Raw genomic sequence first — 123,426 nt, forward strand, 5'->3', positions numbered from 1 at the left:
ATAGGACGTCCCTATTTTCACGGGAGAAACGTTGGAGGGGATGGAATAGAACATCCCTCTATTCATGGGAGAAACGGAGGGGATGGAATAGGACGCCCCTATTTTCACGGGAGAAACGTCAGAGGGGATGGAATAGGGCGTCCCAATTTTCATCGGAGAAGTGTTGGAGGGTATGAGACAGCCAGGATCTGTTTCGTGTCCATCTGCGCGTGAAAGCAGAGCGGCTTGTTCCTGGCCCCGGCCGATCCCTTGTTCCACGGGCATCTCACGTGAAGGCAGAGCTCCCCATCAAACTGCCATCAACGGGCCATTATCAGATGCACTTTGATTCTGAGTCCAGAGTTAAGCTTGCGAGGAAAGTAGATTTCTCCTCTCTCACGCACATGCATACAGAAATCAGGAAGGACAGACCTGCCTCGCCGAACAGCACATATCGAAGCGACGGGATGGAGCCGTTCTCCTGCCTGCCTCTGCTCCTGGGGCTTTTCTTCATCCCCTGCGCCCACGGCCAAGGTAGGAGTGTGCCATGGGCTCCCTGGGAAGGAATTTGGTTCGGATGCAGGTGGCGGAACTTGTTCAGAACCTTGCCAAATCCCCCAAAGACTCAGGGCAGATCTGCACCTCCTAATTCGCAGAGGCAGCGTGGTATAGTGGTTAGATCATTGGGCTCCCTGGGTGTGACTGTGCAGGCCAGTCGCATGGTTGTCGGGAGGATGAAATAAGAGTGGGTATATAGGCAGCTCCTCCAGTAGTAGAGGCTTGGGGTGTTGGGGGCGGGCGGGTGTCAGGGTGAAGGCCTTCTCTGTGGTGGCCCCTAAGCCGTAGAACTCCCTGCGCACAGAGGGGCATCAGGCACCTTCATTTTACGGCTTCTGGCGAATGTTGGAGGTGCCATATGAACCGACCCGGACCCTGAGATCACCTTCTGAGGCCCTCCTTCGTGTGCCTCCTCCTCGAGAGGTCCGGAGGGTGGCAACATGAGAACAGGACCTTCTCTGCAGTGGCTCCCCGTAGAGTGCTCTCCCCTGGGAAGTTTTCCTTCGTTATACACCTTTAGGCACCAGGCAAAAGCATTCCTTTTTAACCAGGCCTTTGGTTGATCCGATGGACACCCTGTGGCCTTTTAAAAAGTGTTTTTGGGGTGTGTGTCGGGGGGGGGGCTATTGGCTTGTTGTTTTTGTTTTTATTAGGTATTTTGTGGTTTTATATCTTGATTTTTGATTCTGTGAACTGCCCTGAGACACACACACACTCGGGTATAGGGCAGTTTGTAAATTCAATAAATAATAATAACCAGTCCTTTTTTTCCAAAAAAATAAATAAATGTTTAGCGGTACTCTCATTTTGACTCGAGAAAATCACCATTTCATAGTTCAGGTCGGGGGAAATAAATACAGTAAATGGGCAAAAGTACAAAGATTCACATAATGTTTAGGGGTATGCGTGCCCCTGCCTACCCCCAGGGGGGAAAAGCACCAATAATTATAAAAATGAGAATGAGAATAATAAGAATAAGAATGGACCCTGGCATATGACACTTGAGGTGTAAATAGATAGGACCCGCCTTATTTTTGGACTCATCTTTGAAACAGACCAGTAGCAACGGCCATAGTTTTTTCGCTTGACCCCAAAGGACCTAACCTTCATCTGTTTAGGCGCTGTGACAGGCACCACAAACGGTTCGAGTGCCCTGCAGCCCTGGCTGGTGGGCCTTGCCGCTGTCCTTGGCTTCCTTGGTGTGATATTCGTGGCCACCCTCATCAATCGCTTCTTCTTCTCCAAGACAAAGTAGGTCTCTCTCGCTTTTTGAAAGCTTCCTTCTTTAACCGCAAGATGTTTTTGTCTCCCCCGAGCCACAACTTCTCCTTCTCCTTCTTCTTCTCCTTCTTCTTCTTCTTCCTCTTCCTCTTCCTCTTTTCTCCTCCTCCTCCTCTTCCTTCTCCTCCTCCTCCTCCTCTTCCTTCTCCTTCTCCTCCTCCTCTGCCTCCTCTTCCTTCTCCTCCTCCTCTTCCTCCTCCTCCTCCTCTTCCTCCTCCTCCTCCTCCTCTTCCTCCTTCTTCTTCTTCTTCTTCTTCTTCTTCTTCTTCTTCTTCTTCTTCTTCTTCTTCTTCTTCTTCTCTCCTTCTCCTCCTCCTCCTCCTCCTCTTCTTCTTCTTCTTCTTCTTCTTCTCCTTCTCCTTCTCCTTCTCCTTCTCCTTCTCCTTCTCCTTCTCTCCTCCTCCTCCTCCTCCTCCTCCTCCTCCTCCTCTTCCTCCTCCTCCTCCTCTTCCTTCTCCTCCTCCTCTTCCTTCTCCTCCTCCTCCTCCTCTTCCTCCTCCTCCTCCTCGCTCCTCCTCCTCCTTCTCTTTCTTCTTCTTCTTCCTCTTCTTCTTCTTCTTCTTCTTCTTCTTCTTCTTCTTCTTCTTCTTCTTCTTCTTCTTCTTCTTCTTCTTCTTCTTCTTCTTCTTCTTCTTCCCCTCGTAGCCGAGTAAATTGTCTTCCATAAACACAGTTTTAACTGAGTCCAGAAGTGACTGTGGAGGCCAATTCTGGATCCACACGTCCTTCCACAGTGGGGACATAGGTTTCCGGGCGGAAGTTGATCCCGGTGAGGGTTTGTCAAGCATGCCTTCCTCTTAACACCTTTCTCCCTTCCGTCCTGAGTTCGAGTGTCTTCAAAGCCCATAACACTTTTGGGAAAGGCTGTTCACTTCAAAGCCCATAACACTTTTGGGAAAGGCAGGCCAGTGTTTCCCAGTTGTCGGTGTTTATACTTCATTTTTTAAGGTTTGCCTTGAGAGAGTCTTTGAACCTCTTTTGTTGACCACCAGCATTACGCTTTCCATTTTTAAGTTTGGAATATAGCAGTTGCTTTGGAAGACGATCATCAGGCATCTGCACAACATGACCAGTCCAACAAAGTTGATGTTGACGAATCAATCGCTTCAACACACAAGTGGCGGCTGCACAATTTCGCCCGGAGGTCTCGCGAGGGTGTTGAGGACATAGCAGGATCCCTGCTGGATCAGGCCAATGGCCCGTCAAGTCTGGGTGGTGGTTAGAATCGCAGAATTGTAGAATTGGAATGGTACCCCCAAAAGCCATCTAGTCCAACCCCCTCTGCTCTCCTTTCTCCATTGACGACCTTGCTCTCTTTGCAGGGATAGCGAAGAGAAGATGATAGGCACCGAACTTCGGTAAATATTATGGCTTTTGTGATGGTGTGCGTTTGTGTGTGTCTCTGTGTGCCTATTTCATTCCGTTTTGATTCTTTTGGCCGCAGATGCGATGGGCGTTCTGATTTGCCTGGCACAGCAATTTTCTGATCTTCTGGTGCTAGTTCGTTTCTTTAAAACAAAAAACCACTTTTGTTTTTTAAAGCATTCTTCTTCTTCTTCTTTGGCGATCACTCATAGCCAAGTAAGATTGTCTTCCATAAACATTTAAAGCATTAAAACAGCAAAATCATAGATTCTAAAAAAAATAGGGTACAATAAAGAAAGGCGTTTTTGCTATTTATACCTCGTCCATCTGACTCGGTTTCCCCAGCACTCTGGGAGGCTTCCAACATATATAAACGCAGTGCTTTTTTCTTTTAAAAAAATGTTTAGGGGTACTCTGATTTTGACTCAATAAAATCGCCATTTTATAGTTCAAATTGGGAAAAATAAATACAGTAAATGAACAAAAGTACAAAGATTCAGAAAATGTTTAGGGGTATGTGTACCACTGCGTACCCCCAGAAAAAAAGCACTGTATAAAAGCATAATGAAACATTAAACATTTAAAAAACTTCCCTATACAGGGATGCCTTCTTAAAGTTGTATACAGTAGTTGGTCGGGGGTTGCATAACTCCATCCCTTGCCGAATGAACTTAGAAGAAATCAGGAGCCCTCATAAAGTACTCTGGCTCTTTCCTTTATTAATTAATTAATTAATTAATTAATTGTACCCTGCCCATCTGGCCAGGCCTTTGCAGCCACTCTTGGCAGCTCCCAACAGAATATTAAAAACACGACAAAACATCAAACGTCAAAAGCTTCCCTAAACAGGGCTCCCTTCAGATGCCTTCTAAAAGTTAGATAGTTGTTTATTTCCTTGACATCTGATGGGAGGACGTTCCACAGGGCGGGCGCCACCACCGAGAAGGCCCTCTGCCTGGTTCCCTGGAACCTCACTTCTTGCAGTAAGGGGACCGCCAGAAGGCCCTTGGGAGATGGACCCAGGTGTCCGGGCTGGACGATGGGGGGTGGAGACGCTCCTTCAGGTCTATTGGCCCCTCTGGGAACAGGATGTCGACTTGAGTGTACATACTCAGGGCCTGACCCGGCAAGGCTCGTCTCATGCTTCCCTCTCCTTCCAGCCCAGGCAACGTTTACGACAACATCGCCATGGATCCCGAAGAGGGGAGCTCCCACGGAAAGGAGCCAGATAGCGACAAGGTGACCAACATGTAAGGTCCGGCTTGTGGGGGGCGAAGGACCAGGAAGCTCAGCCGGGTGCCGATGTGACTGGCCGCATGGAGCCGATTCCCCCCGTTTGACCCAGCTCCGACAACCTCTCCGAGTCTTGACCACCTCTGCCTCTAGGGATAAGGAGATTTCAGTTCAGTTCCAGCCTCAACTAGAACCAGGGCCTTTTCAACACTGGCCCCGACCTGGTGGAACTCTCTGTCTCATGAAACCAGGGCCCTGCGGGACCCGATTTCGTTCCGCAGGGCCTGTAAGACAGAGTTGTTCCGCCTGACCTTTGGCCTGGACCCAACTTGATCCCCTCCCCCACTTTCCCATTTCCTTTCCGTACGAGGCCACATTTTAATTTTAATGTTGTATTTAATCTTGTTTTTAAGTTCTATCTTAATCAATTATTTTATATCTGGTGTTAGCCGCAATGAGCCCAGTTTTGGCTGGGGAGGGCGGGGTATAAATAAAAATTATTATTATTATTATTATTATTATTATTATTATTATTATTATTATTATTCCCCCCCAAATGCAGCTACAACATGATTATATGGACGTGATTATATCCAAGATTGTGCCAAGGGCCTGTTCCAGCGAGGGGGGGGGGGTTGGGTCCCAAGGAGATACTCTTCCCAGCAGGCATTTAATATATAGGTGTGAAAGCGCTGGCAATACCTGCAGCAGCCAAGAGGGTGTGGAAGGAAGCGGAAACTGCTGGGATGAGTGTTGATTCGAACGCAGAGCAGCCCTTTGAAATAACTCCCAAGGAATGTTTTTTTTTTTTAAAAAAAAATTGGTTTAAGAAGGCAGATAGCTTTTGCCAAGTGGAGCAATCTCAGTGTGTGGGTGCCGTGGGGTGAATATAGGATACAATTTCCCGTCTTAAAACTGGGCTGAATCGGAAGGAAGCCAGCATCTTAAGATATATGGTCAGCTGTCTCCAGCAACCTGCTTCAGAAGCTGGTGTCCTAAAAACAAACACAAAGGGTCCCCTGTGTCTCCCTCCTGTCTGAAGCCTCTTTAGAGTTGCCCGAGCTTTGATAAATGGGCAGGATTTGATGGGGGGGGGGGGCTTTGTCCTTGAATGCTTTGATGCAAGTGGTGTGGGAGTGAGAGAGGCAGATCAGGAACCACACACTGAATCAGCATGGAAGTGTCCCAGTTTTGGAACAGCAGCTTCATAGAATCATAGAATTGAAGAGTTCGAAGGGACCCCCAGGACTCATCTAGTCCAACCCCCCGCATCTGAGACAGATGGCCATCCAACCTCTGCTTAAAAACCTCCATTGAAAAAGTTTCTTACTGCCCGGAAGTTTTTCCTGTTTAGTCAGAATCTCCTTTCTTGTCACTTGAAGCCACGGGTTCGAGTCCTGACCCTCCGGAGCAGAAGAAAACAAGCTGGAACGTGTCCAGAACAGGGCAACCAAAATGGTCAAAGGCTTGGAAACAATGTCTTATGAGGAATGGCTTAGGGAGCTGGGTATGTTTAGCCTGGAGAAGAGAAGGTTAAGGGGTGATATGATAGCCATGTTCAAATACAGTATATAAAAGGATGTCATATAGAGGAGGGAGAGAGGTTGTTTTCTGCTGCTCCAGAGAAGCAGACACGGAGCAATGGATTCAAACTACTGTACAAGAAAGAAACTTCCACCTAAACATTAAGAAGAACTTCCTGACAGTAAGAGCTGTTCAACAGTGGAATTTGCTGCCAAGAAGTGTGGTGGAGTCTCCTTCTTTGGAGGTCTTTAAGCGGTGGCTTGACAGCCATATGTCAAGAATGCTTTGATGGTGTTTCCTGCTTGGCAGGGGGATGGACTGGATGGCCCTAGTGGTCTCTTCCTATTCTATGATTCTAAGCTTGTTCCATCTTCCATGGGACGGCCCTTGAGATCTTGGAAGACGGCTCTCCTATCTTCTCCCAGTCTCCTCTTTAAAAGACTAAACCTCCCCAGCTCCTTCAACCGTCCCTCATCAGGCTTGGTTTCCAGACCCTTGATCATCTTGGTTGCCATAATCTGCACACCTTCCAGCTTGTCAACATCCTTCTTAAATTGTGGCGCCCAGAATTGGACACAGAACATCAGGTGTCCACAGCTAAAACACACACACACACACACACAAAACTCCAATACAGTACAGTGGTACCTCGGTTTATGAACACAATTGGTTCCAGAAGTCTGTTCATAAACTGAAGCGTTCATAAACTGAAGCGAACTTTCCCATTGAAAGTAATGGAAAGTGGATTAATCTGTTCCAGACGGTCCACGGGGTACTTAAACTGAAGCGTTCATAAACTGAAGCGAACTTTCCCATTGAAAGTAATGGAAAGTGGATTAATCCGTTCCAGATGGGTCCGTGGAGTACTTAAACTGAAGCGTTCATAAACTGAAGCATGGGTGTAATTGGTTCCGGAAGTCTGTTCATAAACTGAAGCGTTCATAAACTGAAGCGAACTTTCCCATTGAAAGTAATGGAAAGTGGATTAATCTGTTCCAGACGGTCCACGGGGTACTTAAACTGAAGCGTTCATAAACTGAAGCGAACTTTCCCATTGAAAGTAATGGAAAGTGGATTAATCCGTTCCAGATGGGTCTGTGGAGTACTTAAACTGAAGCGTTCATAAACTGAAGCATGGGTGTAATTGGTTCCGGAAGTCTGTTCATAAACTGAAGCGTTCATAAACTGAAGCGAACTTTCCCATTGAAAGTAATGGAAAATGAATTAATCCGTTCCAGATGGGTCCGCGGTGTTCATAAACCGAAAATTCATAAACCGAGGTGTTCATAAACCGAGGTTCCACTGTACTCATTGAAAGCACCTGAATAGTTTCCCCCTTCACAAAGCTACTAATTTGCAGCTCCCTTAACAAATTTCAGTTCCCAGGGTTCTCTGGGGGAAATCGTGCACTTCAAAGGTGTGTTCAAGACCAGGACAAGGCTTCCCGAACTTTGGTCTCCGGTTGTTTTTGGACTACAACTCCCATCATCCTTAGCTAGCAAGACCAGGGGTTAGGAAGGATGGGACTTGTAGTCCCCCCCCCTCCAAAAAAAAACCCAACTCGCTGGAGACCCACGTTTGGGAAACCCTGCTTTGGAATGCAGAGCGTGGGCCAGACCCCTCGAAATTACAAGGGCATGCGTTCCAATGGGTCTACTCTGAAGTAGGATTCCGCTGAAGCCGAGCGAGCGGGGCCGGTGCCTGGTGACACAAGCGCCAGGAATCTGCCACCGTGGCCGTTTCGCTTCTCCTAACGCTAATAGGAAGCAACATCTGCCGGGTCGGCAACGGGGCGGGGAGTGTGGCGCTCGGCTCCTCCTGCACTCGGGCGGGTTTTCCTCCGCCCCCGGAGCCTGCCCATTGGCTCCCGCGGCGGCTTGGCCTCGGATCCGCGATGGAGGAGGAGAAGGAGGCGCGGAGATCTGCGCGCCGTGGTGGTGCCAGCCCGCTTGGGGGCGCCGCGGAACCGGCCACCTGGACGCGCCTCCGACGCGCACGGGGGGTTTCCCGGAGCCCATAAAAGCCGGTCGGAGGACGCATGGCTGGACAGAGCCTCCTGCCCGTCCCTGCTCTCCTCTTCCCCCGCTGGGCTCTGGCCGGGCCCGCCCTGGACGCTCGCCTGCTCGGAAGCTGATGCGCCCTGCCCGTGCGCTTTTACGCGCGGCTGGTGCGCCATGGGAGACTCCCAGCGGCCGCCGCCGGAGCCCTTGTCCGCGCGCTCCCGGCTCAGCTACTCGGTGGGCCATTTCCTCAACGACCTGTGCGCCTCGATGTGGTTCACCTACCTGCTGGTTTACTTCCACTCCATCCTGGGCTATAGCACCAGCCACGCGGGGGCGCTCTTGCTGGTGGGGCAGGTGGCCGACGGCATCTGCACGCCGCTGGTGGGCTACGAGGCGGATCAGGACGGCGGCTGCGGGCGCTACGGGAGGAGGAAGTCGTGGCACTTGGCCGGTGAGCTTGCCGCGGCGCGGGAATGGTGGAGGGGGGTGGGAAGAGAGATGGGGGGGGGGGTGTTTTTGCAGGAAGAGCTGTGGCGTTGCATATGCCAGACCTATCTAGGAAAAGAGAGAGAGAGGCCCAGGCTGGGCAGAACCGGCCTTGCCTGGGGCTTACCAGGTCCAGGTCCTCCTCTCCCCCAGTATCCTGCTTCTTCTGACAGAGGACAGCTGAGCAGACCTCTTCCCAGCAATTGATTATTTTATTTTATATTCCACATGCGAGTTGGTTACACTGAAACCTCTCAAAGCTACTTAACAACACTGGCATTAAAAAACACACACACACAATTGCCCTTTTATAATGTGTTGGGGGGGGCTATTGGGTTGTTGTTTTTATTTTTATTATTATAATAATATAATAATAATTTATTATTTATACCCCGCCCATCTGGCTGGGTTCCCCCAGCCACTCTGGCCGGCTTACAATAGAAAAATGAAATAAAACAATTAAACATTAAAAGCCTCCCTAAACAGGGCTGCCTTCAGATGTCTTCTAAAAATCTGGTAGCTGTTTTTCTCTTTGACATCTGATGGGAGGGCGTTCCACAGGGCGGGTGCCACTACCGAGAAGGCCCTCTGCCTGGTTCCCTGCAACTTGGCTTCTCGCAATGAGGGAACCGTCAGAAGGCCCTCGGTACTGGACCTCAGTATTAGGTATTTTGTGGTTTTATATCTTGATTTTAGTCTGCGAATTGCCCTCGGAACCCCAGGTATTGGGCGGTATATAAATTCAATAAATAAAAATAAAAATTTTATTGTTTATTTTACTCACAAATTCCTACGAAGCAACTTGTGACAACATCACAGTGTGATAAAGCACACAGGGCCGGCTCTAGGGGTAGTCTGGGTGGCGCGGGGCGCCAGGGCGCCGGAGCCGTGCGGAAACCGCACTGCGCCTGCCCACCAGCCGTGGCAAGAAACGGAGCAGGGCAGGGGCGCCGGAGCGATCTCCGCACCACGGTGCCAGGGCGCCCGACGTGCTTGAGACGGCCCTGAAAGAACATATTTAAAAATCCAATGCGGATTGGCAGTCTTAACCATTTTCAACCCAATACACATAGTGTCTAGGATAAGGGTTTATAAATAAATAAATAAATTAATTAATTAAAAATCCTCCTTTTAAAAGGCTTTTAGCTCCCTTCATGTGATACACTGTCCCTGGACATGGAGGGTTGATTTTAGAGTATCTTGCTAAATAGCCACTAAGTGCATCTGTGGTTTCCAAAAGAGTCTTATGAGGTCAGGTCAGAAAGGTCATCGAGTTCAGCAGTCCGTTTTCCACTCATGCTTCTTTGATACTTGCAAGGAGGGCTTGAGGGATACAGCTGTGTTGGCTGGGCCATCTGTTGCCCAGTGGTAGACTGCCAGGGACGGTGGAGGTTTTATCTCTCGCAGGTGGAGCCAACGGCAAGAAGGTGTCCTTGGAGTTGAGAGTCCAGCAGCCACTGTTGCCCCCATTCCCTACCGTGTTCCCTCCCAAGAGTGGGGAATGCCACTTCTGGAATCAGGGATGGGGGAACCCTGTGGTCATCCATACAACCCCCATTCTCTTCACATTAAACATGAAAGCCTACATAGCTCAGTTGGTTAGAGCACGCCAAGGTCGCAGGTTCGATCCCCGTACGGGACTGCTGCATATTCCTGCATTTTGGGGGGGTTGTGGTAGATGACCCTTGAGTCCCTTCCAACTCTACAATTCTGTGAATCTATGCGTGTGTGAATTGATGCTTTTGAATTATGGTGCTGGAGGAGTCTCTTGAGAGTCCCATGGACTGCAAGAAGATCAAACCTCTCCATTCTGAAGGAAATCAGCCCTGGGTGCTCACTGGAAGGACAGATCCTGAAGCTGAGGCTCCAAGACTTGGGCCACCTCATGAGGAGAGAAGACTCCCTGGAAAAGACCCTGATGTTGGGAAAGATTGAGGGTACAAGGAGAAGGGGACGACAGAGGACGAGATGGTTGGACAGTGTTCTCGAAGCTACAAACATGAGTTTGACCAAACTGCGGGAGGCAGTGGAAGACAGGAGTGCCTGGCGTGCTCTGCTCCATGGGGTCACCAAGAGTCGGACACAACTAATTGACTAAACAACAACAACAATGTGTGTGGGGGGGGACTATGATCAGTTAACTGCAATACGTGGTTCCGAGTTCCGTAAACTCTTGTGTCTGAGAGAGGGCCGGGGGGAACTTCTAGGCTATTCATAACTTTTATAAAACCTCTCTTGTCTCTTTTCCCTCCTAAACCTGGACTTCCCCCTTCTTTCAGCTGTCCCTTGTACGGAGGCTAACCCACTTCCCAGACTCTTTATTACATCATCTCGTTCAGAGGTTGATACCTTGGCCCAAATCTTTCGCATTGATCGAGATCTCATCCCTTTGCACCTTCGGGAAGAACCGGGCACCTCACACGTAACGATCCCCTCTTACCGTATCATAGAATCATCATGTTGGAAGGGGACACCCCCTCCCCCAGGGCTCATCTAGTCCAACCCCCTTGCAACGCAGGAATCTCAGCTAAAGCATCCATGACAGACAGCCATCCAATCTGCTTAAAAGTCTCCGAGGAAGAGGGTCCACCACCTCCCAAGGAGGGAGATCGTTCCGCTGTCAAGCAGCTCTTACTGTCACAAAGCTTTTTCCGCACGTTTAGTTGGGATCTCCTTTCTCGTCACCGGAAGCCGCGGGTTCGAGTCCTACCCTCTGGAACAGAAGAAAACAAGCTGGCTCCATCTTCCACATGGCAGCCCTTGAGATATTAGAAGATGGCTCTCATCTCAGTCTCCTCTTTTCCAGGCTAAACATCCCCAGCTCCTTCAACCGTTCCTCATCAGGCTCAGTTTCCAGACCCTTGAACTTCTCAGTTGCCCCCCTCGGCTTACAGGGCTACCACTAGGCCCTGTGCTACCTGTACAACCTTCCTTGGGTGATTTTACCTGTCTGGAATCTGTCTTAGCACTGGGATTAATGTGTGTGTTTGCATGGCTTGAACACAGCCATTTCTCACATTTGCCTCTGCTTACCATTGGCGCGGTGGCGCTGTGGGTTAAACCACAGAGCCTAGTGCTTGCCGATCAGAAGGTCGGCGGTTCGAATCCCCGTGACAGGGTGAGCTCCCGTTGCTCGGTCCCTGCTCCTGCCCACCTAGCAGTTCGAAAGCACCTCAAAGTGCAAGTAAATAAATAGGTACCACTCTGGCGGGAAGGTAAACGGCGTTTCCATGTGCTGCTCTGGTTTGCCAGAAGCGGCTTTGTCATGCTGGCCACATGACCTGGAAGCTATACGCCGGCTCCCTCGGCCAATAATGCGAGATGAGCGCGCAACCCCAGAGTCGGTCACGACTGGACCTAATGGTCAGGGGTCCCTTTACCTTTTACCATTGTCATGTGGCCCATGGAAGATTGCTCGCTAAGCAATGCGGCCCCCGGAAGTTTTCTCCCGCCCCTGGTTTAAGTGTGTTTTCTTAATCCGGGCTCGTGGTCTGTCTGCTGACCCAACATGGGCGTAGGCAGGGGGGGCAGGAGGGGGCAATTGCCCCCCCTAGAAGCAAATGGCTAAGGGGCGCAGCGTGGCAGCCCCAGGCTCCCGCTCCCGGCGCGAAGCTCCAGAGGCGCGCGGGGAGCGTAAGCGGAGGAGCGCTAAGCAGGAGTGGGGAGCTTCGCACCGGGAGCGGGAGCCTGGGGCTGCCTCCTTGGAAGACCGGGGAGGCACAGGCAACATAGCCCCCCCCACATCCCCACTGTGGCCCCTCCCCTCCCACCCCTTGCCGCCGCCCCTAATTTTTATCCTGGGTACGCTCCTGTGACCCAATGAGGCAAACCATAGATGTGTTAGAATCATAGAATCATAGAATCATAGAGTTGGAAGAGACCACAAGGGCCATCCAGTCCAACCCCCTGCCAAGCAGGAAACACCATCAAAGCATTCCTGACAGATGGCTGTCAAGCCTCTGCTTAAAGACCTCCAAAGAAGGAGACTCCACCACACTCCTTGGCAGCAAATTCCACTGCCGAACAGCTCTTACTGTCAGGAAGTTCTTCCTAATGTTTAGGTGGAATTTTCTTTCTTGTAGTTTGAATCCGTTGCTCCGTGTCCGCTTCTCTGGAGCAGCAGAAAACAACCTTTCTCCCTCCTCTATATGACATCCTTTTATATATTTGAACATGGTTATCATATCACCCCTTAACCTTCTCTTCTCCAGGCTAAACATACCCAGCTCCCTAAGCCGTTCCTCATAAGGCATCGTTTCCAGGCCTTTGACCATTTTGGTTGCCCTCTTCTGGACACGTTCCAGCTTATCAGTATCCTTCTTGAACTGTGGTGCCCAGAACTGGACACAGTACTCCAGGTGAGGTCTGACCAGAGCAGAATACAGTGGTACTATTACTTCCCTTGATCTAGATGCTATACTCCTATTGATGCAGCCCAGAATTGCATTGGCTTTTTTAGCTGCTGCATCACACTGCTGACTCATGTCAAGTTTGTGGTCTACCAAGACTCCTAGATCCTTTTCACATGTACTGCTCTCAAGCCAGGTGTCTCCCATCCTGTATTTGTGCCTTTCATTTTTTTTGCCCAAGTGTAGTACTTTACATTTCTCCTTGTTAAAATTCATCTTGTTTGCTTTGGCCCAGTTGTCTAATCTGTTAAGGTCATTCTGAAGTGTGATCCTGTCCTCTGGGGTGTTAGCCACCCCTCCCAATTTGGTGTCATCTGCAAACTTGCTCAGGATGCCCTCAAGCCCATCATCCAAGTCATTGATAAAGATGTTGAACAAGACTGGGCCCAAGACAGAACCCTGTGGCACCCCACTAGTCACTACTCTCCAGGATGAGGAGGAGCCATTGATGAGCACCCTTTGGGTTCGGTCAGTAAGCCAGTTACAAATCCACTGAATGGTAGCATTGTCTAGCCCGCATTTTACCAGCTTCTTTACAAGAATATCATGGGGCACCTTGTCAAAGGCCTTGCTGAAATCAAGATAGGCTACATCCACAGCGTTCCCTTCATCTACCATGTTGTTGTTTATTTTTTTAAAAAATTATTCATTTTCACTTTTAACAATTATCATCGCACATAAATCATAATCATTTTACAAATAGGATTCTCAGAATCCCAGAACTTCCCCCCTCCATGGTTTCGCTAGATATTCTTTTCAAACTGCACCGTATCCTATTCCTCCATATCTTCTTAAAACTCAATTCTTAACCATGTAATCATAATTAGGAAATCAATAAGCAAGATAGCAGAAAATAAACTAATTCACTATCTCCTTTAATCCAGGACATGGGGAGTCCCATTTTTGAAATTATTTTAATTTGGGATATATAATTGGTAATATTGTATAAGATTTGATATTATTTGTTAATAATTGGAAGATTTTTGTTGGAAAATGAATAGAAATTATTTCTTTAAAAAAACACAACTCAATTCTTAACCATAGTTCTCGCTTCATTGCAAGTGTTCTTTTTTAAAAACCCTGCCGATGTTTTTAATTGTTTACAGTGTTCTTTCAAGTAACTTACAAAATGTCCCCATCCTTTATTAGATTTAGTGTCCTCTTGATTTCTGATTTTCTCGGTCTTATTCGCCATTTCGGCATAGTCTTATTGTCTTCATCAGCCGTTCTTCTTTCGTAGGTAGTTTTTCTTCCTTCCATCTTTGGGCAAACCATAGGTCAGACATGTTCAACTGGTTGACTGCGATCGGCAAGTAGATCGCCGGGGTGCTCCAGGTCTATCCCGTCTTGAAAAGAAGTGATCGATCGCCTGTGTGTTCCGGATTGATCGCCCCGCCCCCGGCGCTGTGTCCGATCGCTGCCACCACCGCGAAAGCTAGTCTTAACCACGGTTTTATGCAACCCCCCCCAAGAAGCTCAACAAGTGTTGTCAGTTCCCCCTAAAAAAAGATCAACTTTCCTTGCCATAAAAAGTACAAAAGCTCTGTTCTCACCCCACTCCACCCCCGCCACCGCAAAAAAGCTCAACAGCTATGATCAGGCCCCCCCACCCAAAGCTAAACAACCCTGGACTCTCCCCACCTAAAAAAAAAAAGCTCCACATGCTGGGAGTAGGTCGCATTCTTTAGAGCAGCCGTGTCCAAAGTCCGCTTTGGGGCCCCAATCCGGCCCGCCAGTCGATTTAATCCGGCCCCTGTGGCCGTCTGTCTCCTGGGGTAAAATTCTTCAAAAAAAGCTCAACCACTTTAAATCCTAAATAAAGCTCAACAACTTTGGTCAGCCCTCGCGCATGTTCACTTCATCAAAATCGAATCCGGCCCTCTGGAGAGTTGGACCTGCCTGCCATAGGTTATCAGCAGGAGAGGCCCTTGTCTGCGATCTCGTCGGCCGGATCTCTGCTTTTTTACGCTGAGCCTTGGGTTTAGTTTAAGCATTAAATGTGCTGACTTCGTATGTTCCCAGCTGGAAGGGCGTCATTCCTGTTTATCCCCCCCCTGGTTCTGATTCTCTGACTTCCTCCGTTTCCACTTGTGCTGAACTTTTAGGAAAACCTGGCCGGTGGGGTCATAAATTGCACTTCAGGGCTTTTGTGTGTGTGTGTGTGTGTGTTTGTTGGGACGCCTTGTTCCCTGTTCCGGTAGAGGCAAGGAGCACTGCATGGCTTATCGCCGCTGCTTCCATTTGCGATGAGTCAGGGCATTCTGAGAACTGACGACAAAAGATTGCTCACCCCTGATCATGTTCTGACGGGAGGAAGATCTGCTTCCCTCTCTCCTAATGCTAGAACCCGTGGGCATAAAAATCACTGAATTGGAACAGCAGGATCATAGAATCATAGAATCGTAGAGTTGGAAGAGACCACAAGGGCCATCCAGTCCAACCCCCTGCCAAGCAGGAAACACCATCAAAGCATTCCGGACATATGCCTGTCAAGCCTCTGCTTAAAGACCTCCAAAGAAGGAAACTCCACCACACTCCTTGGTAGCAAATTCCACTGCCAAACAGCTCTTACTGTCAGGAAGTTCTTCCTAATGTTTAGGTGGAATCTTCTTTCTTGAAGTTTGAATCCATTGCTCCGTGTCCGCTTCTCTGGAGCAGCAGAAAACAATCTTTCTCCCTCCTCTACAATAGAATTGTAGAGTTCGAAGGGACCCCCCCAGGACTCATCTAGTCCAGCCCTCTGCAATGCAGGAATCTCAGCTAAAACATCCATGACAGATGGCCATCCTCTGTCCACCTCGCAGGGTGTTTGGGGCCATTTGGTTTATCACCCTGGTCATATCTGCTTTAACGCTTGTTCGTTTGTACGCACGACTTCTCTCCAGACAATACCCCTTTGTCACTGTTAATTGCATGGTGTGCTGTTTTCAAAGTGAATCGCTTGGCTTTGGGTTGACTCCTGCGTTCGTTCTGCCCTGAGTAGACCCACCAAAATGAACGACCGCAACTCGCTGATTTTCATAGCGCAGATGCGAGACTTGATATGGCCTTCTGCGAAGGTTGTGCACCCTGAACACAACCTCGCACTTCCATGCCATCAGCAGCTGCCCCGGTTCCTAATCGCCTGGACAGACTCACCCAAGGCAAAGGCGCATTTCTCCCCTCCGAAAAGCACCTGTCCCTTCTCCGTGAATTCTGTCTATTCCTATTTCAAAGCCATCTTGGTTGGTGCCCAGCAGTGGCTCCTGTGGGAGTGAGTTCCACAGTCGAATTAAGACTTTCTTTTGTCAAGCCGCTCTGGGAATTGCAGATCCGCAAGAGGAACTGCAGTGCCTCAAGAACTCTCTTCTCCCTTTAGAAAGTACAGTTCCCAGGATTCTTGGTTTGGGGGGGGGGCATTCCGGTTTAAAGTGGTATGATACTGCTCTAAATGCATAATCTCAGTGTATAGTCTCAGTGTAATGATAGTACAGTGGTACCTCGGTTTATGAACACAATTGGTTCTGGAAATCTGTTCATAAACTGAAGCGTTCATAAACTGAAGCGAACTTTCCCATTGAAAGTAATGGAAAGTGGATTCATCCGTTCCAGATGGGTCCGCGGAGTACTCAACCTGAAGCGTACTTAACCCGAAGCATGGGTGTAATTGGTTCCGGAAGTCTGATCAAAAACTGAAGCGTTCATAAACTGAAGCGAACTTTCCCATTGAAAGTAATGGAAAGTGAATTAATCCGTTCCAGATGGGTCCGCGGCGTTCGTAAACCGAAAATTCATAAACCGAGGTTCCACTGTATACAGTTGTACCTTGGGTTCTCAAAATGCCTTGGTACTCGAACAATATGGAACCCAAACGCTGCAAACCCGGAAGTAAGTGCTCCGGTTTGCGAACATTTTTCAGAAGCCGAACGTGCTCTGATTTGAATTTTACCTTTCCCTTTTGCGTGCCACACTTCTGTTTTGAGCGTTACGCTGAGGTCTGTCTGTTTTTGCTATTCATTTTGTGTTTTTGTTTTCACAGCTCTCTTTTGTTTTGGTTTTGTGACTGTGGAACCCAGTTCAGCTACTGATGGATTGATTGTGTGACTGCAGCACACTGTTTATTGCTTTCATTTTATGGATCAATGGTCTTGTTAGTAAAATTCATGTTAAAAGGGGTTGTTTTCAAAAGTCTGGAACGGATTAATCCGTTTTGCATGACTTTCTATGGGAAAGAAGCGTGCCTTGGTTTTGGAACGCTTTGGTTTTGGAATGGAATTTCCGGAACGGAATAAGTTTGAGAACCAAGGTACCGCTGTATGAGAAAAAGGCTGCTTTTTTAATCTTGGAGGATTGGATCCGGCCCAGTCACTTTCTAAATCCAGCCCACGGACGGTCCAGGAATCAGCATGTTTTTACATGAGTAGAATGTGTCCTTTTATTTAAAATGCATCTCTGGGTTATTTGTGGGGCATAGGAATTCATTCCCCCCCCTTCAAAATATAGTCCGGCCCACCACATGGTCTGACCGGCCCCCTGCTGAAAAAGTTTGCTGACCCCCTGGCATAAATAATATACACCACAGAGCCCAGGGCTTGCCGATCAGAAGGTCGGCAGTTCGAATCCCCATGAACTCCCGATGCTCGGTCCCTGCTCCTGCCCACCCAGTAGTTCGAAAGCACGTCAAAGTGCAAGTAGATAAATAGGTACCTTTCCGGCAGGAAGGTAACGGCATTTCCGTGTGCTGCTCTGGTTCGCCAGAAGCGGCTTTGTCATGCTGGCCACATGACCCAGAAACTGTATGCCGGCTCCCTCGGCCAATAATGCGAGATGAGCGCCGCAAACCCAGAGTCGGTCAGGACTGGGCCTAATGGTCAGGGGTCCGTTTACCATTTTTACCCCTGACCATTAGGTCCAGTCGCAAACAAGTCTGGGGTTGCAGCGCTCATCTCGCTTTACTGGCCAAGTTTGCGAACGTTTTTTGGAAGCCGAATGTCCAGCCAATCGGAAGCAGCCAATCGGAAGCTGGACCTTGGTTTTCGAACGGTTCCAGGAGCTGAACAGACTCCCGGAATGGATTAAGTTTGAGATCCAAAGTACCACTGTATTTGGAGATAAACTGCCTTTGCCAAGGGAGGCTCCGCTGAGCTGCAACTTAGTATTTTAAAAAAAGAGTGCTTTCAAACTGCTAGGTTGGCAGGAGCTGGGACCGTCATGGGGATTCGAACCGCCAACCTTCTGATGAGCAAGCCCTAGGCTCAGTGGTTTAACCCACAGCACCACCCGCGTCCCTAGGCTATAGGTATTGTACCAAGTTCAATTTTTACAGCAAAAGCCAGCAATACAGAATATAATAATACCAAACGAAAGAAAATCAGCAATGACATCACCAGAAATAGAACAATTACACAAAAGGAATTTGCAATGTGTCATTCAATAGAAGGGATTTACGTTTCTTAATAGCTAAAGTGCAGAATTTGGCCACGTCATATGAAACCAAAGGTATTGTACCACTATTATATTTTTTGTAAATAACTCCTATACGTATTCCATTTTTGAAAGGGGTTCTTTGGTGGCTGGCTGTGACTTTCAGCTTCCCCGGCCCCCACCTCCCCGCAACCTCGGCAACTGAGATTGGAATTGGGTTGGTATTTAGGTGGTCGGCTGATGGCGAAAGCTGTGGCCAAAGTCCCATCTCCTCCAGGCGATGGGTCCAGCTGGTCAAAAGTCATGCCTCTGTTCACATGACCACAAAAAAAGTGAGTCTGTAGGGCGGACTCTAGATTGGATATCTCCCCTTCCTATTCGAGGGAGTGGGGTAGCTCAGTCAAGGCTCTTAATCTCAGGTGTAATCTCTGGCAAGTTAAGGTTGCTGTTGTTTAGTCGTTTAGTCATGTCCGACTCTTCATGACCCCATGCCAGGCACTCCTGTCTTGCACTGCCTCCCACAGTTTGGTCAACTCATGTTCGTAGCTTCGAGAACACTGTCCAACCATTTTGTCCTCTGTCGTCCCCTTCTCCTAGTGCCCTCCATCTTTCCCAACATCAGGGTCTTTTCCAGGGAGTCTTCTCTTCTCATGAGGTGGCCAAAAGTCTTGGAGCCTCAGCTTCAGGATCTGTCCTTCCAGTGAGCACTCAGGGCTGGTTTCCTTCAGAATGGAGCGGTTTGATCTTCTTGCAGTCCATGGGACTCTCAAGAGTCTCCTCCAGCACCATAATATATAAGGCTAGAGATCCTTATATTTTACTGAAGAGTAGACCCCTTTGAAATGAACAGACGCAAGGAACCTGTGCCCTTTCATTTCACCAGGTCTGCGCTAGCCTTGGGTAGATTTGCGTTCATACAGAAACACCCCAACCTCCGTAAGAGTATGAGGTTTTACCCAGTGTTCACCCTACTCAGAGTAAACCCATTGAAACAGATGGCCGCGACTGACTTGGGTCCATTGTTGCCAGTTAATTGGCTGTTTGGGACCATGAGGACTAGGAACTTAGTTTAACTTAGGGAAAGGACCCTAGAGAGCAGACCCACTGAAATTAACGAACATCGGATCTGCACCCTAAAGTTAACTGCTTTGTGCAGACTGCCGTCCTGGGCAGCTTGAATTTTACAGTTTTTTGTTTTAATTTATGGCAGTGAAAAACCCAGGAAAAAATAAATATCCTGTAGCAGAACAGTTTGCAGAGACACACAAACCTTGGAGGGGGGAGTGTTAGCTCTTGATAACGCCGTGTGTGCAAGGGGCAGATAACTCAGGGAAACTTTTTTTTCTCTTTTAAAAAGAGGAATTGGAAAGTGCAGATGCTGTACGCCTCAAACATCTGACTTTACTTAGTCACTCTGAGAAGTTCCCTTTTCTCACGAAACCGCCCAAGAGGGCAGCATTGGCCATGAGGACTGGATACTTCCTGGTTTTGTTGCTCCCAAATCACGGGAGGCTTAATCATCAAAAAGCAAACAGATCTGTTGTCGGTGGCTGCTTCCAATTTTTCTGGTCTAAAGTGAATCTAGGGGCAGCTCTAGCTTGGAACAGAGGGTCTTGTGACTGGAGTGGGGGCAGAGACTTCTAAGGCTTTAGATAAGCAATGATCTCATAAAGCAGATGAGATATTTTTCTTCTTCAGAAAGGTGAACTTTACCCAGGATTGGGCATGTTGCGGAATGAGGGCACACGACCGAGCCACAAGCAATCGGCAAAGCGTTTTTGAATCCCCTGGGAGATGTGTGTGTGCATGTGTCTGGATTTTAGCTTCATTTTGTGATGACATCTGTAGAAAGGAAGAAAAGCAGAAATGCATTTCATAGAATCCTAGAGTTGGAAGAGACCACAAGGGCCATCCAGTCCAACCCCCTGCCAAGCAGGAAACACCATCAAAGCATTCCTGACATATGCCTGTCAAGCCTCTGCTTAAAGACCTCCAAAGAAGGAGACTCCACCACACTCCTTGGCAGCAAATTCCACTGCCGAACAGCTCTTACTGTCAGGAAGTTCTTCCTAACGTTGAGGTGGAATCTTCTTTCTTGTAGCTTGAATCCATTGCTCCGTGTCCACTTCTCTGGAGCAGCAGAAAACAACCTTTCACCCTCCTCTATATGACATCCTTTATATATTTGAACATGGCTATCATATCACCCCTTAACCTTCTCTTCTCCAGGCTAAACATACCCATATTTCAAATTTACTACCTGCCCATAGCAGCTATTATAATACATACATACATACATACATACATACATACATACATACATACATACATACATACATACAGTGGTCCCTTGGTTCTCAAACGCCTTGGTACTCAAACAACTTGGAACCCAAACACTGCAAACCCGGAAGTAAGTGTTCCAGTTTGCGAACCTTTTTTTGGAAGCCGAACGTGCTCCGTTTTGAGTGTTACGCTTCCGTTTTGAGTGTCACGCTGAGGTCTGTCTGTTTTGGCTATTTATTTTGCGTTTTTGTGGCTCTTTTTCGTTTTGTTTTTGTGACTGTGTGGAACCCAGTTCAGCTACTGACGGACTGGTTGTGTGACTGCAGTACATTGTTAGCTGCTTTCATTTTATGGATCCATGGTCTTGTTAGTAAAATTCGTGTTAAACTGCTGTTTTAGGGGTTGTTTCTAAAAGTCTGGAACGGATTGATCCATTTTGCATTACTTTCTATGGGAAAGCGTGCCTTGGTTTTGGAACGCTTTGGTTTTGGAACGGACTTCCGGAACAGAATGGGCATGATGACATTAGTGGTCAAAATCAGCCGGGAGACAGGCGCATTTTATTTTGGATCGCCGGAAGCGACTATGGAGAATGTCTGCGGCGCCAAGCATTTAGCTGTGGAGTCAAACGTGGCATGTAGCTTAAGCAAATAATAATAATAATAATAATAATAATAATAATAATAATAATAATAGGAAGACCGTCCAGTCTGAAGCCGCTGAGCTGGGTTTCAAGAACAGATTTCTTGTAGGAAGGAACAGCTGCAAGGTTTGATATCATCAGCTGGGACTGGGAGTTTGTTTCAGCTGCGGGAAGCCATTGTTCCCCTTTATAGTTGCTTTGCCAAATTGCCTTCTCGGATCAGAGCCTTTCAAATCAGCAGCTGGCACCAAGGAAACAAAACAGGAAACACATGTTGTTTTATATGTCCCCCAGAGGTTTTATCTGTTATATTTGCATTCTACCTTTCCTCCAAGGATCGGAAAGTGCCCTGATGATCTGCGGATGAAGGGCAGAATGCCCATTTTAAACAACAACATGTTAATTCTCCTCTCCCCCATTTAAATCCTCACAACAACCCTGTGAGGTAGGTTTGGCTGAGAGTGCAGAGAGATAGCTGGTTGGCTCGTTGGACTGGGGTGCCCTGTCAGTCATAGAGGTTCAGCCCAGTTGGTGTTCGATGCCCATGAAACGTTGCTTAAGCTAGCCTGCTAGCCTGCTCCCTAAAATATCCCTGGTTTGCTCCTTTCTATATAGAGGGTGCCTACATTCTGCATGGACTGGTTGCAGGGCAACATGGGCAAATGGCTTGAGATACCTATGAGGTCCATCAATGACCATATAGCATAGGTTCAAAACAAAAACAGTGAGAATTTGTTGTTGACAAAGGACAGCTGGACATATGAAGGGCCCCATTACCTTTAGGAGCTGAGGGCCTCGTCAAAGCTAAATCTGGCCCTGGGTACCTCGCTGAGCAGTCCATAAGTGCTTCTTAAATAAACAGAGAGCATCTTTGCCGAGCCTGCTCCCAGTGTGTCCCTTTTAAAATGCCCCTTCCTTCTCTCTCTTTATTTCCTTCTGCTGCAGGTACCATCTGCGTCCTCCTCTCCTTCCCCTTCATTTTCAACCCTTGCCTGGGCTGCTCGGAGAACACCCCCCAGTTTGCAGCCCTCATCTATTTCATCCCCTTCATCGTCATCTTCCAGTTCGGCTGGGCCGCCACCCAGATCTCCCACCTCTCTCTCATCCCGGAGCTGGTGGACAGCGACCACGAGAAGGTGGAGCTCACAGCCTTCAGGTGAGGCTTGACGCTCAGCCAAAGTCCGCGGAGGACGTGTTTTTGCTAACTCCATCTTTGAACCGCGCGGTTCCTGACCGCATGCTCCCTTTGGCTTTTACAGGTATGCCTTCACCGTCATGGCCAACATCACCGTTTACGCAGCGGCCTGGCTGCTCCTTCATTTCCAGGTGGGCCACCGCGGGCAGCCAGAACAGAGCCACCACCTCGGCCGCCACGACATCCCCGTCTTTCGGGTGAGTGCAGGGAGGAAGCGGAACTGTGTCTCCATTCTACCAGGCTCCTTAATTGCTTCTGGGCCTCTGATGATGATGATGATGATAATGATAAATACCCCACCCATCTGGCTGGGTTTCCCCAGCCACACTGGGCGGCTCCCAACAGAATATTAAAAGCACAATAAAACATAGAAACATAAAAAAAACTTTCCTAAACAGGGCTGCCTTCAGATGTCTTCTAAAAGTCAGAGAGTTGTTTATCTCCTTGACATCTGATGGGAGGTCATTCCACAGGGCGAGCGCCACCACCGAGAAGGCCCTCTGTCTGGTTCCCTGTAACCTCGCTTCTCGCAGGGAGGGAACCCCCAAAAGGCCCTCAGGAGATGGACCCCGGTGTCGGAGGTGGAGATTCTCCTTCAGGTCTATTGGGCCGTTTAGGGCTTTCAATGTCAGCACCAACACTTTGAATTGTGCTCGGAAACATCCTGGGAGCCAATGTAGGTCGTTCAGGACCAGTGTTACATGGTCTCGGCGGCCGCTCCCAGTCCCCAGTCTAGCTGCCGCATTCTGGATTAGTTGCAGTTTCCGGGTCACCTTCAAAGGGAGCCCCACATTGACCGCATTGCAGTAGTCCAAGCAGGAGATAACTAGAGCATGCACCACTCTGGCCAGACAGTCTGCAGGCAGGGCCGTCCCTAGGCCCGGGCTGGGTGGCGCAAGGCGTCAGGGCGCCTGGCTATCAGGGGCGCCGAACGCTGGTGTCTGCCTCCATGCGCCTCTGCTGTTGAGCGGCTTCAGGCCACTCTCCAGAGGCGCGTGGGGAACACTGGCCTGGGGCCGCCTGAACAGCTGAGAAGTGCGGCACGGGGGCCCAAGCTCGCGCTCCCCACGCGCCTCCAGAGCTTCATGTGGGGAGCGGGAGCCTGGGGCCACCTCCTCCGCGCCTCTCAGTTTTTGAGCAGCTTCAGGCCACTCTCCGGAGGCGCACAGGGAGCGCGAGCCTGGGGCTGCCTCCTCCGCGCCTCTCAGCTCCCCGCATGCCCCTCCTGCCTGCCTCACTCACGGTGGGCGCCGGAGGGATCTTGGCACCAGGGCGCCAGATATGGTTAAGACGGCCCTGTCTGCAGGCAGGGAGGGTCTCATCCTGCGTACCAGATGGAGCTGATAAACAGCTGCCCTGGACACAGAATTGACCTGCGCCTCCATGGACAGCTGTGAGTCCAAAATGACTCCCAGGCTGCGCACCTGGTCCTTCAGGGGCACAGTGACCCCGTTCAGGACCAGGGAGTCATCCACACCTGCCCGCCCCCTTTCTCCCCAAAACAGTACTCCTGTCTTGTCAGGATTCAACCTCAATCTGTTGGCCGCCATCCATCCTCCAACCGCCTCCAGGCACTGACACAGGACATTCACTGCCTTCACTGGCTCTGATTTGAAAGAGAGGTAGAGCTGGGATCCCTGCGACTCCCTGCTGCAGGATACAGCTCAGTTGACGGGAGAGAAAGAGCCGGTGACGGGAGTCTCTTGTGGCAAAGAAAGATGGGCCCTCCTTCCCTCTTTAGAGGCAGTTGCATCCCCAACGGCAGATAGGTGAAATAGTAAGTCAAAGCCTTTCTCTTCCCCCTTCCCAAATTCAGAACCTGTCTCTGATCGTGGTGGGTGTTGGCGCCATCACTTCGCTTCTCTTCCATCTCGGCACCAAAGAGAAGGGCGCCCGGCTTGCCAGGTTGCCGGATCCTGAGGAACGGACCCCCCTGTTGCCTCCGGACCGAAAAAGCCCCGCTCGGCCCCTCCTCCTCTGGAAACACTGGCTTTTGGAGCCTGCTTTCTACCAGGTGAGTTCAAGGGGAGGGGAGCAAGGAGGTGGTCTCTATTGCCCTAGCCGCAAGGGATTGAGGGAGCCTAGCCCCAAATCCTGATTCCGCAACTTCATTATCCCAGTGTAGGGTATCTGGTTTGGGGGGGGGGGGAGAGCTGCAGGAGGAGAAACTTCATTTACCCCTAATATTTAAAGCCGTATGGGAAACGCAATGTGGGAAGCCTGGGTATTTAATATCCCTTTTTAAAATGATGCTCTTATGAAACTGCAGGTTGTTGCCAATGTTCTTATCTGTTTACAATTTGTCTGTAAATATTCAATAAACCATTTCCCTTCTTTTATGAAAAGTTTATCTTGATTTCTTATTTTTCCGGTAAGTTTTGCGCATTTCTGCATATTCCATAAGTTTTTGTATCTGTTCTTCCTTTGCTGGGACTTCTGCTTCTTTCCATTTGGGGGCGAGTAACATTTTTGAATAAGTTTCTGTATGGTTTGGGCCATTCTGTCCCTATAATTCCCAAAAGAAAAGCTTCTGGGTTTGTTTGTTTTTAACAAATGTTATTTTAAACATCCTTTTCAGTTCATTCTATATCATTTCTCAGTAAGCTTTAACCTTACTAGAGTGGTACCTTGGTTCTCAAACGCCTTGGTACTCAAACAACTTGGAATCCAAACACTGCAAACCTGGAAGTAAGTGCTCCGGTTTGCGAACACTCCGTTTTGAGTGTTATGCTTCCGATTTGAGTGCCACGCTTCTGTTTTCAGTGTGATACTTTTTCGTGTATAAGACTAGGGTTTTTTTTACTTTAAAATTATGGGGGAAACTGTGGGTCGTCTTCTACATGGGTCAATCTCCCCCCTATTTTCTTAAATTGGAGTTCCTAAAGGTGAAACTTGGAAAATTAGTGGGAGGGCGTTCCACAGGGCGGGTGCCACCACCGAGAAGGCCCTCTGCCTGGGTCCCTATATTATTTGACTTCCCTCTATCTCTTGGCGGTTTCCAAATTTCTTTTACATTCAACTTATCTGTATTCCATAATTGAAAAACAACATTCCCTTATATCTGTGAAGTTAGTCTAGGGCACAGCAAAGTTGTTGGAACCATATTTAATTAGATAGTTATTAAAGCAGTCCCATTCTTTTTTTAACCTTGTCGCCTGAGTGGTTTCTTATTAATTGCGTCATTTTAGCGAGTTCAAACTTTTTAGCGAAGCCCAAACTTTGCAAAGGTTTAGAAATATGGGTTGGAGAAAACAGGCACCAAACAATGTCTACTCAGAAGTAAATTGCATCTGGGTGCATTTGATTTAAATAAAATCCATTTAAATCATGATATAAATCACTAGTCAGTAAGACTTGATTTTTATTTTTTACAGAAAGACTCATTCTTGCTTATATCATCTTCAGATTTACAAACCAGAGGAAGGTTTCATATTTGGAATGATACATTTTCAGAGCAGTTTTTACAGTTACAGGTGAAACTCGGAAAATTAGAATATTGTTGAAAAGTGGATTTATTACAGTAACGCAACTTAAAAGGTGAAACCAATATATGAGATAGATGCATGACATGCAAAGCAAGATATGCCAAGCCTTTATTTGTTGTAATTGTAATTATTTGTTGTTAGGCGGGTCAATTATAAATGGAATGTAATTGATGAAATGTAATAGCGATGTTTATTTTTGTATTATTGTAACTATTTGTTTTATTACTGTGGAATTTCCAAAAGAAAGCATTTGTCAAAAATTAAAATAAAAATAAAAAAATCATAAGTTGCATTACTGAAATTGTGAGGGACAGGGGATATCGCGAAGTCCCTCCCCTCCTGAGTTCAAGCCCGTCCCCGAGCAAAGGGGAAAGCAGGGAGAGTTCCGATTCCAGTGGGGAAGCAGGAAGTCGTGTCCGAGGCTCAGGCAAGGTAGAGGAGCCAGGGTCCCAGGTGGGACAGGAAGGGGCAAGTAAGGGGGGAAGACCCATCCCCCCAACTCCAGAATTACGCAGGAAGAGGAGGGGCAAGAGGATGGGTCTGCCAAAGCTTTTGTGTTGGAGAAAGACGCGCCAAAAGCCATTAGGAGGTTCTGAAACCGACTGACAACATCGCTCCGTGTAAATAGCAATGACTTGAGCACTGTAAATACGCAGCACCAATAAAAGAATAAAATGCAGAGCTGCGTAGCGTCGTTACTCTGAAGTAGTCCACTCCGGCCACTGTGACAGCAACCTCCTAATCATTTTTGGGCTACTTTGGAGTTGCCGGGATGAGCGTGTCAGAGGCGGAGAAGTGGCGGCAGATCGCTGAGCAAGCCCAGCTAGAACTGCAACAGCTGTCGCTGCAGGCGCAGGGAGAATTGAAGGCAGCTAAAGAGGAGACTAAGAAGGTCCAGGACGACCGGCTACAACTTGCGGAACAGGTGAGAGAGCTTCAGGAAAAAGAGCAGCATTTAAGGGCGGTGGCGGTAGACCTCCAAAACAAGCTGGATGCAGAGAAAAACAAGGCGGGAGGGGCACCCCAAGTCCAAGTGCTGCCAGGAAGGAGAGCCGGGACCCTAGTAAGCAAGTTCAATGGAGACCCGAAGGAGTTTCAGGGCTTTGAGACTGAGATTGTGTATGCTCTTGAGCTGCACCACGATGAGTTCCCTGATGATGAGCACAGAGTAGCGTTTATTGTGGAGCACCTTACAGGGGCGGCCAGGGAGTGGCTAAGACCGTTAATTGCAACAAGGAATCCTTGCATGAAGAATGTCAAACTATTTCTAGAAGGTTTGAAAACGATGTATTCGTCCGATAGTCATATGGACCAGACTAAGGAGGAACTTCATAATTTACGCCAAGGAAATATGACAGTTCGCGCGTATTGGGCGAAATTCACCATGCTGGTGCACAGATTGGGGTGGGATCTGCAGTCGGCCCCAATGCAAGCGGCGTTCTACTTGGGGTTGCATGAGGAGGTGAAGGATGAGCTCTCGAGAGGTCCAAAGCCCAGTGATATGGATCAACTGAGCAAAGCGGCTCTGGCGGTGGGGGTGAGGCAGGAATCCAGGTGGAGCGACAAGCAAGCAACGCGCGCAAAGCGGGCTTGGTTCCCACGGTCGCAAGAGAAGCCACTCCCTCAACAACCCTTTCAAGCCACGCCTGGGGCCAGTCAGGACCAGGAACCCATGCAGATTGATAGCGCGCGCGCGCGGGCTTTTCAAACCCCAGCGGCGCCAAGGCGAAAGGAGGGAAGGGGTGGGAATTGCTTTCTCTGCAACTCCCCCCAGCATCTCGTCAGAGACTGCCCACATCGCAGGGAGTGGCAAGGAAAGGCGGGAACGGTTGTGCCCTCCCCCACTGACGCAGCACCACAGCAGGGAAACGGGAAAGCCTGGCTGCAGGAGACAAGGGGCGGCAGCCAGGCACAGTCAGCAGACAACAGCCCCAGCCCACCCACCCGCACAGAGAGGAGCAGAGCCAGCCCACCCCTCCCAGAGCAGGAGTGGTTCTAGAAGTGACGCTCACGCTCCCAAATGGCTATCCCCTGACAGTCCTCGCCTTAATTGACAGTGGGGCGTCAGCGAACTTCTTCTCGAGGAACTTTGCAGAAGAGCACCAGATCCAGCTTCTGCAGCTGGATTTTCCTCTGCACGTGGCAACCATTGACGGCAGGGAGCTGCTGGGAGGGGCCATCACTCATCAAACCCCCCCCATGAGAATGACGGTTGGAAGGCACTCAGAGACACTGGCATTCAACGTCACCACCATCTCAGACCCCCCAATCGTTTTGGGCATGAGCTGGTTGGCGCGCCACGACCCCTCCATAAGTTGGCATCAGAGATGCATCACTTTTGGATCGGACTTTTGCCTGGAACATTGCATGCAGCACCAACCAGGGGAGGGGCCTCCGATAGCCACGGTGGCCACCATGCACGTCAAAGGGGGTGAGGCGATACCCAAACCATACTGGGACCTGCAGGAGGTCTTCAGCGAAGCGGAGTCCGACCACCTGCCCCCACACAGGCCTTTTGACTGCCAGATCAACCTGGTGCCAGGGGCAACTATACCCCCAGCCAAGCTGTACGCCATGTCAGACCAGGAACTGGAGGATCTGCGCGCTTTCATCGACAAGAACCTCAAGCGGGGGTTCATCAGAGAAAGCAAGGCAGCAGGGGGCAGCCCGGTCTTCTGGGTGGACAAGAAGGACACGCAACAGCGCCGTCTTGTGGTGGATTTTAGACGGCTGAATTCGGTGACAGAGCCAGTGGCTTTCCCCATGCCCAGAGTGGATGATCTCCTGACAGCGGCACGCAGGGGCAAGATTTTCACCAAGCTAGACCTGAGGGGGGCGTACAACTTGATCAGGATCCGGGAGGGCGATGAGTGGAAAACCACGATGTTCACGCCTCTGGGCTCTTTTGAATATCTGGTGATGCCCTTCGGGTTGCAAGGGGGCTCAGCATGCTTCCAGGCCTTCATGCACCACGTCCTGGGGTCCCTACTCTTCAGGAAATGCTTGGTCTTTCTGGATGACATCCTTATTTACTCCAACGACCCAGTGCAGCACGTGAAGGACGTCAGGGAGGTGTTACAGCGCCTGAAGGAGAACCACCTGTATGTGAAGCTGGAGAAGTGCAAGTTTCACACCAAGGAGGTGGACTTCCTGGGCTACAAGCTGTCAGACAAGGGGCTAGCGATGGACAAGGACAAGGTGCAGACCATCCTGGACTGGCACAGCCCCAGGACGCGCAAAGATGCCCAACGCCTACTAGGCTTTGCCAACTTCTACAGGAAGTTCATCAAGAACTTCTCTCGAGTTACGGCTCCCATCACTGACTGCCTGAGAGGCAAGCAGAAGTTCAGGTGGACACCAGAGGCGCAAGCAGCGTTCGAAAGCCTCAAGAGGGTGTTCGCCTCAGACCAGAACCTGTTCCACGTGGTTCAGGACGCGCCCCTACGCATTGAGACAGATGCTTCGGATAAGGCTGTGGGCGCCATTTTGTTGCAACTGGACGCCAACAGAGAGTGGAGACCCTGTGCCTTCTTCTCCAGGAAGTTGACCCAGCCCGAGCGAAACTACACAGTTTTTGATCGGGAACTTCTTGCGATCCACGCGGCGTTCCAGCACTGGAGACACTTCCTGGTGGGCGCCAAGCACCCCATCCAGGTGTGCACAGACCACAAGAACCTGGAGTTCTGGAGAACTGCCAGGGTGCTCAACCAGCGGCAGATACGGTGGGCAGAGTTCTTCTCGAACTTCAACTTCTCCATACACTACATCCCGGGAGAGCAGAATGTCAGGGCGGATGCCCTCTCCCGCAAGCCAGAGTACATGGAGGAGGAGGCGCCACCAGCCCCAAGGCACATTTTCCCCCCGTCGGCATGGTCCTGCGGAGCAGCAGTGGTGAGCGAGGCAGAACTCACAGCACTGACGGCAGCGGATGAATTTGCCAACCGCATCTTCAGAGAACTGAGAGGGGGGAGGGAGCAGGCAAAAGACTTTGCAGAACGCAGAGGGCTGCTTTTCTACAAGGGTGCGCTGTACCTACCCACCAACCAGCTTCGACGTACGGTCCTCAAGCAGATGCACGACAACCCAACAGCGGGGCATTTTGGAAGGGACAAGACCACTCACCTAGTCATGAGACACTTCTGGTGGCCAGGGGTGAGGGAAGATGTTCGAGACTATGTAAGGGGCTGTAACACCTGCCAGCGGGCGAAGGTGGTCAGAGCAGCGCCACCAGGGTTGCTGGAGCCCTTAGCCACACCACACAGGCCGTGGGAAGTGGTGTCCATGGACTTCATCACAGATCTGCCTTCGTCCAGGGGTAAGACTGCAGTGTTGGTGGTGGTGGACCTCATGTCCAAAATGTGTCACTTTATACCGTGTGCCAGGGCAGTCTCGGCAGAAGAGACAGCCAAACTGTTTGTTGATCACGTTTTCAGACTGCATGGATTACCTTTAAGGGTTATTTCGGATCGTGGCCGCCAATTTGTTTCCAGGTTCTGGCGGCGGCTCATGAACCTCCTGCAGGTGGAGGTCAGCTTGTCGACGGCTAGACACCCGCAGACCAACGGACAAGCGGAGAGGGTCAACGCCATTCTGCAGCAGTACCTGAGATGCTACGTCAGCCAGCGGCAAACGGACTGGGTGGATCGCCTGCCACTAGCAGAATTTGCCTACAACAATGCAGTGCACGTCTCCACAGGGGTGTCGCCCTTTAAGGCCAATTACGGGCGCGACCTCAGATCTTTCCCAGAAAGGGAGGGGGAGGAGGAGGAGGAGGGCCCACAGGCTGAGGATTGGGCAGAGGAACTGGAGACGGTGCACCAGCAGCTCAGAGAACACTTGGAGAGGGCCAAGGAAGCGTACAAAAAGGGGGCAGATCGCCACAGGCGACAAGGGGAGGTCATCAGGGTGGGGGACAAGGTGTGGTTGTCCTCGGAGGGCCTTCCCACCAGGGGGAGGTGCAAAAAGCTGGCACCCAAATGGCTGGGCCCCTTCACGGTCACGCAACAGGTCAACCCGGTGGCATACAGGCTGGCACTGCCAGAGGACATGAGGGTGCATCCAGTGTTTCATAGATCGCTGCTGTCGCCGTACAGGGAAAGCAGCAGGCTCCGAGACAGCGAACAAACCCCCGAGGGAGGGGGGGAGAGGGAAGGCAGGGAGCAACTCAATGAGGCCACGGCCATCCTGGATTCAAGGTGGGGGGTGGGGGGCCTGGAGTACCTCATGGCATGGGAGGATGCTCCACCGTCCCAGAATGAATGGGTCCCCGCCACTCAGATACAGGAGGAATTCTTGGTGGAAGAATTTCACGCCCTCTTTCCCCACAGACCCAAGCCCTGGCACAGGGAAAGGGAGGGGGAGGAGGAGGAGGCACGGGAGAGCAGCTCCCCATGGCGCTGGGAAGCGGAGTTTGAGGAACCAGAGGATGAGGTATGGGTGTCGCCAAGATCCACCCAGTCAGAGGAAGGAGCAGATTGGCAAAACATTTTTACCCCCACCAGCTCTGACGCCACGGACTTTTTGGGATTCCCGTCCTCCCAGGCGGAAGGGGGGGGCTCGCAGGACTGGGGGGAGGTGTTCACACCAACGGGCTCGGAGAGCACCGAGTTTTTAGGCTTCCAGTCGTCACCGACACATGGAGGGGGCCTGGGGAGGGGTGAAGGAGAGCTTGGGAGGGGGGTGGATGTGAGGGACAGGGGATATCGCGAAGTCCCTCCCCTCCTGAGTTCAAGCCCGTCCCCGAGCAAAGGGGAAAGCAGGGAGAGTTCCGATTCCAGTGGGGAAGCAGGAAGTCGTGTCCGAGGCTCAGGCAAGGTAGAGGAGCCAGGGTCCCAGGTGGGACAGGAAGGGGCGAATAAGGGCGGGAGACCCATCCCCCCAACTCCAGAATTACGCAGGAAGAGGAGGGGCAAGAGGATGGGTCTGCCAAAGCTTTTGTGTTGGAGAAAGACGCGCCAAAAGCCATTAGGAGGTTCTGAAACCGACTGACAACATCGCTCCGTGTAAATAGCAATGACTTGAGCACTGTAAATACGCAGCACCAATAAAAGAATAAAATGCAGAGCTGCGTAGCGTCGTTACTCTGAAGTAGTCCACTCCGGCCACTGTGACAGAAATAAATGCACTTTTCGACGATATTCTAATTTTCAGAGTTTCACCTGTACAGTTGTATCTCTACTTCCGTATCTCTCTGGATACGGAATCTTTGGGTTATGGGCGTGGCAAACCTAGAATGTAGTGCGCCTCTATTTACGTAATTTTCAGGGTGCGAACGGACCCCCAGAACGAATTAAGTTCACCTCCGGAGGGTCCACTGTGCACAGAAAAATATGGTATACAGTACAATATTTCTCCCCTGACTGTCTCTCCTCCTCTTTCTTCCCAGGTGGCAATGTTGTATATGGCCACACGACTCATCGTCAACCTCTCCCAAACCTACATTGCGATGTATCTCACCAACTCGCTGATGCTCCCCAAGGTGAGTCCAACTGGAGGTAGAGACATCCTTCACCTGGTTGCTAAGGCAACTGGCTCCTGAGGATGCGAGGGACCGATTTCTTCCCCCCGCGCTCTCTTGTGCGGTTACAGAACCCAGAGCAGGATTTGCCCGTCAGGGAAGATTTGCAGAAGGTTGCCATGCTTGCTTGGCGTCAGCAGTTTCCCGTTTCTGGCAACATCTCCTGAGAGCCGCCCAAAATCTCCCAGAGGCTTCCAGGACCCCAGGAAGCGAGGCCGGAAGCCGCTGTCTTTTCTGATGTGGTGGCAGTTGTGTTCCGGATGGCCCAGTCCAATATATATCATTATAATATAATTTATCATTATAATATAATTTATCTATACCCTGCCCATCTGGATGGGTTTCCCCAGCCACTCTGGGCGGCTCCCAACAGAATATTAAAAACACGACAAAACACCACACATTAAACTTCCCTAAAATCAGATAGTTGTTTGTTTCCTTGATATCTGATGGGAGGGCATTCCACAGGGCAGGCGCCACCACTGAGAAGGCCCTCTGCCTGGTGCCCTGTAACCTCACTTCTCACAGGGAGGGAACCGCCCAGAAGACCCTCGGAGCTGGACCTCATTGTCCAGGTTAAACGATGGGGTGTGGAGACGCTCCTTCAGGGATACTGGGCCGTTTAGGGCTTTCAAGGTCAGCACCAACACTTTGAATTGTGCTCAGAAACGTCCTGGGAGCCAATGTAGGTCTTTCAGGGCCGGTGTTATATGGTCTCAGCGGCCGCTCCCAGTCACCAGTCTAGCTGCCGCGTTCTGGATTAGTTGCAGTTTCCGAGTCACCTTCAAAGAAAGCCCCACGGAGAGCGCATGGCAGTAGTCCAAGCAGGAGATAACTAGAGCATGCACCACTCTAGCACAGGAATCCCCAAACTCGACTCTCCAGATGTTTTGGGACTACAGCTCCCATCCTCCTTTACCAGTGGTCCCGTTAGCTAGGGGTGATGGGAGTTGTAGTCCCAAAACATCTGGAAGGCCGAGTTTGGGGGTGCCTGCTCTAGCAAAACAGTCTGCAGGCAGGGAGGGTCTCAGTCGGCGTACCAGATGGAGCTGGTAGACAGCTGGTCCTGGTTTTCAGCTCTTCCTCCTCCAAAGATAACAGAATCCATCCCGTTTTTTTCCCCTAATTCTCGCCTTCCTGCAGAAGTTCATCGCCACAATTCCCCTGGTGATGTACATTAGTGGTTTCCTCTCCTCCTTTCTGATGAAGACTGTGAACAAGAAGATTGGCAGGAATGTGAGTATAACAATAATAATAATAATAATGATAATAATAATAATAATAAATAATCTATTACTTATACCCCACCCATCTGGCTGGGTTTCCCCAGCCACTCTGGGAGGCTTCCAACAAAATATTAAAATACAATGGTATTAAAAGCTTCCCTAAACAGGGCTGCCTTCAGATGTCTTCAATAACAACCTTGTAAAAGATACAGTTTGGGGGGATTCCCCCCCTTCCCCTCTTTATTTCCCCTTCTACACGGGTTCTGTTTCTCTCTTTCTCTCTCTTGTTTTATTTACGTCGCGCCATGTTTGGTGCACGTATAATTATGTACTTTTTGAACTTTCAATAAAGATGTGGGGTTTTTTGTTTTAAAAAAAGACAATGTATTTTGCTTTAAAAAATAATAATCAAAAACTGGGGGTCGTCTTCTACACGGAAAAATGCAGTATTTAGGATCCTTAGTTATTTAGAATTATGATTAGTCTAGTGTTTCCCTTCCCCCCTCCCCTATGATTTTTCAAAATCTCTTCTTTTCTCTCCTCCTCCCTGTTTTAGTTCACCTACTTCGTGGGCTTGCTGAGCATCCTGGCATTTGCTTCCTGGGTGGCTCTGGCTGAACGAATCGGCGTTGAGATCTATGGAGCGGCCGTCCTTCTCGGCACCGGCTCGGCCACTATCCTGGTAACGTCCCTGTCCATGACGGCCGACCTCATTGGAAGCAACACAGTACGTAACGGGGGCATGTGCAGAGCGCACGGGTGATCCTGCCAGGGAAACACACACACACACAGGTACCTGATGTGGTGCCGAGATTCAAAACACCAGCCAGATACCATCTTTTTTTCCATTTCTTTTTTTAAAAACCTAAGTTTCTAGTCCTTGTGACCAACAGTACCTCTTCCCAGGAAAAAATGGAGGGAGCGAGAACTTTCATTGGAGAAAAGATGGGGTGGAATTGTAATACAGTGGTACCTTGGGGTCTCAGACTCTCATTCCCCCCCCCCCGGCATTTAAAGGCCCCACAAGGCAGCCCTGTTTAGGGATTTTAATGTTTAATAGATTATTTTATTTTATTTTTCTGTTGGAAGCTGCCCAGAGTGGCTGGGGAAACCCAGCCAGATGGGCGGGGTATAAATAATAAATTATTATTAATAATAATATTCTTTAATATAAATTATTTCATTCCATTACAGCTTCATAAAACACTTTACAGTACATTTTGAATTACAGCTATTTTCAATTCTGTGTTTATGTGTCTAAATAACACTTCCATATTCCTCGCCCTGTGACTTCCCTCCACCACCGAACAGCTTCTTCTGTTTAGCATTCTGCTTCTATTGTGTTGTAAATATTGTTTTTCATTTTCCCCATAAGCCATGGGTAGGCAAACTAAGGCCCCGAGGCCAGATCTGGCCCAAAAGCCTTCTAAATCCGGCCCGCAGATGGTCCAGGAATCAGCATGTTTTTACATGAGTAGAATGTGTGCTTTTCTTTAAAATGCATCTCTGGGTTATTTGGTGGAGCATAGGAATTCATTCATTATATAGGAATTCATTCAAAATATAGTCCGGCCCCCCACAAAGTCTGACCGGCCCCCTGCTGAAAAAGTTTGCTGACCCCTGCCATAAGCCATCTTACAAAAATTGGTCAATGCATATGAATAAATTTGTTTTGGAACAATGTTTTTTCATGTATTCTTTTACACATTCACATTCTTTGGGTCTCTGACTTCCTCTGTTTCGGAAGTCAGTTCCAAAACCAAGGCGTGCTTTCACATAGAAAGCAATGCAAAACGGATTGATCCGTTCCAGACTTTTAAAAACAGCCCCTAAAACAGCAATTTAACATGATTTTTACTATCATTTACACCATTGATCCATAAAATGAAAGCAATAAACAATGTACTGCAGTCACACAATCAATCATTAACTGAACTGGGTTCCATACAGTCACAAAAACAAAACAAAAAGAGTCGCAAAAACAAAAATGCAAAATAAATAGCCAAAACAGACAGACCTCAGTGTGGCACTCAAATCGGAAGCATAACACTCAAATCGGAGTATGTTCGGCTTCCCAAAAATGTTTGCAAACCAGAATGCTTAATTCCAGGTTTGCAGCGTTCGGGTTCCAAGTTGTTCGACGGCTAAGCCGTTCGAGAACCAAGGTACCACTGTAATAGAATAAATGCCGTATGCAAAATGTCCCGAAAACCAAAGACCAGTCCCAAAGGTTTATACCAGGCATGTCAAACCTGCGGCCCTCCAGATGTTTTGGCCTACAACTCCCATGATCCCTAGCTAGCAGGACCAGTGGTTGGGGAAAGATGGGAATTGTAGTCCAAAACATCTGGAGGGCCGCAGGTTTGACATGCCTGGTTTATACTAACTTATGGAGCCGCGTTTTACAGATGTATACTGTTACAAGTTGTGTACGTTCAGAAATGCAGGTTTTCATAATATATTTTGGGGTGGTTCTCCAGGGAAATTTAAAGGACAGTGATACAATAAATGAGGGCAAAGGGTGGGGAGAAAACCGGGGTGAATGGTGCCTGCCATCAGATTTTAGAGGTCTGAAACTAGAGGCGGGTGGTGTTTCTTTTTAAAAGGGGATTTCAAAGGGAGGACAGTGCCAAAGAGGCAAGCCTCAAATGGGATTTTGAGGCTTGCCTCTTTTTGCTTCCGGGCAGCGTCCTTGAGCTTTTCCGGAGCCCAAATAGCAATCTCGTTTTCTTTGACAGCACAGCGGTGCCTTCGTCTACGGAGCCATGAGCTTCACGGATAAAGTCGCCAACGGGGTGGGCGTGATGATCATCCAGAACTTGCACCCGTGCCCGTAAGTAGAAACATTACCCACTGAAACCACAGACCATAACACAACAGCATGCGACAATTGCAGGATGCGAGGCGCTCGGCTCCCAGTGTGAACAGAATCCAATTCTGAGAAGGAATAGCTCTCGGAAAGTAAACCTGATTTGAAGTAGGGGTTGAATAATTTTGACCTCAACTTTAGATATAGACAGGCCTTGGTTATTTATATGTCTCTCTTATCATTTTGATGCAAGCCACTTAAATGCTTTGCCGATTAAGCGGTACAGCCGTACCTTGGTTGTTGAATGGAATCCGTGATTGTATTATTCTTTTATTAATTTAATATGCCGTAAACCGCTTTGAAGTTTTTCTCTAAAGTATAAAGCGGTGCAGAAATTAAATAAATAGGTACGCCGTTTGAAAAACCAAGGCGCAGCTTCCGATTGGCTGCAGGAGCTTCCCGCGCTCAACCGGAAGCCGGGTCGGACATTCGGCTTCCGGAAAAAAGTTCACAAACCGGAGCGATCACTTCTGGCTTTGCGGCGTTCGGGGAACCAAAACATTCGAGTCGCAAGCCGTTCGCCAACCAAGGTACGACTGTACATCATTTCCCAGTAAGCTCTCACCTTGCTTGTTGCCTGCTTCAGATTCTGTATGCGAGAGATCTCCCAGGAATTTGGCCTGGAGTCACTCTTCCTTTTTTAACAACTCCCGTTGCTTTCCCCTTTCTGTCTTCCCTTCCCTCTCCCCCCCCCCCGCCAATGGGGAACCCAGGACTGAGCACTGTTGCAGCAACTGTGTGCCGTTTTACCGCTGGGTGATGGTGGCCGTCACCGGAGGAATGGCTGTCGTCGCCACTCTGGGCCTCGCCTGCATAATGATTTGGCCCATCCGTGTCCGGTTCCGTAAGTCAGATTTCGTTTTGCCTTAACTGTGGGGGGGGGGGGGGAGAGGCGGGGACCCGGCCAGCGGAAGAGGTGGCCCCTAGAATGAATGAATGAATCTTTATTTGCGTCAGCCGTTGGCCATAGCAACAAAACAACAATACGATATACAAAGAATAGAAAGAAAAAGGCAATTATATAAAATACATTTTAGGGTTTTGAATCAATAGTCAAATGGTGGATCTAATTCTGATTGCCCCAGCTAAAAACCTTGCCACCTTTCCTGTCACCTGCTCATCTTGGTCTGCCCAGAGAAAGGACACTGGGGCAGTGGCTGGCTGACCCAGAATGGACAATAAAAGAGGGGGATCATCTCATTCCTCAAGTCTTTAGAAAGAGGGCAAGCCAGAAGGGCATGCGCCACCGATTCAGGACTGCCATCTCCACAGGGACATTCCTGTTACGTGCGAGGGATGGAGAGGAATGCCCTGAGAGCAGAGGATTTTTCTTCTTAGAGGAGGGATGTGTGGGAATGTTAAGGATAGTTGGAAAGGGATATATTGGATAAGTATTATCTTTCCTTGACTCGCGCTACTAAATGATGTAGCAGAGCAGATTCCCCTCAGTATAGCTGGAAGCTTTGAATCTCTTCGTTAAGATCGTTTCCCTTTTGTCCCTCTTAAAAGAACGAAGGCACGAGAGTCTTTCTGAGTAAAGTAGCAAGAGGTTTACTCGCATTTCAGTTCGCGGTTTGATCCCTGAAAGGCAGGCTTTAGCTTAATAGTTACACGAACAAAGAAAGACGAAAACTGGATGAACTGAGAAGACGGCTGCGTGACTCGGCTCCTTTGTGGAGTCGGCCAGAGTCAGGCCCATCTCCCAGGTCTCAGGCAGAGGGGAGGAAAGTTGCACCGACTGGATGTCCCCCTCCTTGTGCCCATTCTAGGGAAATAAGAAACGTTGCATTTGACTGCACCAATTGATTACATCCCACAGGATGAACTGTAAGAAAAATACTTAGTTCCTGAATCTCTTGCGCATATTGATAACTTTGCTCAGCTTCACAGATACTTGCCAGGCTGTATTTGAAAAGGGAGGTGTGAGCCCCTACAGTCCAAAGACTGTTGGAACAGCTTTCCCAATTTCCTTCCTCCTTGCAGAGAAATAATCTGATGTCAATTTGGGGGAGTCAAAATGGCTTCAGGATTGCTCTCCTGTACTATTTCAGACATAAAATAAAAAAATTCCTTCAGTAGCACCTTTAAGACCAACTAAGTTTTTATTTTGGTATGAGCTTTCGTGTGCATGCACACTTCTTCAGATACAGTGAAATAGGAGTCCCCAAGCACTTATGTAGAGAAGGGGTGGGGAGGGGGAATTTCAGAAATAGACTGGAAAGAGAAGTTGCTGAATTACAACTTATCACCAAGCTCAAAACCATGGAGGGACCTGGTTTGAACAGAGATATCGGATTCTTATCTCATTATACATGATAAGCGATCTTCAGCCATCTCAACCCTTGCTTTTTCATGCAAAACCATTTGCAGTCGTTTTCGGTCATCAACAGCTATCAGTCAGTCAATCACCCACTTCCACCACCCTTCTGAGTGATCCCCCCTCCCCTCCCCATCCCCACCCCTCCCCACCCCTTCTCTACATAAGTGCCTGGAAACTCCTATTTCACTGTATCTGAAGAAGTGTGCATGCACACGAAAGCTCATACCAAAATAAAAACTTAGTTGGTCTTTAAGGTGCTACTGAAGGAATTTTTTTATTTTACTTTGACCCAGACCAACACGGCTACCTACCTGTATTTCAGACATGTAGTTTATATACTTATGTATGTGTTTGCCTTGTACATTTATGAACATTTTATAAATGTACATAAAGGACCCCTGACGGTTACGTCCAGTCGCGGATGACTCTGGGGTTGCGGCGCTCATCTCGCTTTACTGGCCAAGGGAGCCGGCGTTTGTCTGCACACAGTTTTTCCGGGTCATGCATAGCTGCCAAGTTCTCCCTTTTTAAAAGGGATTTTCCCTTATGCTGAATAGGCTTCCTTGCGAGAAAAGGGAAAACTTGGCAGCTATGGTCATGTGGCCAGCATGACTAAGCCGCTTCTGTCAAACCAGAGCAGTGCACGGAAACGCCGTTTACCTTCCCGCCGGAGCAGTACCTATTTATCTACTTGCACTTTGACATGCTTTGGAACTGCTAGGTGGGCAGGAGCTGGGACCGAGCAACGGGAGCTCACCCTGTCGCGGGGATTCGAACCGCTGACCTTCCGATCGGCAAGCCCAAGAGGCTCATTGGTTTAGACCACAGCGCCACCCGCGTCCCTATATATGACCTTAGAGTTCCTATAACTGGACAGCTCAAGCAACCTTTGTTTCTCGCTTCCTCCTGCAGATGACATCTCCGTTTCGGGGCTGGCCGGCACCCGATCCCAGGCACTCGGAGACTCCGAGGGCAGCGGAAATCCCAGTGTCGTCAACTGAGGCTCTGTCCCCCTTGGGGGGGGGGGGAGCAAGCCGGAAGACGCCTTGGCAGGGAAGACCCAAAGACTCGGCTGCCCTCCTCTCAATCCAACTGGGTTCTTCTTGAGAATTGGACCATTCCCAACTCTTTCCTCTCCCTTTTCCTCCTCCTTGCACATTTTGCACAGTTCTGTCCCGTCACCCGCCCTGCCCTTCCTTTTGCACGATGTTCACAAAAGATACTAGGCCTCATGAAGGAAGAAATTCTCCACCCACCCAGTCCCTATCTTCCCTGCCCTCGTCACATCAGACCACTTACATATATATATATATATATATATATATATATATATATATATATATATATATATATATAAATCTACTTGTATATAAGAATTATAAATAAAGGTGTGTGTTTTATTAAAAAAAGAAAAGAAAAGGGAAGCTTACATTCTTTCTCTTCACTAAGTCGTAAAAGCTGGACACTGAAGCCAGTGTTGTTGTTGTTGTTTATATTTTGCTTTATTGATTCCAAAAAGAAAACAAACAGTCAACAAAAACACTTCAACACGTTACAAAAAGATACTATGGTTTCTTAGTACATATCTTCTATGGCGACTTCCCATCATGGTTCCTTAGTACTTTTTGGTTTGTTGCATTTATCTTTATCGATGATAATACATCTCAGTTCTCTTAAGTTTCTACGGTTTCTTGCAGAAGTCACTTCAGGCCTGCCAACAACTCCAGATTTTTGCATTGCTCCCTGAGATAATTTCTATACATGTCCCATTCCCTCATAGATGTTTGTTCCATCCGGTCCCTTAATTTTCCCGTCATTTTTGTTAATTCTGCAAACTCGATAACAGTTTTGATTGCCACTCCAGTTTAGTCGGTGTTAAATCTCCTTCCCAGTTTCCAGCTTTTAGAATTCTTGCTGCCACGGTGGCATAGAGAAATATCTTCCTCACCTTTTGGGGTATCTCTGTGCCTATTCCTGTATTCCTAAAAGGCATAGATATTGAAGCCAGTGTTGGTCCAATGAAAATAATGAACTTTAGTCACCAGATGTCAAAGAAATAAACAACTATCTGACTTTTAGAAGACATCTGAAGGCAGCCCTCTTTAGGGAAGCTTTTAACATTTGATGAATTATTGTATTTTAATATTTTGCTGGAAGCCGCCCAGAGTGGCTGGGGAAACCCAGCCAGATAGGTGGAGTATAAATAATATATTATTAAAAAATTCCTTCAGTAGCACCTTAAAGACCAACTAAGTTTTTATTTTGGTATGAGCTTTTGTGTGCATGCACACTTCGTCAGATGAAGTGTGCATGCACACGAAAGCTCATACCAAAATAAAAACTTAGTTGGTCTTTAAGGTGCTACTGAAGGAATTTGTTTATTTTGTTTCGACTCAGACCAACACAGCTACCTACCTGTAACTAATATATTATTATTATTATTATTATTATTATTATTATTATTATTATTATTATTATTATTTATTACTAGCTGGCCCTGCCATGTGTTGCTGTGGCTCAGTTTGTTAAATGGAGGGTCAGAGCCCCCCTTCAGACTCCCCTGACCGTCAGAGTCCCCCAGTTTTTCGTATGTTATGTTTACATAGGCGCATCCCTGTGTCTCCCCCCTACCCTGTCCCGATCCATTACCTATCCCTGTTTCCTATTCTGGGACCCCCCCACCCCACCCAGGCAAGGCTTGAGATACCCCCATTTCATATTCAGCTATACCCACCCCACCCAGGCAAGGCCTTACCTATCCCTGACCCCTATTCCACCCCCCTCACCCCACCCAGGTCAGGTCTTACCTATCCCTGCCCCGGAACTGAGCCAGTTTTTGAACGTTTTTTGGAAGCCGAACGTCCAACGCGGCTGTCGGCTATTGTTTCCAGGGCGCCTGCACCAATCAGGAGCCGCGCCTTGGTTTCCAAACATTTCGGAAGTCAAACGGACTTCCGGAACGGATTAGTTTGGCGCTTTTGTTTTTCCCATTCATTTTGCGTTTTGGTTTTTGAGGCTTTTTCGGTTCATTTGTTTTTGTGACTGTGCGGAACCCAGTTCAGCTACTGGTTGGTTGGTTGTGTGGCTGCGGAAATGGATGAAAGCCCCCCATCCAAACAATGACTATCATCAGTGCAGGTCAGGGGGGAAATGTAATTTTAATTTTTATCATCTGCATACTGTCTTGTTTATTGTATACAGTGGAACCTCAGTTTATGAACACCTCAGTTTATGAATTTTCAGTTTACGAACGCCGCAGACGCATCTGGAACGTATTAATTCATTTTCCATTACTTTCAGTGGGAAAGTTCGCTTCAGTTTATGAACGCTTCAGTTTATGAACAGACTTCCGGAACCAATTACACCCATGCTTCAGGTTAAGTACAGACTTCCGGAACCAATTACACTCATACCTCGGGTTAAGTACACTTCAGGTTGAGTACTCCGCGGACCCGTCTGGAACGGATTTATCCACTTTCCATTACTTTCAATGGGAAAGTTTGCTTCAGTTTATGAACGCTTCAGTTTATGAACAGACTTCTGGAACCAATTGTGTTCATAAACCGAGGTACCACTGTAGTACAGTACATTGGTTATTGCTTTCATTTTATTGATCAATGGCCTCATTAGATAGTAAAATGCACGTTAAGCTGCTGTTTTAGGGGTTGTTTTTAAAAGTCTGGAACGGATTAATCCATTTTGCATTGCTTTCTACAGGAAGGCGCGCCTTGGTTTTGGAACGCTTTGGTTTTGGAACAGACTTCCAGAACGGATTAAGTTTGAAAACCAAGGTGCCGCTGTATAGGTGTTTCCTAATGACGCTCAGCACCCTTAACAAACTACAGCTCCCATGAGTCTTTGGAGCAGCCAAGCCTGTTTAAGTGCTATGACCCCAGTTTAAATGCATAGCTCAGTTGGGGCCAAAAGCAGAAGGACTTGTGATTGTATCAACCTATCATTTAAGGCACCAATTCATTGTGCCAGTGGTGGAATCTAGACACATATTTTAAAAAGGTGAAAATTCTTTTTTTAAAAAAACATTTTGAAAAATAGATTCAATTTGCCATAGCTCATCATCGCCATCTGGTGTCGCATTTGTATAATGTACTTTGCAGCACACTTGAAACGTTTCCTTTGCAGCTGCATAGCCGAGTCCAGAGTTTCATTGCAGAACATGCACAAACACACCAGCCAGGAAATACGGAGGTCTCTGTTCCTCTTTTCGAAAGAAATTGCAAATGAACTTTCCCTTTGTCCCAACCGCTACCCGGTTTCTCGGTGTTGGAATTCCTTATTCCTGATCCTGATGCCAGCTCTTTTTCAGGGCCGCCTCGATGACGAAGCTTGCACGATGTGTGTGTTTTCGTTTCAAGAGATCAGGCGCTCTTCTCGGAAACGGGAGCAAGTTCCAACCTGTCTGAACAGGCCGGAGTCTGCAGGAAACTAGCAAAAGAAATTAATGGCTGGCAAGACAATGGAATGCGGAAGGAGTGGTGGTTTTTTAAAAAAACATCAGCTTGGCAATAAAAGTGAAGCTGCTAAGATCCTAGGGATCGTTTATTAGCAGTTTTAACTGTTTGGTTCAGTTACACCAGGGGTCAGCAAACTTTTTCAGCAGGGGGCCAGTACACTGTCCCTTGTGGGGGGCCGGACTTTTTTTTTGGGGGGGGGAGAGATGAACGAATTCCTATGCCCCACAAATAACCCAGAGATGCATTTTAAATAAAAGGACACATTCTACTCATGTAAAAACACGCTGATTCCCGGACCGTCCGCGAGCCGGGTTGAGAAGGCGAATTGCCCGTATCCGGCCCCCGGGCCTTAGTTTGCCTACCCATGGATTAATCTGTTTTGCGTTCCTTTCTATGGGAAAGTGCACCTTTGCTTTGGAATGCTTTGGTTTTGGAGACTGCTGTAACTCTTATCGAAAAAAAGAAACGAAATTCGTCCTTATTTTTGAGAAACCCATGCTGGGTCTTAGCAAACTCCGTTTAATTTGGCACCATCTTAGGTTAGGGGGGCTGTGCCCCAGTTGCCCCAAAGGAACCAGCCCCCCCGTTGCTATGAATTAGGTCAGATTCAAAAGCACCGTGTGTGCCAGTTATACGACGACGTTTATTTCAGGGGCGTTCCCCTATTTTTTCTTCTTTTATGGCTGAACTCACCTGTCTGATGAGGCAACAGAGGTCCTTTCAAGGTGAAGGACTCCTCTTGTGGTGCTAGAGGATGATTAAACCCCTGCAGGAAGCAACTGTCAGGGAGGAAAAGAGAGTCTTGGTGGAAACAGGCGCTGAACTCCCTGATAATGTCTTGGTAGATTGTCCTCTGGCTTGAAGAGATTCAAGATGCATTGCATACCGCCCAAAGTTTCTCCGATGAAAATAAAAAAAAGGTAAAGGGACCCCTGACCATTAGGTCCAGTCGCGGACGACTCTGGGGTTGCGGCGCTCATCTCGCTTTACTGGCCGAGGGAGCTGGCGTTTGTCCGCAGACAGTTTTTCTGGGTCATGTGGCCAGCAGGACTAAGCTGTTTCTGGCGAAACTAGAGCAAAGCACAGAAGCGCCGTTGACGACCTCGCTGTAGCGGTTCCTATTTATCTACTTGCACTTTGACGTGCTTTCGAACTGCTAGGTTGGCAGGAGCTGGGACCAAGCGATGGGAGCTCACCCATCATGGGAATCCAATGAAAATAGGGATGTCCTATTCCAGGGGTTGGCAAAGTTTATCTGGCCTGGGCCGTATCGGTCCCACAGAGATCCGTGGACTGGATCGTGTGCACCCGTGATTTTGGCGTCTGCGCAGACATGATTTTCGGCGCCGCGGAAACGTGTCCCCGTGCCACGCTGGTTTAGTGTAGCGTGCGAGCGGGCAACTCAATTCAGGGGTGGCTCATGGACTGGTCAAACGACCTCCGTGGGACGCTTCTGGTCCATGGGCCTTAGGTTGGTGACCCCTGTCCTATTCCTTCCCCTCCAATGTTTCTTTCGTGAAAATAGGGACGTCCTATTCCATCCCCTCCAACATTTCTCCCGTGAAAATAGGGACGTCCTATTCCATCCCCTCCAACATTTCTCCCGTGAAAATAGGGATGTCCTATTCCATCCCCTCCAACATTTCTCCCGTGAAAATAGGGACGTCCTATTCCATCCCCTCCAACATTTCTCCCGTGAAAATAGGGATGTCCTATTCCATCCCCTGCAACATTTCTCCCGTGAAAATAGGGAGAAAGATGCCATAAGGACAGGTAAGCAAAAGACAATGGAGAGTCTTTTCCATTTCCTTCCTCCCTGCAGAGAAACATTTGAAGTCAATTTGGGAGAGTGCAAATGGTTTCTGGATTGTTCTCCTGTACTATTTCAGACATGTGGTTTACATACTTAAGTATATGATAGCCTTGTAAATTTATGAACATTTAATTTATATATTTGAGACCTTAAATTCTTATAACGCCGCATTACAGGGGGTTGGACTAGATGACCCTCAGGGTCCCTTTCCAACTCTACGATTCTAATAATTCCTGTTTGTCCAAGAGAACAACGGCAGCTCTCCTGGGCTTTGTGGGACAAAAGCCACTCTGTGTAATCAAAGCTAGAAGTGTTAGAATTTATGGTTCGGTTACGTTGACATGCTTCTTAACAACAGATTATATGACCCGGAGAACAGGAGGGGAAATAGATCTCCTCTTGAGCTTGGGCAAACAGGTTGGTCGAAGCTGCGCCAAAGAGAATGGCTGTTGGAAAGTTGGAAAGAGCTCAAGAGGTAGTTAAGGAAATAGAAAAAGCAGGTGAGCCTGTGACCTGGATTCAGGAATTAAAAGTATTTACCATCACAAAAGAATGGGCAAGTAAGCAATCAGTGGCCATTATTAGGTTTCCTGGCAGGCAGGATTTCTGCTGTAGACTGCCTCCTTCTGTGATGTATGTATGATGTTTTTAGGGGTGGTCTTGAGCTACAGGGTGGGCAGTTTCAAAAGTCTATATAAGAGCTTGCACACCAATGTTCTGGGTTCCTCCTCCCTCCTGCGTGTGGCGAGTGAGGACCCTGTTGCAACAGTTTAATAAAGATCAGGCTTACTAGCGGCTTTGCTTCTCAAAATTCTCCGGTTGGCCTCTGTTATTTTCTCCTACCGATAGTTCCCTGTAACCTCACTTATCGCAGTGAGGGAACCGCCAGAAGGCCCTTGGAGCTGGACCTCAGTGTCCAGGCTGAATAATGGACAGGGCAGTCTCGAGCAGGTCGCGCGCCCTGGTGCTGAGGGGCGGAGATCACTCCGGTGTCCCCGCACTCGCAGGGCGAAGCATGGTTTCCGCGCGCGCCCTGGCGCACTGCGCCACCAGGGGTCTACCTAGAGCCGGCCCTGATGATGGGGGTGGAGACGCTCCTTCAGGGATACTGGGCTGTTTAGGACTTTCAAGGTTAGCACCAACACTTTGAATTGTGCTCGGAAACATCCCAGAAGCCAATGTAGGTCTTTCAGGACCAGTGTTATATGGTCTCAGTGGCCACACCCAGTCACCAGTCTAGCTGATGCATTCTGGATTAGTTGTGGTTTCTGGGTCACCTTCAAAGGTAGCCACAAGTAGAGCACATGGCAGGAGTCAAAGCGGGAGATAACCAGAGCATGCACCATTCTGTCCAGTCCATGGGCAGGTAGGGTCTCATCCTGTGTTCCAGATGGAGCTGGGAGACAGCTGCCCTGGACACAGAACTGACCTGTACCTCCATGGACAGCTGTGAGTCCAAAATGAGCCCCAGGCTGCATACCTGGTCCTTCAGGGGCGCAGTTACCCCATTCAGGACCAGGGAGTCCCCCCCCCACCTGCCCGCCCCCTGTCCCCTCAAAAACAGTCCTTCTGTCTTGTCTGGATTCAAGCTCGATCTGTTATCCGCCATCCATCCTCCGACCGCCTCCAGACCCTCACACAGGACCTTCACTGGTTCTGATTTAAAGGAGAGGTAGAGCTGGGTATCATCCGCATACTGATGAACCCCCAGCCCAAACCTGAGCCCCCCCCCATCCCTGCTGCAAGCAGAAGACGAACGGAGGAGAAGGACAAGTTTCGGGGAGCTCGAAAGTGGTCGCCGCTTGTGCACCTTTGGGTGCCACAGAGCAGAGACGGTAACCTCCCTTCATAGAATCATAAGAGTTGGAAGAGACCACAAGGGCCATCCAGTCCAACCCCCTGCCAAGCAGGAAACACCATCAAAGCATTCCTGACATATGGCTGTCAAGCCTCTGCTTAAAGACCTCCAAAGAAGGAGACTCCACCACACTCCTTGGCAGCAAGTTCCACTGTCGAACAGCTCTTACTGTCAGGAAGTTCTTCCTAATGTTGAGGTGGAATCTTCTTTCTTGTAGTTTGAATCCATTGCTCTGTGTCCGCTTCTCTGGAGCAGCAGAAAACAACCTGCTTCAAGCCAAAGGGAGTCCCATGCCGTCGCCGTGGCAACTGTTTGAAGGATGTGTGTCTCCAGGCAACTTGGGCTGCCAGAAGAGAAGTCATGTTTGTGCTCCAAATCGGAGTCGACAGCTTCCTGGTCTTGCTGGCTGCAGGTGCAATCCCGGACGGGGTTGAACTTCAGACTTTTCTCACCCTGCCCGCCCATAAAAGCAGCTGCCAACGGGAGGTTCAGAGGCCACAAGGCTGGAGAGGAAGCCGAGGAAGAGGAAGACGGCCCTTCTGAGTGAGAAATGGACCACCTCAAAACCACTGGAGATGTCACCTTGGAGAGGCCGAGCAAGCTGTAAGTGGCTGGGCCCTTTTAGGAGAGGGGGGCACTTGCAATCGATATGATTCCACCCCCATTGAAAATTGAGAAACGTTGGAGGGGATGGAAGAGGACGTCCCTATTTTCAGGGGAGAAATGTTGGAGGGGATGGAAAAGGACGTCCCTATTTTCACGGGAGAAATGTTGGAGGGGATGGAATAGGACATTCCTATTTTCACGGGAGAAACGTTGGAGGGAATGGAATAGGACGTCCCTATTTTCATGGGAGAAACGTTGGAGGGGATGGAATAGGACGTCCCTATTTTCCTGGGAGAAATGCTGGAGGGAATGGAATAGGACGTCCTTATTTTCATGGGAGAAACGTTGGAGGGAATGGAATAGGACGTCCCTATTTTCAGGGGAGAAATGTTGGAGGGAATGGAATAGGACGTCCTTATTTTCATGGGAGAAACGTTGGAGGGGATGGAATAGGAAGTCCTTATTTTCATGGGAGAAACGTTGGAGGGAATGGAATAGGACGTCCCTATTTTCCTGGGAGAAACGTTGGAGGGAATGGAATAGGACGTCCCTATTTTCATGGGAGAAATGTTGGAGGGGATGGAATAGGACGTCCCTATTTTCACGGGAGAAACGTTGGAGGGAATGGAATAGGACGTCCCTATTTTCACGGGAGAAATGCTGGAGGGGATGGAATAGGACGTCCCTATTTTCAGGGGAGAAATGTTGGAGGGAATGGAATAGGACGTCCTTATTTTCATGGGAGAAACGTTGGAGGGGATGGAATAGGAAGTCCTTATTTTCATGGGAGAAACGTTGGAGGGAATGGAATAGGACGTCCCTATTTTCCTGGGAGAAATGCTGGAGGGGATGGAATAGGACGTCCCTATTTTCAGGGGAGAAATGTTGGAGGGAATGGAATAGGACGTCCCTATTTTCATGGGAGAAACGTTGGAGGGGATGGAATAGGACGTCCTTATTTTCATGGGAGAAACGTTGGAGGGAATGGAATAGGACGTCCCTATTTTCCTGGGAGAAATGCTGGAGGGAATGGAATAGGACGTCCCTATTTTCCTGGGAGAAATGCTGGAGGGGATGGAAAAGGACGTCCCTATTTTCACATGAGAAACATTTTAAGGCATGGAATAGGACAGGGATAGGCAACCTAAGGCCCGTGGGCCAGATGCGGCTCAATCGCCTTCTCAATCCGGCCCATGGACGGTCCAGGAATCAGCGTGATTTTACATGAGTAGAATGTGTGCTTTTATTTAAAATGCATCTCTGGGTTATTTGTGGGGCATAGGAATTCGTTCATCCCCCCAAAAATATATATATATATAGTCGGGCCCACCACATGGTCTGAGGGACTGTGGACTGGCCCACGGCTGAAAAAGGTTGCTGACCCCTGGAATAGGACGTCCCTATTTTCATGGGACAAATGTTGGAAGGGATGGAATAAAAAGGTAAAGGTAAAGGGAACCCTGACCAAATAGGACACCCCTATTTAGTCTCATGGACTGCAAGAAGATCAAGCCTATCCATTCTGAAGGAAATCAGCCCTGAGTGCTCACTGGAAGGACAGATCCTGAAGCTGAGGCTCCAATACTTTGGCCACCTCATGAGAAGAGAAGATTCCCTGGAAAAGACCCTGGTGTTGGGAAAGATGGAGGGCACTAGGAGAAGGGGACGGCAGAGGACGAGATGGTTGGACAGTGTTCTCGAAGCTACGAACATGAGTATGACCAAACTGCGGGAGGCAGTGGAAGACAGGAGTGCCTGGCGTGCTCTGGTCCATGGGGTCACAATTTCCATCGGATAAATGTTGGAGGGTTTGGAGTTGTCTGGTTTGATCTTGGAATGTCCCGCTTTTCCTTAGGACTTCCCCGTTTTCATCGGATAAATGTTGGGGGGTATGAAAGACACGTTCTTCTGGACACGTCAGTATCCTGTCAGTATCCTTCTTGAACTGGGCACTACTGTATTCTGCTCTGGTCAGACCTCACCTGGAGTACTGTACTGTGTCCAGTTCTGGGCACCACAGTTCCAGAAGGATACTGACAAGCTGGAACATGTCCAGAGGAGGGCAACCAAAATGGTCAAAGGCCTGGAAACGATGCCTTATGAGGAACGGCTTAGGGAGCTGGGTATGTTTAGCCTGGAGAAGAGAAGGTTAAGGGGTGATATGATAGCCATGTTCAAATATATAAAAGGATGTCATATAGAGGAGGGAGAAAGGTTGTTTTCTGCTGCTCCAGAGAGGTGGACACGGAGCAATGGATTCCTACTACAAGAAAGAAGATTCCACCTCAACATTAGGAAGAACTTCCTGACAGTAAGAGCTGTTCGGCAGTGGGATTTGCTACCAAGGAGTGTGGTGGAGTCTCCTTCTTTGGAGGTCTTTAAGCGGAGGCTTGACAGACATATGTCAAGAATGCTTTGATGGTGTTTCCTGCTTGGCAGGGGGTTGGACTGGATGGCCCTTGTGGTCTCTTCCAACTCTATGATTCTGTGCTTCTATGAAAAATGGGAGTTGAGAAAGGACATTCTTTCCCGGGACTGCCTCTATTTGTTAGATCAGGGATGGGGGAGAACCCGTTTCAATCGCTTCGGCTGCCTTCCGACTGACTAGCCACAAGGGGGCGCGGGGCACAGGCGCCGCCGCCGCGCGAGCTCTACCCGGAGTCTCTTAATCCGGAGTCGCTCCGCTTCTCTCGGGTGACTCGGAACCGCCACCGGTTCATCCCGGGTGCTGGGCAGGAAGGTGAGAGGAGGATGAGACAAAGGTGACCCGCTGCCACCCTTTGCTTTGGGGGTCACCGCGGGGGAGGAGGCGGCGGAGGAAAAGGTTCAAGGTCTTCCCTCGCGTCCGGGAGCAGGGGGAGGAGGGGCCGGGCGCCTCCCTTCTCCCCGCCCATCGCCCGGGCATCGGATCTGCAGAGGCTCCGCGATGGTCAAGCTGGGAGTCGCCCCGGGACCTGATAGCCTCTCCTCCTTGACCGACATCAGGTAGTAACCTCCTTTAGGGAAAGGAGAACCCAGGCGTCCGGGTTTAGGGACAAGCCCCTCCCCCTCTCTCCCACCTCCGCGTTTCCTCTTTCAGAAACCCCTAAAAATAAAGCTGGCAGCTTCTCTCAAGGAGAAGAACCCAGGTGTCCTGGCGCTCTGCTTCCAATCGATGCGAAGCCCCTCCCAGCCTCCGAGAAGGGACCCAGGTGTCCTGGCCAGGCTCTCAGCACGGGGACTCCCAGCCCACCAGCGATTCTTATTCCTCTCCCAGCTATTTTGTAACGTTGCCGGCGCGGAGGGGAGGTGGGGGCGGGCTCTGCACATGATCAGAGAAGCTGCTGTCATCCATACAAAACTCTAATTTCATTATTATTGTTGTTCCGTGTCGGGGTATTTGCGTCCCGAGCTTTCTGTCCTCTGAAGTACCTAAAATCAATTCAAGTTGGGCGGGGCGGGGCGGGGGAGCCGGCTATATTAAAAGATACTGTAGTGGTAGAAATGCCATTGTTCCGGGGCATGTGCAGAATAGTTCCTGGTGCTCAGATCAACGACGCCCGTTCACTCTTCTTCCCCCTGAGCAACAAGACTATGGGCTATGCCAGTGATGGCGAACCTATGACACGCGTGTCAGACGTGACACGCAGAGCCCTCACTGCTGGCACGCGCCCCATCGGCCCATTCGCGCTGTTCCCCCCCCCATTTGTTCTCCTGCTCCTCCTACAGCTTGTCTCCGCTAGAGCTTGTCTCCGCTGTTAAAACCCGGATCCTTTTGTTGTTGTTGTTGCTGGTAGCCAGAGATTGGTTTTTTAACCCTTTCTGTGCTGTTTTCTGGCGCTTTGGCAGACTATGTCGGTGCTGCGTGTTAGTTCCAGGGAAGGTATTATTCGTTATTTATTTCTGTTCTCTTCCCCCCCCCAAAAAAAAGCGCAGCAGCTTTGGGGCATTCCCCCCCCAAACCAAAGCAACTTTTGCACCCCCCCAAAAAACCTCCAAAACTTTGATCAGCAGCTCCCCCCAAAAAGCTCAACAACTCTGGGCACTTTGTGATAAATAAGGGGTTTTTGGTTTGGTTAAATAATTAGTTTATTGGTTTATTAAATACAGTTATATATTACAATTATACATTTTTGTTATTTAAACTATAAATATCGCGAAATTATGGTTTTTTTCTCGAAGTGACACACCACCCGAGTTATGCTGGTTTTTGGTGAATTTTGACACAGCAAGCTCAAGAGGTTGCCCAACACTGGGCTATGCCAAGCTCAGTTTGAGAATATATATAAAAAGCACTGTGGTGTGTGGGTACGCATACATTTCGTGAATCTAAGTTTCAATATGAGTAGGAAAATGACAGTACCCCTAAACAATTTTTTTAGAAATAAATCTCTCTCTCTCTCTCTCTCTCTCTCTGTGTGTGTGTGTGTGTGTGTGTGTGTGTGTACACAGTGCTTTTGTCCTATTTAAAAAATTCTTAAAAAATGTTTAGGGGTACTGTCATATGTGTACCCCTGCGTCATCCCCCCCCCAAAAAAGCCTCTATCTATCTATCTATCTATCTGCTTTTCAGGTTTATACATTTCACTAATTTTACAATCATTTTAACATTTCAAAACTTGACTCCCTTTGCCCCCCCCTCTGCGATTCCTTAAATTTATTTTTAATATCTTCTGCATATCCAAATTCACCCATGATGGAACTTACAAGGAAGACTGGGAAACGTTTGTAAGATAATTTCAAAAGTCGGCACAAGCAGGTAAACAGATTAGCAGGACTAGGGTGGATATAAGTTAAACTGAGGTTAAAAGATGGAGAAGAAATAAAAATACGTAATATTTAGAATATGTGGCGGAGATGGGAAAGCGAAACTGTGGACATTTTGCCGGCAGCTTGACTGGGGACTGGTCCTCTGAACTTTGGGAGCTTGTCCCTGCCGATCCCTGATCCCTGTGGCCCCCTGACTAGGAATGCCAAAGGAAAAGGAATGTGGCGAATCCAGCCCAAGTTTCTAGTCCTCTTTAAGGATGGAGGTGATAAGAAGCTGGGGAGGGGTTGCTAGCATTGGCTCTGCTGGAAGCTTGACTGGTGAGACCAATCTGCCAGTAATTTGTTTTTCGAAAGGTTGTTGCTGCGGTTCCTGCCTTGGAGGGAGGCGGGTTGGACTAGATGACCCTCCCAGAGAGGGCGGTAAAAGGTAAAGGTAAAGGGACCCCTGACCATTAGGTCCAGTTGTGGCCGACTCTGGGGTTGCGGCGCTCATCTCGCGTTACTGGCCGAGGGAGCCGGCTTACAGCTTCCTGGTCATGTGGCCAGCATGACAAAGCCACTTATGGCGAACCAGAACAGCGCACGGAAACACCGTTTACCTTCCCGCTGGAGCCGTACCTATTTATCTACTTGCACTTTGACATGCTTTTGAACTGCTAGGTGGGTAGGAGCTGGGACCGAGCAACGGGAGCTCACCCCATCGCGGAGATTCGAACCGCCGACCTTCTGATCGGCAAGCCCTAGGCACAGTGGCTTAACCCACAGCGCCACCCGTGTCCCTAGAGAGAGGGGTACCATCCTGCAATTCTGATTCTATAAAATGAGGTTGGAGGGAGGAAGAATCCCTGAGCCCAGCCTGGAGGGAACCAATAATATGCAAATGATTGCTTTTGAAAATGAACCTGAATTTGGCCGAGGGCTACGGTAAGGGCTGGAATTGTGGCAGCTCTGATTTTTGTGCAGGTGACTTTCCCCCTCGCAGCCGGCTGGGGAAATCCCAGGAATGCCAAAGCCAGCCGGACTGGATGCTTTCCTTCTCTGTATATCCTGTTTTGCAAAGCAGCTCCGAAGCACACACTGCAGATTGCAGCTCCCAGCCTGGAAGTCTTCCTGGCGTAAATCTTTATATTACGGAAAGAATTTCAACAGTAAAGAAATAACCTTGAGTCTTCGTATCTCACCGTTACAAAGGCGTTGTTGTTGTTGGTTTTTGAAATAAATTTTTGTTTGATTTTCAAAACTGTAAGCATACAACGAAGCCAATTCCGAATGCAATTGTCGAGATTACTCTGAATCTCATGATTTGCCCCCGATCCCTTCCACGGGTCCTATTGATCCTGTTTTCAACTGCCTGTCGATACTTCTCCCATTTTTAAAAATCTTCCTACGTTATCTGTACATTCTGTTACATTACAAGTGTGTTTAAAACTCTGCTAGTGTTTTGACCTGTGTACAATGATTTTGTATATACATTATAAACGTTTCCAATTCTTTTTTAAATTTCTTGTCTTCTTGGTTCCCAAGCTTCCCAGTTAGTTTTACCATTTCAGCATAGTCCATCAAGTTGATTTGTCGTTCTTCTCTAATCGGGACTGCTTCTTCCTTCCATCTCTGGGCTAGTAACATCCAAGCAGCCGTTGTCATGCACATAAACAATTTCCTCTGGTCCTTTGGGATCTCGGGACCTACAATCCCTACTAAGAAAGCTTCCGATTTTTTAACGAAAGTTATTTTCAACATTTTTTTTTCATTTCATTATATATCATTTCCCCAAAATTTTTAAAATTACATGTCCACCACATAGGATAAAAGGTGCCTTCTTTTTCTTTACATTTCCAGCAGGTATTTGTACATGTCCCATACATTTTTGCCAGCTTAGTAGGAGTCGAATAGCACTGGTACATCATTTTCATATACCGGTAGTTTCCTTTCAATGCACAATACGTCATAAATTTCAAATCTGTTTTCCATAGCCTCTCCCAGCCTGTCATTTGTAGGCAGCATAGGCATTGTTAAAGGGGGGTTGTAGACCTCCTGACTCCCCCCCCCAAATCTTTCCCCTAAATAATAAATAATCATTAGTACAGTATTATTAAAAAGGCCCACCAGCGGCTGTATTTCTTGCGTCGACTAAGAAAATTTATTTCGCCCCAAAGAGTGTTGGTCCAATTTTATAGAGGCACCATTGAAACTGTTCTATTACTGCCTGGTATGGCACAGCCTCCAAGATGGACAAGAAAAGGCTCCAACGAGCAGTAAGAATTGCAGAAAGGGAAATTGGTGCTAGTTTGCCTTCAATAGAGACACTTTATGCTGTTCGAGCTAGGAAGAGAGCAGAGGGAATTGTCGTAGATCCTTTGCATCCCTGTTTGATTTCATCTTTGATTGACAGTCATCATCTGTTTGATTTACTTCCATCTGGACGTCGCTACGGGACTCTATACACAAAAACGGCTAGGCACAGGAACAGTTTTTTCCTTTGTGCCATCAAATTGTTAAATTCGTAGTTGTGTAGCGGAAGGGGAGGCCAGTTATGGGTGGGGTGCCTTTGCTGTGCTATTGTGTTGTGTGTGGAACAGTGTTTGCATAAGGTACGTTTACACTGCAATGTAGTCAAAGCAAAATTCCAAGTATGTTGGTACTTCGCCAATAAATTATTATTATTATTATTAAATAAAAACAAGAACTTGAAATGCAGAAAAAATGAGCTGCAATATTTATGCGAAGGTTGTGGGTCTTGGGTCTGCTTCCAAACCACATTGCCAGAGTTCCCTGACATCCCTCTCTCGCTGCTTGATCAGCTTGACATTTTCAGCTAGGCTGCTCCTGGATTCAAACTACAAGAAAGAAGATTCCACCTAAACATTAGGATGAACTTCCTGACAGTAAGAGCTGTTCGGCAGTGGAATTTGCTACCAAGGAGTGTGGTGGAGTCTCCTTCTTTGGAGGTCTTTAAGCAGAGGCTTGACAGCCATATGTCAAGAATGCTTTGATGGTGTTTCCCGCTTGGCAGGGGGTTGGACTGGATGGCCCTTGTGGTCTCTTCCAACTCTATGATTCTACTATCTTGGTTTAACAAACCCGTAACCATCAGCTGCGGAGGCTTATCGGACTAAAAGCAAACCGGCATCCAGCCAGATACTTCTGCAAAATACAAAAAGCAACTTCTTCCTGCATTGCTGTATAAACCGCTGCCCCCCCCCAAACAAGCAGTACATTTTCAGTGCTAGACTGCTCCTGAATGAGGAGGCTCTGTGGCATGTACCCGGGAGTAGGCAGAGCCCTTAACAGAGGGCTGAAAGGTCAACCGGGGCACCACCCCCTCCCTCGTCACCTGAGACGTTACATCAAGCGATCGCAATCTTGGGTTTTGTATCGGGGTGTGGCTGTTTTCATAGGCATGCGGCTAATTATAGGGAGAGGGGGAAATAATCTCATTAAATTTTGACTGATGACAGGCTAGAGAGAGATTGCTTTGCATGGTAAAGCATAGGAGTGAAGTGAGCCGAAAAGGGGAAATTTACCTATCCTCCTGCAATCTCAATAAAATAAAATTCCTTGTCTCCGTTTCGGAGACACATTCAAGGCATGCCGTTTTGAACTTATCCAAAATGGTTGAAGTCCAGCCGAGGGCTTCTCTTGTCACCTTCCCCCTCGTTTAAATCTCTGCCTCTCTTGTGCCTGTCTGTGAAATGGGCGCAGGAGTGGCAATGATGGGTGGATCCCCGGCGAGGATGACGGTGTCTGAGGAGGAAGTTGCCAGTCTCTGGCCCGAGGCTGGAGTTGGGGAAGTGCGAAGCAACATAATTGAACAAGGAATCTCTCGCTCCTTCCCAGCTGCCTGTCAGAGATCTCCGGGAAGCAAGGGAAAAGCAAGCGAAGGATGTCGGAGCAGAAAAAGTCCCAGAGTTTGGAGGAGCCGGTCGGCGAGGGAGCCAGGAATGGACACAACCCGCCCCTTTCGCGGTGAGTTTGGGCAAAAAGGGAGGCTTCGAACCACTTCTGTGTTTGACCCTGGATGTATTTAAGAGCATCTCTCTCTCTCTCTCTCTCTCTCTCTCTCTCTCTCTCTCTCTCTCTCTCTCTCTCTCTCTCTCTCTCTCAATATAATTTTTATTTATTTTCCATTTAATTTTATACATTCACTGGGAAAATAACCTTCTCAGTGGCTAAATTCCTCTTCCTGGCGCTCAAGTGTCGGAAACGTATAATCGAATGTCTTGATGTGGGTTATCTGTAGGAGGTTTAGTAGCGCGGTCATACCCCATTTATGTATCCCTCTGATGCCTTCAGTTTTATATTTTTATATTTTTATGTATCCCTCTGATGCCTTCAGTTTTATATGTTTATCTTTGTATTGAGAAATGTTTTTTTGTTTCTGACTATCGGTCGAATAAAGTATATTGATTGATTGACATTCACATCATCTTTATCCACTATACCATTTCCCAGAAAGCCTTTACCTCTTTGCAAGTTCACCCCATGTGGTAGAAGATACCTTCCCTTTCTTTACATTTCCAACACTCGTAGCTTCTTGTCTTGTACATTTTAGCAATTTTAAAGGTAAAGGTGAAGGGACCCCTGACCATTAGGTCCAGTCGTGGACGACTCTGGGGTTGTGCACTCATCTTGCTCTATGGGCCAAGCATTTGTCCACAGACAGCTTCCAGGTCATGTGGCCAGCATGACTAAGCTGCTTCTGCTGAACCAGAGCAGCGCACGGAAATGCCGTTTACCTTCCCGCTGGAGCAGTACCTATTTATCTACCTGCACTTGGATGTGCTTTCGAACTGCTAGGTTGGCAGGAGCTGGGACCGAGCAACGGGAGCGCACCCCGTCACAGGGATTCGAACCCACAACCTTTCCCAGGATTCTAGCTGAATATTATATCCAAAATCTTCAACTCGTTGTAGCATCGCCCCTTTGACCTCCTCATCATAGCTGCCAAGTTTTCCCTTTTCTCACGAGGAAGCCTATTCAGCATAAGGGAAAATCCCTTTAAAAAAGGGATAACTTGGCAGCTATGCTCCTCATCCTTAGTGTGCCATTCCAACATTAATTTATACATTTTTGACAATATTTTCCTCTTATCATCCAATATTTAAGAGCATCTCTGTTTCTCTCGTTCCTTTTAGATCCAAGACGTATGATCCGTCTTACTCCAAAGAGGCCGAGAAAGAACCTTTGGCCTCTGCTCAGCACAGGAATTCGGACTCCAATGTAAGCTTGGCTGGGAGAGAGAGCATTTTCCGACGGCTCTGATTTGTAATTATTAACTAAGTCGTATAATCGTAGAGTTGGAAGGGGACCCCGGTGGTCATGCAGTCCAGCCCCCCCTGCAATGCAGGGATGAATAATAGACTTTATATCCTGCCCTGCTTCCGCAGAGCGGCCAACACGCGTACCATTTCAAGCCTGAAAGTTTATAGCAGCTGAGACGAGTGGGGAGCGTTCCACAACTGGGGAGCCACCACCAAAGAGGCCATAAGTCCCTGCCATAGTTAGGGAAGAAGGGAGGGAAGAAAAAAGATAAAAGAAAAGATTAAAAGACTTCCGGTTCTTTGTCTGTTAAATATAGTATTCACACATTAACATCCATCTGTTCTGTTTTCTATAAGCCAGTATCCCCCCCCCCCAAATCTTCAAATCCATCTGTTACAAGTTCGTTTTCTCTTTCACGCAAAAAGTCCGTCAGAAGTTTCCAATCCTTAATAAGTATCGTAGAATCATAGAATCTCAGCTGAAGCATCCATGACAGATGGCCATCCAACCCCTGCTTCAAAACTGCCAAGGAAATAATAACGTCTGTAATGATTTTTCTCTAATGGAACACATTAACTTGGCCATCTCAGCCAATAATTCAATAATTCCTCGGTAGCAGGCGAGGCCGAGTCTTTCCGTCTTTGTGCATTTAAGAACCTCATATATTCATATGAATACAGCCGTACCTCGGAAGTCGAACAGAATCCGTTCCAGAAGTCTGTTCGACTGCCAAAACATTCGGAAACCAAAGCGCGGCTTCCAGTTGGCTGGAGGAAGCTCCTGCAGCCAATCAGAAGCCGTGCCGGACATCCAGCTTCCAAAGAAACGTTCACAAACTGGAACACTCACTTCCGGGTTTCGAGTACCAAGGCTTTTGACAACCAAGGTACGATTGTATATGGATATTCATATAGGAATATCAATTCATATACAGTGGTACCTTGGTTCTCAAACTTAATCCATTCCAGAAGTCTCAGACTTAATCTGTTACGGTAGTCAGTTCCAAAACCAAGGTGTGCTTTCCCATAGAAAGCAATGCAAAATGGATTAATCCGTTCCGGACTTTTAAAAACAATCCCTAAAGCAGTAAATTAACATGAAGTTTACCATCTAACGAGACCATTGATCCATAAAATGAAAGCAATAAACAATGTACTGCAGTCACACAATCAATCAATCAATCAATAGTTGGACTGGGTTCCACACAGTCACAAAAAACAGAACAAAAAAGGGCCGCAAAAACAAAAATGCAAAATAAATAGCAAAAACAGACAGTCCTCAGCATAACACTCAAAAGGGAGCGCGTTCGGTTTCCGAAAAAAGTTCGCAAACTTGGCTTCCAAGTTGTTTGAATACCAAGGCATTTGAGAACCAAGGCACCACTGTAGAAGAATATTTATATGTGAATATGAATCCATATATTGGAATAATCTTCCGTCGTCCTTTTCCAGTTGTGTATCCATTAACCCTAAATGGTGCACTCATTCACCAAGTAGCCAAAATGACCCAGATCAGGGCCAAACAGCTCACCTGTCTCTCTCTCTCCCCTTTCCGCAGCTGGTAAAACACACTCTCAACTTTCGAAGGGTGTTCAAAGACTTCCCTGAGGAGGAAGAGCTCTTGCAGAGTAAGTGCTTGAATGAATGAATCTTTATTAAGGTCCTTAATATTTTGGAGATCCCAAGCCATAAGGTGGTTAGATTGGCCTCAACTAGGGCCAGGGCCTTTTCAGTATTGGCCCCGACTTGGTGGAACGCTCTGTCACAGGAGACCAGGGCCCTGCGGGATTTGACATCTTTCCGCAGGGCCTTCAAGACGGAGCTGTTCCGCCTGGCCTTTGGGCTGGTTGCTGCGCAGTGGTTCACCCCACTGAGGACTAGAAATGTGGCAGCTTCTTCACCAACCCTTCCTTCCTGTTCTTTTCCCCCCGCAGCGTTTCCGTGCGCCTGGCAGCGGGAAGTGCCTTATCACGGCCGCCTGTATATCTCCGGAAGTCACGTCTGTTTCTACTGCAGCATGGTGCACCGGGAAGTTAAGGTAGGAGCTCTCGGACTGAGGTTGTCTTGCAGTAAGGTTAAAGCTTATTGGGAAATGATATATAATGAATTGAAAAGGGTGTTTAAAATAACCTTTGTGAAAAACAAAACAAAAAACCAGTTCAGCTACTGGTTGGTTGGTTTCCTTTGTTGCATAGACCAGGCATGTCCAACAGGTAGATTGTGATCTACCGGTAGATCACTGAACGTCTGCGGTAGATCACTGATAGATCATTGGCTCCCTCCAAAGAAGCCGAACAACTGTGGCTCCCCTTAAAAAAAAGCTCACAATTTTACCTCCTCCCTGAAAAAACTCAACAACTTTGACCCGAACCCCCTCCCAAAAATGGGCCTTCCTCCTTCCTAAAAAAGCTCAACTTAGACCTGCCTGAACCCCCCCCAAAAGGGAGTAGATCACTGACAGTTTTTAACTCTGTAAGTAGATCACAGTCTCCCTGGGAGTTGGCCACCCCTGGCATAGACAAAAGCTACCTGGGATAATGTTGCTGAACTCTGCCATCTCTTCTTATAGTCTTGTGGTCTCTCTCTCTCTCTCTGTAGTATAGAGATACCTTTCCCAATGAACCATGTTGGGTCATATCCTGCTCTTCCCTATCCCTCATCTCTGTCTCTCTGTCTCTGTCTCTCTCCTGCCTCCCCTTTTCCCGGACTGGCAGGTCGTTATCCCGGTTCCAACCATCAGCATCCTCAAAAAGGCCAACACAGCTTTGCTGGTACCCAATGCCGTCTGCATCCGGACGTCGGACGGCGAAAAGGTGAGAGCTGAGCAGCGCTGGATTGATGTATAAGCTAAACAAGCTCTAGCTTAGAGCCCCACTCTCTTGGGGACCCTAAAAAATTTAAAGGAAAAAACACCTGGATGTACATTTCCAAAATATAAGAGGAAAAAACAGATAAAATAAAACCTACTTCCAGCAACAGTGCTTTCTGTTGTGTAGGCTCCTAGGATGTACGTCATGGGCCCCACCTGCTCACCTGCTCCTTAAAATATCCCTGGTTTGCTCCTTTCTATATAGAGGGTGCCTACATTCTGCATGGACTGATTGCATGGCAACATGTGCAAATGGCTTCAGATACCTATGCGGTCCATAACTTGCCATATCCTATATAATAAAGTCCCTGTGTCTCTGCGTCCAGTATTCCCTGTGTCCCTGGGTTTGCGCTAATGCGCATGTGCCCCACGGACACAGGGACTGGACGAAGAGGTGGGACGTACAAACGTGCGCTCCCTCTCCCCCCCCCCCTCAACCCTCTGCCTCCCGTTCCCCGGCGGCGGCAGACCAAGATGACGGCATCGGCCTCCGGGGCCGCGGCGGCGGGAGCCTGATCTGGCTCCCGCCGCGGCGGGCCGCGGCCCCAGATCCCGATGCCGCCATCTTGGTCCACTGCCGCCTCCTCCTGACAACCCTACCTGGCCTGTGCGCTTGGCCGCGGGACACGACGGGAGAGTGCTTTGTTTAATTGCGTTCCCGGCGCGCCCCGCAGCCGAGCGCAGAAAGGGAGGGAAGGCCGTGGCCCCGTCGCACCTCTAGCGCCCGTTTTCTTAACGGGCTGAATGAGACTAGTAACATATATTCACTACAAAAAAAACAGCTGTCCTTTGTCAGCTGGACATAGGTATAAAGGGCCCCATTACCTTCAGTAGCCTAGGGCCTCATCAAACCTAAATCCGGCCCTAGAGCAGAGGCATAGCTGCCAAGTCTCCCGTTTTTCCGCGGGAAACCCCCGGATTTTAATCCGTTTCCCACTGTTATCCCGAATAGAAAAAAAATCTGGAAATCCCCCCGGATTTCCTACCTGCCAGGGAGGCTCCATTTCGGGTGCTGCTCTGCCCATGCCTGGGCACCGGAAATTGGGCAACTTCCGGTGCTGCGCCGCTGCTGATCCCGCATTTTTCAGCCGGAGACCAGGCACCTATGAGCAGAGGGTTTCAGAGGGCGGGATGTGCCTTTTCTGCCACGGCGCAGTGGGAGCCAATTGCAATAAATAATAATAATAATAATAATAATAATAATAATAATAATAATAATAATAATATATTTATACCCCACCCATCTGGATGGCTTTCACCAGCCACTCTGGGTGGCTCCCAACAGAATATTAAAAATAGAATCAAACATTAAAAACTTCCCTAAACAGGGCTGCCTTCAGATGTCTTCTAAAGGTCAGGTAGTTGTCTATTTCCTTGACATCTGAAGGGAGGACGTTCCACAGGGCGGGTGCCACTACCGAGAAGGCCCTCTGCCTGGTTCCCTGTAACCTCACTTCTCGCAGGGAGGGAACCGCCAGAAGGCCCTCGGAGCTGGACCTCAGTGTCCGGGCTGGACGATGGGGGTGGAGACGCCCCTTCAGGGATACTGGTCTCACTGGACCTGATGGGGCAGGAGGAGGGGAGCCTGACAGCAGGTGGCGCCAAAGAGCCAACGAGAGCCAACTCCTCCTCGCTTCTCTTCCGCCCTGCCGAGCTCTACAAGGGGCAGCCCTGAGATGAGGGCAGAGACACTCCGTACATTTAAACCATGTTAACCCCCCCCCCCCAAAAAAAAGATTCATGGGAGCTGTAGTTTGTTGCCGCTGCTCCGGCTCCAAGCCCTGTGAAAGTAGGGCTGGCGTATTTCAATTATCCAGACATAATTTTGCTTTTCTTCGCAAAGTCGTTGGGCTTTTCCATCATTTTGCTGAAAGCTGTTGAGCTTTTTGTTGACCAAAATCTAAAAAATAATAATAATGAAAAAGAGTTTCCGAGCTATTTGTTTAAAAGGAAAACTACACTTCCGATATTTCCAGATTTCCCCGGGATCTCCGCCCGGACAGTGTTTACAAGGGCGATGTCTGGGAAATCCTGGGTGCATGGCAGCCCCAGCTGAGGAGACAGTTCCCAGGGGGAATGTTATGCTTTTAAGTGTGCATTGAATGTGGTTTAAATTGCGACCCTTTATTAAATTGATATACTGCCCTCCGTTCAAGGCTTACAAGGCAGTTTGCAGTATTTGTATGTTGGCCCTGACGGAAACTCCGAACATTTCAGCCTCCTAAGAATCCTTTTTAATAAAACCAGCAAGGCTCTAGTCCTGTTTGCCTGGCCTTTTCCTCTAGCACACTTTCCGATCTTTTAGGGGGTGTTATTTAGACCACGTGGTCTAAACCACAGAGCCTAGGGCTTGCCGATCAGGAGGTCGGCGGTTCGAATCCCGACGATGGGGTGAGCTCCCGTTGCTCTGTCCTTGTTCCTGCCAACCTAGCAGTTCAAAAGCACGTCAAAGTGCAAGTAGATAAATAGATACCACTCCAGCGGGAAGGTAAACAGCATTTCCGTGCGCTGCTCTGGTTTGCCAGAAGCGGCTTTGTCATGCTGGCCACATGACCTGGAAGCTGTACACTGGCTCCCTCGGCCAATAAAGCGAGATGAGCGCCGCAACCCCAGAGTCGTCCGCGACTGGACCTAATGGTCAGGGGTCCCTTTACCTTTACCTTTACCTTTATTTCCATGTGGAAGGCTAGGCTGTCTCCCCATTGGAAAGGAACAGACGGCAAAGGATAGGGTCGAGGGATCTGTTTTGTTCCACAGATGAAGACTGCAATCTTATTTTATTTTATCGTACCCCTTCTTCCCACACCGCAGTTCCTGTTTGGGTCCCTCCGCTCCCGGGAAACCGTTTACCAGCTCCTGCGCTCCATCTGCAAACACCTCCAGGTAGTCTATATATATATATATATAAATGTAAAAAGGGCATGTGGGTGGGTGTCCACTTTTCTCCGAAACCGCTTGACCGAGTACATTCAAATTTAGACACAATGTCCAAAGCGAATATGAGAGTGAACATATACAGGTTGCATAGACAGATGCCACACCTGGGCCATGCAAAACCCCTAAAACCCCATGTTCCAGAACTCACAAATCACCCTCAAGTGCATGCTGGGAGCACAGTAGATGTTGCAAAACAGCGCCCTCTAGTGATGGCTACACTGGTACTGCAGCTAGGAAAGCTTCCCTCTCCACAGCATCTCGGATTGGTTTTCCAGACTGGGCCGAGTGGAGGTGGGGGGCTTGCCTGGGTGGGGGATGGGGTGAGGACCGATTAGGTTCAAATTTTGACACAATGTCCAAAGAGAATATGAGAGTGACCATATACAGCTTGCATAGACAGATGTCACACCCCTTCGAACTCTATGGTCCCAGTTATTTGATGCCTCTTATGCTTCCTCTGGCGCTGTGGTTAAACTACTGAGCCTAGGGCTTGCTGATCAGAAGGTCGGCGGTTCGAATCCCTGTGACGGGGTGAGCTCCTGTTGCTTGGTCCCAGCTCCTGCCAACCTAGCAGTTCGAAAGCACGTCAAAATGCAAGTAGATAAATAGGAACCGCTACAGCGGGAAGGTAAACGGCGTTTCCATGTGCTGCTCTGGTTCGCCAGAAGTGGCTTTGTCATGCTGGCCACATGACCTGGAAGCTATACGCCGGCTCCCTCGGCCAATAATGCGAGATGAGCGCGCAACCCCAGAGTCGGTCACGACTGGACCTAATGGTCAGGGGTCCCTTTACCTTTACCTTTATGCTTCCTCTAGGACGGCAGCCGGAACAACAGCCCAACCACAGCAAACAACATTTCGGACCAGCTGCTTAAGATATCCCTGGTAAGTAGCTGCGTTCTCTGTGTTTTGTTTGGCCAGCCATCCTTTTAGGATTAGGAATTATTAGGATCAAAAGGCTAAGCCTGCCAAAACAGATTTTATTCAGCACCATGAAGGCTAGAATTTTCTTTTAGAATTGGGGGAAGCGGCCCAGAGCCCGCAAAACCTTTGAATTCTGCCTCGGTCAGTACATACTTCGAATCCTATGTCCAGTTCTGGGCACCACGATTTAAGGAGGACGTCGAAAAGCTGGAAGGTGGGCAGAAGATGATCAAGGATCTGGAAACCAAGCCTGATGAGGAACGGTTCAAGGAGCTTGGGTATGTTTAGCCTGGGAAAGAGGAGACTGAGAAGAGAGAGGAGAGCCATCTTCCAATATCTCAAGCTTGTTTTTCTCCTGCTCTGGAGGGGTAGGACTCGAACCCATGGCTTCAAGCGACAAGAAAATAGATTCCGACTAAACCTTTCTGACAGTAACAGCCGTTCAGCAGTGAGATGGAAGGTGTTGGGGTCTTCTTCCTTGGAGGTTTTTAAGCAGGTTTGATACCAGTGTACTGGAAGAAGCAAAGATCTCCAGTGTTGAAGCGATGATTCTTCAACATCAGCTTCGTTGGACTGGTCATGTTGTGCGGATGCCTGATGATCGTCTTCCAAAGCAACTACTCTATTCCAAACTTTAAAATGGAAAGCGTAATGCTGATGGTCAACAAAAGAGGTTCAAAGACTGTCTAAAGGCAAATCTTTAAAAATGTAGTATAAACACTGACAACTGGGGAACACTGGCCTGCGAGCGCTCCAGTTGGAGAGCAGCCTTTCCCAAAGGTGTCCTGGGCTTTGAAGACACTCGATCTCAGGACGCAAGGGAGAAACGTGCTAAGAGGAAGGCACATTTGGCAAATCCACACCATGATCAACTCCCGCCTGGAAACCAATGTCAGGGCCGGCTCTTCGTAGACCCCCGGTGGCGCAGTGCACCATGGCGCTGGGCTGGTAAGCTGGAAACCAATTGCGCCCTGCGAGGGCGGGGCGGGCGGCGGAGCGATCTCCGCCCCTCAGCACCAGGGCGCGCGATCTGCTCAAGACGGCCCTGACCAATGTCCCCACTGTGGAAGGACGCGTGGATCCAGAATTGGCCTCCACAGTCACTTACGGACTCACTGTTAAAACCGTGTTCATGGAAAACAATCTTACTTGGCTATGAGGGATTGCTGAAGAAGAAGGAGGAGGAGATGGAGAATGGAGGGCTCTCCTTCCTTGGAGGTTTTTAAGCAGAGGTTGGATGGCCATCAGTCATGGCTGCTTCAGCCGAGATTCCTGCATTGCAGGGGGCTGGACTAGATGACCCTCGGGGTACCTTCTGACAATTCCACGATTCAAGGAATGCCCCCTTGCTCAAAATCCTAGAGACTGGTGGCGCTGTGTAGACAATAATGAGCTAGATGGAGCTTCACATCTTTCCCCCGACTGATCCTCCAAAACCATGAGGACTAGACTCTTAATTTATCTTTTGAGGAAGGCCAGTCACCCAGTGGGAGAAACCCCTGCTTTCTACCCCCAGCCCAGGGCCGGATTTAGGTTTGGTGAGGCCCTCAGCTACTGAAGGTAACGGGGCCCTTTATAGGTCCAGCTGTCCTTTGTCAACAACAAATTGTCACTGTTTTTATGTTGAATATATGCTATATGGTCATTGATGGACCTCATAGGTATCTCAAGCCATTTGCCCATGTTGCCCTGCAACCAGTCCATGCAGAATGTAGGCATCCTATATATAAGGTAAAGGTAAAGGGACCCCTGACCATTAGGTCCAGTTGTGACCGACTCTGGGGTTGCGCGCTCATCTCGCATTATTGGCCGAGGGAGCCGGCGTATAGCTTCCAGGTCATGTGGCCAGCATGACAAAGCCGCTTCTGGCAAACCAGAGCAGCACACAGAAATGCTGTTTACCTTCCCGCTGTAGCGGTTCCTATTTGATCAGCAAGCCCTAGGCTCTGTGGTTTAACCTACAGCGCCACCTGGGTCCCATAGGCATCCTATATATAGAAAGGAGCAAACCAGGGATATTTTAGGGAGCAGGCGAGCAGGCGGGGCCCATGACTTACAGCACAGGAGCCTGCACAACACAAAACATGGTTGCTGTATGTAGCTTTTATTTCATTTATTTTTTATCTTATATTTTGGAAATGTACATTTTTTTCCTTTAAATTTTTTTTGGGGGGCCCAAGAGAGTGGGGCCCTAAGCTAGAGCTTGTTTAGCTTTTACATAAATCTGGCACTGGCTGCAGCCTCTCCAGGCAAGATTGGGAGAAACTCCTGCCTGATAAAACCCTGGTCAGCGGCTGCGGTCAGTCAGAGCAGGGAATGCTTAGCTAGGTGGCTGGATGCAACCCATTTCCCCCCTATCGTTCCCAACCTCTCTCCATTTCCGTTCCCCTCGCAGACCCCGAGGGAGCTGGACGGCAGCCGGACGCCCCCCTTGGACGAAACACTCCCGGAAGCGCCTGGTGAGAACTGGGTTGTTGTTGTTGTTGTTTAGTCGTTTAGTCGTGTCCGACTCTTCGTGACCCCACGGACCATAGCACGCCAGGCACTCCTGTCTTGCACTGCCTCCCGCAGTTTGGTCAAACTCATGTTCGTAGCCTCGAGAACACTGTCCAACCATCTTGTCCTTTGACGTCCCCTTCTCCTAGTGCCCTCAATCTTTCCCAACATCAGGGTCTTTTCCAAGGATTCTTCTCTTCTCATGAGGTGGCCAAAGTATTGGAGCCTCAGCTTCAGGATCTGTCCTTCCAGTGAGCACTCAGGGCTGATTTCCTTAAGAATGGATAGGTTTGATCTTCTTGCAGTCCATGGGACTTCTCAAGAGTCTCCTCCAGCACCACAATTCAAAAGCATCAATTCTTCGGCGATCAGCCTTCTTTATGGTCCAGCTCTCACTTCCATACATCACTACTGGGAAAACCATAGCTTTAACTATACAGACCTTTGTCGGCAAGGTGATGTCTCTGCTTTTTAAGATGCTGTCTAGGTTTGTCATTGCTTTTCTCCCAAGAAGCAGGCGTCTTTTAATTTCGTGACTGCTGTCACCATCTGCAGTGATCAAGGAGCCCAAGAAGGTGAAATCTCTCACTGCCTCCATTTCTTCCCCTTCTATTTGCCAGGAGGTGATGGGTGATGGGTGATGAACTGGGTAGTTTCTGTTTATTTCTCCCTTGATACAAAGTTCAGCGTCTAACCTTTGGAACTCCCTGCCTAGTGATATCAAGCAGTCGCCTTCACAGGACTCCTTCTGCCCCGCTGCTGAAAGCATTATTGTTTAGACAAACCTGCCCCGTTGCTTAGAAAGTAATTTTAATCCAGGCATCCCCAAACTTCGTCCCTCCAGATGTTTTGGACTACAATTCCCATCTTCCCTGACCACTGGTCCTGTTAGCTAGGGATCATGGGAGCTGTAGGCCAAAACATCTGGAGGGCCGCAGTTTGGGGGTGCCTGTAATTTAATTCATTTTAGTATTCGCCCCCTTCTCCCAATAATTTTTATTAGTTTTCCGAATTTTTAACAAATTCGCCCAAAAGTGCATCAGATTTAATCCTATTAAGTTGACACTCTTTGTCATCGATAAGGTCCCTTCTTTCCCCTATTTCTCTGCTTCGTATTCCATTATGTATTTCCAATTCACATTCCATTTTTATCTTAAATCCAGGGTTGTAATTTATGGACCTGATAGGTACCTAAAGCCATTTGAACATCACAAAATATGTATTTTATCAAAGTCATTGTTGAACTGAAATACAGTTAAGAAGAAGTATATTAATAGGGAAATAATTCTTAAGCTCTAACTTAAAATGATTTTTTTTATTCATAACAAACTGAATTATGCAAACACATTGGCATTTGGCAAGAACAGAAGTTCCTTTAGAAACCCAATTCACAAAGACTCATCATCTAGTCTCTGGAAAATTCCTATAATATGAAATAATAAGAGGTGCAAATATATGATGCAAACTACTAATAATTATAAATAGCTTTAATAATATGAAATTCAGTGTTATAAAGCTGTACAATGCAATTGTAGTTAATAGAAGCAGGTGGGGCCCATGACTTACATCCTAGGAGCCTACACAACACAAAACACAGTTGCTGGATGTAGGTTTTATTTTATTTTGTTTTATATCTTATATTTTGGAAATGTACATCCGAGTGTTTTTTCCCTTTAATTTCTTTTGTGGGGGGGCCAAGACAGTGGGGCCCTAAGCCGGAAGACTCCCTGGTCCTAAACGGGGTAACTGTGCCCCTGAAAGACCAGTTGCGCAGCCTGGGGGTCATTTTGGGCTCACAGCTGTCCATGGAGGCACAGATTAATTCTGTGTCCAGGGCAGCTGTCTCCCAGCTCCATCTGGTACGCTGGATGAGACCCTCCCTGCTCGGAGACTGGCCAGAGTGGTGCATGCTCTGGTTATCTCCCGCCTGGACTACTGCCATGCGCTCTCCGTGGGGCTACCTTTGAAGGTGACCCGGAAACTGCAACTAATCCAGAATGCGGCAGCTAGACTGGTGACTGGGAGCGGCCGCCGAGACCACATAACACCGGTCCTGAAAGACCTATATTGACTCCCAGTATGTTTCCAAGCACAATTCAAAGTGTTGCTGCTGAACTTTAAAGCCCTAAATGGTCTTGGCCCAGAAGGAGCATCTCCACCCCCATCGTTCTGCCCGGACACTGAGGTCCAGCTCCGAGGGCCTTCTGGCAGTTCCCTCACTGCGAGAAGCAAAGCTACAGGGAACCAGGCAGAGGGCCTTCTCGGTGGTGGCACCCGCCCATCAGATGTCAGAGAGATAAACAACTACCTGACATTTAGAAAATACCTAAAGGTTTAGGGAAGTTTTTAATCTGTGATATTTAATGTATTTTAATGTTTGTTGGAAGCCGCCCAGAGTGGCAGGGGAAGTCCAGCCAGATGGGCAGGGTATAAATAATAAATTATTATTATTATTATTATTATTACTATTACTACTACTATTACTATTACTATTACTATAGCTTGCTTAGCTTATACATAAATCTGGCACTAAGCCAATGCCTCGCTTTCAGGCTGATCTACCTCGCAGGGTTGTTGAGAAGGTGAAATGCAACTTTAATTTTTTTATTTTAAAAAAAGCCTTAATCGTCTTCTTTCGCAGACGGGGCAGATAGGACACGGAGTCCCCCGACAGCAGCTATCGAACCACACCAGGCAGCAGCAAACAGAGGTAAGTGGGTTTCCTTGCCGTTTTGCCCTCTCTGCATTCCCCCGAAACCTCTTCTGCTAGCCAAACTGTGTTGCGAGGGGGCATTGCAGTCCAAAGGCCGGAGAGAGAGATTCTCAGCCATCAAGAGACCATCATATTCCCCCATGTGAAACACCAGCCCGGCTTAACTAAAGATGATCCGCCCTTCTCTCCTGGCAGGATTTGCAGGCTGTCGCTATTAAATCTGAGCAACCCCGAGTGAATTTTATGCCCTGCAAATCCCTAATAAACTTTGTCACGCCTTAATACTTCCTCTTTTTCACTTTTCATCACAATTTATCGATTTTCCAAAAGTAACAAAACAAAACAAAAACAAAAACAAAAAGGAAAAAATCCATAACCAAATTAAACCGTAAATTTTGGGTTGACTTCTGGATACAGAATCTTCGGGTTACAGCCACTTCTGGGTTTAGCCGCACACGCCTCTATTTATGTTATTTTTTTCGGGGTGCTAACGGACCCCCGGAACCAATTACCGTAAGTTCGTATCCAGAGGGTCCACTGTATACTTGTTTATGCACGTCCATAAAACTTTATATTCTTAACATTCCGACTTTAAAACCTTCTTCATCTTATTACAAGTGACTTTTAGAAGTTGCACTAATGTAAAAGTCTGATACACAAAGCTTTAAAAATATGCATTGAACAATTGCCCTTTTTTGTAATAATTTGTCCTGTGTAGTTCAGTAATTTATTTTGCCTATATTCTTTGGCCAAGGCTTCTTCTTCCATCCATAGCACCTGGCTGGCTGGACTTGGCCTGGAGCACAATCTCGCATAACGGAACGAAGACTTTCGTTCAAACAGTCCTTCAAGTCCTGTACATCTCAATATCACAACTTCATTTCTTTTTTAACAGCAATCATTTCCCCCCATTGCCTTCAAATCTTTACATGTCTTCGTTCCAAAATGGGAAGTCTTTAAAATACATCTGAAAAACAATTACGGAAGTTTAAACTCCGTTTAAAGTTTAAAGCATTTGACTAATTTCAGTCGTAGTTTTGAGAATGATGTGAGATCCAGGGAAAACTTAAGAACCAGTTAAATCATGATAGTAGTTTTTTTACCGGCAATAATAAGTTATAGGTAATTGAATTAAGGAGTAGACGGGAGGTCAGGCCTATAGTCAAAAGATCTCTTTTCTTTTTGCTATAATGCTTTGTGTTCTTTCTTTCTTTTTACTTCGTTTATTATTATTTCTGCTTGTTTCTCTCCCTCCCCCCCCCCCCCGGTTTGGATGTATGGCTTTTTTCATTGTGCATTAATAATAAAATAATAAAAAATCCAAAAAAAAAATATCTTTATATGTCTTTTCCCAGGCCTTTTAAATAATTAAATAATGATAATAATAATAATGATATAATAATAATAATAATAATAATAATAATAATAATAATAATAATACCTCCTCTTTTTCTTTCCAGGAGGGGTACGGTCAACAAAGTCCTGGCGGAGCTGGAAGGCTCACCTTAGCCCTCTCAACACCCTCATCCTCATCTATCTCTGCTTGTGAGTGGGCCAGTTCTTTTCGGGGGGGGGCGTGATCGCTGTGATTCCTGCTTTGCAAGCGGGTTGGGATAGATGACCTTTGGGGTCCCTTTCCAGCTCATTCCATGAAGCCACGCAGCTTGTTGAAGGTGGGCGGGATGGCTTTTGGCTGCTAATGGAAGACTTCTTAGGATTATTATTATTCCAGCAGGTATTTTTTTTTATTGTAGCTTGATTTTATACTTTTTACTAATTTTATTTTTGCATCTTTGCAAACCGCTTAGAGCATGGGTAGGCAAACTAAGGCCCGGGGTACCGGATCCGGCCCAATCACCTTCTAAATCTGGCCCGTGGACGGTCCGGGAATCAGTGTGTTTTTACATGAGTAGAATGTGTGCTTTTATTTAAAATGCATCTCTGGGTTATTTGTGGGGTGTAGGAATTCGTTCATATTTTTTTTTCAAAATATAGTCCGGCCCCCCACAAGGTCTGAGGGACAGTGAACCGGCCCCCTGCTGAAAAAGTTTGCTGACCCTTGGCTTAGAGGCTATTGTTGTTAAGTGGTACTGTGTTACCTTGGTTCTCAAACTTAATCCGTTCCGGACGTCCCTTCCAAAACCAAAGCGTTCACAACCAAGACGCGCTTCTTTCCCATAGAAAGCAATGCAAAACGGATTAATCTGTTCCGGACTTTTAAAAACAACCCCCAAAACAGTAATTTAACGTGGATTTTGCTACCTAATGAGACCATTGATCCATAAAACGAAAGCAGTAAACGATGTACTGCAGTCACACAGTCAATCAGTCCGTAGCTGAACTGGGTTCCACAAAGTCACAAAAACAAAACGAAAAAGAGCCGCAAAAACAGAAATGCAAAATAAATAGCAAACAGACCTTAGCGTAGCACTCAAAACAGAAGCATGGCATTCAAATCGGAACCGTCACACTCAAAACAGAGCACGTTCAGCTTCTGAAAAAATTTCACAAACCGAAACATTTACTTCTGGGTTTGCAGCGTTTGGGTTCCAAGTGTTTGAGTACCAAGGCGTTTGAGAACTAAGGGACCGCTGTAGTTCTTACTAATTTTTATTTTTGCATCTTTGATAAATCGCTTAGAGACTACTGTTGCTAAATAAAATAAAATGAATAAAAATAAAATTCTGAAATAAAAATAAGCCTTACAGGTCCACCGCAGGGAATCGAGGAAACAGGCTGAGCTCAGATCATTTAATAACAGGGCTTTAGAAGAAAAATTAAGACAATCGTCCGGTTGGCTGGAGGATAAAACTGCCAATTGCCGTTAGCCACAATGGCTTCATTTTTCCCCCCTCCACTGAGCAACCAAGGCGATCGAGGGTCTGGAAACCTTCGCCTGATGAGGAACGGTCGAAGGACCGGGGCATGTTTAGCCTGGGAAAGAGAGAGAGGAGACGCTCTTATAAAATCTTAATATTCTGATATCTCGGTCTCAGGGTGGTGGTCCTGCTCCTTTCCTCGGGGTACATCGGCCTGCGCATCGTGCAGTTGGAAGAACAGCTGACGTCCATGGGAGCGTGGCCCGAAATAGACCTGCAACAGCACCAGTGAGTTTTGGGGGGCTTCTCGTTCTTCGGTTTTACCTTTGTTGAGAAACGCTGACTGCGTACATCACATGTAGGCAAACTAAGGCCCTGGGGGCCGGATCCGACCCAATCGCCTTCTCAATCCGGCCCACGGACGGTCCGGCAATCAGCGTGTTTTTACATGAGTAGAATGTGTCCTTTTATTTAAAATGCATCTCTGGGTTTTTTGTGGGGCGTAGGAATTCGTTCATTTTTTTTCTTCCAAAATATAGTCCGGCCCCCCCACAAGGGCGGAGGGACAGTGGATTGGCCCCCTGCTGAAAAAGTTTGCTGACCCCTGGCATAAAACAGTCCTGGTTAATTGTCTGAAGCAGAAACACACACACACACACACACACACACACACACAACCCCCCCTGCAGAAGGAGAGGGGCAAAGGCTACGTCGCTTATACTAGCAGTTCCTAATTTTGGGGGGAGGGGGAGCACTTGACCCCCTTGGAGCCATTGAGTCATCTCCAGAGCCCCCTGCTCTGTTAAAAGCAGAATTCAGAAATAGCCCCCTACCATATTAGCAGAAGTCAGAATAGCCCCCTAACCCAGTGGTTCCCAACAGGTGGTCCGGGGACCCCCAGGGGTCCGCGAGCTATGCCAGAGGGGTCCTCAAGATCCTATTAGAATAAAAAATATATTAAATATATTTCGTATGATAACAGATTTTTTGTTTTGGCTGCTTCCTGCATGAGCAGAGTCTAGCGCAAAACTAGAATTAGATAGAGGCAGTAGTTCTGCTGTATGCCGCAAGGACTACAAGAAACTTGGAGATAAGGCAATGAAAAAGATCCTTCCATTTGCAACCACATATCGGTGTGAGCAAGCATTTTCTTCCATGTGTTTCATGAAAAACAAATACAGTATAGGAATCGGCTCGACATGCGGTCGGATTTCAGAGTGAAAGTTTCAAGTTTGGAACCTAATATTTCAGAAATAATGGACTCAAAGGACAGATTTAACTCATCTCATTAAGAACTGAAAATTAAAACTAACTGTATACTGATGGAGTACTCTGTTGTAACTGTAAAAAACGTATAAATATAAAATATAAAAAGACTCTTAATTTGGCTCTCACTTTTTAATTTTAGGATTAGGAATTAATGGGGGTCCTTGTCACAATAGCGGCTCGATGAGGGGTCCTTGAGAAAATTTTGTTGGGAACCCCTGCCCTAACCTATTAGAAGCAGAATTCAGAATAGCCCCCTAACCTATTAGAAGCAGAATTCAGAAATAGCCCCCTACCCTATTAGAAGCAGAATTCAGAAATAGCCCCCTACCAAATTAGAAGCAGAAGTCAGAAATAGCCCCCTACCAAATTAGAAGCAGAAGTCAGAAATAGCCCCCTACCAAATTAGAAGCAGAAGTCAGAAATAGCCCCCTACCAAATTAGAAGCAGAAGTCAGAAATAGCCCCCTACACTATTAGAAGCAAAATTCAGAATAGCCCCCTAACCTATTAGAAGCAAAATTCAGAATAGCCCCCTAACCTATTAGAAGCAGAATTCAGAATAGCCCCCTAACCTATTAGAAGCAGAATTCAGAAATAGCCCCCCACCCTATTAGAAGCAAAATTCAGAAATAGCCCCCTACCCTATTAGAAGCAAAATTCAGAAATAGCCCCCTACCAAATAAGAAGCAGAAGTCAGAATAGCCCCCTACCCTATTAGAAGCAGAATTCAGAAATAGCCCCCTACCAAATTAGAAGCAGAAGTCAGAATAGCCCCCTACCCTATTAGAAGCAGAATTCAGAAATAGCCCCCTACCCTATTAGAAGCAAAATTCAGAAATAGCCCCCTACCAAATTAGAAGCAGAAGTCAGAATAGCCCCCTACCCTATTAGAAGCAAAATTCAGAAATAGCCCCCTACCAAATTAGAAGCAGAAGTCAGAATAGCCCCCTACCCTATTAGAAGCAGAATTCAGAAATAGCCCCCTACCCTATTAGAAGCAGAATTCAGAAATAGCCCCCTACCAAATTAGAAGCAGAAGTCAGAATAGCCCCCTATCCTATTAGAAGCAGAATTCAGAATACAGCGGGACCTTGGTTTTTGAACTTAATCCATTCCAGAAGATTGTTCAGCTTCCGAAAAGTCTGCAAAGTCAATACGGGGAAAATGAAAAATGTGGCTTGGAAGCTGTTCGTTCAAAAACCAGAGCAGTTACTTCCGGGTTTTTGGCGTTCAGGAGCCAAAACGGAAGCGTTTGGGAACCGAGGTTTGACTGTAGTAATTTCCACTGGTCACTAAAGTAGATTAATAAAGCAGTTCCGAACCATAAGAATTAATTGCACATTTATTCAGAATAGTCCCCCTACCCTATAAAAAGCATAATTCAGAATAGCTCCTTACTCAGTTGGTACTGCATAAGACTATTAATCTCAGAGTCGTGAGTTCGAGTCCCGCTCTGGAGAAAAATATTCTTGCATCCGAGGGGGTTGGACTCTCCAATTCTATAAAAAAGCATAATTCAGAATAGCCCCCCCCCCTACCCTCTAGAAAAAGCAGGATTCAGAACAGTGGTTTGCACCATCTACTAAGGAAGATGATAACACAATTCAAAACCGTAACAATTAATGGCACATTTATTCAAAGCCCGGTTAAAAATATTATTCCGCAATGTTCCGTCGGCTGCTTCCAATAGTTTCTCCTTTTTCTCAGCTGTGTAACTTTTAAATCTTTTCCCTCCTGGACAGGTATAAGACAACTTGAACATCTCGCAAGCTGTCCAGGCCATTTGCTGACGGTCGGGAAAAAGAGATATAGGGATGCTGAGCATCTAGTTCCCCCCCCCAGATGTTTCCAGGATTCCAGCAACGAAATTAGCATCCAGGGGAAAAAATTTTTATTTTGTTTTTTGAAAAACCAGCAAAATGTCTGGGGTTTTGGAAATAGAACCGGGAAGCTCAACAACATTGGGGGTGATATCCTCCCCCCCTCCTATTTTCTAGGGGGGGTGGGAAGCAGTGCAACAGTCGATTCTTCTTCCGGGAACAAAGGTTCGCCAGCAAGAGACTGAAAAGCAGCGAAAAGCACTTTAAGGAAGAAGGAAAAACACTTTTTTTAAAAAATAAAAAAATAAATCCAACTGTTTATTTATACATTTTAAAATGAGAAGTGTTGCGTGAACGACAATACGTTTTGTGGATGGAATAATGTTTTAAGTAGTGTGTATTCCTAAGTGGATGTTTGATGGGCGGGGTATAAATTTTATTATTATTATTATTATTGGACAGCCAGTGTGGTTTTTGCCAGAGGTTTTTTGGAAGTGGCATATTATTTTGGAAGCGATGGCGCCTCGTTGCGTTGGAAAACCGGGATTATTGGCAAAGCTGGAGATTTTTCAACTCGCCTGCAATCCAAGAGTGTTAAGATTTAGGCTCCTTTTGGAGGAGAGGAATTGGTCAGAGTTCAAGGGCCGAATGGTTCTCTGACTGGCCCCTGGGACATTCCTCAAACCAGAGAATACAGAGAGCTGCCTGTGCGGATCTAGAGGTGAAATTTGCATTTGTGGCCCCACCTACCTTTCCTCTGGCTCCGCCCACCACTCTCAGGTGGCCCCCAGGAAGTTGTCTGGAAGGGAACACGGACCCGGGCTCAGGGTCAATGGGAGTCAGTCTCTGTATCTTATATGCCAATTGCCTTAATAATAACAATAATTTTATTATTTATACCCTGCCCATCTGGGACAGTGCTTTAGAACGTGATTACTGTAGTAAATTATTATTATTATTATTATTATTATTATTATTATTATTATTATTATTATTATTATTATCTGGGGAGACTGCTTCCTTGGCCCCATCTCATAAGAAGCCTTTCCATCTAATGTACCGGGGCAGAAGCCCAGTTCTCCGATCTGTTAAGGTCACTTTTAATTTCGATTCTTCTCTTCCCATCCCAGTTTGGTGCCTTCTGTAAATTTGATGAGCATCCCCTCCATGCCTTCCCTTCGTTTCGGGAAGCTTTTAATATCTGATGAATTATTGAATATTTTGGTGGAAGCCGCCCAGAGTGGCTGGGGGAACCCAGCTGGATAGGTGGGGTATAAATACATTATTATTATTATTATTATTATTATTATTATTATTATTATTTATTTGGACATTGAACAGGCATCTCCAAACTGCGGCCCTCCAGATGTTTTGGCCTACAACTCCCATGATCCCTAGCTAACAGGACCAGTGGTCAGGGATGATGGGAACTGTAGTCCAAAACATCTGGAGGGCTGAAGATTGGGGATGCCTGACATTGAACAACAACAGGCCCAGGACAGAGCCCTGCGGCACCCCACTGGTCAGTTTTCCCCAGGATGTTGTTGTTGTTGTTTAGTGGTTTAGTCGTGTCCGACTCTTCGTGACCCCATGGACCAGAGCACGCCAGGCACTCCTGTCTTGCACTGCCTCCCGCAGTTTGGTCAAACTCATGTTCGTAGCTTCGAGAACACTGTCCAACCAGGATGACGAAGAACCATTAATGAGTCCTTTTTGGGTTCGGTCCATCAACATTTTACCAGCTTCTTGGTATGGAGGACTTTGCAAAAATCCTCACTGAAATCAAGATAAACTACGACCGCAGCGTTCCCCTGATCCACCAAGCTTGTAACTCCATCGAAAAAAGAAACGAGATTTGGCCGGCATGACTTATTTTCGAGAAACCCATGCTGGTTCTTAGCAATCACAGCCTCCTTTTCTAAATCCGTTTAATTTGGTGTCGTCCGCCAATTTGACGAGCATCCTTTGTCCAAGTAAACAACATTGAACAACATTGTCACTTTTCCCCAAGACGTCGAGAAACCATTACAGTGGTACCGTGGGGTTCTCAAACTCAATCTGTTCCGGAAGTCCGTTCCAAAACCAAGGCACGCTTTCCCATAGAAAGTAATGCAAAACGGATTAATCCGTTCAGGCTTTTAAAAGCAACCCCCTAAAACAGCAATTTAACACGAATTTTACTAACGAGACCACGGATCCATAAAATGAAAGCAATAATCAATGTATTGTACTATAAAATAAATAAGACAGTATTGTAGATGAGGAAAATTTAAACTACTGTATATTCCTGCATATAAGACTACTTTTTAACCCAGGAAAATCTTCTCCAAAGTCGGGGGTCGTCTTATACGCTGGGTTGTATTTCTTATACGGCGAGTATATCCCAAACTCTATATTTTAACTGTAAAAGTTGGGAGTCGTCTTATACGCCCAGTCGTCTTATACACTGGAATATACGGTATTTTTTTTTTCTTTACCTGCACTGATGATAGTCATTGTTTGGATGGGGGGCTTTTATCCATTTCCTCAATCACACAACCAACCAACCAGTAGCTGAACTGGGTTCCACAGAGTCACAAAAACAAATGAACTGGGAAAGCCTCAAAAACAAAAGCGCCACACTTAGTCCATTTCGGAAGTCTGTTTGACTTCCTAAATGTTGGGAAACTGAGGCGCGGCTTCTGATTGTGCAGGTCCCTCCGAAACAATAGCCGACAGGCGCATTGGACATTCGGCTTCCGAAAAACGTTTGAAAACCGGAACACTTACTTCTGGGTTTTGGGAGTTTGAGAACCAAGGTACCGCTGTAGTGGGTCCTTTCCCCAAGACGTTGAGAAACCATTAGTGAGCGCTTCCTGGGTTTGGTGCGTCAACCAGCTACAAATCCCCCCTCGTCCAACCCGCATATTTACCCATCACGAGGGGGTTGAGCTGGATGACCCCTGGGGAACCCCTTTCTAATTCTAGGATTAATGAGAGGCATCCTTTAGAATTCGCGGGGGCACAGGGGGCTGCCTTCCAGCAAACGAAAGCAATCTCCTGAAATGAGAATAGCCGGAAGGCCACGAGAGTTTGCCATCTTGCATGGCGGGGCACGGCCGTGCAACGTTTATCACGTCGACCAGTTGCACCCTGCAAAACTGAGCCCAGGGCCTGGGGGCCTGGGGGGTGGGGGTGGGCATCAGCACGACTTTGCCCAGAAAGGGGATCAGGCCCCCAACACCAACTTCCACCACGAAGGAGGGTCACGCCAAGCCGCAGGGAAGAAGTCTTTTACTAGTGCTGGTGTTTGGTCGAAGGCTGTCGGTCGAACATCCTCCATGTGCGATAGTCCTTGGTGGTGAACATAGGGGTGTGGATGGTCAGGTGCGGGACGTAGCCGGGCTTCCCTTTCAGCTCCTCGGGGCCGCGGTTGCGGTTGACCACTGGGAGAGAAGAAGGAGAAAAGCTGTAGATCTCATGGAGATATTGGCGTGCAGAAGGTCACAGATAAGCCCAGGAATGTCCCGAAATCTTGGAGATCCTCTGCAAAGAGGACCCCAGTGGCGGGACTACGGAAAGCAACTTCCAATGTTCCCGTTGAAATCAGGCTCATGAGGACTAGCGTCTTGCTTTGGGGAGGGTGGGTGCCACCACCGAGAAGGCCCTCTGCCTGGTTCCCTATAACCTCACTTCTCGCAGGGAGGGAACTGCCAGAAGGCCCTCCGAGTTGGACCTCAGTGTCCGGGCAGAACGATGGGGGTGGAGATGCTCCTTTAGGTCTACAGGGCTGTTTAGGGCTTTCAAGGTCAGCACCAACACTTTGAATTGTGCTCGGAAACGTACTGGGAGCCAATGTAGGTCTTTTAGGACTGGTGTTATATGGTCTCGGCGGCCACTCCAAGTTCCCAATCTAGCTGCCACATTCTGGATTAGTTGCAGTTTCCGGGTCACCTTCCAAGGTAGCCCCATGTAGAGAACATGGCAGTAGTCCAAGCGGGAGATAACCAGAGCATGCACTACTCTGGCCGGACAGTCTGCGGGCAGCAGGGCCGGTCCTAAGGCAAGGCTGGGTGGCGCAAGGCGCCATGGCGCCGGGCTGCCAGGGGGGCGCCGCGCTGTGAAACAGGGTGGGGGGGCGCCGGAGGGATCTTTGCACCATGGTGCCAGATATGCTTAAGATGGCCCTGGCGGGCAGGGAGGGTCTCATCCTGCGTACCAGATGGAGCTGCCAGACAGCCACCCTGGACGCAGAATGGACCTGCGCCTCCATTGATTCTATGGGAAGAACCCGCAACTTTCTCTCCAACTTTAACTGCAAGATAAAGCCTGCCTCCAGGATCCACTGTGAATTGAATGTAAGTAAACCTTATCGTTACTTTCTAAAAAGTCGTTGTGTTGTGTCATTATTGTTGGGAGCAAAAGGGGATTGACCAGGATCAATCCAATCTGGGCAAGCCACGCTGGATCACTTAACTCAAATGGTTCTAAATGAATCTATCAACTAGCTTCCTGCTTTGTACAAGGGAATGTGCTCTGCTACCAGCTCACTAGCATGAGGAAGGGAGGACAATATTTAATCAATATATCCTCTCCTACTATCCTCTACATTCCCACAAGCACCAAAATCTGCATCCTTGTTGTCCTGCGTCCATAAAAAAAACATCAGAAAAGGCCTCCATCGAGTCCAGCATCTTCGCAGGAGCCAAGCAGAGTTGCCTTGAAAGTTTAAACCCGCTGCCTTGCTACAGAGAACGTCCCAGCCCCTCTCCCAGGTGACCCCTCTTCCCTCTTTGCCACCCAGCTACAACCCTCCTGCTTACCAAATTCCTTTCCGAGAATGGGCCTGTCCCTCCACAGAAAGGCCCCCCATCGCGTCTTAGGGCTCAAGTACTGGGCAGGGACGATGGGGTCGAAGCAACAGCTGTCTTGCAGGTGCTGAGCGTAGGCTGGGAGAAAAGAAGGGGGAAGGGGAGGTACAGATTTGAGCCAGCCTCGTGCTGCTGCAGCAGAAAAGGCTAACACTTGCTTTTCTATCTCTCTCTCTTTGGCAGAGGCGGGGAACCTTCAGATCCGGCCCAGCCAGAGTTCCTGTTTGGCCCGCTGGCTGGCCATTTCCCCAAAACCACGGCCACCCGCCCCACATATGGCGTCCAGTTTGGGGCAGATCGGGATACACAAAGCAAGTTCGCCAATCCCTGCAGGAAGGAGGCACTGAGCATCAGCTGATAAGCTAGGGCAGGCATAGGCAAACTCGGGCCTCCAGATGTTTTTGGCCTACAACTCCCATGATCCCTAGCTAGCAGGACCAGTGGTCAGGGATGATGGGGATTGTAGTCCCAAAACATCTGGAGGGCCGAGTTTGCCTATGCCTAGGGCTAGGGGTTCGATCTTGTGGCAAGAAGTAAGGGATGCAGGTGGCGCTGTGATCTAAACCACTGAACCTCTTGGGCTTGCTGATCGGAAGGTCGGAGGTTCGAATCCCCGCGACGGGGTGAGCTCCTGTTGCTCCGTCCCAGCTCCTGCCAACCTAGCAGTTCGAAAGCATGCCAGCGCAAATAGGTAAATAGGCACCGCTGCGGCAGGAAGGTAAATGGCATTTCCATGCGCTCTGGTTTCCATCATGCGCCAGAAGCGGTTTAGTCCTGCTGGCCGCATGACCCGGAAAGCTGTCTGCGGACAAACGCCAGCTTCCTGTCTGCGGACAAACGCCAGAGTCGTCTTTGACTGGACTTAACCGTCCAGGCGTCCTTTATACCTTTTGCAGACACAAACATTTGTTGAGCTTCTTTGGGGAGGAAAAGTCAACTTCCTAAACTCCTAGTACTTCCATCAGGGAGGACGAGAGGAACAGCCCAACATCACTCAGAGGGCCGTAGGTGCGTCTTATCTCCGAGATATTTGGTCGCAAGTATCCAAGTTCTCCTCGCTGTCGGCAAACCAAATTCATTGATTTTATTGGGTCTCCTTTCAGTAGGTTGGATACAACCAGTCCCGGAGTTACGTATAAGCTAAAGGAGCTCGAGCTTAGGGCCCCACTCTCTTGGGGGCCCCCAAAAAAATTTAAAGGAAAAACAACTGGATGTACATTTCCAAAATATAAGCGGGAAAACAAATAAAACAAAACCTACATACAGCAACAGTGTTTTATGTTGTTGAGGCTCCTATGATGGAAGTCATGGGCCCCGCCTGCTCGCCTGCTTCGTAATATATCACTGGTTTGCTCCTTTCTATATAGAGGGTGCCTACATTCTGCATGTGCAAATGGCTGGAGATCCCTAAATGGTCCACCCATGCATCAAGAGGAGTATGTATAGCATCTAGATCAAGGGAAGCAATAGTACCACTGTATTCTGCTCTGGTCAGACCTCACCTGGAGTACTGTGTCCAGTTCTGGGCACCACAGTTCAAGAAGGAGACTGACAAGCTGGAACGTGTCCAGAAGAGGGCAACCAAAATGGTCAAAGGCCTGGAAACGATGCCTTATGAGGAACGGCTTAGGGAGCTGGGTATGTTTAGCCTGGAGAAGAGAATTTTAAGGGGTGATATGATAGCCATGTTCAAGTATATGAAAGGATGTCATATGGAGGAGGGAGAAAGGTTGTTTTCTGCTGCTCCAGAGAAGCGGACATGGAGCAATAGATTCAAACTACAGTGGTACCTCTACTTACGAATTTAATGCGTTCCGAACACACATTTGTAAGTCGACTCCCATAGGAATGCATTGGGAGAAAAAAGTCGTAAGTCGAAGCAACCCTATCTAAAAATTCGTAAGTAGAAAAAATCCGCATCTAAACCGCATCCAAGATGGCGGACGGAGCTCCGTTCGTAAGTAGAAAAATTTGTAAGTAGAGTTATTTGTAAGTAGAGGTACCACTGTACAAGAAAGAAGATTCCACCTAAACATTAGGAAGAACTTCCTGACAGTAAGAGCTGTTCGGCAGTGCAATTTGCTACCAATGAGTGTGGTGGAGCCTCCTTCTTTGGAGGTCTTTAAGCAGAGGCTTGACAGGCATATGTCAAGAATGCTTTGATGGTGTTTCCTGCTCGGCAGGGGGTTGGACTGGATGGCCCTTGTGGTCTCTTCCGACTCTATGATTCTATGATTCTATGACCATATAGCATATATTCAACACACAAAAAACCAGCGACAATTTGTTGTTGACGAAGGACAGCTGGACCTATAAAGGGCCCCATTACCTTCAGGAGCTTAGGGCCTCATCAAAACTAAATCCGGTCCTGGATACAAGCAACCACCCCACCCCTGAAAAAAAGCAGAGGTGAGGAATATTTTGCAGCAGGAGATGGGAGCGATTGAGGAGCCAGGACCTTACCAGCTGGTAGATTCCTCTCTCTGTGGTCATGCCACTTCTGCCAGCGGTAGTAAGCTTCGCGGTTGATGGGGTCGGTGAGGGTGTACCAGGCGTGGCGGTTGTGGCTGTTGGTGAGTCCCGTATACCAAGTCTGGGGGATGGCGTCCCACCCCATCGGTGTGTACTTCCAGCGAACGGCTTGACGGAGGATGGGGGGGTTCCGCTGGGCCCTCAATGATAGGTACTCATCACTGCGTCCAGGGGGAGAGGAAAGAGACATTAGCCGGGCACCCACAAAGGATGCATCAGTTCCACACCCCACTGGCGAAGCTTAGGGTGGCTGGCTGCTCTGTAAACCGTGGAACTCCCTGCCACAGGAGGCATGGAGGGCCAGACACCTGGATGTGTCGTTTCCTTCCTTGACTTGTAATTGGGTGGGGGGCGCACGGCCAGTTCACTTGGCACAGCCCCCTGCGAGCCGGCTTCTTTTTCAGGGAGGTCAACTGTTAAATTTATAATATTGTGGTACCTTGGTTCTCAAACGCCTTGGTACTCAAACAACTTGGGTAAAATAAAAATATACATTAGGGATTAACAGGAAGTCCAAATTGTGGTAGTTTATATATGACTTTGGAATATTTTGGAATACAATTTCGTTAAATTTCTTTCTTTTTCCCCCCTTTTGGTTTGATTCATATTTATATTGTTAATATATGTGTGTGAAAAGACAAAGACCAATAATGAGAGATATACAAAATATTGTTTATTTTTGTAACATAAAAACATGGTTTATATTCTGTGATATATAGAACTTTCGTATTGAATATCAACTTATGCATTGTTCTGTTGCTCACCGGACGGCAAGACGGTTTGAGCACATCCTGGTCCGACTGCAATGGCTACCGATTAGTTTCTGGGCCCAATTCAAAGTGCTGGTTTTGACATATAATGCCTTAAATGGCTCAGGACCGGAATCTCTCAAGGACCGCCTCTTTCCATATGAACCTATCCGGACCCCGAGATCATCTTCTGAGGCCCTCCTTCGTGTGCCACCTCCTTGAGAGGTCCGGGGGGTGGCGAGGTGAGAACAGGGCCTTCTCTGCAGTGGCTCCCCATCTGTGGAATGCTCTCCCCAGGGAAGTTCACCTGGTGCCTTCATTATACACCTTTAGGCGCAAGGCAAAAACGTTCCTTTTCAACCAGGCCTTTGGTCGATCCAATTTATGCCCCTTTAAAATGTTTTTTTTGGGGGGGCATTGGGTGGTTGTTTTTATTTTTATTATGTATTTTATATCTTGATTTAATTCTGTGAACTGCCCTGACACCTCCGGGTATAGGGCAGTATATAAATTTAAAATAAAACAAGATGAATTTAACAAGATGAATTTTAACAAGGAGAAATGTAAAGTACTACACTTGGGCAAAAAAAATGAAAGGCACAAATACAGGATGGGAGACACCTGGCTTGAGAGCAGTACATGTGAAAAGGATCTAGGAGTCTTGGTAGACCACAAACTTGACATGAGTCAGCAGTGTGATGCAGCAGCTAAAAAAGCCAATGCAATTCTGGGCTGCATCAATAGGAGTATAGCATCTAGATCAAGGGAAGTAATAGTACCACTGTATTCTGCTCTGGTCAGACCTCACCTGGAGTACTGTGTCCAGTTCTGGGCACCACAGTTCAAGAAGGATACTGACAAGCTGGAACGTGTCCAGAAGAGGGCAACCAAAATGGTCAAAGGCCTGGAAACGATGCCTTATGAGGAACGGCTTAGGGAGCTGGGTATGTTTAGCCTGGAGAAGAGAAGGTTAAGGGGTGATATGATAGCCATGTTCAAATATATAAAAGGATGTCATAGAGAGGAGGGAGAAAGGTTGTTTTCTGTTGCTCCAGAGAAGCGGACATGGAGCAATGGATTCAAACTACAAGAAAGAAGATTCCACCTATACATTAGGAAGAACTTCCTGACAGTAAGAGCTGTTCGGCAGTGGAATTTGCTACCAAGGAGTGTGGTGGAGTCTCCTTCTTTGGAGGTCTTTAAGCAGAGGCTTGACAGGCATATGTCAAGAATGCTTTGATGGTGTTTCCTGCTTGGCAGGGGGTTGGACTGGATGGCCCCTGTGGTCTCTTCAAACGCTATGATTCTATGAAAATGAAATAGATGAGAGGTGGCCACATCCAACCCCTGCTGTTGGCTTTCCTTTGTTTATGAACAATTTGGCCATTCTTTCTCCGAAGGAGGCCTCGAATACAATTCTTTTAATAGGAGCCAGTGTGTCCTAATGGTTAGAGTGTCAGGCTGTGACCCGGGAGAGCCAGGTTCGAATTCCCACCAAGCCGTGAAGCTCACGGGACAACCTCGGGCCCAGGCACCATCTCTTAGCTTAACCTATCTCACAGGTAGGACGATAAAAAGGTGCTATATAAATGTGATAAATAAAAATAATGTCGGGTTGCCCTATTTCAAAAACTGAAAATCTAGTTTTGTTTTGGTTTTTTTGGTTGTTGAGAGGATGAAATGGGGAGGAGGAGGGCAGGTGAGTTATTTCATGAGCTTTTTAATATATATATATAGGAAATTCGCCCCCCCAAAAATCGACAATTCCGGCGTGGGTTGCCGTAGGCCTAGATTTCCCCTGACGTTTTAAAACGACGTTCAGAAATCCCGCCAGAATAGGTCTGGGAAATTTCGTTATGGCAGGCCTTGTAATGATGAGAGAAACACGCTCTTCGCACGCTCAGAGGCACTCGTGTCTCAAATGCCCGGCAGCTTTTCAAAGGGGGTCGCTGAACCCAGGAATCAAATCTGCCGATCCTTTATAAGAGTTCAAACGAAATCCTGCAAAGCGTGCCACGTTTTATAAAGCAGCGCTCCTGAGATTTATTAAAACTTCCTTGAGTAAGTCAAAGGATGCGTTTATATCAAAATGGGAAGTCTTTAAAATATATTCGAAATATAGTCTGTAAAAGCATTCGAATAACTTCAGTAAGAATCTAAAGTTAGATGGAAAACTTAGGACTGAATACAAATTATGAAAACCAAAACATGTTTTGAAAAAGGATGAGATGCAGAAGTAAGGAGTAGATCGGAAGTCAGGTACTTAGAAGAAAGAATATTTTTATGTGAAAAAGAAGATCAAACCTATCCATTCTTAAGGAAATCAGCCCTGAGTGCTCCCTGGAAGGACAGATCGTGAAGCTGAGGCTCCAATACTTTGGCCACCTCATGAGAAGAGAAGAATCCTTGGAAAAGACCCTGATGTTGGGAAAGATTGAGGGCACTAGGAGAAGGGGACGACAGAGGACAAGATGGTTGGACAGTGTTCTCGAAGCTACGAACATGAGTTTGACCAAACTGCGGGAGGCAGTGCAAGACAGGAGTGCCTGGCATGCTCTGGTCCATGGGGTCACGAAGAGTCGGACACGACTAAACGACTAAACAACAACAACAAAGGTAAACAACGTATTGTTGTTGTGGTGTTATTTGTCTGTTTGTTAGTCTGCTTGTGGGTTTGTTTAATTGTGATGGATATTTTTTATTGTTGTATATTTCCTTTTTTTGTGATGTATAACAGCGGAAAATGAAATTAAATTATTATTTTTTAAAAAAAACTTCCTCTCCCTTTTTGTCAAAAAAACTCACCTTTTTCTTCTTCTTTTTGCACCTTAATTGGGAAAAACGGAACGGCAGGAGAGACGGACTTACCTGTACAGTGGGGTTGGGTAATCGGTCTCTAAGGAGACCGGAGGGACGTAGGGTCGGTTGAGGAACAGATCCCGATAGTTCAGGCACTGGAGATCCATTTTGGGGCTGCGGGGGGGTGCCCCTCGGACTTCAGCCCAGGCTGGTTTGCAAGAGGAGGGGGACCAAGCTCAGCTTCCTCTAGCCCTTGAAGGGTGAAAGGGGTTTGGCCATCATTGTTTGCTATACAAACCTTTCACGGCAACCATCCCCTTAGCAACGAAAGGCAGGCAGCCCAGGTCAAAGGGAGAAGATGGCAAAAGGTAAAGAGCCCTTAGGAGGATGCCCTGAGACCCGATGCTGGGAAGATTTCCCCCCCAGGGTAGGGGGGTGATTTGTTACTAGGTGACTTACGTACAGTATAAGCCAGGCATGTCCAACAGGTAGATCGTGATCTACCGATAGATCACTGGACGTCTGTGGTAGATCACTGGTAGATCAGTGGCTCCCCCCCCAAGAAGATAAAAAACTTTGGCTCCCCTAAAAAAACCTCAACACCTTTGCCCTGCACCCCTAAAATGACCTGAACCACCAAAACAGGGCTTTCCTTCTTAAAAAAGCTCAATGTCGCTTTCCTCCTTCCTAAAGAAGCTCAACAACCTTTACGTGAACCCCAAAACAGGGCTTTCCTTCCCCAAAAAAGCTCAACTTTGACCTGTACCCCCCCCAAAGGGGGTAGATCACTACCAGTTTTTAACTCTGTGAGTAGATCGCAGTCTCTTGGAAGTTGGCCACCCCTGGTATAAGCTAAACAAGCACTAGCTTAAGGCCCCCCTCTCTTGGAGGTCCCCCCAAAAAAATTTGAAAGGGGGAAAAAACTGGATGTACATTTCCAAAACATAAAATAAAAAGGAAATAAAACCTACAGACAGCAACCGTGTTTTGTGTTGAGTAGGCTCCTATTTGTGACGTGCAAATGGCTTTAGATACCTATTAGGTCCATAAACTTACCATACAGCATATATTCAACGCAAAAAACAGCGACCATTTGTTGTTGACAAGGGACAGCTGGACATAGAAAGGGCCCCGTTACCTTCATTAGCTTAGGGCCTCATCAAACCCAAATCCGGCCCTGGGTGACACCCTAAGTTCTTTCATTAAGGGCTAGAAACTTGGGTCGGCTGGGTTGAAACTAAAAAAAAACGGAAGCTGATTTTCCGACCCGTTTCTTTTTAACTGGCTGAGAGTGGGTGGGAACGGTCTGCTCGGAGAATGTCAAGTAAAGTAACAGGGTTGGTTTTAACTAAATCCTACGTCAATTCGGCCCACGGAAATGACAGGATCTTAAGTTAGCCGGGCTTTTAATGGGTCAAGAAGGCAGGTTTCCATAGAGGGGAGCGAGGGGGGCAGGTAGGGCTCGTCCACCTGGGAAGGGAGCCCATCGAGAAGGAAAACTCTGGTCCTCAACTTCCACCCCCATCGTCCATCCTGGACCCTGAGGTCCAGCTCCGAGGGCCTTCTGGCAGTTCCCTCCCTGCGAGAAGCGAGGTTACAGGGAACCAGGCAGAGGGCCTTCTTGGTGGTGGCGCCCACCCTGTGGAACACCCTCCCATCAGATGTCAAAGAAATAAACAACTACCTGACTTTTAGAAGACACCTGAAGGCAGCCTGTTTAAGGAAGTTTTTAATGTTTGATGTTTGATCGTTTTTAATGTTTGATGTTTGTAATATTTTGCTGGGAGCTGCCCAGAGTGGCTGGGGAAACCCAGCCAGATGGGCAGGGTATAAATGATAAATTATTGTATCACTATTATTACTTGGTCATCTCTGGGAAAGGAAAAGGCTCAGGAACAAACCCTACAGAAATCTGGAGCGGAGTTGGATGGCGCCTTGTCCGCCTCCTTCCGGCAACTTCTGCAGCCCAGCTGGTACCAAACGTCTTGCTCTGCTTTCCTTTGGACCCAATCTTTGAGGCCTTGTCGTCTGGGCATGCCAGGATCCCCCCCAATATACACGGCCCAGGCTTGCGCCTTGCAGAGATTACTTTGGGGCTGTTCCCGCAGCGATTTGGCTTCACCCCCGGAGGCACACTACATTGTCTCCCGAGATGGACAGATGCCGACAGTGCTCAGAGCAGGACTAATGGAAGATATGACGCAGAATTTTTTTTTGGGGGGGGAGGGATACCCTTTGGGGAAAGCAGCCTTGGGCACTCCAAAACGAAGCAGAAAGGCAGAGCTTGAGATGTCTCTATCTTCTCCTTTGGTGGAATCAAAAGAGCCGTCCTAGGCACAGTTGGGCAACCCCTAGATCCCACTTGCTCTCCAGGGACAGAGAGTCACAGCGCCTTGAAGAAACAGCATCAGTGGACAAGAGAAGTTGCAGGATCATGGCCTGCCCAGTCCAGCATCCAACCCCCCCATGGTCCTAGACTGCTGGCACTTATGCCCACTTCTCCTCCAAAAGGGGCATCACTAACTGCTGCGGTGGTACCTTGGTTCTCAAACACCTTGGTTGCCAAACGCCGAAATCCCGGAAGTGAGTGTTCCGGTTTCGGAACGTTTTTGGGAAGCTGAACGCCCAACTCGGCTGTTGGCTACTGTTTCCGGGGCGCCTGCACCCATCAGAAGCCGCGCCTTGGTTTCCAAACATTTCGGATGTCAAACGGACTTCCGGAACGGATTAAAGTTTGGCATTTTTGTTTTTATTCTTTATTGTGCATTTTTGTTTTTGAGGCTTTTTCGGTTCACTTGCTTTTGTGACTGTGCGGAACCCAGTTCGGCTACTGATTGATTGTGTGTCTGCGGAAATGGATAAAAGCCCCCTATCCAAACAATTGACCATCATCAGAGCAGGTAAGAAGAAAAAAATTAAATTTTTTTTAATCATCTACAATACTGCCTTATTTATTTTATAGAGTGCATTGATTATTACTTTCATTTTATGGATCAATGGTCTCGTTAGATAGTAAAATTGATGTTCAATGGCTGTTTTAGGGGTTGTTTTTAAAAGCCTGGAGCGGATTAATCCGTTTTGCATTACTTTCTATGGGAAGGCGCACCTTGGTTTTGGAACGCTTTGGTTTTGGAACAGACTTCTGGAACGGATTCAGTTTGAGAACCAAGGTACCACTGTGACACCCTTTCCCCCCGGACCACAAACCCCTTGTTCACTGTGCTCCCCTATCCTCCTCGGGCAGAAAGCGACTTTGAACTCTTGTTTTAGGGGTGGAAGATAGAGGGTATAAAATCCATTCATTGATCCTCCCACTTTCTCCTCTGGCCCCGCCCACTACAGCGCATCTCCCTTGTCCACAGGTAGGAGCAATCCACGGGCTGGGGTGCAAATATGCAACATTCCCCGCCCTGGCTTACAAGGGGGAGTACCGGACCCCAGGAATTTGAGGAGGGAGGCGGGCAGGAGGGGGGAAGGAGAGAGAATAAGCACCTTAAAATTCCCCGCTTCCCCAGCAAAGTTTCGAAAAACACCACACGCTCGGGGCGAAGGCCGCTTTTGAAATCCACGTCCTTTTAATGCCAGATACACTGAATTCCCGCCCCCCCTACGTATTGTTTACAAGGGTAGCCGCGTTTTATCGCTTACCGACTGGAAGGGGAGTTTGGGGGTGGGGGGTTAGAGAGAGAAAGAAAGCACACGATCCCAAATATTCTCAGAATTTTCGCCAACTTGTGGCCCGAAGGCACTGCATGAGCAAAATGCAAACTTCCAAGGTCTCCCCCCCCCGCCTTCGACAGATGTGCACAGACACACACACACACACACACACACACACAGACACACAGACACACACACAGGGGGTATTTGTTTCAAGGCAGGCGCCCCAGCTTTTCACGGAAGCCCGACCTGACCGACAGCGACCGGTCCCCAAGAGCTCAAAATCGCTTTCTAACCGCTGGGGACACAGACTCAACCTGGTGCACTCCCTTAACAGAGGCAGACGAGAGAGATGGAGGGCGTGAAAAAGATGAGAGATTTTCCATTGGGATGTTGGCTCAGAAGGCAGCCCATTGACGGCTCTGCCTGGGCGCCCCCTGCTTGCTCTCGGCACTCCCGCCAGGATTTCGGGGTTTAAAAGCCCGTGTGGGATTCAGAAGCTTGCAGAGTCAGAGGCTGAGCCCCGTGTGGCTGCACTTCTGGTGCCCATAACTGGGAGTCGGGAATCCAACAGGTCTTTCCCCCATCCCTGACCTGACCGCTGCCTGCAGCTGATGCAACGGCCGGAGGGGCCGCCAGTTCCACCCTAGTCTGGATTTAAGAGGCTTTCCCCGCTGCTCTCAGGACAGAATGCCTCTTCCAGACAAGAGACGCTCTCCCGTATCTCGCTTGCAAGTGAGGAATGCTGTTTTAAGAGCACCGGGTAATCGTGCCTCCGTTATCTGTTTGTTTTTATCATGCACAACAGGGCACTAGTCTCTTCCCACACGCACACAAGTGTTGGTTTCGCCCCAGAGCAAAAGAGAGAGAGAAAGGGGGAAGTGGGGTGGGGTGGGGGAAACAAGAGCAGGCATTCTAGCGGCGTCTGGCCAGATCCTCTGGCAAGTGCACCTTCCCCATCCTCATTCCTGTCTTTTTGAAAAACAGGCCCATCGCACACGAACAAAAATATACATGTTATAGTTACTCTCCTGGCTCCGAGGATATAGAATCGTTCAGAGGTCCTCTCCACCCAAATAACATCCGATAGCATTCACACTCAGATATTTAATAAAGGATCTTTTGAGGGTCCTCTTCCCCCCCCCGAACATTTTTTTTTTTTTACACATCGCCCCACTCCCTCCCCGTTCCCCACCCCGAGATGACAGCCCGAGGTCCCATGCAGGCCAGTTTAGTGGTTCTCCACCCCAAAGCACAGTCTCTTGTTCCGCCGTCCGGTTTTTTTTTTCTACCGTATCCTGGTGAAGAGGTTAAGGACCGACACAGACTCCTGAAAGAAAGGAGAAGGGATGGTTAGAGGCCACTAGAGCTCGTTGCCAAGGGATTGGGGCGAGTGGATGCTCGAGGGACAGAGGGCAGTTGGGGGGAAATAAAAAAAGCTGACCCCGCTTTGGAGGGACAAAGGCATGGGCTGCTTGCTCATCTGAGAGACGCTATCGACCGCTGGAAGGGCCCGACCCATTCCGCATTTGCAAGAGCTCAGCCAGAGCCACAGATGCCACAACCAGTGGATACTTTGCAAGACGAATAATGTGATAACTGGAAAGTGCAAAATAACGAAGGGGACAAGAGCAGGGTATCCCCTGCCACCATTGTTGTTTATTTTAAGTCTTAGGAATACTGGCGAGAAACAGAAGATCCGATGAGACAATAAGAGGAGTAATGGTAGGAAGTAAAGCATATAAACTAAAAAGCTTTTGCAGACGACCTTGTGATTACTGCAGAAGACCCGGAGATCTGGCATACCAAAGTTTTTGGAAAGGATCCAGGAAACTGGTCAGGTAAAAAGGTAAAGGTAAAGGACCCCCGACCATCAGGTCCAGTCGTGTCTGACTCTGGGGTTGCGACGCTCATCTCGCTCTACAGGCCGAGGGAGCCAGCGTTTGTCTGCAGACAGCTTCTGGGTCATGTGGCCAGCATGACAAAGCTGCTTCTGGCGAACCAGAGCAGCGCACGGAAATGCCGTTTACCTTCCCGCCGGAGCCGTCCCTATTTATCTACTTGCACTTTGACGTGCTTTCAAACTGCTAGGTGGGCAGGAGCTGGGACCGAGCAACGGGAGCTCACCCTGTTGCAGGGATTTGAACCGCCGACCTTCTGATCAGCAAGCCCTAGGCTCTGTGGTTTAACCCACAGCAAAATACATTCAGAGATAATTACGTAACCATTTGGAAAGAAACAAAGAGAAGCTTAAGAGATTTGGGGAAGGAGGAGCTTATCGTTCTGGGCAAGAGCATGAGCAATAGAAATAAATGTGCTGCCAAGAATGTTATTTTTTATTTCAGTCGATACCCGTGATCAGCGGTGCAGGACACTTCAAGAAATGGCAAAAAGGTATCTCTAGATTTAGAATCATAGAATCATAGAATCATAGAGTTGGAAGAGACCACAAGGGCCATCCAGTCCAACCCCCTGCCAAGCAGGAAACACCATCAAAGCATTCTTGACATATGCCTGTCAAGCCTCTGCTTAAAGACCTCCAAAGAAGGAGACTCCACCACACTCCTTGGCAGCAAATTCCACTGCCGAACAGCTCTTACTGTCAGGAAGTTCTTCCTAATGTTTAGGTGGAATTTTCTTTCTTGTAGTTTGAATCCGTTGCTCCGTGTCCGCTTCTCTTTATTTGGCAGAGACGAAAAGGGAGAGCTTCACCTACAAGTTGAACAAAGCTGGCAGTGCCCAACGGCCCCTTCCATCACCATCCAGCCCTCTGCTCCATAAAAAGGCACCGGGAGCCCCTCCTCCTCTCAATCACAACAGCGACATGGGTCCTACTCATACACACTTCAAAGAAAGGCGGAGGAAAGAAGCGTGCCGTCGGCATTCTCTGGAAGCGGCCAGTTGGCAGCAAGGCACCTTCCTATTAAAGCCAGCTTTGAGCTGCTTTGCGGCAACGTTCATTTGTGAGAAAGGCTTCCGGAGGAAAGCCAGAGGGAAAATCCGTACCCGCTGCCTTGCGAGACCATCTTCGGGACAAGAGCATGAGATTACAGCCTTCATGATATGCTGAGGGGGCCATACTCATGGGTCGCTTCCACCACTTGTGAAGGCAGGCTCCGGCGGACGGGACCAAGAGGGGGTCCAAAGGTCAAGAGGGCGGTTTCTACAAGTGAGGGGCAGGTGGGGCTCACCCGCCTGAAAAGGGAGCCCATCTAGGAGAAGGAAACCTCTGACCCCAAACCTCCGCTGCTTTGCAGGATATCTTCAGGAGAAGAAAAGGCTCAGGAGCAAACCCTACACAAATCTAGAGCAGAGTCCCTGAGGCGGTTGGATGGCGCCTTGTCAGCCTCCTTCTGGCAATTCCTGCAGCCAAGCAGGTGCCAAACGTCTTGCTTGCTCTGCTTTCCTTTGGACCCCCATCTTTGAGGCTTGGGGGGGGGGTTTGTCGTATGGGCAGCCCAGGACCTCCAGACACACAGCCCAGGCTTACGCCCTGGGGAGGTCACTTCGCTTTCACCCCTGGAGGCATACTCCATTGTCTCTCGAGACAAGGCGGGTGCCAACATTTCAGAATCACGAGGGATGGAATCTTTACAGCGGGACCCTGCTGCGGAGTCTGGCTTCGGCCACTCAAAACCCACAACCCACCCACCCCTCGCCCGTTTCTCTGTTACCTTGGTGGAGCGGGTTTTGCTGAAGACGTTCCAAAACCTCAGCGTCTCGTCCCCGGCTCCTGTCACGATAGCCTCTCCGTCGGGTGACATTGCCTGCAGGAGGGAAGGAGGGGGGTGGACGGCCCTGGCTCAGTGGCAGAGCACGTCATGTAAATCAGGCTCTCCCCATTCAAGCCCATGAGGACTAGTACCTTAACTTTAGATTTAGGGAACAGCTGCAGGAATGCAGGTCCAATCACCAGGTGGGGCTGGGGCTGCCCCCCCCCCCCGCCTAAAATCATGGAACGCCATTGCCAGCCAATTCAGATGATATGGAGGCAGATGGGACACAATGGTCTCACACCCACCCACCGCTTTTTTCGGGGGACGGGGACGCATTATTGGCAGAGGGGTTTATTTTTTTTGGAGGGGGGCAGTTACTCACCAGGTAGAGGACTCTGTAAGAATGCCCGGTTAGCTTTGCGACTTGGGTCAAGGACGGGTATTTCCAGACGAGGATCTGGTTCTGAGAGTATCCGTGAGTGCTCACCTAGAGAAAGAGAAAGAAGAGGATGTGAACTTAAAAATGGAACGCGTAAAGCTGGTGGGTCAGCAACTCCTTGAAAGATTCCATCAACGGTGTCTCCGAAAATTTTTACACATCACCTGGGAAGACAGGAGAACTAATGCCAGTGTACTGGAAGCAGCAAAGATCTCCAGTGTTGAAGCGATGATTCTTCAACATCAACTTCGTTGGACTGGTCATGTTGTTCGGATGCCTGATTATCATCTTCCAAAGCAACTACTCTATTCCGAACTTAAAAACAGAAAGCGCAATGCTGGTGGTAAACAAAAGAGGTTCAAAGACCGTCTCAAGGCAAATCTTTAAAAATGTAGTATAAACACCGACAACTGGGAAACACTGGCCTGCGAGCGCTCCAGTTGGAGAACAGCCTTGACCAAAGGTGTTGTAGGCTTTGAAGACACTCGAACTCAGGACGCAAGAGGAAGGCACGCTTGGCAAACCCTCCCCGGGATCAACTCCCGCCTGGAAACCTATGTCCCCACTGTGGAAGGACGTGTGGGTCCGGAATTGGCCTCCACAGTCACTCTGTTAAAACCGTGTTTATGGAAGACAATCTTACTCGGCTATGAGTGATTGCCGAAAGAGAGAGAGAGAGAAGAGTATGACTCTGAGAGAGATTTCGAGGTCACATCTAAAGGAAAACAAAAGCTAGAATAGGCTACGGGCCGAAACCGGAACATACGGTCACATGTGGTAGGGGTGTAAATACGTAATCAAAAAATAAATTGGCAAAGGGTGTTTAAGGAGATAACAGAAATCACTGGGTCAAAAGCTGACCGAAAGCCCAGCATTGATATTTACGATGGGGTGGGAGGTTCGCAGGCTAGGAAGGACTTGCTCACAAATGCAGTGACATCTGCACGAATTAGGAAGTGGAAGGGGCAAGGGGAAGATGAAACGGAAGAATAGTGTCTAGAGGTGTTGGGATATAGCCATTGATAGATTAACATGTGTCGTTAAGGTAAGACGGGGAGCATGCAGGAGAAACGATAGCGAGGAGATATGGAGGGGGTTTGCAGAATTTGTACTGTTAAAACAGAAAAGGGTCAAACCATTGCAAGAGGTGTTGGAAGTTTCGGGAGGTTGGATAGTTACAGCGGAATGGTCTCGGGTGTGTGGGGGTGCATTTTTATTCTTATTTATTAATTGTTATGAATAATAACAACACGAGGGTGGGGCCCTTTTCTGCAGCGGCTCCCCATCTGTGGAATGCTCTCCCCAGGGAAGTTCGCCTGGCGCCTTCATTATACACCTTTTGGTGCCAGGCAAAAACGGTTCTTCTTCAGTCAGGCCTTTGGTTGATCTGATTTACACCCTATGCCCTTTTAAAATGTGTTTGTGGTTTTTTTTTTGGGGGGGAGCTATTGAGTTGTTGTCTTTATTCTTATTATGTATTTTGTGGTTTGGTATCTTGGGTTTTATTCTGTGAACTGCCTTGGGAACCCCGGGTATAGGACGGTATATAAAATTCAATTAGTAATAACAATAATAATAGTTGTTGTTTAGTCGTTTAGTCGTGTCCGACTCTTCGTGACCCCATGGACCATAGCACGCCAGGCACTCCTGTCTTCCACTGCCTCCCACAGTTTGGTCAAACTCATGTTTGTAGCTTCGAGAACACTGTCCAACCATCTCGTCCTCTGTCGTCCCCTTCTCCTAGTGCCCTCAGTCTTTCCCAACATCAGGGTCTTTTCCAGGGAGTCTTCTCTTCTCATGAGGTGGCCAAAGTCTTGGAGCCTCAGCTTCACGATCTGTCCTTCCAATGAGCACTCAGGGCTGATTTCCTTAAGAATGGATAGGTTTGATCTTCTAGCAGTCCATGGGACTCTCACGAGTCTCCTCCAGCACCATAATTCAAAAGCATCCATTCTTCGGCGATCAGCCTTCTTTATGGTCCAGCTCTCACTTCCATACATCACTACTGGGAAAACCATAGCTTGAACTATACGGACCTTTGTAGGCAAGGTGATGTCTCTTCTTTTTAAGATGCTGTCTAGATTTGTCATTGCTTTTCTCCCAAGAAGCAGGCGTCTTTTAATTTCGTGACTGCTGTCACCATCTGCAGTGATCAAGGAGCCCAAGAAAGTAAAATCTCTCACTGCCTCCATTTCTTCCCCTTCTATTTGCCAGGAGGTGATGGGACCAGTCAATAATAATAATAATAACAATAATAATAATAATTCATTTGTCAAAACAAAAAAATAATATAAGAATTATACGTGCAAAAAAATGGTGGGAGGGAGAGGGGGGACTGCCGCTATCTCTTCTAGGGCTGGGCAATGCCAACTTTTCACCCTATCTGCATAACTGGGCAATTCTAAAATACAGACGCACTTTTACTATCTCAGGATTGAATGTATTGCTCTCGGCTGGACTTGAAGGAAGATTCCAACAGATTCCACACGAAAAACACTTCTGTCCCTGTGGAGATGGCAGTCCCGAATCGGTGACGCATGCCCTTCTGGCTTGCCCTCTTGATAAAGACTTGAGGAATGAGATTATCCCCCCTCTTTTATTGTCCATTCCGGGTCGGCCAGCCACTGCCCCAGTGTCCTTTCTCTGGGCAGATCAAGAGGAGCAGGTGACAGCAAAGGCGGCAAGGTTTTTAACTGGGGCAATCAGAATAAGATCCACTATTTGACCACTGATTCAAAACCCTGAAATGTTTTGTATATAATTGACTTTTTATTTCTATTCTTTGTGTATCACATTGTTGTTTTGTTGCTATGGCCAATGACTGACGCAAATAAAGGTTCATTCATTCATTCATTCATTCAATGCCACGACGCATCACCGGGGAAACATCATGATGTTGGAAAGCGAAGAGGAGGAATGAGCTGTATTGGCGCTGGCGAGGAAGCAAAGGCAGTTTTACCCCAGCACCTGACGGGGTGATACCCAGCTCTACCTCTCTCTCAAATCAGAACTGGTGAAGGTCCGGTGTGAGTGCCTGGAGGCGGTTGGAGGATGGATGGCGGCTAACAGATTGAGGTTGAATCCTGACAAGACAGTAGTACTGTTTGTGGGAGACAGGAGGCGGGCAGGTGTGGAGGATTCCCTGGTCCTTAATGGGGTAACGGTGCCCCTGAAGGACCAGGTGCGCAGCCTGGGAGTCATTTTGGACTCACAGCTGTTGATGGAGGCACAGGTCACTTCTGTGTCCAGGGCAGCTGTCTATCAGCTCCATCTGGTACGCAGGATGAGACCCTACTTGCCCGTGGACTGTCTCGCCAGAGTGGTACATGCTCTGGTTATCTCTCGCTTGGACTACTGCAATGCGCTCTACGTGGGGCTAGCTTTGAAGGTGACCCGGAAACTGCAACTAATTCAGAATGCGGCAGCTAGACTGGGGACTGGGAGCGGCTGCCGAGACCACATAACACCAGTCCTGAAAGACCTACATTGGCTCCCAGAACGTTTCCGTGCGCAATTCAAAGTGTTGGTGTTGACCTTTAAAGCCCTAAACGGCCTTGGTCCTGTATACTTGAAGGAGCGTCTCCACCCCCACCATTCAGCCCGGAGACTGAGATCCAGCGCCGAGGGCCTTCTGGCGGTTCCCCCCCTGCGAGAAGTGAGGTTGCAGGGAACCAGACAGAGGGCCCTCTCGGTAGTGGCGCCCGCCCTGTGGAATGCCCTTCCATCAGATGTCAAGGAAATAAGCAGTTATCCTAATTTTAAAAGACATCTGAAGGCAGCCCTGTTTAGGGAAGCTTTTAATATTGAATGCTGTCTTGTTTTAATATTCAATTGGGAGCCGCTCAGAGTGGCTGGGAAGACTCAGTCAGATGGGCGGGATACAAATAATAAATTATTATTATTATTATTATTATTATTATTATTATTATTATTATTATTATTATAAAGCAGCGTGCCAAATAAACCCACATAAGTTACTAGGAAAGAAATGTGCCAGTCTTCCAGGGGATGGGCAGGCGAAGGATGGGGGGATGCACACAGGGGACGAGAGCTCCCTTACCAGCTCATTGGCGTGCTTGGACCAGGCGAGGTTGCAGACTTGCGACCCAGTGTCGATGCACTGCAGAGGCTGCCCGGTCAGCGTGTTCCAGAAACGTATGCAGCGGTCCGCCGTCCCGCCGCCGGAGGCCAGCAGCCCGTGCTGGTGCGGGGACCAGGCGATTGCCTTGACGGCTGCAAGGTGCTCTGTGTACTGCTGGACGGGGCTGAGGCTGGAGTGGTTCCACACGAGGAGCTGCAAGGGAAGGGAGGGGGATCCGTCACCGGTGGCGGTAATGGGGCTGCGGGGTTTGCGAGGGTGGCTTTTGTCATTGTCCTGAAAGACCTACATTGGCTGCCAGGATGTTTCCGAGCACAATTCAAACGGTTAGTGCTGACCTTGAAAACCTTAAACCAGCCCCCCCCCCCAAACTCGGCCCCCCAGATGTTTTGGGACTACAACTCCCATCATCCCTAGCTAAAAGGACCAGTGGTCAGGGATGAAGGGAACTGCAGTCCCCAAACATCTGGAGGGCCGATTTTGGGGGTGCCTGCCCTAAACGGCCCAGTAGAGCTAAAGGAGCCTCCGCCCCGGACACCGGGGTCCTCCTCCCGAGGGCCTTCTAGCAGTTCCCTCCCTGCGAGAAGCGAGGTTACAGGGAACCAGGCGGAGCGCCTTCTCGGTGGTGGCGCCCTCCCAGCAGATGTCAAGGAAATAAACAACTACCTGACTTTTAGAAGACATCTGAAGGCAGCCTTGTTTAGGGAAGTTTTTAATGTTTTATCGTGTTTTTAATATTCTGTTGGGAGCCGCCCAGTGGCTGGGGGAAACCCAAGCAGATGGGTGGGATATAAATAATAAATTATTAATTATTATTATTATTATTATTATTATTCTATTGGGAGCAGGTGGCGCTGAGGTCTAAACACCGAGCCTCTTGTGCTTATACACACCTTTTCTTCTCCTCCCCCCTTTCCCCCTTTGTACCACTTTATTTCTTTATATAAATTATTTTGATAAAAAAGTATTAATTAATATAAAAGAAAGAGTCCGAAGGGACCCCCCACAAGGCAGGAATTACAGCCAAAGAACCCCTAGACCAGGCACCCCCAAACTTCGGCCCTCCAGATGTTTTGGACTACAATTCCCATCTCCCCTGACCACTGGTCCTGTTAGCTAGGGATCATGGGAGTTGTAGGCCAAAACATCTGGAGGGCCGCAGTTTGGGGGTGCCTGCCCTAGACAAACAGTCATTCAACTTCTGCTTAAAAGCCCCCAGCAAAGAGAGAGGCCCCCACTTTCCCTGGTGGTCCATCCCGCTGTCACAAATATCTCTTGCCACCAGAAAGTGTGTCCTGGTGTTTAAAGCCCACCGACAACCCTATCAGATACAAAGCTGCCATTGCGAGGAATGCGCTCCCCCCGAGGAGGCCAGCCAGGCACCTCGCTTAAGCGCCGTCGACTAGGTCAGTCTGCACCTGATGTCTAGAGATCCTATTCCTATTCTACTTAATCCAAGAGGGTCCTGGGAGCTTCTCTGTGTGAAAGAAACAAGCAGAGGGTTCGTGATGTTCCTTCTGAGAAGCTGAGGACAGCTGGCTTAAACTGGTTCTGTTTCCCTGTCAAGGTAAAGGGAAAGGTAAAAAAGGTAAAGGACCCTGGACGGTTAAGTCCAGTCAAAGGCAGCTATGGGGTTGCGGCGCTCATCTCGCTTTCAGGCCGAGGGAGCCGGCGTTTGTCCACAGACAGCTTTCCGGGTCATGTGGCCAGCAGGACTAAACCACTTCTGGTGCAATGGGACACCGTGACGGAAACCAGAGCGCACGGAAACGCCGTTTACCTTCCCACCACAGTGGTACCTGTTTATCTACTTGCACTGGTATGCTTTCAAACTAATAGTTTGCAGGAGCTGGGACAGAGTAACGGGAGTTCACCCCGTTGTGGGGATTCCAACCACCAACCTTTCCGATCGACAAGCCCAAGAGGCTCAGGGGTTTAGACCGCAGCGCCACTCGCATCCACACCTTTCCCTTTCCCTGTCAAGGTCATGCTGAGTATAAAAGTAGGGCCAGAACGAGCCTGGGTTTTCACTTCCTCTTTCTATCTCTCTTCCTTCTGGTGTGGGGTTACTGTATGCTTAGTGTTAAGGCTTAGACTTATTTTGAGTTATTGTAAGGTTAAGTCAAGTCTGCTGCAACTGGATTTCTTATGGACAGGGCCAATCCTGAAGGTACTGGATTTGTGACCGTGATGCTCATTTGCCTTCAGTAGCAGTAAAGCTCTGCTGGGTGAAATACAATTGCCTCTGGTCTACTTTTTTTTGGAATCCTGCAACATGTTTTAAGTTACAGGTAGGTAGCCGTGTTGGTCTGAGTCGAAGCAAAATAAAAAAATTCCTTCAGTAGCACCTTAAAGACCAACTAAGTTTGGCCAAACCCTACGCCAAAGGATAAATGGACATAAATCTGACATCAGGAACCATAAGACAGAGAAACCAGTAGGAGAACACTTCAATCTCCCAGGACATTCTATACAAGATCTCAAAGCAGCTGTTTTATTACAGAGAAATTTCAGGAACAGACTGGAAAGAAAAGTTGCTGAATTGGAACTCATTTCCAAGCTTAAAACCATGGAGGCACCTGGGATGAATAGAGACATCGGATTCTTATCTCATTATGCATGATCAAGCTTTCTTTAGCGCTTCAGCCCTTGCTTCCACCACCCCCCCCCCGGACTAATTGCAGCCATCAGCAGCCGTTAACAGCCGTCCCCAGGTTTACCACTCCCATCAGCCCATCACCCATTCCCACCCACCCCCACCACCCTCTGTATATATATATATAAGGGTCTGACACTTCTGTTTCCAGTGTATCTGAAGAAGTGTGCATGCACACGAAAGCTCATACCAAAATAAAAACTTAGTTGGTCTTTAAGGTGCTACTGAAGGAATTTTTATGTTTTAAGTTGTTACCCTGCTAACTTATACATTGGGATCTGCTCTGGGTTAATACTGAGTAGAATTCCATGACAACTATACCTTGTTGTCGTTCCCGCCGGACGCGAGGAGCTGGTGGTCGGTGGACCACTTGAGCCCGCAGACCTCCTGCCTGTGGCCTTGGAGGCGACGCTCGGACTGAAGGGGGGGTGTCCGGATGTCTCTCTGCAGGATCATCCGGTCCCGGCTGCCGGAAGAGAGCTGGTCCGCATTCCACGCCAGGGCGCCTGGAGCATGAATGGTGCGGGGAGGGAGGGATGCAAACAGGCATAGGGAAACTGAACACCCAGGCAACATCAGCGAGTGCCCGCATGTCCATTTGTAGAAACACCACCCGCTGCTTGCTAAGCCTCCCTTGCTGCTATTGGCTGAGCTGCTGTGAGGTCACAGGCATGCCCACAAGCACCCTGACCCACCCAGTTAAGCTAGCAGCAGCAGAACCACCACCAGTGAAACGGATATCACTCTCAGACCCTCCAACACACAGGCCTTGTTGAGGCTGCCCGTGACAGGGCCTTCTCGGTGTTAGTTCCGTGTGTTGCATGCTCTCCCCAGTGAAATGTGGCTGTCTCCCCATTGGAGAAGTGTCTGCACCTACATCATTCAGCCCAAGCGCTGAGATCCGGCACCGAGGGCCTTCTGGCGGTTTCCTACCTGAGAGAAGTGAAGCTACAGGGAACCCGGCAGAGGGCCTTGTCGGTGGTGGCTCCCGCCCTGCCGATGGGCAGGATACAAATACAGTGGTACCTTGGTTCTCAAACTTAATCCGTTCCGGAAGTTGGTTTCAAAACCAAAGCGTTCCGAAACCAAGGCACGCTTTCCCATAGAAAGTAATGCGAAATGGATTAATCCGTTGCAGACTTTTAAAAACAACCCCTAAAACAGCCATTGAACATGAATTTTACTATCTAACGAGACTATCGATCCATAAAATGAAAGCAATAAACAATGTACTGCAGTCACAAAATCAATCCATCAGTAGCCGAACTGGGTTCCACACAGTCACAAAAACAAAACAAAAAGAGCCGCAAATACAAAAAATGCAATATATATAAAAAACAGACAGACCTCAGCGTAATGCTCAAAATGGAAGCATAACACTCAAAACGGAGCACGTTCGGCTTCCAAACAAAGTTCGCAAACCGGAACACTTGCTTCCGGGTTTGCAGTGTTTTGTTTTGAGGACCAAGGCGTTTGAGAACCAAGGGACCACTGTAATAAATGACTATTCATATTCTTATTTCTGCAGGGCTTCTAGGAAATCAGTGTTCCGTTTCCATGTTGTGCTTGCCCGCAGCCATTGGCCCCGCTTTCCTTACCCACTCTGGCCGTGTGGCCTTCGAGCATGGAGAGCTTCTTGCCAGCCGCAGCATCCCAGATCTGCACAAAGCCCTTGTGGGTCCCAACCGCCACCAAGTTGCCCTAATCGGGGAGAAAGGATGCAAAGGATGAGGTGGTGGTGGTGGTTGCGAAGCAAAAGGGGGGGGGGTGGCCCGGAAAGAGAGGAGGTGGCAAAGGAGAACCTCTGAGAGCCAGGTGGAAAGGCTTGGAGGGCCACATTTGGTCCCGGGGCCAGAGGCTCCACCACCCTCGCGTCGCAGCTCTGCCCACAATTCGCAAACGCTGCGCTTCGGCAGAAAAACCAGCAGAGTACTGACCCGTTCTGACCACCCGACGGAGGTGACTGAATCGCCTTCCACGGACAGGTCGCACAGCCGGGTCACCTTGGGAAGAAGAAAGAGGGGAGGGGAGACAGGGAAGAAAGAATGAGAAAAGGAGAGGGCACTGGGAGAGGGAGGAGGAGGAGGGGCCGCTGACTTTGTAGGCCTCTCACAAGCAACCTTTTCCCCAGCAAGGAAGCCTAACACCCCCAAACTGCGGCCCTCCAGATATTTTGACCTACAACTCCCATGATCCCTAGCTAACAGGACCAGTGGTCGGGGAAGATGGGAATTGTAGTCCAAAACATCTGGAGGGCTGAAGTTTGGGGATGCCTGCCTAAGACCATAAGAATAAGAATAATTAAGAGCCTGCCTGCTAGATCAGGCCCAATGGCCCACCAACTGCTAGAAATGCCCTTTTCTTTATTTTGGAAAATTAAAAAGGGGGGAAACACTTTCGCGCCTAAGCAGGTTTCATTAAAATATATATACAGTGGAACCTCAGTATTCAAGTGTCTCGGAAGCTGAACGTTTCGGTTTACAGATGCTGAAAACGTGGAAGTAATTGCTTCCGTTTTCAAACATGTCGAACGGCTCCCAAGGTGCGTTTCTCAATTTTCTCAATGGAATCTTCTGGGCGCCCATTGCGGCTCAGTTGTTGGACGTTTCGGAAGTCAAACGGTCTTCTGGAATGGATTACGTTCGACAACCTAGGTTCCACTCTCTCTCTCTCTCTGTCTCTCTCTCTGTGTGTTGTTTCTCCAAAAATAAGCCACACCCCGAAAATAAGCCATACCCCGAAAATAAGCCATAGTGATAGGCAGTTTAACCTTGTAGGTTAAACTGTACCATACTTAATTAAAAAAAATAAGACATCCCCTGAAAATAAGCCACCGTGGTTTTTTTGTTGGTTTTTTTTTTTTTAGGAAAAATAAATATAAGACGGTGTCTTATTTTTGGAGACACACACACACACACACACACCCCGCACACGGTTCATCTGCTATCGGGAAGAACCCTCATGTTTTAGGCAGGAGTCGCTATTTGGGGACATGCTCCCTCTACAAAGCCTCTGGAGCAGGGACTCACGCAGAGAAGAAACAGGCAGACTCGACCGAGGGCTGGAACATTTTATTAGGCCTCCCGTTAAAAGGTCAATTCAAAAGAGGTAAAAGGAAGGCAAAGGTGAAGCAGGCATTCTGATGTTATGCAACACCATGTCTCTGGAAAAGGCGGGTTTTTCTTCCAATAGCTGGTCCCCCCCCCCCCCAAATAACCAGTGGCAGATTAACGTACTGTATACCCTAAACAAGCTATAGCTTAGGGCCCCACTGTCTTGCCCCCCCCTCCAGAAAATTTAAAGGGGGGGGGACTGGATGTACATTTCCAAAATATAAGATAAAAATAAAAAATAAAACCTATCGGTACATACAACAACAGTGTTTTGTTTTGTGTTGTGTAGGCTCCTATGATGTAAGTCATGGGCCCTGCCTGCTAGCCTGCTCCCTAAAATATCACTGGTTTGCTCATTTCTGTATACAGTGGTACCTTGTATTTATATAATTGTATTTCAGTTCAACCATTACTTTGATAAAATACATATTTTGTGATGTGCAAGTGGCTTGAGATACCTATGAGGTCCATCAATTATCATACAGCATATATTCAACACAAAAAAACAGCAACCATTTGTTGTTGACAGCTGGACCTATAAAGGGCTCCATTACCTTCAGGAGCTTAGGGCCTCGTAAAACCTAAATCCGGCCCTGTTCGTATCGTAAGAAAATAAGAACGGGAGACACACACACACACACACACACACACACATACTCGACTTTACCTGGCTGGTACAGGCACTCCACAGGTAGACACAGGTTCCGAGGCCGACACTGAGAACGTTAAGGGACGACCAGTCGACCAGATTTAGGTAGAAGTCGTCCTGCAGTTCCGGGGCATCCAATACTTTGAACGGGATCTTGGAGATTTTCCTCGTGGGCTTCCGAGGAGACCGTAGCAGCTTCTGGCTGTTTCGGCCGGGTGGGAAATTGGGGGAGAGGAAGAAGAAGCAGGTGGTGTGAAGAGGGAGCAAGCATTATTATTCCTTCCAAACAGGGTGGATTTGATTTAAATCAAATCGATCTAAATCAAATCGATCTAAATCACAATTCAAATCATGGGTTTGTTGTAGGGTTGTTGTTTTTAGAGTTCTAGCAAAAATCACTGATTTGGTTACACTATTAGAAATACGTAAGACAGATAATTATGGAATTCTTGTGAGGTTTAATAAGTTGACTGTTTATATTTGGACAGCGTTTCCGCTGCACTTCAATGGAAGGAGAAAAACAATAATCGATAACACTGTACAAAGTTAAAAACAGGCCTCAATTAAGCACTGTGGAAAGATGTGTTCCAACTGCGGGCACAGAACAGTTTCCAGCAAGCGTTCAAAGAACTTGGCACAGAAGGCGCCCGCTGAATATCTTGTGGCAGAGGGTTCCACAGGACCGGGCCAGCGACACTAAAAGCTCGGTTTCCCATTGCTGTCAAAGGGAGCTTCAATAATTCAGGGAGAGATCAGCGACGCTCCCATGGGTGATCTCGGTGGTCGAGTCCCTGAAGGACCCTGGACCTTACTTCTACCTGCCCAACAGAGTAACTGAGAGGGGACAACCCATCTGAGGAGCCCCTGGTTATAGGAATTCTCCTGCCAACCTAGCAGTTTGAAAGCACGTCAAAGTGCAAGTAGATACCATAAATAGGTACCGCTCCAGCGGGGAGGTAAACGGCGTTTCAGTGCGCTGCTCTGGTTCGCCAGAAGCGGCTTTGTCATCCTGGCCACATGACCCGGAAACTGTCTGCGGACAAATGCCGGCTCCCTTGGCCTATAGAGCAAGATGAGTGTGCAACCCAAGGGTCGCCTGTGATTGGGCCTAACGGTCAGGGATACCTTTACTTTTAAGGTATATAGGGGTGTGTGTGTGTGTGTATACATGTACCTTGTTCATAAATGTACAAGGCAAACACATGCATAAGTATATCAACCACGTGTCTGAAATAGTACAGGAGAGCAATCCTGAAGCCATTTTGACTCTCCCAAATGGACCTCAACTATCTCTCTGCAAGGAGGAAGGAAATGGGAAAAGCTGTTCCAATTGTCTTTGGACTGTGTAGGGTCTTAAACCTCCCTTTTCAAATACAGTCTGGCAAGTATCTGTTAAGCTGAGAACACTCTCAATATGCATAAGAGATTCAGGAACTAAGTGTTTACCATCTCCAAGGAATGGCCTGGCTACCCAGATAAGGCATTATTATCAGGTATCCTGGCAGACAAGAGAGAAGCAACACACTCAAATTTCTGCTGGGGACCCCCTCTTTCTGTGATGTATGTATGATGCTTTTTAGGGGTGGTCTTCAGCTATAGGGGAGGCAATTTCAAAAGTCTATATAAGAGCTTGCACATCAATGTTCAGGGTTCCCCTCCTCCCTCCCTGTGTGGGGTGAGCGGGAGACCCTGTTGCAACAGTTTAATAAAGATCAGGCTTACTAACTGCTTTGCTTTTCAATATTCTCTGCTTGGCCTCTGTTATTTTCTCCTTCCGATAGGGAACCTACTTAAGGACTCTATACAAGCTCTAGGATAAGGGAAAGGGAACAGTTTTTTTTCTTATAACACCCTTAACCCCCTCCCCCGGAAAATCTTGTTTTCCTCCAACACTTCGCTAAAAGGGGAGCCCAAGCTTTCGTTGCTGACAAGAATATTTGAATTAATTGATATGCATCCGTATAATTTGGAATATTTAATGTGATATGATTGGATGGCTAAAGTGGAAAATTCAATAAAAAATATATATATTTTAAAAAAACACCTTTTGTTGCTGACGGGAGAGAGAGAATAGGGGGAGACCTCGTTGCCGTCGTCTGGGCTGGAGCGTTTCGTGGTGAGGGAGTACTGGACGGGCGAGAAGGCAGCACACACATTAAACCCAACATAAAGCTCAAACAGTTCTAAAAAAATAAAAAAATCATGTATTAAAAAGGCAGGACTAAGGCATCCCACTGACAGAAGGGAACCACAGATTATGAAATTCCAAAACCCTGGCAAAAAAGGAACTTCTTCTTCTTTTGCCTGGTGCCTATAAAGATATGATGGCAATCATGGCGTGCCTCCCCAGGGATGGCCTTCTGCAAGCAGGGAGCCACCACTGGGAAGGCCCTGTCAATACCCTATGCATCTCCATCAAAAAGCCCACAAAGGGCCTTGAGTGATGAGCAAAGGGTCGAATAATAATAATGATAATACCGGTCTTGAAAGACCTACATTGGCTCCCAGGACGTTTCCGAGCACAATTCAAAGTGTTGGTGCTGATCTTGAAAGCCCTAAACGGCCTTGGCCCTGTGGACCTGAACAAGCGTCTCCTCCCTCATCGTTCTGCCCGGACACTGAGGTCCAGCACCGAGGGCTTTCTGGCGGTTCCCTCCCTGTGAGAAGTGAGGTTACAGGGAACCAGGCAGAGGGCCTTCTCGGTGGTGACGCCCGCCCTGTGGAACGCCCTCCCATCAGATGTCAAGGAAATAAACAACTATCTTACTAGGGAAGTTTTTAATGACTGATGTTTTAATGTATTTTTGGACGGGGCATAAATAATAGTAATTATTATTTATTATTTATTATTTATTATTATTATTATTATTATTACTACTACTACCACCCTGCCCATCTGGCTTGGTTTCCGCAGCCACTCTGGGCGGCTCCCAACAGAATATTAAAAGCACGATTAAACATCAAACATTAAAAGCTTCCCTAAACAGGGCTGCCTTCAGATGTCTCCTAAAAGCCAGGTAGTTTATTTCCTTGACATCTGATGGGAGGGCGTCACCACCGAGAAGGCCCAGTTAATTAGGGAGAGGAAGTCCCCGGATTCTGGGACTTCACAGATCAAAAACAGTGCCTTGAACTGAGCCCAGAAACTAACCAGAACCTAATAATACTCTTATCACAGAACTGTAGAGCTGAAAGAGAACCAAAGATTAATCTGGTTCGAACCCCTGCTGCAATCATGAGGCTATGAGGCACAAGTAATTTTTTGCTGAGGTCCGTAAGCCGCTTAGCAGATTTCTTGAAATATAAGTTTGAAAAGAACAAATGAATGGAGTGTGTGGCTAACCGGTGGCCTCCCCAGATGTTATGGGGCATCAACTCCCATTATACAGCAGGAATACAGGCTCCCCACTCCTGCCTAAAGCATTGGTCTTCGACGAATGGGCCTGTTTTCCTCTACCCTCCTCATGTCTCTTTCCTTTTGGGTCATGTCCAGAAGTGTACACTTGGACCACCTGGGAGCGTTTTTCGACTGAAGGGTGGGGTTACAGAGCGCCCCTTCAGAGTTAGCAGATGAAATGTAAAACAAATACCGTGAAAAGGCTCTTCTTTTCCGGCGTGGAGGGCTGCAGCCTCCTGTCTTCTGTCTGGGGGTCCTGAACTTTCTCAATCCCAGCGCCCAAGAGCTCATTCTTTAGCAAGGCTGAGTACGCAAGGCCATCTGCGGGGTTGAGAGAAGCGGGGGACCTTGAAGTCAAGCCTCATTTAAAATAAAATAAAAACACAAATGCAAGGTGCCTGCCTTGCTTAAAAAGTCTTTTTAAAGCACCATAATCTGGACACAAGGGTATACGTTTACACGACAAAAACATTTACTATTGCAAAGAATCATGGTGGATAAAAATCAATGGTTTTTTTTAAAAAAAGAATTGGATTTTTTTATTTGATTCAGATTTTTAAAATAAAATGCTTAAAATATTTCTATAGATTCTCTATTTAATTTACATTATAGTCCAAAGGCTATTCATCAGGAAATAAGGATTTGTTTTAAGTTTTTCATGTGTGCGAAAACTCAGTCTAAGTCTTTTTTTAAATTGTTTAACCACATCAGTTAAACGTGGATAAATATGCTATAATGTTATTGTTTTGGTTAAATAAATTGTTTAAATTGTCATTAAGGAAATGTTTATTTTTCTCCTTCCAATAAAGTACAACAGAAAAGTTGCCCAGATATACACAGTTAACCTAATGAAACCTCACGATGACTTCATAATTACCTGTCTATATATTTCTAATAGTATAACCAAATCAGTGCAATTTTTGATGTAACTTTAAAAAAAATACTCTGAAAATTTATTATTCCAAAAATGAAACCTTCATCTGGTTGTAAATATTAAGATGGTGCCAGGAAGGATGAGCCCTGCAAAGAATTACAGGCAGGATTTCACAGGGTTAGTAATGGTGGACTCTTGGAGGCTGCTCCCCACTTCTTTTGGGGACCCCCGTTACAGGGAGGGGGAGACTAGCCTGGCTCCAACAACCAAAGAAGAAGCACCTGTTCTACTTTACACTGTCCAATGAAGCTTTCCTCTGAAGGCCATCCGCTGGGAAACGCGGGAAGAATACTTGCATTAATAGAAAGAGTCCTCGAGGGCAGCCCCATAGAGGGCGTGTTGCGATAATGCAGTACGTATGAATGAATGAATGAGTGAATGAATCTTTATTTGCGCCAGTCATCGGCCATAGCAACAAAACAAAGAAGTGATATACAAAAAACAGAAATAAAAGTCGATTATTGAATTATGGTGCTGGAGGAGACTCTTGAGAGTCCCATGGACTGCAAGAAGATCAAACCTATCCATTCTGAAGGAAATCAGCCCTGAGTGCTCACTGGAAGGACAGATCCTGAAGCTGAGGCTCCAATACTTTGGCCACCTCATGAGAAGAGAAGACTCCCTGGAAAAGACCCTGATGTTGGGAAAGATGGAGGGCACTAGGAGAAGGGGACGACAGAGGACGAGATGGTTGGACAGTGTTCTCGAAGCTACGAACATGAGTTTGACCAAAATGCGGGAGGCAGTGGAAGACAGGAGTGCCTGGCGTGCTATGGTCCATGGGGTCACGAAGAGTCGGACACGACTAAACGACTAAAAAACAACAATATAGAACACACTTTAGGGTTTTGAATCAACAGACAAATAGTGGATCTTATTCTGATTGCCCCAGCTAAAAACCTTGCAGTCTTTGCTGTCCCCTGCTCCTCTTGATCTGCCCAGAGAAAGGACACTGGGGCAGTGGCTGGGTGACTCGGAATGGACAATAAAAGAGGGGGGATCATCTCATTCCTCAAGTCTTTAGAAAGAGCGTAAGCCAGAAGAAGGGCATGCGCCACCGATTCAGGACTGCCATCTCCACAGGGACATAAGCGTTTTTTGTGTGGCATCTGTTGGAATCGCCCTCAAGTCCAGCCGAGGGCAAGACATTCAATCTTGCGAGGGTAAAAGTGCATCTATATTTTGGAATTGCTAGGTTATGCAGATAGGGTGGCAGAGAGTCAAAATGGGAAGGTGGAATATAGTTACAACCACAGCAAATAGGAGTACTGAGTCAGATGAGGATAGACGGACTAAAGGGATAATCTTTTGCAGGGCGAGGGGGGGGTGTCTTGTGAGTCTTTATAGAGACTAAGAAATCTATTATGGCAGGAACCCCCAAACTGCAGCCCTCCAGATGTTTTGGCCTACAACTCCCATGTTCCCTAGCTAACAGGACCAGTGGTCGGGGAAGATGGGAACTGTAGTCCAAAACATCTGGAGGGCCGAAGCTTGGGGATGCCTGCATTATGGCATAAGCTCCCGCGATGATATGGACTGCAGCGCGTGAAAGCTAAACCAAAACAACACGGCAGTTAATTTTGCTTTGCGAGACCCTCCTCTTTTCACTGAACGGAAATAAACCTTGCAACCTCTCCAAACACACAACAGAGAGGCATAATAATAATAATAATAATAATAATAATAATAATAATAATAATAATAATTTCTAAGAGGCAGGTGTTCAGGTCTACCTTTGCCATTGTCTGAAGTTGCGTCCTTTGCTTTTCGGTTTTGACTCGGGGACTTTTCGTTTTCCTGCGAAGCAAAGAAAATGAATGGTTGTTTTGACAGTGATCAGTTTTCAGAAACCAGAGGTTTTCGACCCCTTTTTGGGGTCCGCTGATCCCTTGACCAACCAAATTATTCTGCGATAATTCTGCCCAGTTATGTCACCCCCTTGGCTGCAGAGCCGGCAGCCCCACATCCCTCCTTTGTGGAGGGTTCCCTCAGCCTCCTCTCCTCTTCCCTCTTCCTTGGGAGACCTCTGGGCAGCCATTGCTGCCACCCCTGGTCTTTGAGCTGCCCCCCCAGCCCACCCCAAAGAGAGGTGCCATTGCCCTACTGGGGCCTGGGAAGCACCCCCTGGCCAGCCCCAGAGGCACCATTCGCCTAGGGAGCTTGCAGCCAGGGCAGCTGCAACAAACAGCCGTGCAAGGCTTTGGGAGGCAGAGACTCAAGAGGGCATCAGAGGAGGGAGGGAAGGAAAGAGGGACCGATAATAATAATAATAATAATAATAATAAAAATTATTTATACTCCGCCCATCTGGCTGGGTTTGCCCAGTATTGCCCGCGGTACCCCTTACCATCATTCAAGGCACCCCAGGGTGCCACGGCACATGGGTCAAAAACCACTGCCCTAAACCTTCAGAGGTCTCCTTTTCCACCCCAGCTTACCTGACAAAAGCTTCTAAAAAGGTAAAGGGACCCCTGACCATTAGGTCCAGTCGTGACCGACTCTGGGGCTGCGCGCTCATCTCGCATTATTGGGCGAGGGAGCCGGCGTATAGCTTCCAGGTCATGTGGCCAGCATGACAAAGCCACTTCTGGCAAACCGGAGCAGAACATGGAAACGCCGTTTACCTTCCCGCCGGAGCGGTCCCTATTTATCTACTTGCACTTTGATGTGCTTCCGAACTGCTAGGTTGGCAGGAGCTGGGACCGAGCAACGGGAGCTCACCCCATCACAGGGATTCGAACCGCCAACCTTCTGATCAGCAAGCCCTAGGCTCAGTGGTTTAACCACAGCGCCACCTTTATTTTCCATTTGTTTTAAGATTTACTGTTTTAGGATGAATATTAATTACAGGTGGGGGGGGGGGCAGGCAACTTTTCTCAATATTCCCACGTCAACAGCCCTGTTTTCTCCGGTTCTGGAGGAGGGGAGCCGAACCAACGGTCTCAAGTTACAAGAAAGGAGATTCCCGGCTAAACGTTAGGGATCCGGACAGCAAAATGGGACTCCATTGGACAGTGGCAGGCTCTCCTTCCTTGTAGGTTGGGTGGCCATCTGTCATGGATGCTTCCGTTGAGATTCCTGCATTGAAGGGGGTTGGACTGGATGACCCCTGGGGGTCCCATCCAACTCTATGATTGTTATATATATAATAGGGGGTTGTTGTCATTGTTGTTTTCCTAAAAGCCACACACCAGTGGTGGTCAGAGTCAGAGGAAAATTTCTAAACAAATACAGTGGTACCCTGGTTCTCAAACTCAATCCGTTCCGAAAGTCTGTTCCAAAACCAAAGCATTCCAAAACCAAGGAGCACTTTCCCATAGAAAGCAATGCAAAGTGGATTAATCCGTTCCGGACTTTTCAAAACAAGCCCTGTTGTTGTTGTTTAGTCGTTTAGTCGTGTCCGACTCTTCGTGACCCCATGGACCATAGCACGCCAGGCACTCCTGTCTTGCACTGCCTCCCGCAGTTTGGTCAAACTCATGTTCGTAGCTTCGAGAACACTGTCCAACCATCTTGTCCTCTGTCGTCCCCTTCTCCTTGTGCCCTCAATCTTTCCCAACATCAGGGTCTTTTCCAAGGATTCTTATCTTCTCATGAGGTGGCCAAAGTATTGGAGCCTCAGCTTCACGATCTGTCCTTCCAGTGAGCATTCGTGGCTGATTTCCTTCAGAATGGAGAGGTTTGATCTTCTTGCAGTCCATGGGACTCTCAAGAGTCTCCTCCAGCACCATAATTCAAAAGCATCAATTCTCCGGCGATCAGCCTTCTTCATGGTCCAGCTCTCACTTCCATACATCACTACTGGGAAAACCATAGCTTTAACTATACGGACCTTTGTCGGCAAGGTGATGTCTCTGCTTTTTAAGATGCTGTCTAGGTTTGTCATTGCTTTTCTCCCAAGAAGCAGGCGTCTTTTAATTTCGTGACTGCTGTCACCATCTGCAGTGATCAAGGAGCCCAAGAAAGTAAAATCTCTCACTGCCTCCATTTCTTCCCCTTCTATTTGCCAGGAGGTGATGGGACCAGTGGCCATGATCTTAGTTGTTTTTTTTTAATTGAGCTTCAGACCATATTTTGCGCTCTGCTCTTCCACCCTCATTAAAAGGTTCTTTAATTCCTCCTCACTTTCTGCCACCACGGTTGTGTCATCTGCATATCTGAGGTTGTTGATATTTCTTCCGGCAATCTTAATTCCGGCTTGGGATTCATCTAGTCCAGCCTTTCGCATGATGAATTCTGCATATAAGTTAAATAAGCAGGGAGACAATATACAACCTTGTCGTACTCCTTTCCCAATTTTGAACCAATCAGTTGTTCCATATCCAGTTCTAACTGTAGCTTCTTGTCCCACATAGAGATTTCTCAGGAGACAGATGAGGTGATCAGGCACTCCCATTTCTTTAAAAACTTGCCATAGTTTGCTGTGGTCGACACAGTCAAAGGCTTTTGCATAGTCAATGAAGCAGAAGTAGACGTTTTTCTGGAACTCTCTAGCTTTCTCCATAATCCAGCGCATGTTTGCTATTTGGTCTCTGGTTCCTCTGCCCTTTCGAAATCCAGCTTGCACTTCTGGGAGTTCTCGGTCCACATACTGCCTAAGCCTGCCTTGTAGAATTTTAAGCATAACCTTGCTAGCATGTGAAATGAGCGCAATTGTGCGGTAGTTGGAGCATTCTTTGGTACTGCCCTTCTTTGGGATTGGGATGTAGACTGATCTTCTACAATCCTCTGGCCATTGCTGAGTTTTCCAAACTTGCTGGCATATTGGGTATAGCACCTTAACAGCATCATCTTTTAAAATTTTAAATAGTTCAGCTGGAATATCATCACTTCGACTGGCCTTGTTATTTGCAGTGCTTTCTAAGGCCCATTTGACTTCACTCTCCAAGATGTCTGGCTCAAGGTCACAACCACACTACCTGGGGTGTACGAGACCTCCATATCTTTCTGGTATAATTCCTCTGTGTATTCTTGCCATCTCTTCTTGATGTCTTCTGCTTCTGTTAGGTCCTTACCACTTTTGTCCTTTATTATGGTAATCTTTGTACGAAATGTTCCTTTCATATCTCCAATTTTCTTGAAGAGATCTCTGGTTTTCCCCATTCTATTGTTTTCCTCTATTTCTTTGCATTGCTCGTTTAAGAAGGCCCACTTGTCTCTCCTTGCTATTTTTTGGAAATCTGCATTCAGCTTCCTGTATCTTTCCCTATCTCCCTTGCATTTTGCTTGCCTCCTCTCCCCCGCTATTTGTAAGGCCTCGTTGGACAGCCATTTTGCTTTCTTGCATTTCCTTTTCCTTGGGATGGTTTTTGTTGCTGCCTCCTGTATAATGTTACAAGCCTCCATCCATAGTTCTTCAGGCACTCTGTCCACCAAATCTAAATCCTTAAACCTGTTCCTCACTTCCACTGTGTATTCATAAGGGATTTGATTTAGATTGTATCTTACTGGCCCAGTGGTTTTTCCTACTTTCTTCAGTTTAAGCTGGAATTTTGCTATAAGAAGCTGATGATCTGAGTTACAGTCAGCTCCAGGTCTTGTTTTTGCTGACTGTATAGAGCTTCTCCATCTTTGGCTGCAGGGAATATAATCAATCTGATTTCGATGCTGCCCATTTGGTGATATCCATGTGTAGAGTCGTCTCTTGTGCTGATCCCCTTCATGGATCAATGCCTTCATGGATCAATGCCTTGTCGTGGCGAAGGAGCTTGAATAACTCAGAAAAGCTATGAGCTATGCCATGCAGGGCCACCCAAGATGGACAGGTCATAGTGGAGAGTTTTGACTAAACGTGATCCACCTGGAGAAGGAACTGGCAAGCCACTCCAGTATCCCTGCCAAGAAAACTCCATGGACAAAGACAACAGGCATATAAAAGTTATGACACTGGAAGATGAGCCCCTCAGGTCGGAAGGCGTCCAACATGCTACTGAGGAAGAGCGGAGGACAAGTACCAGTAGATTCAGAGCTGATGAAGCGGCTGGGCCAAAGCCGAAAGGTTGCTCAGTTGCGGATATGCCTGGAAGCGAAAGGAAAGTCCGATGCTGTAAAGAAAAATATTGCATAGGAACCTGGAATGTAAAAACCATGGATAATGGTAAGCTGGATGTGGTAAAAAATGAGATGGCAAGAATAAATATTGACATCCTGGGCATCAGTAAAAAACAAGCCCTAAAACAGCAATTTAACATGAATTTTACTACCTAACGAGACTATGGATCCATAAAAGAAAAGCAATAATCAATGTACTGTACTATAAAATAGACAGTATTGTAGATGATAAAAATGAAAATTAAATCTTTTTCATACCTGCACTGATGACAGTCATTGTTTGGAACAGCTTTCATCCATTTCTGCAGTCACACAATCAATCAGTAGCTGGACTGGGTTCCAGTCACAGAAACAAATGAACTGAAAAAGCCTCAAAAACAAAAAAACCTCTCCACACTTGCAACCTCTAGTACAGTGGTACCTTGGTTCTCACGCTTAATCCGTTTCGGAAGTCCGTTCCAAAACCAAAGCGTTCCCAAACCAAGGCGGGCTTCCCCAGAGAAAGCAATGCAAAGCGGATTAATTCGTCCCAGACTTTTAAAAACAACCCCTAAAACAGCCATTTGACATGATTTTTTTCCATTTAACGAGACCATGGATCCATAAAATGAAAGCAACAATGAATATACTGTACTATAAAATAAGATGTATCCGGAACGGATTAAGTTTGAGAACCAAGGTACCACTGTAAAAAAGAAAAAAAGAAGAAGAAAAAAACACAGCCAAGGGGGCTTCCTTGTGACGCTCACGTTTATCCTGTGGAAACTGATGCTCCAATTTGCCCCGGCCCGGGATGGGATGAACCTGTCACCGTGCTTGCTGGGAGACGACACGGGGGAATTCGAAGGCGTCAGGGTCCTCCTCATGTCGGCAACCTGCAATTTGTGGGTGGCGGGGTGAGAAATCAGGCAACAGAGAAACACAACCTCGTCATCAGAAGAGAGACCGCTGTCATTTCAACTTGGAACGGAGTTTCTTAAACTTTTAGATTTACTGCTTTTCTAACCCAACCCCCCCTCCACCACCCGCCTTCTGAGAAACACAAACTGGAAGGCACAGTTCTTCTTTTTCTTCATTCTGTCCTCACTACAGCCCAGGGTGGATAAAAATCAAGTTTTTTTTTCAAATCGATTTTTTTAAATCGATTTTTTAAAAGATTTTTTGGGAGGAAATATTTCTATAGATTCTCTATTTAAGTTACATTACAGTCCAAAGGCTATTCATCAGGAAATAAGATTTGTTTTAAGTTTTTCATGTGTGCTGAAACTCAGTTGTTCTTTTTTATTGTTTAACCACGTCAGCTAAGAAACATGGCTACATATGCTATAACGTTATTGTTTTAAATAAATAGTTTAAATTGTTTTTAAAGAAATGATTTTTTTTCTCCTTCCAATAGAGTACAGCAGAAAAGCTGTCCAGATATAAACCATTAACTTATTAAACCTCACAATGATGTCATAATTATCTTCTTATATATGTCTAGTATTATAACCAAATCAGTAATTTCTGACAGACCTGTAAAAACTACTCTGAAAATTTATCATTCCAAAAATGAAACCTTCATTTGATCTGTTAATATTAAGATGATACCAGCAAGAACGAGTCTTTCTGTAATTTTGATTTATTTAAATCAATTCTTACTGACTAGCGATTTAAATCGACTTGATTTATATCAAATCCACTCTGCCCTCCATGGTTTCCTGATTTCCCAATACCCTGCTACATATTATACCTAACATTCCTCTATCATGGGCAGGCAAACTAAGGCCCGGGGGCCAGATCCGGCCAATTGCCTTCTAAATACGGCCTGCGGACAGTCTGGGAATCAGCGTGTTTTTACATGAGTAGAATGTATCCTTTTATTTAAAATGCATCTCTGGGTTATTTGTGGGGCATAGAAATAAAAATATAGTCCGGCCTCCCACAAGGTCTGAGGGACAGTGGACCGACCCCCTGCTGAAAAAGTCTGCTGGCCCTTGCTCTTTATCCTAGCTTAGAAATATTGTCCCGCTGCTGTTTACTGTTCAAATCCTATTTGCACATTAACTCTAATGCTTCTTCAAATATTCTAGGAAAGGCTTGTGCTCTAAACACCGACTCCTCTTGGTCTCTCCTCTCACCCTGCTACAGCCCTGCGATGTGGGGCAGGCTTACCGGCTCAGGGGTGCCACAGCGAGGTTTGTGCGGCTGTGATGACGGGGGGGGGGTGCGGGAAGCAAGTTTCTACACACCCCTCTGCTCCACACCCAGGGAAGGAAGAGGCATTATCAGAGCTCAGGGACACATCTCCAGCCAGGCAAAAACGGGTACAGAGGGCCCCCCCTAGGAAGACTTCTAGGGCAGGCATAGGCAAACTCGGCCTTCCAGGTGTTTTGGGACTACAACTCCCATCATCCCTAGGTAACAGCACCAGTGGTCAGGCATGATGGGAATTGTAGCCCCAAAACATATGGAGGGCAGAGTTTGCCTACGCCTGTTCTTTGGCCACACCATAAGACAAGATAAGCATACCATATTGATAAGATAAGCATACAATATTGTGGTTAATGCCATCATGCCAATTTAGGAACTGAATGGACTTTTATCTCCTGACCATCCACTGGACTTTAATTTCTCGGGATATGTTCTGTTTGCATGATGTGTTGGTCTGTGGAATTACACATTGCGAGATATTATATGTTGAATTGTTTTTGAAACAGAAGTTAAACCGTCAAAAACAGCCTGTTGCGTTGTGTGTTGTTGCTGCCAGGATTGTATTTAGGTAACCTATGGTTTAGTAAGGGATGCAGGTGGCGTTGTGGGTTAAACCACAGCGCCTAGGGCTTGCCGACCGAAAGATCAGCGGTTCGAATCCCTGCAACGGGGTGAGGTCCCGTTGCTCAGTCCCAGCTCCTGCCAACCTAGAAGTTCGAAAGCACATCAAAGTGCAAGTAGATAAATAGGGACCGCTCCGGCGGGAAGGTAAACGGCGTTTCCGTACGCTGCTCTGGTTCGCCAGAAGCAGCTTTGTCATGCTGACCACATGACCTGGAAGCTGTCTGCGGACAAATGCTGGCTCCCTCGGCCTATAGAGCGAGATGAGCGCCGCAACCCCAGAGTCGGACACGACTGGACCTGATGGTCAGGGGCCCCTTTACCTTTACAGCGGGAAGGTAAATGGCGTTTCTGTGCGCTGCTCTGGTTTCGCCAGAAGCGGCTTAGCCCTGCTGGCCACATGACCCGGAAAAACTGTCTGCGGACAAACGTTGGCTCCTTCGGCCGCAACCCCCGAGTCGTTCGCGACTGGACTTAACTGTCAGGGGTCCCTTTACCTTTTTACCCTTATGGCCTAGTAGTGTTTTGCCCAAGACTTACGCAAGGCATCATGTTTTCATTCTGGATGTTGATTTGGCGGAGAAGGCGTCTTTCGTAGTCTTGATCCATGGCGGAAGTGGTCAAGGGGCGCGGGGGACAGGAGAGAGGGGAAGCCACGTGCCTTATAACAGCCTCACGCCCCGATGTTCATGGGGAGCAGGTGATCCAGGGAGTGCTGTGGGGGGGAGAGTGGAAAAAAGGAAGGAGCACATTAAGACAGCAATTTGGGACTTGGGAGGGACCCCCGAGGGTCATCCAGTCAAACCCTCTGCAATGCAGGAATATGCAGCTTTCCTAATGTAGGGATTGAACCTGCAACCTTGGCACCAACAGCACCGTGCTCTTAACTATGCTCTAGCTCAGTACACTGACTGACAGCGGCTCTCCTGTTTCATAATCATAACTTATTATTTATACCCTGCCCATATGGCTGGGTTTCCCCAGCTACTCTGGGCGGCTCCAAACAGAATATTAAAAACATGATCAAACATCAAACATTAAAAACTTTCCTAAACAGGGCTGCCTTCAGGTGTCTTCTAAAAGTCAAGTAGTTGTTTATCCCCTTGACATCTGATGGGAGGGCATTCCACAGGGAGAGCGCCACCACCGAGAAGGCCCTCTGCCTGGTTCCCTGTAACCTCGCTTCTCGCAGGGAGGGAACCGCCAGAAGGCCCTCGCCGCTGGACCTCAGTGTCCGGGCTGAGCGATGGGGGTGGAGCCGCTCCTTCAGGTATTTTAGGCCTGTTTTGGAATTCCAAGGTCAGCACCAACTCTTTGTGCTCAGAAACGTACTGGGAGCCAATGTAGATCTTTCAAGACCAGCAGCTAGACTGGTGACTGGGAGCAGCCGCCGAGACCACATAACACCGGTCTTGAAAGATCTACATTGGTTCCCAGTACGTTTCCGAGCACAATTCAAAGTGTTGGTGCTGACCTTTAAAGCCCTAAACGGCCTTGGTCCAGTATACATGAAGGAGCGTCTCCACCTCTATCGTTCTGCCCGGACACTGAGGTCCAGCGTCGAGGGCCTTCTGGCGGTTCCCTCGTTGCGAGAAGCCAAGTTGCAGGGAACTAGGCAGAGGGCCTTCTCGGTGGTGGTGCCTGCCCTGTGGAACGCCCTCCCAACAGATGTCAAAAAGGAAAACAACTACCAGACTTTTAGAAGACATCCGAAGGCAGCCGTGTTCAGGGAGGCTTTTAATGTTTAATAGATTATTGTGTTGTATTTTTCTGTTGGAAGCAGCCCAGAGTGGCTGGGGAGACCCAGCCAGATGGGCGGGGTATAAATAATAAATTGTTGTTGTTGTTGTTGTTGTTGTTGTTGTTATTATGAGACCGGTGTTATGTGGTCTCGGCGGTCGCTCTCAGTCCCCAGTCTGACTGCCGCATTCTGGATTAATTGCAGTTTCCGGGTCACCTTCAAAGGTAGCCCCACATACAGTGCATGGCAGTAGTCCAAGCGGGAGATAACTAGAGCATGCACCACTCTGGCAAGACAGTCTGCGGGCAGGAACGGTCTCATCCTGCGTACCAGATGGAGCTGGCAGACAGCCGCCCTGGACACAGAACTAACCTGCACCTCCATGGACAGCTGTGAGTCCAAAATGACTCCCAGGCTGCGCATCTGGTCCTTCGGGGCACAGTGACCCCATTCAGGACCAGGTAAAGCCCCCCACACCCGCCCCCCTGCCCCCCCAAAACAGCACTTCTGTCTTGTCAGCAGGGTTCCTCTCGCAGAGCTTGGGTCTCCAACATCCCTGACTACTGGGGTCCTGCTAGCTAGCCATGATGGGAGTCTAGCTGCCGCATTCTGGATTTATTGTATTTTTCGGGTCACCTTCAAAGGTAGCCCCACGGAGAGCGTTGCAGTAGTCCAAGTGGGCAGGAGTCTATCCCAAGCCCTGCCTAGAGAGGCCAGGGATTGGAAATGGGACCTTTGTGCAGGCAAAGCAGATGCTCTGCTTCCAAGATAGGGCTCTTCCCCGGCAACCACGATTCTGAACACACATTTTGGAAAGCGAGGAGGGCTCCTCGTAGCAGGAAAAAAAAGAAACAACTCCAGCAATTTTTTTAAAAAAAAAATTGAAACACTCCAAACCCACAAGTCAGAATGGAATGGGAGTAAATGGGAACTCCATCCAAGAAACTATGGCCATTCCCCTAGAGATGAAGCAAGATTCTAGTCCACAAGGTTCTGAACAAAGGGGCCGATTAAAACAGGAAGTAGCTTTATACAGTCACCCCACTGGTTCACCAAGCTCACTAGTTTCTACACTGGCTGGCAGCAGCTCTCTGTAATTTTCCTGCTCCGGGGTATCTCCCCGGCCCTAATTGGAGATACAGTATCAGGGGTTGGAGTAGGACTAGGAACTGGGGAGGCCCGGGTTCAAATTCCCCACTTGGCCTTGAAGCTCAGGAGGTGAACTTGGGCCAATCTTTAGCTGTCTGCCTACAGAGAGGGTAGCTGTGAGGGGGGGACACACCTTGAGCTCCTCAAAAGATGGGATATCAATGCAATAAGGACAAAGAAACAAGCAGCCTCACATTTTGGCAGCTTCTTACAGGAAATAAAGAGACTGTGATCTACTCACAGAGTTAAAAACCGGCAGTGATCTAAGCTGTTGAGCTTTTTTTAAGGGAGGAGGATAGCCCCATTTATTAGGGGTTCAGGTCTAAGCTGTTGAGCTTTTTAGGGAGGAGGAAAGCCCCATTTTGGGGGGTGCAGGGCTAAAATGTTGAGCTTTTTCAGGGGAGCCAAAATTGTAGGATCCCTTCCCATTCCTCTGTAGCTAGAAAGAAGGGACACTTTGAACCCAACGAATGGCACCGGGGGGGGGGGGGGACTATGGGTAGGGAAATAAATGGGAAGGGGGCAGTAGCCCCCCCCACTCTCAATTTCCTAATTAGGCCCTCCACCAGCTGCTATCCATTGTACATAACCTCCCACTGCATTAATGCATAGAACCCGCACAATTCTCTCTTTTTGCAGGGGAGAAAAAGGGGGGAGAGACACACAGATCTGACCCTCGCCACAAAAGAAATGGGGGTTCGCTAGTCTATGGATGGGGGGAAATTAATAGGAAGAAGGAGAACTTCCAACTTCCCTATTAAGTCACCCCAAAAATGCAACACCTCCCCCTGCAATGAAGCGGGGCTCTCCCCCCCCCCAGCTCTTCCACTTTTATGTTAAAGGAAAGGAAGCCCCTCCTCCTCCTCTTTGCTAATGCAAGTGGGGTGACCCACCTGCCTCCCTCCAGTGGAGAGCCCCCCCCAATACTAAGCCTGCTTCTGTTACCTTAAAGCACAGACTCCCCCCCCCAGTTGCAGAGGAGAAAAATGGGTAACAGGTAAAATGAGACACGAGTTCCTTTTTTAACTTTTTAATGGAGAGAAATAGTGTATAAAACTGGGGAGTGGGCACCTCCCCCCCAAAAAACCCACCCACTGAATTCCCAATTAGGTCCAGTCTCCCACCAAAGAGCGACCGCGATAACAGAACCCCACTCCCATTACACGAAGCCCCATATAATAATAAATACTAAATTTTATTTATACTCCGCCCTCCCCAGCCAAGACGGCTAACACTAAATATAAAACAACTGAATAAAACACAACTTAAGAACAAGATTAAATACATTAAAATCCAAGTGTGTGTTCCCCCCCCCACCTCTAGCCTCCCTCCCTCCCTTCCTACAAAGGATACCTCAATAGTACTCCTCTCAATTGCCTTAAACTTAAAGCAAGCCCCCCCCCTTAATAGCCTATCTGTCACATGAAAGGGAGGGGGAAGGACTCCAATTCCTTCCTTCCCCATCTCATCCACTCATTCCATAGCCCCCCCATCAGACTCTCTCTAAGGAGCGCCCCCCCCCCAACAACAGACGTCTTCTCCCATTGTATTCAATCACCCGCTCTCCCTCCCTCAATCCCTGGTTTGGGAAATTTGAGTGGTCTTCAAATCCCCCCCCCTCCCGCAAAAAACCCCAACCTTCTCCTCACCCACTCCATAGGCACCCCACTCAGCTCCACCCCACCGCAATAATACCCTCCCCATGACAGAAAAGCAGGGAGGGGTCCTTCAACAGGACCCCCCCCCCCGGTCTCCTCATCCACTCACCTCTCACTCTCACCCATCACTCTCCAGAAGGCATCTCCATGTTGTTGTTGTCATTATTATTAATTACAGCCCCCCCCCAAAATTCAAGCACAGGATCACCCTCCCCAATTTATTACAGCGCTTCCCCCCCTCACAGGCTCACCCTCTGCAAACCTGCTATGAAAAAAAAGGGGGGAGACATCTTCCAAACCCCCCCCCGCTCCAATCAACCCCACTTCTCCTCACCCAATTAGCACCCCCCCCAGAAAAACACACACACCAGGGGACACCCCCAATAACCAGCGCCCCCCCGTATTAAAGTACACCCCAAACCCTGCAGCTGGAAATGGGGTGGGTGGAGAGAATGAGTGGAAATCCCACCCCACTTCCTTCTCCACCTCTGCAACCCCCCAAAAAAATAACACCCCTCCCCCCAATTACAGGAAAGTGTGTATTGAGGGAGGGGGGATGCCTTGTACAAGCAGGGTCACTTCACGGGGGGGCACCCCATAACCAATTGCATTAAAACACAGGCTCTTCTCCTCCCCCCCTTCCCTTCCTATTGCAGAAAATCGGGGGGGGAGTTTCCATCTTCCCAGCCCCCTCCTGACAGTGGGGGGGGTAGGGCTGGGAGCCCAATTATGAAACCTGCTCCCCCCTCCCTCAGCTACTTACCTCTCACCTGCCTTCAGCCAGAGCCGTCCAATATGGCGTCGGTCTTGCTCTCTTCTGCCCTCGGCCCCGCCCACTCCCGACGCGTGGCCACGCCCACCGCCCCGCCTATCGCCGTTCGTTCCGCGTCTCGCTCTCTGGCTCGCTCAGCGAGCCCACCGCGCGGGGCATCACGGGAGACCGGCGTGCTGCGTCACCCTCCCCCCGCCCCCTCCGCTCTCCGATTGGCCCCGTTCGAATCAATACAAAAAAGCCAAGCGCTGGGTGGGGGGCCTC

General features: G+C 48.0%; 5 protein-coding genes across 8 annotated transcripts; 3 read left to right on the forward strand and 2 right to left on the reverse strand.

Annotated features, from left to right (window-relative positions):
- Nucleotides 1–355: 355 nt before the first annotated feature.
- On the forward strand, nucleotides 356–4,931 carry SMIM24 (small integral membrane protein 24). Its single transcript, XM_035119283.2, has 4 exons — nucleotides 356–513; nucleotides 1,656–1,788; nucleotides 3,141–3,176; nucleotides 4,344–4,931. The coding sequence occupies exons 1-4, from the start codon at nucleotides 384–386 to the stop codon at nucleotides 4,435–4,437; spliced, it is 393 nt and encodes a 130-aa protein (XP_034975174.1). The 5' UTR covers nucleotides 356–383; the 3' UTR covers nucleotides 4,438–4,931.
- A 2,924-nt stretch (nucleotides 4,932–7,855) lies between these two features.
- On the forward strand, nucleotides 7,856–41,058 carry MFSD12 (major facilitator superfamily domain containing 12). Its single transcript, XM_060275307.1, has 10 exons — nucleotides 7,856–8,394; nucleotides 22,113–22,323; nucleotides 22,427–22,559; nucleotides 24,179–24,376; nucleotides 32,233–32,325; nucleotides 33,508–33,600; nucleotides 34,147–34,317; nucleotides 36,329–36,423; nucleotides 37,173–37,303; nucleotides 39,692–41,058. The coding sequence occupies exons 1-10, from the start codon at nucleotides 8,115–8,117 to the stop codon at nucleotides 39,778–39,780; spliced, it is 1,494 nt and encodes a 497-aa protein (XP_060131290.1). The 5' UTR covers nucleotides 7,856–8,114; the 3' UTR covers nucleotides 39,781–41,058.
- Nucleotides 36,442–76,683, forward strand: LOC118087030 (GRAM domain-containing protein 2A). 4 transcript variants are annotated; one of them, XM_060275309.1, is made up of 14 exons: nucleotides 36,442–36,762; nucleotides 49,558–50,290; nucleotides 56,115–56,243; nucleotides 57,413–57,497; nucleotides 59,097–59,166; nucleotides 59,473–59,576; nucleotides 60,253–60,351; nucleotides 63,219–63,290; nucleotides 64,161–64,229; nucleotides 66,664–66,727; nucleotides 69,406–69,474; nucleotides 70,938–71,022; nucleotides 72,474–72,584; nucleotides 75,307–76,683. In XM_060275309.1, exons 2-14 carry the CDS (start codon nucleotides 50,280–50,282, stop codon nucleotides 75,320–75,322), a joined length of 984 nt encoding a protein of 327 aa, XP_060131292.1. In that variant the 5' UTR covers nucleotides 36,442–36,762; nucleotides 49,558–50,279; the 3' UTR covers nucleotides 75,323–76,683. The 4 variants fall into 4 exon arrangements, with proteins under 4 accessions (XP_060131292.1, XP_034975165.2, XP_060131294.1 ...); XM_035119274.2 differs by lacking the exons at nucleotides 36,442–36,762; nucleotides 49,558–50,290 and adding an exon at nucleotides 47,274–47,525 and having other exon boundaries at nucleotides 75,307–76,682; XM_060275311.1 differs by lacking the exon at nucleotides 36,442–36,762 and having other exon boundaries at nucleotides 50,175–50,268.
- A 1,852-nt stretch (nucleotides 76,684–78,535) lies between these two features.
- Nucleotides 78,536–87,527, reverse strand: TEKTIP1 (tektin bundle interacting protein 1). Its single transcript, XM_035119282.2, has 4 exons — nucleotides 86,384–87,527; nucleotides 82,698–82,927; nucleotides 80,187–80,312; nucleotides 78,536–78,809 (listed from the first exon to the last, which is right to left on the reverse strand). Exons 1-4 carry the CDS (start codon nucleotides 86,479–86,481, stop codon nucleotides 78,661–78,663), a joined length of 603 nt encoding a protein of 200 aa, XP_034975173.1. The 5' UTR covers nucleotides 86,482–87,527; the 3' UTR covers nucleotides 78,536–78,660.
- Nucleotides 87,528–90,142: 2,615 nt separating this feature from the next.
- FZR1 (fizzy and cell division cycle 20 related 1) lies at nucleotides 90,143–123,226 on the reverse strand. Its single transcript, XM_035119272.2, has 14 exons — nucleotides 123,154–123,226; nucleotides 118,383–118,557; nucleotides 115,778–115,903; nucleotides 110,711–110,774; nucleotides 108,237–108,364; nucleotides 106,691–106,773; nucleotides 104,665–104,848; nucleotides 102,822–102,887; nucleotides 102,483–102,585; nucleotides 101,206–101,390; nucleotides 98,190–98,423; nucleotides 94,073–94,177; nucleotides 93,649–93,741; nucleotides 90,143–91,304 (listed from the first exon to the last, which is right to left on the reverse strand). The coding sequence occupies exons 2-14, from the start codon at nucleotides 118,449–118,451 to the stop codon at nucleotides 91,263–91,265; spliced, it is 1,482 nt and encodes a 493-aa protein (XP_034975163.1). The 5' UTR covers nucleotides 118,452–118,557; nucleotides 123,154–123,226; the 3' UTR covers nucleotides 90,143–91,262.
- Nucleotides 123,227–123,426: the final 200 nt, after the last annotated feature.

Source organism: Zootoca vivipara, chromosome 6, assembly GCF_963506605.1.
Source record: "Zootoca vivipara chromosome 6, rZooViv1.1, whole genome shotgun sequence".
Lineage (NCBI taxonomy): Eukaryota > Metazoa > Chordata > Lepidosauria > Squamata > Lacertidae > Zootoca > Zootoca vivipara.

Coding starts and splice junctions, on each gene's coding strand:
- FZR1 (XM_035119272.2), bottom strand. CDS start 118,451: ATGGATCAAGACTACGAAAGACGCCTTCTCCGCCAAATCAACATCCAG. Junction 98,424..101,205: donor CCGGCGGGAACGACAACAAG/GTATAGTTGTCA, acceptor CTTCCCTTGCAG/CTCCTCGTGTGGAACCACTC. Junction 93,742..94,072: donor CTTACAGAGTCCTCTACCTG/GTGAGTAACTGC, acceptor TCCCTCCTGCAG/GCAATGTCACCCGACGGAGA.
- SMIM24 (XM_035119283.2), top strand. CDS start 384: ATGCATACAGAAATCAGGAAGGACAGACCTGCCTCGCCGAACAGCACA. Junction 514..1,655: donor CCCCTGCGCCCACGGCCAAG/GTAGGAGTGTGC, acceptor TCATCTGTTTAG/GCGCTGTGACAGGCACCACA. Junction 1,789..3,140: donor TTCTTCTTCTCCAAGACAAA/GTAGGTCTCTCT, acceptor CTCTCTTTGCAG/GGATAGCGAAGAGAAGATGA.
- LOC118087030 (XM_060275308.1), top strand. CDS start 50,455: ATGGTCAAGCTGGGAGTCGCCCCGGGACCTGATAGCCTCTCCTCCTTG. Junction 63,291..64,160: donor CCATCTGCAAACACCTCCAG/GTAGTCTATATA, acceptor TGCTTCCTCTAG/GACGGCAGCCGGAACAACAG. Junction 71,023..72,473: donor ATCCTCATCTATCTCTGCTT/GTGAGTGGGCCA, acceptor TCTCGGTCTCAG/GGTGGTGGTCCTGCTCCTTT.
- TEKTIP1 (XM_035119282.2), bottom strand. CDS start 86,481: ATGGATCTCCAGTGCCTGAACTATCGGGATCTGTTCCTCAACCGACCC. Junction 82,928..86,383: donor TACCCAACCCCACTGTACAG/GTAAGTCCGTCT, acceptor CCCTGGACGCAG/TGATGAGTACCTATCATTGA. Junction 80,313..82,697: donor AGAGAGGAATCTACCAGCTG/GTAAGGTCCTGG, acceptor CTTTTCTCCCAG/CCTACGCTCAGCACCTGCAA.
- MFSD12 (XM_060275307.1), top strand. CDS start 8,115: ATGGGAGACTCCCAGCGGCCGCCGCCGGAGCCCTTGTCCGCGCGCTCC. Junction 8,395..22,112: donor GAAGTCGTGGCACTTGGCCG/GTGAGCTTGCCG, acceptor CTTCTGCTGCAG/GTACCATCTGCGTCCTCCTC. Junction 37,304..39,691: donor GCCCATCCGTGTCCGGTTCC/GTAAGTCAGATT, acceptor TTCCTCCTGCAG/ATGACATCTCCGTTTCGGGG.